The sequence below is a fragment of the Phasianus colchicus genome, chromosome 1, assembly GCF_987193195.1.
Source record: "Phasianus colchicus chromosome 1, bPhaCol1.hap1.1, whole genome shotgun sequence".
In the NCBI taxonomy this organism is placed as follows: domain Eukaryota; kingdom Metazoa; phylum Chordata; class Aves; order Galliformes; family Phasianidae; genus Phasianus; species Phasianus colchicus.
In genome coordinates this window covers 115,558,621-115,702,799 of record NC_143436.1, presented here as the reverse complement: position 1 = coordinate 115,702,799, position 144,179 = coordinate 115,558,621, and the positions used below count along the sequence as shown (strand labels likewise).

Genomic DNA, 144,179 nt, shown 5'->3' with positions numbered 1-144,179 from the left:
CAACCTACTGCCTTTGAAGAAGCATTAAAAAAAATGAACGCTATCCTCAGATTAGTCAAAGCCTACACTAAGGGCAGAGGTTCATCTTTCAATTTGGACAGATTCCAGAGTTTGTTTCAAACCAGTCTCTCTGTCTCATCACATAGAAAAATTTACTGGAAACAAACAAGTCTCCCTCTAGCAGAGTATAAAGGAAGAAGTAAAAGTACCTGTCTCCAATCTAAGGGAGATAATGAAAAACTTTGATCAGACTTTTGTCTCAGTATATCCATAACAGCATTACAGGGAGCCAACCATGAATACATCTATAGGAGAAATGATCCCCAATTCTCGATGAGTAATGCCTGTAAGTATTAGCCACAAAATATACATGACCAAGTAATTAATTCAAACTGACTAAAATAAATAGATACCATAAATTAGAGAAACTGAAAGAAATTACTTTCCACATGCATGGAATTTTCCTCAGAAAACATTTGTCTTCATCTCTACAAAATTAACTACATCATCTGAGATATACTTAGTTTCACTGGGCATGAGAGGGAATAATAAGACTACATATGCTAAGCCGTGTGGGATCTAAGCAAAGAGATTTTTCTCTCTTCAGAAGATCTGATGAGGTAAAACCACACTGGATAAACATGAACACGTAGGTTTGCTATTATAGTTCTAGTTTATAGGAAAAAAAAAATGAGAGAAGAAAAAAAAAGGAGTGATTGAATGAAAATAAGTTGGGGGAGAGAAACAACTATTTCCACAAAGTCAGTCTATCACTTCAGGAATCTTAATTCTTGGAGGGTGAGTAGCAACTAACTGAAGAAAGAAAGTCAACGTTGTAGTAAGATAAGGAGGGCAAGCACTGAGTAAACAGGGCCAGTGGCAAGAGTGATAAGCTTCGCTGATAGCCAGGGCTGCAGGATACTCCAAACTCTTTTTCTTTTTATATCAATCTTCTGCTTCCAGTAATTAAGGTCACCACACAGGGGCATTAACTGTTTGCCCTTAAGAAAACCATTCTGAGTTTGACAAATAGCATTTGTGTTTACCTTAATGTTTCATCAAACAAGACCTCAGCTACAGGAGCAATTCTGCTCGCCTGTCTGAAAACTCAGTAGAGTAGATATTATCACAAAATTTCAACATTTCTATGCCTAGGAATATCAGCAGAAACTTTTTCCAAAGACATTATTTCAGTACCATAGATTTGCCTTTGGAGAGAAGAAAATCTAAATATGTCATAGTGGAAATGGACATTCACCTTGTAGGCTTAAGAATTTAAACACGTGATTTGGAGCTGGCTGTTTACTCCCCAAAGTAAAATATGAGTAAAGAAAACTGTGTACATGACCTTGTTTCTAATACAGCTGTCTTTATTTTTGCTACATTACTGTTCACACTTCAAACAGACATGAGAGAAAGATGGTACCAGATGATAAATGAAATTTCATTTGTGAAAAGTAGCATACACCAGTTCCAATTTCTCTTAGAATAAGAGAGATCCTTAAGAAACCAAAGAGAAATTGCTTTATAGGATAGAAGGTTCTAAAACTCAGCAAGAAGAGCACCTTCAACACACGTACAAGATGCTGGCATTTTGTGAGGGAGATCCCCCTTTTTTTTTTTTTTTTTTTTTTCCAAATTGTCTTTTGTCCTGACACCTCGATCAGCAGAGAACTTGTTCACAGCTCAGCAGCTTCATGTGAAGTACTATTGGTTTCTCAAAACTCTATGGGGAGCAGAGGTCGCCCCAAACAGTTCAGGCAGAAATATCTTTTGAAAAGAAAATTGCATCAAATGGTAAGTTAATGGCAGTATTAAAGTCAAAAGCAGTGGAACACGGATAGCCTTAGAATAAGACTTGCACCAACCTACAAGTTTGATGAGATCCATGGTCACAGGTTTAAGTTCAGTTGGAGAATTTGCTAAGCACAGGAGAAACTTTAAAAGACATCTTTCAACTTGTCACAAAGGCAACATTTTTTTAGTTGTTTTCACAAAGGAAAACTCAGCTGCTAAGGAGGTTTACCGACCACAGAAGTATTTTCTGAATCATTAATGAAAAATAAATGAAGAATGCAGAGCAGCTGCCTTTATATTAAATACAGCTTTAATTTTTATTTATTTATTTTTTTTTTTTACACAAGTAGCAGAAGCAATGAAGCATGGTAGATGCACCCTGTCTCCCTGCCAATCCCTCCAGCTGAAAGGAACTGCAGTCAGTTGTGTTTTCTTGGGCACTTTGTTGTCGCACACGATGGGCCTGAGATTCCTGCCAGCGTGATGGGAAACAACTCATCTTCTCTCACTGAAAGCACTAATTCACACCACTGCTTTCTACTAGTTTTCTAGATATTTGCAACCATTTAGTTATCCTTGAGATTTCTTTCCTTCCATTCAATTTTATTTTAATGGGATTAAAATTTCAGCAAGTTAAAAGGATCTTGAAGGTGATGGTCAGAGAGCGGCTGTAGTGAAATTATCTCAGCCTGATTTCTTCAGGGAAGTGAAAATTGTACCCAACAGAAATAACTGCTCCAGCAAGGATATTGGCCTAATGTTATGTTTTTATCTCAGATATTCTTCTTGAATAAATGTTATGTTTATTACTCAAGCTCACTATATCAAATTGTATTACTCGGTTATGCTATTGTTCTTGAGAGATTTATAGACTCCTATAAACAAACTAAAAAACAAATTTATAAGAATAAGCGCCAGGTTAAAGAATAGTCAACCATTTTTAAATAACTGATTTAATGTTATTTTTTTCTGAAAACATTTGTCAAGAAAGACAGCAAATTATCCAAAATAATAAAATACTAATATCAAAGGGAAAAAAAAAATATAAGTATCCTGATATAACAGAAATAAAGATTTTCTTTGTGAAATTCTTGTTCATTCATAGAGGTTACGAAATAGTAATAAATGGCTGGCTTGTTAGGACAAAAAAGTTAGCCAAGTTTCACATGTTAAGATTTGAGAAGAAACTAATTCATCTCCCTGGAGAGTGGGAACTTCAGCATAAGCAAAAGTTGAATGCCAAAGGCAGATCTCTTCAAGGCCAAGCTCTGATTTTATAATCTTTAATATGAACCTGTGTTTTCAGGAACATACAGGTGCACACACTTAATTTGGCACCTTGCTTCTAGGCACTGAAATTTAGGTCTAATATGATAAGACTTATAGCATTACTGTATCCTCACTTGCATTCACTGTCCATATCTACTATATGTTGAATGTATTAGGTTTCTTCTTTCTCAGTGTCTGGATGACATAGAGTCTAATGGAATTTTTTAGATCCATAACCTGGATCTTTGGTTACTGGGCACTGATGACAGATATTATCAGCTAGGCTGGTATCTGTATACATCCAGAATGAACAAGGTGTTCTGGCTTAAGACAGCTCAAATTTAATGGACTGAAACCTTTCATGAAAATAGCTGTTGTGAGGATAATGAGGTGAAAAGTTGTCTATTAGCATTTGATACCGAAAATGAATATTCTTTCGAAGAGCTTAAACATTAGACTTAAATTCTGCCATGAGCGTACTGAAAGATGGAGGGATAAAAGGATTTCGGTTATAATTCTCAGAACAACCTGCAGATGATATCTTTGAACAAGAAGGAGCCCACAGACTTGTGGGCTGATAAGTCAGTGCCCTCATCTCATGGTTGTTTTTCTTAGTACTCATTTTCCCTTTTAAAAATAATTCTGCCTCGGTTCCCTCAGATCTGATTTCTAAGTTTGCAGACTGGGGCTCTTTGCTCTGGGCAGAGCTCTGCTGGCTGAGGTTCTGACACTGTTCACTGTCCTGTTCTGTAGATGCTGTTTGTTGTCTCATCCAGCTAGAGATTCTCTGCTTCTCCCAAGATTGCTAGAAAGTAATGTATATAGAGACTTACTAAGCCCTACTTCTTGTCTGCGATTTCTACAAACTTCCTACCGTCCATTCTTTCTTTCCTCCCTCCCTTCTTCCTTTCACTTATTTTCACTGGGGATTCTTTCATCACAAAGAGAAATTTGGATATACCACAAAGTACTGGCTGTGCTTGCAGAGTACAAAAGGTTGGAGAATCAATATAATAAAAATTTGCCCAGTAACAATCATTTCTGCAATTTTGCTCCACCTGCACATCCCTTAATACCCCATTAGAGTCTGTGGGAGGTATGTGACAAGCAGTGATGTTCAGACAGCTATTCCCTCCTCTCCTTCCTGTTCCTCTGAAGGTGGCTTAAATAGATTTTTCAGCACAGCACTGGTCTCAGGCACCCACTCACCATTTATCTTCCCAAGCCATTAATCACAATCATGAACAATTTAGAGCAGTTCCTGGTCTTTTTCCCTGAAATGAAAGAGTTGCTCTTGTCACGAATATTATTGCTCATGAATCACAGTGATTTCCAGCCATGTCATCAATTACAAACATAGCTAATTGGTGTGCCAACAGGGCTGCCTCTTTTCGCACAGAGGCTCCTGCCATGGATTTTACTGACCATAAATCACTGTATTTTCCAACAAGAGACTCCTCTTCACTCATCTCCACTGACCTGAATCCAAAGCACCAGTATTGACTTCTTGAAGTTATCAGGCAATGCAGTGTCACAAATCCACATCTAATCAGTTCACTAAGGAAGATACTGTATTTCCTTGTGCCCACATTGCTTGCAGTTCTCTCTCACATGTGCCATATCTTTACTTTTGCCTGGCATCATCAGGGAAATCGGCGTGTGGTCTGACAGGTCTCAAGCCAAGTCAATATTCCTTACACTTTTTCCAAGAGAGACACAGAGATGTGAATATCTAAAAAATGATTCTTCTTTCTCTCCTCAGACGGACAACAATTGCTGTCTCCAAACACTTTGTCAGGACTTCTGGGAGACAAAATCTATTAGTTTTGTGTCTCAGTGATAGCATTCATGGGAAATGGATCTTGTGCAAACCTGCAAGCAAGGAGGAGGCTTGAATTGTGCTTAGCAAAGGAACAAGAAAATCGATTGCTTTCTGACTTTAACTTCAGGCACAAAGCAGCATGAAAGTACAGAATTCAGTATATCTTCTGGATATCATGCAAGAGAAAAAACCCTCCAAAAAAATGTTTGAATCAAAACCGAATCTGCTTCCTCCTCAGCTGAAAAAATATCAGTCTACAACAGATGGAGGAAATGGACACTAGTGTGAATAATTTTGTCAACTCCCACAACACTCAGTTCTCACCTACTACAACACATTACATACAACACAACAAATCGTACTTTCACAAATTGCATTGACACTATGCTCACTATTAACTACCAAAGCACAACCTTCTCTCATTACCTCTTATTTTCATTGATCAAGAACTTTCCCTCATAGCTTCCTGACTTTACCACTGATTCCTTCAGCTGCTCCAAGTATCTTAATAATTTTTTCAACAGCTTGGGGGTCTATATGTGCACCTCAGACATCTATGTTATCTAGTCCTCACAAGTTTGAACAGAATTGCAAGAAACTTGTGCTAACTCCTTCTCCTGCAGCAGACCCTCCAGAGCAGCTATGCTTCCTAGTATCTCACTCAGAGGATCAGGAAAAGAAGAGTTGACAAATATCTTTTGAGTCATTTGATTAGCTGAGTGGAAGTAACTTATTTTTGTGAAATTAAAAAATGTTTAGGCAAGAACTGCAAGTTAACTGCACAGGCACATGAGAAATGCTTTATCCAACCAGGAACAAAAAATGCCCATATTTCCAGCAAACCAAACATTAATGAGCTTAGCAGAGAAAAGACTGACTATTCTACCACAAAAACTTCTATCTGGTCAGCTAAAACCTTTTGACAACTCTGTATATCTTAGAAGATCACGCGAGCTACTGCAACTAATATGTGGTATTAGCAATACATATGACCACATATGATCTTTTCTTCTTTTTGCCTATAGAATAAATAACTATCTGAACCATCAGTTTAACAATAATGCAGATGATCACAGGCTGTTGTCTGTTTCCAAATGCCCCAAATGCAATGAGCTTACCGGGGGGAAAAAAAAAAAAAAAAAAAAAAGTTCTGAACATTTTCTTATAAGGAAAAATAAATAAGTAAATAAATAAATCATTATTACTGTAGAGATAATCTAAGTCCCATGTCAGAAATAGTTCGCATTTTGAAAAAGAATGAGTTTTTGACTCAGAGTCAAAGGGTGAATGACCTTATACTTTATTTCAGATGGATACAGCCTGTCAAGATTAGAATAAAATCATTGAATGCCTCCTTTCTTTTCCCTTGAATTGGTATAGTACATTTTGTGACACAAAAATCAATGATGTCTTAGAAATGCAAAATGAAGAGTTCAAGAAAATATTAAGTGGGAGAAATTATGGATTCATCACATAAAACTCCCTGTAAACACAACTGAGTTGTAAGAGACAACACGGCTCAGTGAAGAGGCTGTATCTAGGCAGAAACCAGTGGATTACATTCCTCCAGTGGGGAAAGCAGGGAAATATTGAATGGTGACAATTTAATCTGGAACCTGGGAAGGAGAAACACAGTGACTTCTCCTAAAAATGATGCTGCTGTTGCTATTGCACATAGTGCTGTTCCCTTAAGTCTCATACGGAGCAATACTGAAGGGTCAGTCTATCTCTACTCTATCCTCCTACAATTTTTTTATAAATTAGAATTAATTAGAAACAGGAGCTATTCTTACCACTTAAGTAGAGAACACCTTATCCAATCTGCTTATATCAATAAAGATAACTATTAATACCTATTTATAATAAATACGTGATTATGTAAATTATGACAATTCCCAATATTCTCCTCTGCAACACCTGTAATGGAAAGGTTATGCTGCTCTGAGCATGACTTGCTAAAGCCTCACATTCTGCACCTGTCCAGGTTAAAGTTCACCTACTCCTTTGTTCAGCAGATGCACAATTTCTTTTTGCCATCACTACATTTAGGAACCATGGTCAGTGTAACAATATAGGTCATGCTATAATGTGATGAAAAGTACAGCAATAATAGCAGAGTGGCACAAACCGAGGCTGCAGCCCAGCACTCGAACTCAACAGCCAAAGACACAGAAAAAAGAAAGAAAAACAGTTTATCTTCAGAAGGCCTCAGAACGCATGCAGAAATCTCCAGTACTATACCCTCACCTTCACTGCAAACCCTTAAATGAGGTCTGGGAAGAGGCGTATCCTGGCTCCCCCCCTTTCAGTCACTCAGGTGCGTTGCATGCAGCCAAGCTCCCCTGGGTTGGCCCTGCCTTCCTACCAGGTGCTCAATCACTGGTTCAGGCTATGACTTTAGTATTTCTGCTACAGGCAGAAATTGCATCTGTGTTACTCTCCTCTTTCTACTCATTGTAGGTACTTTCTTTACTTTCTTTACTAAAAAAAGCTTATGTACCCAGATGAACAGTATTTTTAAATGCTTTTTTTTTTTTTTTTTTTTTTTATGGCCTGGGTAGAATTCAGTTTGATCAATTCTCAGTTGATGTGCCATAACAAAAAATCTTCCTTCCCCATAACTCCAACTGGTCCCTGGGTTTCTAATGCTCTCAGAGCATAATTAAGACTTGTTAGTATTTATTTTTCACTCGTTATTACTTTATCCTCTTTCCTTTGCCTCACTTCCTTTACACAGCAAATCCTGTCCCATCAAAGACATTTCCTTCCCTAACATTAACCAAGGTGGTCTCATTATATAGTTATATGCTTTTCCAGGATCAGAGCTTCTGACAGCACATTTGAATCGGAAGTCCTTTTGTAGGTAGAGTAGCCAGCAGAACAAGGCCATGGTTCTAGCCTACTGCTCATTGGAAACAACAGGAGGTAATTAATTAACATAGCAGAAGAGAGAGGTTCTAATTTAAAAAACAAACCTAAACAAAGAAAGAATGCACAGAGGACTGCATTTGTCACTGCTGATTTGAATGAATTAACAGCTTGCTTTCCTTACAGTGGGAAATGGTATGTAACAGATAAGCAGCTGTACAAAAATAACAAACTTCACTTACTATATGCACCACTGGAGCTTACTGCAGATGTGTGTTTTTAGAAAATTATATCCTAAACACTCCTATTTTTTCCAGTGTTTGTATAATGAGTATTGTGTTCTAATTTATTTTTAATGTGCACTTTGCCCCCTGCTGCCAGCCATTCTTTAAATGAAATATTGCTTCTTCATGTGTATTTCTGCATAAATATTTTATAACTGAACTAAATAAAAAAATCACTTTTTAACTGCTTCAGGATAAATGGCTGAAGGAGAGTGAGCAATTCCATTTTGCTTTCATATTTATTACTGGTATTTCAAAGAAATCTCACTGAGGCAAACTTACAATTTTATTTAGTTTACACTAAAAGATAAGACATTAAGTTCATTTTCAACATGAATAGGAACCACAAACGTGTTTCTGATGCAGAGCACCTTTGCTATAATGAAAATCATAGAATAATGACTGCAGACCTGTTAGAACCTGGTATAAAAACCACAGCTTACTATACTATACAAACTGTGCAGTTTCCTTATCACTTTGCAATCAGGACATGCTATGAAAACAAACTTAGAATGAAAGAATTTACAACATGAGAGAAATTAACAGCATACAAAAACTAAAATGAATCTATGGTAGATAATTCTCTTCTTCTGAGCATTGTTAGAAATGACCTGAATGAAATTAAGTCACCTTTTGTGGTCAAACTGAATGTTCCATCAACACAGTGTGATAAAGAGTCAGATTCATTTGGGTAGTGTGTATCTGTAATCAGTTTAAAATAAACTTTTAAAATGTGGGTCACTTAACATCCATGGTCTTGATGTAAAGGAAAAAAAGTGATGTAATGCAATGACAGATGCACAGGCATTTGAGGACAAGCATGTCAAGGCTGAATTTCACATTTATTTATCTTTATGTTTGAGAAAGTCTAAATAAAATGATTCACAGAAAATTAAGAAGAGAATAGGTACTCAAAAATTGTCATTATGAGATGAAAATAAGCTTTTATAAGCATAAGCGTGCAAACTGTAATCAATATGAAAGCACAAAAGAAGAAAAGACAACTGCTTCAAATCACAACTAACTCAGTCAGAATAGTTTGTTGCTGCTCCTGAATGGGATTCCTTTTCTTTGTTTATTATCTCAGTCAAAACAATGAATATATTTAATGTTTTGCCACAATTAGTGAATGCCTAAGGGGTATATACAGTGTTCTTTTGCAGGGTAAAGATTCACCAGAAGTTTGATTAAATGGAACTAGAATATATTTGCTTTGCTGCAAGCTACACAGGATGAGACCACCATCCCCTTCCAAAGCCAGGAGAGAAATTAGGCTGGGTCTCAGCAGCTGAGGGCAAGGGAGATTGCATTTTGTATTAAAGAGCTGTCAAAAACTTCAGCAAAAATAAGCAAAAGCATGTATACATTTAATGTAAACAATCTATTTTAAGGAGAAATCAGTAAAGATTGTCCTCGGTTTCCTGCCTTGAAGATGACAAATATCACTAATTGGAGTAGGAAGCCTGAATGGCATGATCTAGGCTTGCAATATGGTTTGGAGTGCAACTGAAGATTATGTGGACACACAAATACTAAAATGAAACAGTTTTGCTTTGCTTTGCTGGCTGCCTCATTAATCAGCCCATCTTAAGTAATAGGCCTCTGCCAGGCCTTGTCTGAAGTTAGTCCAGCTTCAGCATGTCTTATCCAGGAAGATAGAAAATATTGTCCCATCTTTATAAAGTGTGTAACTGTGTAGTCTGGCAATGCATTACACTGCAGCCTGTCTAGCTAATAAGAATCATGGGCTTATCCAGACAGAAGAGTTTTTCTCCTTAGAGAGAAAAATCTCCAACAGGAAAACTCGCATCCCCCTTCCCCAAGTTGAGCAGATAAGAATTAATCCCCCTTTCTTGTTGTAGGGAAATGTACTCACTGTGCATCAGCCCAAACACATTTTGTCCTGAGGCAATGCTGCCTATCTGCTATTACCAGCTTGGGCTTCCGAGCCTCATTGGACCTAAACTAGTCTTGACTATACTTAGTTGAAACTGTCTTCTCAGCTTATACTTTCCAATAGCTTCCTTCCTTCCTAGCTGTCCTCATTCCAGCCACAAGCACTTTCTTTCTCTTGCTAAACCATTTCCACTTGTGATTTCTGCTAACTGCTTCTTTCCTCTGTTCATTCACATTACCAACCTGCTGCTCTTGCACTGTGTGACTGTAACAGCTTCCCAGGGCAAGAAGAGTAATATGCAGATGTCTTTGCCAGGGTAACTTTCCTTCTCTATCTTCACAAACGATGTCAGTAAGCATTAAATTAGGTCCCTGCCTTGCCCAGGCCCTCCAGATATAGTTGGGTTGCTCCAGTAAGAATATTTCATCCAAATTTGTAACTTTCTTTAAAACAGAATAGTACCAAAGGAAATGCAAATGAAACCTGTTTAGGTTAGCCACTGTGTTAATTTTCTTTATACTTCTTTACTCCTAACTAGATATCCCTTGTCATCTGGATCGACACTTTGTGAGACTTTTCTAGAGCTCCTTTTAACCCTGATTTAAAAATAAATGTGTACACCTTCAATTCATTTTAAAATGTGGCCTTATATATAGCAGCACTGGTACAGGAAAACAGAAGGTAACCCAAAGTGCAGGAGCTGCCATGTGTGGCTGTTTGTGACAAATGAGATCTTCATATAGTAACTTTCCCCCCCCTCTCCCAAAAAAAAACATTGCTTGAAACGGCACAATTTTTCCATATTTATATGTTTCCAAAATAATCCCAGGCTGATGAAAGAATACTGCTCTAGAAAATCAGCTCTCTAAAGTAGTTTTTGGGCTGGAATAGCATATGACGCTATTGGCACTTCAAGTAAATAGATTTATTCATATTCAAAGGCACCTGTCCTGTGTATATGTTCCAACTGCACTGTGGGGAGCTCTCAGCTTCAGATCTAGGTCTACTTTCCTGACCAGCCATATCACTTAAATATTGGTGTGTGTACTCTGGCTCCATTTTGGCATGTCAGTTGTCCCTCTGGGTGATGAAAGCTGAATGCAGAAGAATAAGTTAGTACATAAGTATTTGAGTCCAATTCCAGGTACAATTCTGATGCATTTATGTTATGCCAATATTGAGCTTGCTGGCTAGCCAAAGGTATCTGAGCAAATCTCTAGGCTTTCCATAGTATTCATACCTTCCCTCAGAACTAAAATATTCAACTTTGTGCTATCATTGCTATGTCCAGAACGGACTGCAAAGAAACCTTTTCATTTCATACATCACTCACAACACCATATGTTTAGAGAAGAGTTAATAGAATATGGGTTAGAGTCAAGTAAATGTTTGCAAAGAGCATGTCTGGGTTCATAATTTTACTGCTAAATAAATTTCTTGACAATTAGCAAATTAATTTGTGAGGGATGACTGTGTTCACAGCTCTGATTCACAGAGGAACGGGGAAGACAAATAAAAAGTAAATACATTTAAGATGTTGGAAGACATACCTTGCCCAATCCATCTAATCTATTGTTACTACATTAATGATAGAAGATGCTTGACATGGAAGTCACAACTGATCTTCCTGTTGCTGACAGTCAGCTCAGATGCTCTTACAGAGGCTTATTTGAAAATCCATAGTCTGATTTTACTATCCATAAGGACTGAATTAGATTGTCCAGGGTCAGTGTTCCAAACTATCTTTAGCTACTATGCTACTATCTTTCTTAAGACATCTGATGAAGCTGACAATTCTTATATTTGGATTGCTAGAAGACTGAGTACAAATGAAGATGATAGAAGACTGGGAAACTGGGACTAAGGGCCCAACAGTTTTATTGAGGAAACATCTGCTGTCTGACACTCTGCTCTATGTGGGTATTTGTTCAGGCAGATACCACAGCTGTATAGAGAGAAACCTTCCGGAACTGTCTTGCATTACAGCTTAGCACAATCTTTCTCAGGAGAAACCTCAGGCTAATCAGATATGAGCACTATACCTCTTTCAGGAGATAGCAATGGTCTAGCACAGCAGATAAATTTTAATCAAATACTAAAACAGTTCATAGCATGGGCTGCGTACAGCATATACAGCATACTTGCCCAATCCACAAATTCCTCTTTTGTATGGCCATGTTGCCTCTCACCTAGCAGAAAGACCGGCTTCTCCTCACTTTGTGGAACTCACAAATCTTTATTCTCTTCTCTGTTAGTCTATTCTTTGTGCTGGTCACATGGGTGTATTTCAGAGCAGTGCAGTTTCTCTCAGACTCTTAAATAACCAGAAAGGGCTCATACGCCATCTGTTTTCCAAATAATACTTCTGGAACTTGTTCTTCAAAACAAGGTTTCCAATCATTTTCTATTTTAGCCTACCTACACCCCTGCATTGAAATGGAACTAAGGGAAGGATTATTCACGCTGATGTGGAGTCACCACATCTGCCCAAGTAGGAATAGTAAAAAAAAGTGGTGAGAAAGGTCTTGGGACACAAGCTCCCAGTCTCTCTTCTATCCCAATTAATGAGCCTGATTCTGGACTTGTTTCAGTTTTCTTGTTGCAGCAGTCTGGGTGCCCTGCATACGACAAGTCATTTGTGGAACTGCAAACGTGACTGGCATAGGCAGTAGGTGAGGCCCCTGGATGTAGAGGCAAAAGTGATGTGCATAAGCAGGGGGACACAGAGGAGTCAGGATGGTAACGAATATGGCATCTCATTGTGGAGGAAAGAAAAGGTCACCAAAATAGTTATTCCACCTAAGATTGTCCCTCCTGAAGTGTGTGCTGTCTGGCTGACAAACTTCACATTCAAGTTGGTTTTAAGAAGGGCAGTGACCCGCCTGAAGGTCTTTTACAATACCAGTGCTAAAGGGCAATTTAAAAGGTATTCAAATAGAGAGTATCACCAGGTGAAAAGTATTTGGATAATGCTGTTCTGAAGTTCAATGTGGATCTTGAAAACTTTTTTCTACTTACTTTGTATTTTGTCTTTTTAATTTTCAAAATTTCATCAAACAGCTAAGTGTACTTAAATAGTGCTAGGAAATTGCCCCAGAAAATTGGTACAGGTAGTCCTGCAGATCCAAATGAAATATAATGTGATCTTTTTAAAGTAAAAAGATGCTAGATCCTCACCAGAGACATGTTATTTTATACTCTGTGTCTACTCCTCCTCTTCAGTTGTAGTTCTGTCACTGAGTACAGCAAGAATAAAAGCACTCTGCTATTATGATCTCAATGAGCTTCAATACAAGAGGAACAAAAATTCTATTCCTTGGTATTGCCTCACTTTCTCATCTCCAGCTAGCTGGTTGTTTTCACTCTATGTACATTAACAAATATTTATCCAACAGGCAACTCTTGCTAAAATGGAGAGATTTTGAAGGGTGAAAAGGGAGGGTTACCCATAATCCAGAATAGCCTCTCCCAGTACTGCCAGCACCTCAGCCTGCTCTCAAGAGCAGAGATTTGCTTGGTCATAGGCTTTCAACAGCAGTCCAAATTGTTGTTTATAGTTATTGCTTTTAAGGTAAACAACTGTCTTAGTGCCTGGACTGACACTATGTTTAGGTAAGGATGAAAGAACAGATCTTGTCCCATCTTATACTCCCCCTCAAGAGCATTCCGTGCTTCATTACCAGCCACTTTGCAAGGCTCCTTCTGGCAGCAGGAGCTCCCGTCAGGGAGTCCAGAACTTACTGCCTGGTTCCACAGGCACAATTTTCCTGGCACTGCTTCTTCATAAATTGTCCAACTAGGAATGCACTTACGGAGAAACAAGCAGCATGTTTTGCAGAATTAAGCTAGTTTTTTTTTTTCTTGGTTAAATGTCTCCAAATTGAATGATGTCTTAACTTTAGAATGGAGTGTGATTTAGGTGATACAGTTTTACCATTTTAGCTATAAATTGATTCAGGAAAGCTATGTGTATATGTGTGAATATATACATATATATACACACATATAGATGAACATGTACATTAGCTGCTGTTAAACACTGATACAAACTAAGCACATATAAATCAGATAAAAGATACTGAGTTTCCAAATGAATGTTTATGTATAGTTTTAGCAAGTACAAAAACCAAACTATCTAAACAGGTAGAACTCTTATTTACAGAAATCACTTACACATGAGATACATGAAGTCTGTTATCAACATAACAATGATAATATTTAAAATATTGCTCAAAGTTTTACACAGAATCATTTTTGTTCAGATCTTATCATGTCACCAGAACATCGCCTGCTAAGTAACAAGGAAGACAAAGGCTCCCTGAGCTCTGGCACTGGGGGCTGTGCCCACTACCCTGGCAGGCCGTTCCATGCCCACCGCTGTCTGGTGCAGACCCTTTCCCTAACCCCCAGCTGCCCTCCCCTGACACAGCTCCATGCTGTTCCCTCGGGCCCTGTCACTGTCACATCCCTGTGAGGAGCTGCAGCCGCCATCAGGCCTCCCCTCAGCTTCTCTGCTCTGCGCTGAGCACACCGAAGGGTCTCAACTGTTCCTGACACAACCTTCCCCTTCAGAACCTTCCCAATCTTCGTAGCCCTCCTTTGGACACTCTCGAATATCTTTATGTTCTTATATTATGGCACTCAAGCCTGAACATGGTGCTCAAGCTGAGGCTGCTCAGCATAGGGCAGTGGGACAATCCCTTCCCTCACCCAACTGGCAGTGCTGGGCACGATGAGCATAAGTTGTCATCAGTAGAGAATCGATTTCTAAGTAGTGGCTAAATGAAAACGTCAAGCTGGGTCACCAGTTTGGCACGGACAATTTTTTTCTTAAGGCAAAGAAACTAAAGAAGTTTATTTTCCATGTGCATTTTGCTGGCTGAACTTTATAAGAGGGTTATTTACCTTAAAAACTACTACATACTTACGTCTACAAAGATCCAGCCTCGACAAATACTTGCATACATATTTAATATAATGTTGTGAAGACAACTGGGCTGTTTGTATGCCTACTGCTGAGTGTGTATCTTAGCATTTCCAGCATACAAGCATTCATCAGTGGAAAATGATTTCTTATGAATTTTACAGATCTTCTTTCATTATTGTTTGGGAAAGGTGTTATGCTGCTCATTTGAGGATACTCTTTCTCCTAATTGTGATTCCACAATAGCAGCAAATAGAAGCACTAGCAAGACATGAATTTAGCTAACAAGAAAGCTAAATAATCCTGTATAGTTTCAGTAGCTTATTATCCAGTTGCATCTGGAAGAAAAAAAAAAAAGAAAAATCACTGTTTATTCTGTCACATCCTAATACAAGCTTCATAATCCTCATGAGGTTTGAAGACTAATGCTAACCATTTGAATTTTCAGTTTAATGGTACTAGCCACAGTAGTCAGATTTCTCTTCCACTTCCTCCGGTATTCAGGGGAGAAGTCAGAAAAGGAGAGAATATTTTTATTCAGGTTAATCATATGAGAACTTTGAGGCAGACTGACTATAAGCTGACTGCAAGCTATACAAATGAAGAAGAATTTGGCCCTAGAATATTTGCAAGTTTTTCATTTTTAAAATAAACTTTAAAGTTTAACATTAAGTTTAGCATTAGCTAAAGTTTTGCAGTTTTGCCTTGTTTTTGCCTGAAGTTGCAATTGTCAAAGATTCATTACCATTTTGGATTAACTTAAAATGTTGACAGCAGAACAGCATTTGTGTTCTAGAAGAAAATGGAAGTGTTTATAATATTCTGAGTTCTTCATTGCTTTTGAAAACACTACATGATCTTACATAGAACAAAACTGGAGTTAACAAGGTGTCTTCCAAAAACAGATCACTACCTAGCCATTATGGCTGTCTAAGAGCAATGCATTTCTTCACTAGGAAACAAATAGAAGTTAATTGGATCAATTGTACAGCACACATCTTTTGAAATAGTGTAACTTGAGTGTCTGAAGTAAAACACAATGCATAGTATACCTTTATCTTGCATATATAAATCACATGACAGATCTTGAAATATTAGTTTCTATTTAAGCACTTGTTTTTATCTCAGAATAGAATGTAGCACATAAATTTTTAATATGCTAAATAAAAAGTATAGTTTGGCTCTTCCTCCTTGACTGTACTTACAAGTGCTTTTGCAGAAAATCCAAGTACTGAAATTGCTGGATGGAAAATGGCTTCATTAGATTACATTATTTGAAAATACTTTGGTAGAACACAGAAAATTGCAGAAGAAGAACTGTTAATAGGTGTTAATAAATGTTAATAAATCAGCAAAAGCACAGTGTAAGAGGTCCAGAGAAGGGCATGAAGATGATCAGAGAACTAGAACACCTTCTATGTGAGGACTGGCTGAGCTGGGGCTCTTCAGCCTGGAGAAGAGAAGGCTCTGAGGAGACCTTATAATGGTCTACCAGTACTTGAAGGGAGCCTACAGCAAAGCTGGGGAGGGATTTTTTATGAGGGCAGGTAGCGACAGAACGAGGGGAAATTATTTTAAACTGGAAGAGGATAGATTTAGACTGGATATTAGGAATAAATTCTTTACTGTGAGGATGGTGAGACACTGGAACAGGTTGCCCAGCGATGTTGTGAATGCCCCATCCCTGGAAGCATCCAAGGCCAGACTGAATGGGGCTCTGAGCAACCTGGTCTAGAGGGAGGTGTCCCTGCCTATAGCAGGTGGATGGAACTGGATGATCTTAAAGGTTCCTTCCGACCCAAACTATTCTATAATTCTATGATTTTTAATTTTAATTTTCAATGAACTTTTTTAGTAGTGAAATTAATTAATAATTAAAAAAAAAAAACTTCTATGAATTGATCAAATAAATCGCAGTAAGTTTTTTATACTTTTGATATGAAGAAAATGGGAACCTATGAAGACTGGACAATGTTTTGATATATCCAAGAAGGTGAGAAGGTAAGTTACAGCACAGAAATTCTCTTTTAAACGATTAACAGAGACTGTTTAGTTTTTCCTTACAAAAAGAGTCAGCTTTCACTCATGGAATTTGAAATAAAAGTTTGAATTGTTCTTTTTGGAAGCCTAATATGTTACACTGTTCTAAGAAGAAAATTGAATAAAAATGAAGACACATTTAAAATCCAGCACTGTCTAGAAGATATTAAATTACATGGAGTCAGGAGTGCTCCCACACTTTTCAGAATGTTATTATGTAAAAATAATTTAAGGAAAAATTTCCATACAAACTCAGTGCAACAATTCAAAAGTTTGTGTTTCTTAATTTTTAAATCTTGAATAAATTGAGGGGTGCAGACTGTTGTTTTGTTTTTTTTGTTTTTTTTTTTGTTTGTTTGTTTTTGTTGTTTTTTTTCCAGCTTCACAATATCAAGATGATAATTTGAATAACTTTTCAGATGCTACAAAATCCAAGATTTCTGCTGAGATTCACCCCTTTAAGGAGATTTCATCATTGGCCTTGTTGTTACACAAAATAAATAGCTCTTCAATTAGCATTCATTTTAAATTCCTCCTTCTCAGGTTACTATGAAAAATGGTAATACTCACTCTAAAAGGTCATCTCCTTTGCTGCACTCTAACATTTAAAACGAAATATTGGCTCAAGTCAAGTCAATGGAAAACTACTGATTTTAAATCACAGGATTTGGTGGATTTTTTTTGTTTGTTTGTTTTTAAATGAGTAAGGAAATATATATATATATTATTTGTAGTTAATCTACACTTCTGTTATCTTAATCATTAAAATGCACTTGTACACAATATTTCAGAAGTTTACATACTATGTACTGTTACTACCATAATTTTTATTGCCTCATGATTTTTGTTCCTTCCGTTTATTTTTGAACCCATGACCATAAAATACTATCTTTCATCTCTTCTATACACCTAGAAAAAAATTGTAACAGTGGAATGATAAAAGCTATTTTTATAAAGCCTAGCTTCTTTTCTCAATATATAATTTAGAAAATCTTGCATGAAAGCTGTGTTCTCAATTTATGCAAAACTGTTCTTCCTATTGTTTTCTGCAGTGTTTTCTTATTTACTTCATTTTGATGCATGATATGAAGGTGATACAAACCTCATAATTTATCAGAGTTATTTAGTCTTAAATAATGATAAGAAAGAGTGTGAAGAGGAGTAAAATTATGGCACACTGTTTTCTATGTGATCAGCATTTGCCCATAGCTAAAATTAAATCCTTTTACTGTTCTGTAAATTAAATAGGAAAAATCCTTTATTTTTTAAATTTGTGCATTTTTCCTCACTAACTGCGCAAGTTTCACTTTAATTATTATCATTACTATTATTATTACAAAAACTCTTTATCATTCTTAAAAGTCCACATATTAAAACATAAGTGTGAGTATGACTGAGAGAATTGAAAGTGCTATGTAATCTCTATCCATATAAATATTTATATATTCATGCACTTCTAACTAAGAAAGTGGAAGAATTCTTATAGTAAGAATGGGTTTTACATGAAGGCTGGCAGATATGATTCTACGATTCTATGATATTTTCCAGTCATTGCTGATTATCTGCCAGAAGATAGAAAAAGGAGACAGGGAAAAGTGCTAGTGGAGAGGAGAATGAGGAATTATAACAACAATATGTATTTTTTAGATCCAGGTGATGTTCAGCAGAATTGAATGTCTTTTTTTGGGAGGGGGGCAGGCTAGGCAGAATTAATGGGTGCTAGTTATAGAGCAGTAAGAAAAAGCACAGGTCACATAATTTTAATTTCAGTGCTTCAGCTTCTGCTGTGAAAAAAGCTTTTGATGTTGCTATATCAATGTATTTAAATTTGAAAACTGCTCAACTTTCTTATACTTCTTTTGTTGTCAAGGTTAGAATTGGCTATTTTTTCTTCATTGCACTAGTTATTTCTACATTAAAATAATAAAAGAACAAGCTGAATTCATAATTTTCTGTGCAAAAACAGTACTTTGAGGATTGAGAAGGACCCAGTTATGCTGAAGAGGTAACAATGCCATGAATGAAAAACCAAAACATTTTTCTTAAGAGTGAGTGTGTGGGTGGAAATTCTTAGTACTACCTACTGTTCCTAATAGAGAAAGGAATACCTTTCCTTTAGAGAAAGGAAAGCAAGGTTTTTTGTGAACTGCTTATATATCACAACTGATTTAAATAATGACAACTATGTGTTTATGCTATATTATTGTATTTTGCAGATGTTCCAAGCTATGAGTAAGCCTTTGAGTGCTCAAAAATGAGAATGATCATGAGGACCGAAGAACTTTTATATGCCTCTCACCGTAGTGCTATCCATGGATATTCTTTGAACAAGTTTTAGCAAGAGCTTCAGTACTGAATCCCTATGGTTTATTCTTTTTTTCCAGGAGACAAATGGCAGACTTTCACAGTGAAGCCAGAGCAAATAACAAAGGCTTCTCTTACATTTGTAAACATATTTAATTTTTTTTTTAACATTTTAGGAAAGAAAGAAGCAAGAAAAGGACTTTATGAAACTGGCCAATACGGTTAAAGTAGGTAGAGCTCTCCTGACTGTATTGATACAGTACATGCATATATTTTCAACTTGACCATTATGTAACTCTATATGCTGTTCAATATTGCAGTCATACATATTCTGTAATCTTGACTATCAGAATTCTCATATATTGATTCTTCAGCTTCTGTTAATAAAAGATGGGCAGGCAGTTTTAGGGAACTACGTAAGCTCCAGTTGGGCAGGATACCTCTTCTGTCAGACATATGCACAGACATAAAAAGAATTTCCCTCAGCTCTTGATGCAGGCTACAAAGAAGAATCTGCTTTTCTCTTTATGTTCCCAGGTATCCCAAAAGAAAAAGAAATAACACTGCTGAAGAGCCTGTGTTTGATATGCAGCATTATGTGTAAACATACCATACATGACAGTGGAAAAGGGAAGTTTCACTTGAAGTATGCATAAACATTTTACATATTATGAAACTGTATGTAAATAAGAGTGTACATTCCATGCTGGTATACTGTAGGTAAATACTTTTGTTAAGACCTATCTACAAGCTATTGCATCAGTTAAATTGAATCAAGGTATTGGAAGTGAAATTTGGAAAGTGTTCCCATGCAAAGAGGATTTGAGAAATTTCACCACACATTTTCTAGAGTTAAATAATCAGCGCCTTTTAGGGCAAATGAACAAGTTAACATACTCTTTTTACCTCAGCCATTTTAAAGGCACTTTAAAAATGTGGACAAGCCTTTCAGTAATCCAAGACAATGCAGGTTACCATGTGATCAGTCAGAGAGGCATGGTAGTATTGCTAAGATTTGGAAGGAGCTATATGAATAACAAGGAAGGCAAGCTATATGCAGATCAGAGAGACATCTGCATAAGTCCTGAGGGAACTGGATAGACTGAAGCTGCGGGAGTTACTTCATTTTGTGAAGTGCCTATTGCTGCTGGAGCCAGCAGGGATCCCCACAGTGGTGCAAAAATAGTGTGGGATGAACATGCAGGAGAGGATGCCGACAGCAGGAATAACCACAATTAGGTTCAGCCTGCAATTAGACTGGTTTAGCACAAAATGAAACTGCAGAACTATACGACTCTCATTACAGCACTGTCTCAAATCTTCAAGTGCTCGAAGCATAAAAGTTCTTGGAGCTCCCATGAAGTAGGAAGGACTTATTTCTGCTTCATCAGAGAACTGTGACACAGAGCAGTACCTTCTCCTCAGTGTCAGCAAAGCCTATAAGAACCCACTAAAATACAGCGTAGCCAAGTATCTGTAAGCACTACTATTGCTAATGCGGCCTTTACTGATATAGGTCATATTAGCTCCTCAAACAAAATAACACCTGCCAGCTGAATTTACTGTTTCTGGCCTAGATTAGGACTTCTGCTGACATTAAAAACATACTTGAAAAAATATATAAATCCTAACCAATGTTAAGGTGCGGTTTCATAGCTACCTGGTGCTGGTTTAAGGATCTGCCTCACCTGTGTATCACACTCCTACCTTTCCCCTAATGCTCTGCGTACATATTCCCAATGACATCCTTTGTGTCTCACCAAGTAATTCCAGATCAGACCATAAGTGAAACAATTTCATAGAATTCGTCATTTCACTCATCCTTGGGGTCATCTTTCCCCCAGACTGCTTCGTGCCAGAAAGAAGACAGCAACAGGGGAGAGAGCATCCCTCCCAGGGATGCTGGGAGGGTGGATTGTGTTTTTCAGAAGCAGCACAAGTTTAGGTAATCTTAAAACCATCATATAACAGCACTGTTATTTTACCAGTACAAAATGTTTGGATCAGGCAACCCTCATTCTTCTGAATATAGCAATTGACACAAATAATCGATACCCTTTGACTTCTCCTCCAGAGAAATAAAATACCTTGTGCAAGGTCCCACAGGATACCTGTGGAAGAGCTGCAAGCAGAGCAGAAATCTTGTGAGCTTTAATTGTTGTGATATATATCCTGCAGAAGGCTTATACTTCTCCTGTTATAAAATGTTTATCACCCCGTATTTCAGTATCTCAGGACTTTTTTGTCGTCTTTTTAGAATGTTCATCTCTGAGCAAAGATATTTTTAATAAATACTACAGATGGGGAAATCCAGTGGTGCATCAGACAGCTTACTGAAAGTGCTCTGATGATAATGTGGGGATTTATTGGTACTCTCTTCTAATTTTGATGCAGAACAATTTTAATTATTTTTTAAATTTATTGTTAGAAAGTTGAATGGCAAACAAGAAGCTCATTCAGCTACTGTGTGATGTGGGATGCATTCCTCACACATGATAATGAATCACTTGGGGGAAGAACAGCTGCATATGACTCTCATAGCATAATAAACCGAAGGTTCATAAATTCCAGGTGCAACAATTTACAGTGTTAATATGCAATAGAACAGAGAGTTGATTTTGATTTACAGAATTTTCTGACTAGACTAGAAAAAGAGTAAGTGGCAACAGAATTTCAAGTTTATTTTTGAAACCAGCTGACCAAGGAAGTCCAGATTGCTGTGTAAATTACATGACTTCCCAGACAGAAAAGAAATGCTGCGTGTGTAATCACTTACTTTACTAAAAATGCACCATGGCCTTTCTTTTCATCTCATGCTCAATGAGTATGGAGCTAAAATGTTTTCCATCTGCTCTTATTTTCTTCAGATAATGTCACTGAAGTTTCACAGATGGAGGTGCAAACATCAGGAAAAACCTACTTGAGCAAAATGAGAAAACCAACCATTCACAAACAGGTTGGAGGAGAAAACAGTGATACAACGACCATGAATACTGTTTTACAGCTTTTTTTTTTTTTTTTTTTTTCAGGTGTTAGCAGTCACTCCAAGATATTTTTATATTTGTTTTTTATCAATACATTCTACAGAGTGATTTTTTCTCCCTAGATACTGGATTCCTTCTGTAGTAATTTCTAATACTAGGAATCCATAGTAAATATGCTTCACCGGGTAGAAGACAGTTGACTGTCTGTGAGAAGACTAATAGTATCCATGTGCTCATGTGAAGAATTTACTTTCAGTATTCATACAACAGGAAATACTGAAGAAAGTAAAAATCCAACTACTGCTGGCAGTAATTGCCAGAACTTCAGTTCAGACAAGAAGTTTCCAAGTATCTCAAGATGAGCCAACTATAGACTTGAAAATAAAGCAACGTTTAAACAGTGCTGAGAGATTATTAGTTGAATCATCAGACGTTCACCTCCAGGCTTGCTACAGTGGCAATTTTTTTTTTTAATTCTGACATAATTCTTCTAACCCCACATAGACTTTCCCTTCTGCTATGTCTTGACATCTGGAAGAAGACATTGTGCAGACATAAACCAGCACATTTAGCTGATAGGGGTTGAAGTGTGAATTTGAATAGTCTCAGAAATAGCTCCTTCCAAGTGCCCCAGCACCAGGATTTCGGGCAAAGAGAGCAGACTGGCTACACTTCCTTTTCTGATGTGTGCTGTAAAAGGAGAAACTTTTTTAAAATCCCAAAAGTTCAGTGGAACTGGTTCTCGTTTCTGCTGCTATTCTTGGCTCCTATCGATGCAGAAAAGAACCTTGGATATCTTTCAGACTCAGACCTAAGACTTCAGTTTTTCAGAACAAAAATAGATGAGGTATTTTAATTCTCCACAGTGTAATTCTGTGTCATAAATGCTCCTGCTGGAAGCTTATGGCTCTGGAAAAACTGAGAAGCAATCTACTCTGTACGAGGTGGCCACAACTTTACGACTTCCAAATGATAACACCACCTGCTAATTTGAATAGATGGCTGTGAATGTGATGGATCATATGCAGTACCAGATGGCATTTTGTACTAGACGGCACCTAGATAATACAGAAGGTAGGGGAAACAGCTTGATATGCTGGCAGCTGCAGAGGAGAGGGAACAGCACTGGTTGTGAAGCTGCAGGTTGCCGTTCTCACTGGATCATCCTGCAGAGCTGGAAAAGGCTGGTGTAGCCAACATCATCTTTCTGCGAGGAGATTCTCACTCCAAAACCCTTTTTCCTCTTTATTTTTTTTTCCCTCCCTTGTCAGGCAGGATGAAAGCTCTGACTGGTCCTGTCTCTGACTCCACACTGAATCCCAGAATGTGTGTGAGGAGCACAGGCAGCCAGACTCATCACCAGAGCCCCCCACTCATTTACAGTGGACAGCAGGGGCTTTGAGGTCTCTTGCATGGGGCCATCCCCTCTTAGGTCACTCCCCTGACAGGGTCCCCAGATCCCAGGCTCTTGAGGAGGGAGCTGGGCTGCAGTGAGCAGCCAGGTCTGATTTATGAGGGGCCTGCAGGGAGGGCTGAAGACCAAACCAGAGATGAATTGTATACTCAGAGAGTACCTTTTCAAAACTAAAAAAAGAAACAAACCCCAACAACAAACGAAGAAAACAAAAAAAAAACTGTGTAGTAATAGTTTTCTGGCCTGACTATTGTTCCTTTTCCCTGCTTCCATTGTTGATAAAGTTCCCCAAGGTGCCATACAACAAATGCAAACGAACACTGTGCAGCTGTGCTCTTCTGTCCCTCTATGCTTCTTATGCCTGCTTTGGTGTGACTGATTGGTAAAGAAGTTGGATAAACAAGCTACACGCCAGCTGAAATTTCCCTTTCATCACAGATATTCCCAGCTGGACAGATGCTGCCAGAAGCTGACTATTTTATGCTGCCTAGGCAAAGTAATGGAACTGATTCAGTGGAAGGGATATTGGCCTACATATTTGCTATTTAAATAGCTTTCAAATTTAAAGGGATGAATAAATAAAAAGTAAGCAATGTAAAATAATTTCATGTTACTAGAAGACCTCAGTGTGTGGAAGAGATAGTGAGGATATAGTTTATTCAATTGACAAAAAAGACTACATGAATCGCAAAATGTAGTGTCTGCAATTCCCAGACTTCACTCTAAGACATTATTTTGATAAATGACAATACTCTTTAGATAAAATATTGACTATTCTAAGTTCAATATATAGTCACTATAGAAGTTGTTACTGGTAGAGGATTAAATTCTTAGTTATTTTTGATGAAAATGGAGATAGAACAAGACTGGATATAATGGCAGACCATTATTGGAACATCTGATTTTCAGACTATTAGAGTGAAGATATATTTATGGTTATTTTTTTACATATATTTCAAGTTCCATTTCTAAATTCTTTAAGAAAAAACAAACAAACAAACACGTTGGATTGGCTAGACTGATTAAAACTGTCGAATTTCATAGCTACTCCTTTTTTTTCCCCCCTATTTTATTACAAATTCACACAACTAATTGTTCAGCAAGCATGCGATAACTGAGATTCACCTGAAGAAGACAACCTTCTAAAGCATAAAATACCACCATTCTTGGTATCTCATGAATTTATTACTACTTCTTCTGTCAAGGTGCTGGCAATTCACATCCACCTTCACAGTTTTGTTTTTTGTTTTTTGGTTTTTTTTTTTTTGCAAATGCATCAATGCAAAAATGTGAACTAGCATGTCTTTAATTTAGTAAACATCTATTGTAAAGCAACCTGAGCACTGCTACAATTTCCAGCACTTAGAATTCAACCCAAGAGGGACTGCACAAGATTTTACCAGATAAACAAAGGAAAGTCATGCCTGAGTCCAAGAGCGTTTAGGAAAAAAAATAGTTGAAAATGAAAAAATGGAAATAGATTAAGAATTAAATATTTATTCAAACTGACTTATAACATTTTACTCTAAAAGGCTATCTACAAGGGAAGGGGTACTACAAGGAAGAGAGATGTGAGATTCACACGTGGAAGAAAAGGGTTAGTTTATTAAAATTGTGTAATTAAAAGGGAATCTCCAGTACATTTATTTTTGGCAGGGGTTGGCATCTTCAATTAGTACTAGACTCCATTTTTGGCAGTTCTCTGTAATAAAGATTATTGACTGCTAAATAAAAAGTAAGAGAAAATATTAATACGATGATAACATTGTCATAGACAGCTCATGTGCAGAACCCTTAGCATAGTTTTTGAGACCAAATATCCTGGGTTATCTCACCACTTTCTGCTGGAGGTGACCTCCCAGCTGAAGGGCCACGAGGCTGCGCCGCCTGGCTGCCAACTGGCAGAACATTGGGCAAATCGCCTCTGCTCCTCAAAGTCTCTCTAGGAGGACTTTTCTTCCCACCAAGGCCAATCGAAGGGACACTGGCCTGCACATACTGCCCTCTGGCAGTGAGGAAGAAAAGTGCACAAGGCAGATCAGTTGAAATCAGCCCCAGCCCCCCAAGGTAACGGGGCAGTCAGACATGGAAGTAATGTGCCATCACACCTCACATCTCCACCCTGCTTCCAGTTTGAATCACAAGCAACATTGATTGCTTTCACAGATAATTAAATTAAATTTAAAAAAAAAAAAAAAAAAAAAAAAAAGAGTTCTGTACCACCAGATAAAAACAGGAAGTAAAGGAAGAAAAAAAGATTCATACTTTTCATTGTTCACTTCGCTTAGTCATTAATTCATTGCTTAGCTCAGTTTTTATAGAACCATGGAGTTACCAACGTTGGAAAAAAGCTCCAAGATCATCTAGTCCAACTGCCTACCTACCACCAGTATTTCCCCTCTAGACCATGTCTCTTAATGTAGCATCTAAAGATTTCTTGAACACCATCAGGGACAGTGACTCAACCACCTCCCTGGGCAACCTGTTTCAGAGACTGAACACTCTTTCTGAGAAGATATTCTTACTAATATCCAGCCTGAACTTGTCCTGGCACAACTTGAGGCCATCCCCCCTATTCCTATGGTGGAAGAAAAGGCTGATACCCACCTCACCACAATTTCCACGTAGTTGTAGAGAGCAATAACCTCTCCCTTAAGCTTCTTCTTCTCTAGATTAAACAAGCCCAGTTCCCTCAGCTTCTCCCCATTAGACTTGTGCTCCAGACCTCTCACCAGCTTCACTGTCCTCCTCTGGACACACTCCAGGGTCTTGATATCTTTCTTGTAGTGGGGGCCCAAAACCAAACACAGTACTCGAGGTGCAGACTCACGAGTACTGAGTAGAGAGGGACAATCACTTCCCTGCTCCTTTTGGCAACACTATTTCTTATACAAGTCAATATTGGCTGTCTTGGCTACCTAGGCACACTGCTGGTTCATGTTTAACCAAGCATCAACCAGCACTCCCAGGCCCACTCCTTCCATATAGTCTTCCAGCCACTCTCCCCCAAGCCTTTGGTGTTGCTTGGGGTTGTTGTGGCCAAAGTGCAGGTCCTGGCATTTTGTCTTGATCTTCATCCCGTTGGTCTCAGCCTGTCCAGATCCATCTGAAGGGCCTTTCTATCCCCAGGCAGATCAACACTTCCCACCAATGTGGTGTCACATGCAAACTTACTGAGGGTGCACTTAATCCCCTTGTCCAGGTCCTCAATAAAGATATTATACAGGACAGGCCTTGGTACTGCCCCCATGGATTTAACTCCATTCACCACCACTCTCAGGGCTTGGACATCCAGCCACTTCTTTACCAGCAAAGATACACCTGCCCAAGCTATGGGCTGACAGCTTCCCCAGAAGAATACTCTGGCAGACAGTGTCAAAGGCTTTGATGAAGTTTAGGTAGACTACATCAACAACCTTTCCTCCACCAGACAGGACACTCAATCGTAGAAAGAGATCAGGTTGGTCAAGCAAGACCTGCCTATCATGAACCCATGCTGGCTAGGCCTGATCTTATCCTGCAGATGCTATGTGATCTCACTATATGATCTCAGTGCCTATCCTGGCACTGAGGTTAGGCTGACAGGTCTATAGTTCCCTGGATCCTCCTTATAATCCTTCTTGTAGGTCAGTGTGACTGGAGGGAATCATACTGGCAAGCCTCCAATCCGAGTATTTTAGATTCTTCCCTTAGCTCTTTCACATCTCAAGTTCAGTTTAGTTCAGTTTACTTCTTATCTCATTGCCTCTTTAGTAAACATGTCTTTGCAGACCTTTCACTGCACTCTGAGGCATAAGAAGTTGTTCACAGAATCATGGCATATCCTGAGAAAGAAGGGATCTGCAAGGATCATTGAGTCCAACTCCTGGCTTCACACAGGACCACCCTAAAAATCAAGCAGTATTTCTGAGGGCATTGTCCAAACATTTCTTGAACTCTGGCAGCTTTGTTCTATGACCACTGCTCTGGGGAGCCTATTCTAGTGCCTGACTGTGCTTTCAGTGAGAAACCTTTTCCTAAGATCATTGCTATCAAGAATGACTACCTCCAGTAGTAAAGACAACTGTCCTGAAAAGGTGTGCATGCTTATCCTTTAATGTGCTGAATTAAAATAGGAATTTTAACACTGAGAAAATACAGGCTGCTCCAGGTGCCAGTACTAGGCAAAGGGAGTCAAGTTGGGATCCAACTAGCAGGGCAGTATTGGAGCAGATCTTATATTGCCACCATGTAGCAAGATGGAATGGTTGTGCCCTGCTTCAATGAACCCTGCTGGTGTACAGTTCTAGCCCACAAAACTGAACACAGAATAATTCTTCAAACAAACAGTCACATTGTAAATCAATGCCTATATTATCTCAGTCCTTTTCACATTCTGGGGGCTCCAAAGTGAGGGCCTTCAGCTACAGCTATGCTTTATAGATCTGTAGAGCAGATGCTTTTCAGGAAATTTAAGGGTTAAACCATCTTGCCTCTGCATTATTGAAGCATAAAGAGCATCACCCAAAAGCGTGGAGGTCTGAAATATGTACTGTGAATAAAACAATTCAGTCACAACATTACCCATCTTAAAAATTCTCTGCCTCTTCCAAATCATAGCAGGATTTACAAGTTTTAGACTCTGTAAAATACAGTTCATGGTCTGCTTCATGACATATAAAAGTAAAAAAAAAAAAAAGATTTATGCTTCAAATCAACGTCTAGAAAAAATAATGAACCTACAGCAAGATGTGCCGCCCTCAGAAATAGTGCAGTTCTTAGCTGTCCTAAAAACTGGCAGGGTGTCACCTCATTTTTCCATTCTGGTAGAAGCGGACAGACGATTAAAATGAACAGAAGAAAAATCTAAAGTAGAACAGATGTGACTCAGGGCTTAAAGCAGAGACAGATCAGTTATCTTGTGACATGCTGGAAAGGCTGGTAAATAGAGGTATGTTAAACCACCGTGTAGTGCACGAACTTATAAAAAACTGACGTTCTCCAGAACTATCTGCCTCAGTCCAGTATCCTCCTCAGAACATCATTTATGCTGTGCTTATCTTTGTTAGGCTTATGGAATCCAATAAATATCTCAAAAGAAAATTTATATGGCATCAAAGTAATAAATATCCTTCATCACCAGTTGTACATACATACCTTTCATCCCAGCTAAACACTTCTCAGTTAGACAAATGGCTTGTAAGCACTGATGTCCTGTTTACTGTTGAAGTCAGTTCAAGCACAAAGCTGAATTTTAGGATTAAATCTATCCATTACAGAGGTTGCTGTAGCAACGGCTATATTTTAAAACTGAAATGTTAGTTTTACAATGTCCTTCTCTTTCATTTTCTGATCATATCCAGTAAACATTTCATTGGGTTGAATGTTTGGGATATGCCCAGAAGGTGATTTAATTTCAGTAATTTACATAGCAGCTAACCTAGTGACCCTAAGTTCTGTTTTTTATTGAAAACAATTATAACCCTAACCTGTGCATATCAACCTCATTTGTGTGATATATTTTGAATAAATGTTTTATTCAGAATCAAAAAATTTAAACTTAGCTTGTTTTGTAGATCTCAAGCATAAAACCAAATATTAAGAAGAAACAAACAGACAGCTCCAAGTCCATTTTTCTTCTGATTGAAGTCTCCTGGCCAATTCAGATGCCTCTTAGAAAAACAGGTAGATTCACTACTGATCAAATTTCAGACTTTGCCATTTAGCTCTGCATCACATTTCATCGCTTTCGCATAAAAACCTCTTTGTGTTATTAACGCACCATTAACAGTTCTCTCTTCTCTCCCACACCACTGAAACACAAAGGTTCCACATGGTGTATCAACAAGTTTGTCTAGGCTGTCTAACTGAGAAGTGTAACATTCAGGAGAGTTTACTGGCATTTAAAACTAGCAAAACCACAATGATGCAAACTGCAGCAACTCTCTCAGACATTCTCAGTCAAGGCCATCATGGTCAGTCCCCATTGTGCCAGTTGGATTTGGTATGAAGCAGTCTTGAATACATTTAGCTGCTTCCATTCTCTCTCTCCTCTTCCCATTCATTTTTCCTCCCTCTCCTACAGACATGCTCCAAAATCCATGGCTGGCCAGCTATTGGAAAGGCACAGCCAACACAGTCAGGTAGGCCCCTGCCATGCCGGCCGTCTCTGCCGCAGGCAGTGCAGGTATTGGCAGCACTCACAGGGCTGACAAGCTGTTGCAAGGGTCTGTCACCCATCTAACAACAGTGAAGGAGTACTACCAGCATCCCAGATCCCGCTGTAGGATTCTGAGATAACTGTGCTTGTGAGCCTGCTGCCAACATTCGTGTTGCTACCACCTGGGAAGAGGGAAGGGCAGAAGTGTTCCTTGCTGCATCCCTTGGAGCAACATCAACCTCATTATTTTTCAATGAGAGGAACATCAAGAAGAATGATGCCACCCAGCCTAATTATTTTATCAATCTTTGTATTGAATTGTTAATTATATTCTTCTTAAGTGCTTTTCATTTCAGATTGAATGTTATTTTTAAAATACATTTTGCTGATAATATTTTACATTATGCTTCTTCAAGATGACTGGTTACAGCAGATCTATTAATAACTTCTTAATGAAGTGAGAGTTTCTTAATTTGTCTTAGTCTGAGCTATGCTAAAATTTCAGTGTGAGAGTAATTAATTTAGAAACTTCAGATACGGTTTTCATTTAAATAAGATTAAGTGAGTGATCTGAGATTCGTGCATCTGCACAGATTTCTACTTCAAAAGGAATTCTACAATATCAGATATAACAATAGTAGGTTTCTTGCCTATTATTTATTTACCTTGAAGAAACAGAAGCTGTCCATTAAAAGGATATATTCTTATTTTCTTTTTGTCAGGAACATGTTCACAATGTTCTCACTCTTCCGTTTCTTTCCGCTGAACAATGCTCTAGACATTGCTGATACGCAGCTATGGCATTCACAGGCATATTAAAGTTATTTACAAAATTGTTGGAGGCAGTTACAGTCTGGAGTACATGTCCCAGAATATATTGCCTTTAGAAACACAAGTTACAAAGTCATTTCCTCTAGTTTAATCAGAGCCCTGAGATGTTTCGAATGGCATTGTATAAACAAAGCAAAATATTAAACAACATCCTCCTTGTTTCCCTCAGCAAATGAATAACTCTGTGTTTCCCAAGGGAGAGAAGCTCCATAAGACCTGAAAGAAAATGAAGTTAAAGGATTATAGTATGACCTTGGAAGAAAAACTGCAATCAGGGTATTGCCACATTCCATTTCATCTTCAATTAAAAACACCTTGAAAACTGGTGCTTTCTGGCTCACAGAGGAGTGCTTGATATTTAAAAATAAAGCTGCATCCCATTTTGATCTGTTCAATGGAAATATTATCACCACAGTCTATTAATTTAGATATCTGATCTGTATTGTGAGAGAAAAACCGGTTTCCTTCTTCCTTGTGAGATGGTTTTATCAGATGATAGAAAAAAAATATCAAGGGAAGAAAAGAAAGCTCTACAGATAAATTGAAAGAGCCTTCCAAGAAAGCTCATGTGTAAAAATAGTTTCTGGAAACAGAAAACCCCACAGGTTTCAGCTCGTTTCACTAGATTCAGCCTAATGCACACTCTCACATCAACGCAAGCAAAAGAGGAAAAAAAAAAAGAAATAAAACTCTTTAGCTCAGGTGTGTGATCCATTAGTTCATTCTTTATGCAATCAGCATGTTTCCAAAGGCATTTTTCTCATTAAGAAAATCCTGAGTGAGTTGCTTCATATTCTTAAGAATATTCTTCATGTCATAAATTGAAGGGAAAGGACCACATGATGCAGCATAGTTTTTGTTTTTTGAGTAAGAGAAAATCTGCCAGAACACTACAAGAAAAATTGTAAGTAGAATTTTCCTTTGCTAAAATTTATTACTTATAGTGGCTCTAAATGAACTTACAATGGACTGGAGGGGGAGAGGAGGAAATGGCAGAATAGAAACATAAAATTCCTGCTGCTGTTGGGATTCCCTGCATTTCTTCTTCAAGGTAGAAATAAATTTATTCGTTGTATATTAAAAGAAGATAAAATATACTGTTATAGAAAGATAAACAAGTCAGTGTTAATAATTAAAAGCATTGGCTTCAAGACCACTGATCTGTCAGCTTCTGTTCTCGTCAAAAGTCGCAGGTGAAGTTGCAGTACACACAAAAGATAAACAAGCTAAATTGCAAGATCACAGCTTTCTGATCACACAAATTTTCACCCACAGTTGATTTTGAATTAATGACAATTATCATTCTTGTTTATGTCCTTGAAGTTGAGCTGTGCATTTATTGATATATCCCACCTAAGGATGTCTAAGTGCAGTGCAACTATATACAAATATATACACACTATCTTATCAAAAGATGTTTTCTATGTAGGGGAATAGTGGATTATCAAGTTTTGCAGTTCTCCTTGAAAACACTATTTAAGATAGGACCAGTAAACTTTTCCCTTTAGGAAAAGCTGCCAACTCCCTAATCCCAGGTGATCTATGAAGAATGATAATCCTAGAATCACAGAATAACAGAATGACTTGGGTTGGAAGGAACCTCAAGGATCAAGTTCCAGCCACCCTGTCATAGGCAGGGCCAACAATCTCCAGATCAGGTACTAGACAAGATTGCCCAGGGCCCTATCCAACCTGATCTTGAACGATCTGTACCATGTCACATGCACAACTTGGTAGGATAACTACTTACTGCCTTCCCTACAGCCAGCTGGAAGTCCCTAGCAGACATCTTCCCTATTGATTCCTGTGTGGCTTTATGACCACCTGAAAGAGAAAAAGCAGGCATGTGAACTAAATCTTCTACCACTTTTTCACACTGAACAGTCCCCGGCAACTTCCTCTGTACATGAGTATGCACTCAAGAAACAGTGTAATCTGTTTTGCAGATTCCTGATTCAAGAGCTCAAACGTGATTAAAAAGTTAAGTAAATGTTCACTCATCTATGTTAAAAAAAAAAAGCTATTCTACAGAGAAAAGCTCATCTCCTCCACGCATGTGTCTATTCACATCTGTATAGGCCCCAGTGAGTCATACAGCAATTCTCTAAATTATGCAGAGTACCTCACAAAATTGTTTAGTCCAATTGCAGGTGAAATGTTTTTCTTTCTGCCCCAGATAGCAAATAACTTACTGTAACACATTTGTACACACACAAGGCCTTTTCTGTACACTGTACGCAAATCTTTCCGAAGCCACTTGCCCACTGACTGTTACACATTAATGTTGTAGAGTGACTTCCTTTGCATTCAAAACAGATAACAGACAGCATCACTGAGCAGCACTTAAAAAGATAAACTTTTTTTTTTTTAGATTTCAAGGAAAAAAATTTATTGTGCACATGAAAGATTTCTGTGCACTTACAGCTGTTTTCTGGGCTTGGAGCAGAAACTTGTTGGACAGATGTAAGCAGGGCTATTCCTCTTGTCATTAAAGAGCTGCCTTAGCAGTTATAGAGTGATGGGTGACTCACAGTACATAGATGTCATAGGTAGATTATAGCAGATTAAATGTAGTTCTCTACAGCTGGCCTTTTAGGACATCAAGTAAATGCCTGAAATAATTGAAAGCAATTGGCCCCCAGTAGTGACATTTCTTTCCCCTGACTAGAAAGAGAACTTCGTAAACATCTCAAGTAAATAGGGTGAATCCTGACTGATTGCATAAAGGTGTTTTTATTTTTTGAAGATCCTTTTATAACCTTTTATCACCTTGCACTTGTCTTTATACTTAATGCCGACTTGAGTGTGCTGCCTAGTTACCTCTGGATACCTTTGAGTACTGGAGACTGAGTACCTTCACTGGCCTTATTCTCCTCCAGCGGTAATTATCCCAGGTGGTTCAAAAGCAAAAAGTACAAATGTAGCCTCTAGCAATTTCAGTGTCTCTTTCAGAAACTCTTGGACAAACAAGAATTTCAGAAATGTTGTCCTGGAGCCATTTTAAATCTTCCCAGTTACTGTCAAAATAGTGTATTCTATATTAATATAGTTACTTGAAATGAGTGGACAGAAGAAATAATTGCTTTTAGTCAAATGTCAAAGTATGGATGAATTTTTATTAACGCCTAGTGTGAAAATTATGATAGTGGTAAAAGGCTCTTCTGTATGTCTCTGAGGATTAAAAAAAAAACACTACAGTAATTGCAGAGTACATGAGGTATTCTCTTTGTGACTTCTTCATAGACATTTGTGAATCACCAGTTATTTTGCAGTTTCAGCACCTGTCCTCAACAATATTATGGAAGGAATACTATTTCTAACCCCTTTGGTGTCATGGTGACTCAACATTTAGAAGGAATCAGGGTGAGTTTTGGGTAGTTCTTCAAATAGTAATATAAGGGTTAACTTGAAGCATAAAACAGTTTGAGAAACTATTGGTATACAATAATTCAGCACATAAGAAGAAGTCATCTTTCTCCTCGGAAGTGGGTGAGTATCACTGAATGATGGAATTGTAGGGGCTTGAAGGGACCTATAGAAATAATCTAGTCCAACTTCCCTGCCAAAGCATGCTCCCTACAGCTGGCTGCATAGGTAGGTGTCCAGGTAGGTCTTGAATATCTCCAGAGAAGGAGACTCACAGTCTTCCTGTTCCAGTGCTCCATCAACTTCATTGTGAAGAAGTTCTTATGCACATTTGTGTGGAACTCTCTATGCTTCAGTTTGTGGCCATTTCCCCTTGTCCTATCACCATGCACTACTGGCTGTTCATCAGACTAATTCAGAAATACCACAATAAAAGGACTTCTTTTTAAGTTAAACCAGTAGTGACAAGGTTACTACAACAGTCTTTTGGTTAAAATCTCGTCTGAAATTAGTGGACAAGATCAACTGCAATCTACTCCCCATGGGTTTTGCCATCAGCAATGGACCTGGCCCTCAGCATTTCTAGCATAGTGGCATATTGTGTATTCAAACTTGTGTGAGGAAATTCCAAGCTCTGTTTTCACAGTATAACACTGCCACAAGGAGGAAAGTTTTCCCATGGTATCTCATGCAGAACATCAGCATACCTGCAGTAAGATCAGGACGGAGTTCCTAACAGGATAAGCTACATAAAAACAAAGAGTATACTGCTAGGATAATTCTGTCCAGGGTTCACTTTTCCTGACTGTCCTATTATAAAACAAAAAAAAAATCCTCACTCTTGTGTTTGCAGGATTTTTTTTTTATTTTTTTTTTAATTATGGCCCAGAAGTGAATGGTCAAGTACCTTTACACCAATCTATGGGCTTCTGGTAGCTCTGGAATCAGAGACTATCTGAGGTGAGGGGAATGATCTATTCACCAGTACTGTTCAATGAAGACTTACACACTAGCTCACATGACTGAGTTTGTGGAATTGCCTTTCTATTAGTTTGGATATCAGTAAAACAAAATACTGTTCTGATACAGGGGCCGCCTAATGCCTTCTCCTAATGGTTCCTCAATGGATCCAACATTTGAGAGAATGCAATCAATACCATGGCATATGAAGGTGGAATTTTCAAAATACTTTTCTTAGTTAGGAGGAAGCTTTTCACTCAGAGGGTGGTGACAGACTGGAAGAGGTTACCCAAGGAGGTTGTGGATGCCCCATCCCTGGAGGCATTCAAGACCAAGCAGGATGTGGCTCTGGGCAGCCTGGTCTGGTGATTGGCGACCCTGCACACAGCAGGGGGGTTCATTGTGGTCCTTTGCAACCCAGGCCATTCTATGATTCTATGATTCTATAATTCTGTTATTTCCTTTGAAATAGTTTTATTGTCTTTTTCCTTTGGTCTCAGTGCATAGTTCCTATCACCAATAGAACTTTGGTTAATTCTTTTTGACCAAGTCTTTTCTTAATCAGTTTTTTGTTAAATTAAACATAGGTGCTTTAAGGTAACCATTTCCTTTGAAGGTAAGCAAAATATGTGAGAACAGCTCTGAAAGTAATGCCTCCACTCTATTATATCGACCCATGTTAGAGGTGGATGTTGTGGTAGAGCAGGCAGTAGAGGTAGAAACTTCCCACCAATATCCCTTACATTTTGTTCCTGTGTGACAAATGGTAGTAAAGAGGCACTGACATGGAAATGTGTATGAACCAAAAGTGTGTCACTGAACTTCTTCATGCAAAAAAAATGGTACCCACTATTAACAGCAACATTGGTGCAGATTTTTAGGAGTGAAGAATGCTGTTGAAAATGCATAGCTCATGGAGGTGACTGTGTTGAAAAAAAGTGCTTTGTATCTGAAAATTTGCACTTTGAAACGGTTATTGTGCTCTTTGTATGTATTGTAGTTTCCATGGAAATAAATAGGAGGCCTTACTTTCAGAGCAACCTCTGTATTTCTAATTTTGTGTTCTCTAAGGAGCTCACAGTATTTTTATTGAAGTTCATATTTGAAAAGAAATAGTCATGTGAATTTGATAGCTTAGTTTATACAGTTAACCAGGTGAATACATGTCAAGCACATACCACCTCAGATAACCTTTGATTTCTGAGTTACAAAGGATTTTATGTAGATTGGTGAAAAATATATAATTATTGACGCTCTGGCCACAAAGATTAAAATGAAATGCTTTTAGAATCTGATTGTAGCCAAATGTGGTACTATATAATTTTGTGCGAGATGTGGGGATATGGAAAAAAATAAAAATATTCACACAAAACAATAAAACTTTCAGTAATGTACTGATGAGCTAAAAGGATCTAGTTATATAGAGCCAAAGTTATTATTTCTCAGTTACATTGTTTTGAAGAAATTTTTACACCAGAATAGAGATTTCTAAATCATTTGAAGAACGAGAAGTTAAAAAATTGCAAAACCTAAGAGAAAGACAGCCTAAAGCAAACACTAAAATTGATGGAGCAATTAAAGCTTTCTGCCTTTGCCAAATTATAGGCCAAGTTGTGAGGATAAGATTTTGTTTGTATTTTGGGAAAATGGGCATCCTAGAGCAAAGACAATAGATTTCAGTCGGTTAATTGAAGCAAATAGTCCCGTATAGCATTTTTTTTTGTTTACTGAAATATCATTATGAAAAGATTCTGGAGCTAAAAATCTTCACACAATATATCAAATTCACATTTAGTAGGTATTGCCTGAGAATGGACCACCTGAGAAACATTCACCCCACATTTGCATGAAGCCCAGGAGAACCTTTCTTCATTAAAAGCTGAATTAATTTGGTAAAATATGACTTCTGCTCAGCTACTTCCATTGGAATGAATAAATTTCTTATTAATTCCCGACATCTTTCTCATTGCAGTGGTGGATTTTTCAAGCAAAGGGTTTTTTCAATAAATGTGGAAAAAAATCCTTGTAAGCACTATCAGGAGAACATATTTCAGGAGAAAATTAGTTAATCAGTAGTTGTCAAAGTTAATTTTCTTTCCTTAACATGAACTCTATATGTATTCCTTTTGACAAAAAAAAAAAAAAAAAAAAGACTGATTTCTACCAGAGCCTTAAGACTTTGAAACAAACATCTTTTGAAGGTGCAGCTGCCTTCTCTACCTAAGGCCTGATGATTTCCTAATGGAAAAGACTGGACCACGCTGATTCCCCTCAAAACTTTGATAGCATTGGGCTGTAATAAATATTAAACAAATTTCATATAGAAGCAAAGGATCAGAGGCACTCACACCCCTCCTCCTCCACAATTACATAACTTTCTGGGCTTCTCAAATAAGGAAGAACAAAATATAGGATCCAAAGAAGCAGGTAAGTAACAGATGAGGGAAAACAGTAACAGTGAGGGAAAAGCAAAGAAGTGGAGTTTGTTTTTCCTTCTCCTTTTTTTTTTTTCTTTCCTTTTTTTTTTTTTTTCCCCTATATGCATATGGGAATCACCTTTTCAGTATTTTCTTGAAGGAAAACATCAAACTATGAATGCTAGGTCAAATTCTGTACCGTATTTAGAGCGTGCATTTTACAGAACCAAAGATGCCAGAGTGGTGAGTAGCTGATATTTGGTTCAACAGAAAGATAGATAAAAGAGTATCTGCTGTCTAGGAACTGACAGACATGCAAGGATATGCAAGTGATGGATAAAGCAAAGAGGGAAAGATTGCAGTGGGAACTGCTTCATTGATATTGCATGTTTTAGGATGGGAAGCACCAACAAAAACAGATGATTTTTCCCCATCTGGATAAAGTCACCCCAAAATATCCATACTCCCACAGGAAACAGGTCATCTGTCAGAAGGGAGGGATGCAACATGTTTAAGTTTTTGCCTGTGGATAACCTCAAGTAGAATAATCTGTGGATAACCAACAGCAAATTAGAGAGGGAAATCCTGGGAGAAATGAACAGCAGGTCCAGGTTTCAGCACTTTACAACAATGGTTGTTGATTGTCTTGGAGATGTTGGCTGTCTCAGGCCAACCATGCAATGTCATCATCTGGTTCTTTCATTTCTCTTTGCAGTATCTGATCATACTATATCCAGTCAACATTACTGCTGTTGTTACACGGGCATGGCTGGAACGAGCATGTGTATTTAGCAGAGGAGATGAGAACAAGTTTTGTGCTGAGTGCAACTCAGATACAAAACCCATTAAACTGAAGGCTCCTTGCTTCAGAGTAATCTCTGAGAAATTTGTGGCTACTACATATTCATATCAATATCTAAATTGTGATAGCTGGAATTCCAAAATTAACTAGTGATTTTTGGTTACATTCCCAACATCTTTACCAACAATAGAAAAGAGCAATTGTTTATGAAACAGATGTAGTTTTTCGGGTAGTGTAAAACTGAAATGTCTCTTTATGTTAGATAACTTAATGTAGTATTGTAGGAGCAAGTCAGTGCTATGACAGAACTAGAACATAAAAAAGAAGTTGTTTCTTTTATTTACCTTCACACCCAATAATTTGTATTGCCAGTTTTCATCGTGTTTTGTGCCCTGTATGACCTAAGAAGGGCAGATGAACAAAAGAGTGAAACATATGTAGCAGTTAAGTTGGCTTGTAGCATGGTTTCAGGCCTAACTGAATTATTTCCCAGTGATGCAGCACGCCTCTTCTATGAGAAGGAATATTAGAGAAATTAAAATAGCTACTGGCCTATTTTTGTATCCAGAAAAAAAATTATCTGATTGAAATAAATAAGCAAAAAAGAAACTCACTGCTTACCTCTAAAGTCATAAATAATGGCTGCAAATGAAAGTCTACTGGCAGTGCACCTTGAAGATATTTTTAAATACCTTATCCTATAACATTTACTCTGAAATATATTATACTGCAGCCAACAATATTAAAGGGTTAAAAGTATTAGCTTTTGTTAAGTTTCCTGGTATCTTATTTGTATTTCCTGGTAAGAGTGGGACAGGATAGGAATACCCATACAATGCTCTGTATGCTGCAGAAATGACATGAGTAACAGCAAAACACAAATTCAAATTTTGCTTTCCTTTCCCCTGAAGTTGTCTGAACAACAGACAGCATAGAGAGCTATAGATATTTCAACTTAAGTCATTCCTTTCCTATGCTAAAATTGAAAGTCTTATTGTTAAGAATTATGGAGGCCTTTAACCACGGATCATATATGCTTTTATCTTCTATGACCACATCAAATTATTCCCCAGGTACTTGGTCTTCCAGACATAAAATTAATGGGAGGTTTCCTTTAAAGTTAGCAAAACATCTCATGTTGCTACAGCATTTTGTTTAAGAGCAGAGAAAGAAATCTTAAGGTATTGCTTCTTCATTTTTGAATCACGTGACACAAGTACAGTACAGAATGCTTAAATGAATGCTCCAATAGACTTTTGACAGACTTTTTTGTTACAGGATGGTAGGTAAGGAATTTGCCTAGATTCGCACCAGCTTGAACTACGGTAGTCTTGTCCTATGGTAGTCAAGCAACAGTTATGTGTAGTTAAGTATATAAGCCCATGCTTTCTTATATCAGAAAGTTTCATTTATGATGAATTTATATCATGATTTAAAACAAAACAAGCTGCAAAAAAAAGTCTGGGCCACATTTAGGAATGTCTGCTGAAGAGATCCCAGAGTGGTTTGAAATTCTAGAAAGAATTTACTTAGAGGCTGAAGGGTCATCTTCTCTCCCATCATTCAGGCAGTGCCATCATTCAGTGCCATCATAGCTATAACTTCGGCTAGAGAAAGCTGGTCTCCAGTTAGCACCAATAGTGTGGAAATTAGAACCAGCTGCTAAATCTGCTTGAAGAAGATGTTAAGTCAGGCAGCAATGAACTTCATGCTGTCAGTGTTACATACCTATCCGTATACCATATCCATTCAACTCATTTAAACTTACAGTGGGCTTATCAATTGTTGGGACTGTAGTGCACACACGACTTTACATTTTTACCGCTCTCAACAATCCAAGATCAGAAATTAAGCAATGAGGAGCAAGAAACTTCCACCACTGCTTCACACAACACACTATGATCCCAGCACACCATGGCAACTTGACCAGGACAGACAAATGGAAAATTCACCCAGAGAAGTCTGATGATGCAACCATGCTCTGAGTAACACTCAGGTATTCCATATTTCTGCTCAGTTTCGCAAACCAGCTGCAAACATGTAAAACAAGCAGAAAATGACAAAGAGAAAAATGTAGAGCAGGGAGGGCTCACATCTTCTGTCACCATTTGAGAAGAGCACTTCCTTGTGATATACAAGCATTTGAGAAAATAATACATCTTTTTTCTGAAAAGCTTTTTGCCTAGAAAGCTAAGATAGGAAAAGACAGAGAGAATAAAAAATGCAGAGAGAAGTGAAGTGATTTACACAAGGAAGTAGCAACAGTTTTGTTCCCTATACATTTTAAACTTGCTATTTCTGTTTTAAACTGGAGAGTTGGATGCACATAACTTCAAGTAAGGTTATGCAGAAATCAAAAAATTTGTTGAGCTTACAAACGCCATATCCACAGCTTCCCACATGAATTCAAGTGCCTATTAAGACCCTGGAGAGATATTATCAGGGGATGAAGTTATTCTGTGGCTTGGAACTTTTTTTGGAAAACAAACCTAACCTTTCAAGATATTCTGAGTGCAGGGGTAGGGGTTATTTACAGGTCTTAATATCCAAACTGCAGTGAATAATAAAACTAAAACTGTCCAAAGTAGATGGTAGTACACTATGGACAGAAGAGAAAGCAGAGTTAAGCTCACTTGTGAAAAACAAACACATTGATAGCACATGCTGAAAGTAATAATTACCTCTATTTCCAGGCTGGGCTTTGCTTTACTGCTATAGGATATGGCAGTCCTGCAGCTACTGTAGTGACAGAGATTGTGCAGGCACACCTTAAATGAGACAGTTTGGGCACTCATAGGTATTGTAACCAGTAGTAGAGAACTCAGCATGAGTCGATCACCTTAGTATTTACCCAGATTCTCATGTGGGTTTTAGAGTAAAATATGCTCCTTGATCTACCAGCATAGAGCTATCAGCAACTGGAAACCTAGTTTAAAGCTAACTTAGCTATATCCACTTGTACTGCTGTCACTGCTTCAGAGAGGTAACTTGAGACAAGCTTGACTACAAAAGGTGTTCAGTAGAGTGCTGTGAAAACTGAAGGCCTTTCAGAGACTCTAAACCAGCTCTTAAAAATCTGGAGTGTTGAAAAAGACAAGGAAGGGTCCTGATAAACAGGAGTAGCATACAGGAAACTTGATAGTGGGATTTTGCAGGCTGTTTCAAGCAAAACTGTATCAAACCCCCAAATTATTGTGTAACAGTAACAGAACCATTGAACCATCCAGACAGAAAGTATGATGTACAACAGTAGATCACAGAATCACAGAACCAAGGAATCATAGAATCACAGAATGGCTTGAGTTGGAAGGAACATTAAGACCTTCCCACCAGCTCAGGCTGCCCAGGGCCCCATCCAACCCGGCCTTGAGGGCCTCCAGGAATGGGGCATCTCAGCTTCTCTGGGTAGCTATGCCAGCGCCTCTCTACTTTCTTGGTATGGAAATTCTGCCTAACATCCAACCTAAATCTCAATTCTTTCAGCTTAAAATTGATTCCTTATGTCCAATTTGTATCAGGCCATGAAAAATGTTGGTCTCCTTATTGTTTATAGGCTCCTTTTAAGAAGGAAAGCCACAGTGAGGTATCCACACAGCCTTCCCTTCTCCAGGCTGAACAAGTGCAACTTCCTCAACTTGTCTTCATAGGAGAAGTGCTCCAGGTCTTTGAGCATCTTTGGGGCCTCCTTTGGACCCTCTCTAACAGTTCCATATCTTGTTTGTGCTGGGGGTCCTAGGCCTGGACAAAGTATCGCAGATGGGACATCTCAAGGGCAGAGCAAAGGGGCACAATCAGCAATGCATGAATAAAACTAATGAATCAATAAGTTTGTAAGATATTTTACACATCTTGAAGAAAAATGAGAACTGTAGAAAGAAATCACACTTTTAGGTAGTACTTGGGGTAGAGTTGGCAAGGCAGATATCTATAATTGAGCAGTTCACTAATTAAGAACCAATTGAACTTTACTAGGTGAAATACAAGGTTGCTAATTTAACACGGTGAATTTTGCATGAATTACTGGATAAAGTCAAATTAAGGCAATCAAATGGTGACAAAGAGATCTCCAGAGAAAATAGTAGTTTGTTTTTTTTCTTGATATGCATGTCAGTAAAAAGAAAATCTTGCCTATTAAGTGGTCATGACAAGTATCACAAACTTGAAGGACAGTATTATGTCTATATTCTGTATATTACCTTTTGTTTTATGAGCCATTTTAAAAAACGCTTCGAACTAAGTGCTTTAGGAGCTTCACTGAGCTAGGATTGATCTGTTTAATGACTACGGCAGAACAGGAAAAAAGAATGAGTCAACAAATGGAGGACCGTACAACCAGAATTACAATTTACAATACATTTTGTACCTATAGATTACTCAAACTTGGAGACAATGCCAGTTTTAGGTTTCAGTTGATTTTTATATACTGAAATGCCATTTAGCTACTAGAGGCACCAGACTGCACTGTACCAGACATATTCCCCTATGTGAGATTTTTAAGACTCCCATTTAAATGGAATTTATTTTGTAACAAACTTCTGAGAAGATATCACTTTGCTCATAAACCAGAAAACTTGAATAGTAAAAACATAGTCTTTGACTCTCAAACTGTCATTTTGAGATCATTCAATATGAGACAGTAATTTATAATAAATCATAATCAGCATAATTAAAGAACAAACATTCAATAGGAGCAAGTAACTTTATCTGGCAAGCTACAAAAAGTCTAACCCATCATTTTGGACTATATTTTCACATTCTCTCTTAAAACCCATCAAGTAAGTAGGTATTGCAGGGTATCTGTGAGGTAAAAAAAAAAAAAAAAAAAAAAGCCTGTAGTGAACAAGAAAGTGCAAAAATAAAATAAAATAAATAAACTTGAAAAAAAAAAAAAAAAAGATAGATGGGAGATACTCTTTTAAAAGAGCACTTAAACAGAAAGGATGGATTTCTAAAAATCCAAATACATGTCTTAAGAATGACATTTTATTCCTACAACTCTGTTTCTAAGGGAAAACAGCCAACCACTGCAAGAAGAAAGTGTACACTTAAGAAAAGTTCTGCCCATGGATCTTGTTTGAGATGATGGAAATTTTATCACTTTCTCTAGGGAAACCAGAAGCTAGACTGCCCTGTGGCATAAAAAACAGATACACTCTGGGAACACTCTGAGTGCCTTAGAAGATCACAGTCATGTTTTCTGTGACTGAGTTGCCACAGAGCTTACTTGAGGGATTGTAAGTATTACAGTAGAGGGAAGTACAGGCAGGGCATGTGAGAGAGGGCATGTATTATCACAGTGAAAATTTACACTAGCTAGCAAACTTCTCTCTACACTTACGCGACTATATTAATTTTAAAACAAAAACAAAATTAAAAGAGCTGTATTATTTAAACAAATTTACATGAAGTACTTCATCAAATTGCCTTATGAGCAGTTACGCTTGCAGTTTTAATCTGATTGTTCAAACAGCCCACATCCATCTAGCAATACATTTGTTACACATATCATAGAATGGTCTGGGTTGGAAGGGTACTTTTAAGGTAGCCTAGTTATATATATATGAGTGCATGGTTCTGATCCTTCAGGAATGTGTCAGACATCAGTGCTGGCTCATGGCCAACCAGTTGTCCATCAGAACACCCAGGTCCTTCTCTGCAGAGCTTATCTCCAGCAGGTCATTCCCTAACCTGTACTGACGCGTATGGTTATTCCTCCCCAGGCACAAGACTCTAAACTTGCTCTTGTTAATCTCATCAGGTTTCTCTCTGCCCAGCTCTCCAGTCTATTCAGGTCTTGTTGAATGGTAGCAAAGCCTTCCAGTGTGTCAGCCACATCTCCCAGCTCTGTAGCTCTGTATCCTCAGCAAACACACTGAGAGTGGACTCTATCTGTGTCATTGATGGAGATGCTGAACATGATCCAGTACTAACCCCCGAGGAACACCAGTGGTCACAGGCTTCCAACCAGACTCTGGACCACTGATGACAACCTTTTGAGCTCTGCCAGTCAACCAGTTGTTAATCCACCTCATCATCCACTCATTTATCCCCACTCCTTCTAAGTTTCATAACAAGAATGGTGTGAAATATGATGTCAAATGACTTGCTGGAGTCAAGGCGCACAACATCCACTGCTCTCCCCCCATCTACCCAGCCAGTGAAGACATCACAGAAGGCAGTGAGGTTGGTCAAGCACATCTTCCCCTTGGTGGATCCATGTTGACTATGTCCAACAACCTTCTTCTCTTCCAATTGCTTGGAGAGGATATCCAGAAAAAGTTGTTCCAACACCTTTCTGGGGATGGAATTGAAGCTGACTAGCCCGTAGTTTCCCAGATCTGCCTTCTTGCCCTTTTTAAAGACTGAAATGGCACTGGCTATCCTCCAGAATTCAGGCATCTCTCCTGTTTGCCAAGACCTTCTAAAGATGACAGAGAAAAGTTTAGCAATCACCTCTGCCAGTTTTCCCAGCACATGTGGGTGCATCCCATCAGAGCCTGTGGATTTTGGCTAGATGCTATCTGGCCTGATCCTCCTCCACCAAGGGGAAGCCTTCTCTTCCCCAGACTCTCTCTTACCTACAGGATCTGGGGTTCCTGAGGGCTAGTCTTAGCATTAAACACTGAAGTAAAAAAGGCATTCAGAATCTCTGCCTTCTCAGCATTCCCTGTTACCAAGGCACCCAGATCATTTAGTAGGGGTCCCACGTTTTCCCTCATCTTCCTTTTCCTGTTGACGTACTTTAAAAAAACCTTTTCTTGTTATCCTTTACCTCCTTTGCAATGTTTAATTCAGAGAGGGCCTTAGCCTTCCTTGTTGCATCCCTACAGGCACTGACAAGATTCTTATATTCTTCCCAGATGGACAGGCTCTTCTTCCACTGTTCATGGACATTCTTCTTTCCTTTTAGTTTATCCGTGAGTTCCTTGCTCATCCCCACAGGCCTCTTGCCACCTTTATCCAAATACTTACTCTTAGGGATCTTAAGCTCCAATTTATAGGAGGGAGAGGAAGTTCTTTTAGTACATGTATACCCAACAGTGAGATTAAGACACAGCAGATCAAATGTTAGCCTGACCAGTTTATTACAAGTCCTAGTTGGTTAGGGATATGGGGAAGGAAAGACAGGCGATAGAAAAGAAATAAAAGCAAGGAATCTTTGTAGAAAGCAAGAGAGATAGTCACCACCATGGATCCAGTGTGGTTTGTAGTACGTCCACTGATCTCAGGATCTCGTCTAATCACTGCAGAGGATGGGAGAAAGCAATGAAGCTTTGCAGCAAGCAGGACCCACGGGTTCTTTTGAAGAGGTTTCTTCCCCTCAGGGAATTCCTCCATCAAAGGTGTCTTTTCTTTGGGAGTTCGTCTCCCAAGTCCTTAGTTTAGTGAGGGACTTTTTTATCCTCAGTTTCTCAGTTTTCTTCTTCTTCTTCTTTTCTCTCTGTTAGTGTGGCACACCAGGCCCTACCTGATGTTCTGCCATTTCCTTGTGACAGCCTCCCATGACCCTACTTGAATGACAAGCGGATGGTGGTCTTCTTGTTTGATAAGATGCAGTGGAGTTCTCCTTACTGTCTCTGACACGTGGCCGTGGAAAACAGCAAAGCTTTCTGGAAAGGATGTCTGGACAGTAAATGGGGGCCTCAGTGCCTCCTGGCATGGAGTCCCCAGTCACTAAGGCACCATTGCCTGGCAGCTGGTCCCAGGCAGGGTCTTTCCCTCACCCACTAAGGTGATTCCCTGCTTCAGCGCAGAACATGTCCACCCCAGAGCCAAGTGTCTCACAAAAACATGCTGTGTTTTGGGGTGAGCAGGGTTGCCCTGCATGCTGTCTGGTCCCCAGCCCCGGGCACATCATTCTCTGTGAGGTGGCACTCCTTGCTGTGATGTCACAGTTGTTGCTTTCACCCCTGTGGCAGCGGTGGGAGCGGTGGCTCAGTCCGCTTGTGGGACGCGCAGGAAGTGAACCCAGAGAGAGCTTTGTGTCTATCTGGAAACATCCTGCTGTGATGGAGCGGCTGAGAGCCCTTCGAGGTGAGGTCCCTCCACCTCTCTGGACACTGTGACGCTGCCCGAGCACGTGTGTGCCACCAGTGTCTCTTTAGGATGTGCCAGCAGCACTGTTCTTGCTCTGCTGAGTGCAGCCGCCCATCCTGATTTCCCCAGTACCCCAGCAAGGAGAAGGCTCTCTCCCCTCTCCCCGCCAACCACACATGTGCCAGCACAGCCCACCCCACACCATGGGGCTGGAGGAGCGTTCCTCCCAGAGCTGGCCGGATGCTCGGCCCTGGCTCCAAGCAACACCAGTGACAGCTGCTCTGCTCTTTCCTTCCAGGTCTCTTTGCCTGTGTGGGCTGCATGCCCAGACCTACACGTCGCAGGGAGAGAGGCAGGGTGGAAAGCCCTGTCCCCACCTGTGCCGTGACTTTACTGCTGCAGCGCCTGCAAGACCAGGAGGTGAGCTGGGGACGTCCAACCATCAATCCTTGCCCTGGTTCTTGTCCCGTGAGTGCCAGGCCTGGCAGCTCATCGGCATAGCGATGGGTGGCAGCGGGCAGCTCCCCGGGAACAAGGGCAAAGCAAAACGTGACCTATCCCTGTCCCCAGGGTGACCGAGCGCAGGCGTACTGCGAGCTGGAGCACGTCCTGTGGGAAGGTGACAGCCGCCCGCCGTGCGGAGTGGTGAACCGGCTGCTGGCAGAGGTGTCCCAGGACCTGACAGCAGCCCAGGTGAGGGGTCACTCCCGAAGGCAAAGGGAGCCGCCTGCCCGCGCTGGTGTTCTGCTGGCAGACGGCAGTGCTGAGCCTTTCCAAGGGAAGGCGTCGGGCAGTCTCCTGTGCCGTGTGTCACCAGTGACTCTTTTTCAGGGCGTGATGGACAGCTTGAGGACGGCTGCCAGCAATGTCCTGGTGGCTCTGGCCCGGACACACTTCAGCTTGGTGATGGCTGAGCTCCAGGGCCACCTGAAGGCCACACGGGAGATGTCTAAGGACTTTGTGCTCGTGACCCTGGGCAAACTCTTCAGCACCTATGGTAGAGTGCCCTCAGCCTCCTGATGCCTATGACAACCAGGCAAAGGGGTCTCTCCCCTTGGCATGATCTCCACAGAGCTGGGGGGTGTAGGGCTGCAGCCTCTCCTCCCTCCCTGCTGAGGCTCTGACCGTGCCCCTCTCCTTCCTCTCTGCAGCTCCACAGTGCATCTCCTTTGTGTGGCTGACGCTGGCTGGCCTGTGCAGTGTGGTGGGCCAGGTGAGGAGTGGTCGGACCCTTCGCATTGCTTGTGCTGGTGAGTGCTGGCCCCAGAGCAGGGGGGCTTGGGACAGCCCTTGCACCTCACCCTGCTGCAGACTCTCGCAGGCTCCCTTTTCTTTCTTTCTTTCTTTCTTTCTTTCTTTCTTTCTTTCTTTCTTTCTTTCTTTCTTTCTTTCTTTCTTTCTTTCTTTCTTCCTTCCTTCCTTCCTTCCTTCCTTCCTTCCTTCCTTCCTTCCTTCCTTCCTTCCTTCCTTCCTTCCTTCCTTCCTTCCTTCCTTCCTTTCTTTCTTTCTTTCTTTTTTTTTTTTTTTGTAATTAATTATTCATTTATTTTTTTTGTTTTCTTTTGTTATTTTCAGTTGTGAAACAATGGTTAGAAGGAGTCAAGGTTCACTTGTACTCTGGAAAGCAATGCTCCTGGCCTGCCATGGAAAAAGAGCAGATCCATGAGAATCTTTACCGGCTCTTCTGTTCTGTTCTGAACAACTGGCAGGACTGCAAGGAGGAAAAGGTGAGCACTACTTCATTCCCAGCCTGGGATGGCAATGGGGACATCCATGTCAGCAGTTCTGTCTGTGCCCAGCAGGCTGAGAGCAGAGGGGTGACGAGAGGGCAATGGCTGGTTCTGCAAAGGGTCCTGAATTGGATTTGTTCTCAGGGCTGGATCTCCCTGCCAGGAAGCAGCCACATGTCACAGCATTGTGGCAGGGAGAGCTGGGGATGTGGGTGTGGGGAAAACCTGTCTGCCCTCCAGAGAGAGGCCATCTCCTGCTGGGCACAGGGGAATGGGGAAGGGGAAGGGAAAGAGAAAGCCCTCTCTGTAGGAAGGGCAGACCTTCAGTCTTTGATACCTGGCCTCTGCCATCCCTCTCCAGGACAAACAGGCCGTCCTTGGGGCTGTGGCTGACATGATGACTGTCCTCCTGCAAGAGGAGCTGCCCCGAGAGCACATCTGGGAGCACCTCCTCTGGCTTGTGCACCAGTATCAGGAGGTCCAAGACCCCTGCAGGGTGACCAAGGTGAGATGTTGTGCAGGGCTCAGTGTGGACGTGGGGCCCATGCAAGTGCCACGAGGGGTCAGTGGGATGCAGGGAGGAGGCTGGGAGTCCTTGGGGAAAAAAGGAATAGGTGTTCAAGGGAAGTCTGAGGCTTCCTGAGTTCTTCAGTCAAGGAAGGAACAACCCAGACAGGAGCCAGAACGGAGCCAGGAGTCACTGGGGTGCATCCTGGGAATGGGAGGCTTCACCACCATGGGGCTCTGAGTGCCTGAGGAGCTGTGTGCTAACAGCCAGGGGGACCATGTCCAGTTTCATCTGATGGGGGTGAAGAGGGCTGCTGGGTGGGAAATGCCTGCAAACGATGCCCGAACAGGGCTTGGTGGAGAGCAGAGACTCTCATGGTGCTTCTAGGAGGGGGGGACAAACAAGAACGCCTGTGCGCCTGTGCGGGAGCTTTTCCCAGCAGACAAACCACTGGGAATCAGTTTCTCCACTCCCAAGTGGCTAGGTGTGTCTTCAGCCCTTTCTTCATCTCCCGGTCTCTTGCAGAGCCTTCGTATGTTCCTGGAGGCCTTAGAGGAAGTTCAATCTGTCATCCCCAAGGACAAGTTTCTGGCCATCACCAGAGCCGTGTTCTACCAGGTAAGGGGAGCCTATTCTTGTGCAGTTTGCCTCTTGGCTAAGTCTCAGAAGGACTGCAAAGCTCTGAGCTTCTGACAGCTGCTCAGCCTTAGCTCCTGCATGCCTGTGGCTGCTCCAGGGCTGTGCGTGTGCCCCAGGGATACTGTGGGGCGGGCTGTGTTTTGTCTGCATGTCCTCCTCCCAAGAGTACCAAGAGAGACGAGAGCTGGCAGCACAGTTTCTTTTCCATCCTCAGTACTGATATGATTTTCTCAAATGCACCTTGTTCCCACAGCTCTCTGATGACACCAAACAGCAAAGAGAGGCTGACAGAGCAGAGCTGACCCACTGCATCCTGCTGCAGGGTAAGGAGAGGAGCTTTGGCGATGCTTGGCGGTGCCCTGGCCAAATCCTCTCTCTCAAACCTCACAAATGGGCACAAGTTGCTCGCTAACGCAGCGCGGGATTTCCTTCCTACAGCCCAAATCTGCCCAGAGGAAACAGTCCTGTTTCTGCAGTCGCAGCTGGGCAGTGAGAGGGAGGCTGGATGCGTGGCAGCCCTGGGTTTGCTCAGTGCTCTGGCTCGCTCTGATGGTCAGTATCACGGGTTGGGACTTCCAGGGGTCCCTTTTGCCATCTGGATTGTGCCTCCATGCATGCTTCTGTGCATCTCTTGCAGAGCCCGCAATGACAGAGAAGCTGGCCCAGGTTGCAGAGGCTCTGCAGTGTGTGTGCAGTGACCCCAGGAGCCAGGTGAGCTGATCTGGGAAAGGAAAGCACTCTGGGGTGGCAATGATGATGCCAACATGGGCAGGGCTTGGGTGCCCAGGGAGGTGCTGGGGCACTGACAACAGGGTTGCAATGGCTTCTGTGGGGAGAGCAGGCAGAGTGGAGCGGTCAGGTCCCTGTATTGTCCATGGAAAGTGCACAGCCTGGTGCTAGGGCCTGGCCCTCACCTCGGGAGCCAAGGCTTCTTCTCTGCTTTTGTTGTCTATGCTCATGCCCAAAGGGCTGCCCCAGTGAGCAGGTGGCTTCCCTTTGCCTTCTGAGCAGGAAAATCAAATCCACAATTGATCCCTGGCAGGTGAGGAGGGCCATTCTGCACTTCATCAAGGATCTGCTCAGCGCTGACACCTGGAGCTGCTCAGCCTGGGATGTGGTGGGGCACATCTTCAGTGAGTTCAGCCGCACCACAAGAAGAAGGGTAAGGACAGTGGGCAGCATCTTCCTGTGGAAGACCCGTGCTGCTCAGAGGCTGGCACAGAAGCAGCAGTGGGGCCACACGTGAGCCTCCTGAGAGGCTCCTGAGAACTGAGAGTAACCGGTGCTTCAACACCACTGTTGTGCAGGCAGCCGGAGTCCTTTCTGCCCAGGAAGCCCAGGAAGAAGGCGCTCTCCAAGAGCTGTGTATGGACATCCTGGAGTCACTGGATGTCTCTGCAAGAGGGATCTCCAAAGTAAGTCACACTCTGCCCTGCTGCCACTCCTTGCCTTTGCACCACGTGTTCCTTGTCCCCTTGCAACACCCCAGGCCTGTCCTCCAACGTGCTCTGAAGCACACAAGACTTGGGGAAATTCAAAGAGTCCTCTTCATCTCTGAGTGGAGGCAGGAATGCTGACACGCTCAACTGCCTCGTTCTTACAGCTCCTGTGGCCGCGGCTGCTGCTGTACGTGGTGCCAGCCGAGTACACCGGCATGCTTATCCCAGTCTCCCACTGCGTCCAAGCCCTGGCTGAGAGAGGGGACCTGACAGTGCGGGACATGGAAGAACTGGATCCTCATTTCCTCAGCTCCATGTTTCAAGGTAGCAGCAGAAACTCCTCCAGTGAGCTCTGCTGACCTGTTAGCACCCAGAAGGGACAGCAGAGGTGCACATGGCAGGGCACGGCATGTCTGCATCTCACTCAGCACTTCTTTCTCCCTGCAGGCCCACTGCTGACTCCCCAGATACTGCTGGCACGTCTGCTGGTGAGTAGATGCCCTAGAGGCCGGTGCCATTACCCCTGAGGAGGAAGCAGCATGGCCGAGCATGCCAGTGCCCGCCTCACCTCTGGTGATGCTGTTCTCTACCCAGGCTTGCAGCACCATGGGCAAAGCTGCTGGCTGCTCCTTGCCCTCCAGGGCAGAGCCAAGCTGCTTCTCTCCTGGAGGAAGCTGCTGCCCTTGCTGCAGAAATGACCCTGCTTCTCCTTGCTCTCGCTCAGGTGGTGGCAGGGAGCCCTTTTGCAGGCAGCGAACTCCAAGCCGCTGCCTTGTTGCTGATGCAAAACCTCCACAGCAGAATCCACAGAGCTGTGGGGGCCATGTGGGCTGCTGAAATCCCCCTGCTGCTGCAGTGCCTCAAAGGTAAAGTGCTGGTGGAAGGCAGGGATAGAGGTATGGAAGGGGGGAAGTGAAAACGCAGCTCTGCAGCGTGGCAGAGGGGAAGTGTTGCCTGTGGCCCAGTGCTTGCTCTGCTGCTGTTCCCATTCCAGGGAGACAGCAGTGAGGCTGGGGGACCTTTCCCTCCAGATATCTGCCCATTCCAGGACATGGATGGGCCCTTCACTTCCCCTCGGACAGCAGTCTTGGAGCAGTTCTGTGCCCCTGTTGGGACAGTGTTTGTGGGGAGGGACAGGTCATTGTGGAGGGGGTGCAGGTCCCAGCTTGGCAGTGCCGAGTGCCCCGGCCAAGCCAGGTTTGCTGCAGCTCTTCTTTTGTAGCTTGATTCCAAGTAAGGCTCTTTTGCTTCTTGTTGCTGTGCAGGGAAAGATGAGAGCTTCGCAGACTCAGCAGAATGGGAGCACCGTCTGCTAAAGGTACAGCATTGCAGGGAGACACGGTGCAGGGAAGTGCTTGCCTGCCACAAGGAGCCCCGCTCCCATTTGAGCCACCACACAGGCACAGGAACAGCCTCTCAAAAGCTGCTGTGGAGCGGCTGCATGCCTTTGTGGCACTGCCTCTTACTCTTTGTCCCAGGCCCAAGGGGGGTCTTAGGAGAGGAGTGGCAGGTGGCTTTAAGGGAGGGAATGCTGGAGGAAGCTGGTCCCCAGAAGGCTGCGGCAACTTGGGAATGTGGGAAGAGGCAAAGGGCATGGGAACATTGGCTTTTCCTGTTCTCCAACAGTTCCTGAGGGCATCGCTGGACATCGTGGAGGATGAGGCCTGGACCAAGGCCCTGAGCTGCGAGCTGAGCCGGCGGCTGAGCAGCTCCCCCAGCAGCTCTGGAGAAAAGGTGAGTTCCCTGTGGCTCTACCCAGTGGTGCCCAACTGGGGCTGGGGCTGCAGCTGGTGCTCTGCTCTCAGCAACTCCCAGGGAGCATGGGTCCTTCCCACCTGGCCCTCTCCCAGCAGGTCAGGCTGCGGCCACATCTCACCTTCTTCCTTCCCATTCCTTCCCTTCCCATGCAGTCTTTCCTGTACAAGGCCCTGGGGACAGTTCTGGGAGCTTGTAAGGAAGTCCTCCACATCCAAGAGAAGCTGCTGCAGCACATGGAGGAAGCAAACGCAGAGGAGACATCCGAGGCCCAGGTGAGCTCTCCTCCCAGCCAGCTCCTGCGAGCATCCCCGCTCTGTCCCTGGGGCAGAGGGCTTCCCCTGGCCCTGCTCCGGCCCATTTGATCTCCTCAGTTTCCTGTCGTTTCCTCCAGGCGAGGACCAGCCCAGCCACTGTGGCTGGCCGTGACAGTAGGTTCAGGCCTGTGCCAACAGTCCCCCCCCCCCCCTTTTTTTTTTTTTTGCAGGGAATGATCTCTCTTCTCAGCCATGCTGCTGAGAGCAACTTCCACACAGTCCTGGACACACTCACCATGTTTGCGTCCAGGCTGTGCAAAGGCCGGAATGGGAGGATTTCCAGGCAGAAGAAGGTGAAGCATTACGGGTTTCCATGTTGGCTTTCTTACGCCAATTTTCACAGCAGCTCCTGCCTTGGGAGCCCAGCTGCATTGTGGGTGACTGGAGGCTGCTGAGCAAGCGTCTCAAAGCATTTCTCCCCACACAGACGGAGCTGGACAGCAAGAGAGCTCATGCTACACGCAGCGCTCTCATCCTCGCCCATGGCAGCTTGGCACTGCAAGCCTCCAAGGAACAGCTGCTTGCCCGCCTGGAGGGGGACATCATGGGCAACATCCTGCTGCTGTACAGCTGCAGCTGTCAGGTGAGAGCTCGAAGCGTGCCAGGGTGTCTGAGTGCCCAGCTGCAGCCCCTCCATCTGTGGGGCAATGCTGAGATGGGCCTTCTCTTTCCAAAGATCCCTCGGGGAACGGTTTGTGCCCAGATGAAGATCCAAGCCCTTCCCTTAGGATTGCCCCCACGTGTCCCCCCTTCAGCCCTTGGCCCTTCCCACAGTTCAAATACTGTTCTTCTCTCTTGGGCCTCAGGACTTGCAGAGCAAGCTTGCGCTGGTGCAGAGCATCACTGACTTCAGCTCTGCTTTCCATGCTGTGGGTGGCTCCGCCTGCTTTAACATCTCCTTGAAGAGCAAGCTGATGGAGATTCTGATGGTGAGTGCCTAGAGCCAGGGCTCTCTGCAGAGGAGTTCTGGGCTGTGCCATTAGGCTCGCTTCCCTGGAGCCATGCAGATCTCCCTCAGCCACACTCTCCAGCTGGTGGGGACCTTGGGAGCTGGCAGGGAGTGGCTGGCAGCGGGCTAGGTCTACCAGCTGTGGAGCTGCTGCATCCTGCAGTGCCTTTGTGGGAAATATGAGAATGATGGGGCTGGTGTGTGGCAGTTCTGTCTGTCTATGGGTCCGGCGGAAGAACTCAGGCATGCCCCTTTGCCCGCTTTGACAGTGTCTCTCTGATACTTGCAGGACTTGCTGAAGAAGTATTACTTGGGCACCCCTGTATCCCCAGTGCCCCTGAAGGTGGTTCTGGCCCTGGAGCAGTTGAGGTAAGGGTGGGAGCCTCTGGGGTTGTAAGGCAGGATGGTGGCCCCCCTCTGGGTAGCTCCCAGGCCTGGAGGGGACAGGGGGTGAGGAGCCATATCTACAGGAGAGAGGGTTGTTGTGCCCAGTGAAGCAGAGGTTCTGGGCAGGGAGAAAGGCCCTGGTACTCCTGTCACCTGACAGGGAAGAGAAGGGAGCAGGAGTTGATTCACTGCTGCTGGAGAGGAGAACTGAAGACAGTGCTCAGCAGCACAGGCTGGGGGTGTTGGCTTTGCAGCTGTCGATTAGGAGAAACTCAGATGTTGTCTGAACCATTCTGGAGAGCGCTGGTAAAAGCTTTTTGCTCTCTTCTTTTTTTCCTCCTGTCAGCAAGCTGAAGCCCTCTTTAGGAAGCAAGGATGTACGTGAAATGTTGACTCTTTGCTTCAAGAACATTGTGACACACCCTTCAGCGGAGATGATGCTGAAGATCAGGGAGTCACATCAAGCAGCACGGTACCTGCAGGTAACTTGCCGTAACTTTCCCGGCCACCTCTGAGTCAGAACCCTACCTCAGCACACACGACCGATGCTTTGGCAGCAGCCGTGATGCCACACCTTAATCCCCTCTCCTGCTTTCAGCTTCTGCAAACATCGTTGAAAGCTCTGGGCCGGCTCATGGTGGTCCTGCTCGAGACAGAGACCACCCGTGGCTTCTTCCAGAACATAGTCCATGTGAGTATGTGTGGGGCAAGGGAGAAAGCATGATCCCGTTGATAGCAGGGACAGAGATCTGGGGACTGAGAGGATGATCAAAGGGGGAATAATCTCCTGCTAATGGGCCAGCTCACTGTGAGCTGAGAAATGGGCAGAGAAATGGGTCCTGCAGGAGGAAAGGCAGGAGCCAGCCCCTGGCAGGCCACAGCTGAGGAAGAGCTCCTGGGTTAGGGGGCAGGAGTGTCTGCAGAGAATGGGAGCAGCAGTGTCAGTGCTCAGTGAGGCGGGGGTCCATGTGGAGCCACAGGGCAGCCCTGAGGGAAACTGTTGGGAAAAGAGGAACAGGGAGAGGGATGGCAGGAAGGGAAAGAGGTCCACGGTGAGACAGATGCTCTGCTCCAGGTTCTGCAGAGATCAGTGACCTCAAACAACGTGTGGGAGCGCAAGAGGGCCCTGCAGACCTGCTCCCAGCTGCTGGCTGCTTGTGAAGAGCTTCCGGTGAGTAAAGAGCCCCACTGCATGCTCCCTGCTCCCTCCCCAGTGCCCCTGAGCTGGAAGGCGAGCTCCGCCCAGCTGTGCATGCTGTGTCATGGCATGGGGAAGGCACAGGCAGAAGAGGCTAGGGAGAGCTGGGGCTGCCTACAGCTTTGTTCCTGCCTCTCGCCACTGCAGAGAGGAGATGCCTGCGAGAACTTTGGCTCCTTGGTGGGATTGCTGGCTCCGCTGACGTGTGACCCCATGCCCACATCCCGCCAGTTGGCCGCCACCTGCCTAAGCTCCCTTCTCCGAATCCAAGGTGAGTAGAGCGGGGTGCACCAGCCCTGTGCTCTCCTCTGCAGCACTACCAGAGCCCCATGGGCTGGGCCCTGTTTACAGGAGGGAGATGCACTGTGCACAGCTCTCTTCTTGTCCCCATCCTGTCCTCTGTCTCTCCCCATGGAAAGCAGTTCTGTTTCCAGAAGCATGACTTCCCTTTTCTCCCCATGTCTTTCCAGCCAAGGCGGCCAACAGAGTCACTGAGATGGGAGACATTGGGAGCCTGTGTGAGGGACTGAGTGACTGCAGCACCATCTCTCAGCTCCAGATCTCATCCAAACTGGCAAGGGTAGGTGGACCCAAAAAGGGGCGGTGGGATCTGAGTGCACAGGCTTCTGCATGACCCTATGCTGCCTCCAGCCTCTCACACTGTTTCCAGAATGAGCTCTCACCTTGAGACTGCTTTTCTCAGCAAGTAGCAGGAGGCTCTGAGCTATGGCGCCCCGTGCAAGGAGCTGATTCCATGATGTGTGTGTGTGTGTGACTGCATGCGTTTGTGTGCATGTGTGACTGTGGCTGCTGAGAGGTAGGCTTTGCATGTAAGCAAACACCATGGGTGGAGAAGCTGAGAGAAAACTCAACCGCCTTCTGTATAAATATCTCTCCTGCTTCTCATTTCTCTGCAGATCGTGTGCAGAAACTTCCCTCTGGAACGCACCGTTGACTTCCTGATGGCTATCAAGGAGACGTTGCGGAAAGGCAAAGGAATGAGTGTGCGTGCAGCTGGGAAGTGGATGACCACCTTTCTGCAGATGTACAGGAAGGACATCTGTCGGGATGTAAGAGACTTTCTTTCACGTGTCTTGGACTACCTCTGGCTGTTGCACTATGCCTTGTGCCATTTGCCTCTTGTGCTAAAGAAGCACAGCCTGAGTGCAGAGCCAGGGTAGCTGGCATGCAATTTAGGCTTAGGCCTTGGCAGCATGTTAAGGGAGCAGGCTCATGTGCTGAATGTCCATGGCTAGGCCCTGCAGAATCAAGGATGCAGCAAGTCGTTCTTTCTCCCCTTCTTCTTTCAGGTGCTACCAATCCTCTACATCCTGCGCAGCTGCACATCATCCACGCAGCAGAGCACATTCATGCCCTTCCTGTGCCAGGCAGTGGTCATCCTCATCCGCTGTCATCAAGAGGTCGTAATTGACAACTTCTCCCAGCTGCTTGGGCCCACAGACAGGTACCAGCACTCCTGCCCTTGCTTTTGCTGCGTTCCCAGTTGTAGCTTGTCTCTGTCAGAGGGATCTTGGGAAGAAGCAGATTTTCTTTTTTCCTCTCAAGCTGTGTTTGAGGCAAAAATTACTCTGTCACAACTTGTGACTCTCCTTTTTCTAGCGAGATGTGGAGGAGAATAAGGGAGTTTTGTCTACAACGGTGGAGCCGATAGAAGAAAAAAGAGAAGAGCAGAGAAGAGCAGAGAAGGGAAGGGAAGGGAAGAGTGAATAAAGGAAGAGAAAAAAGGAAAAGAAGAAACAGAAAGGAAGAGAAAAAAGGAAAAGAAGAAACAGAAAGGAAAAGAAAAAAGGAAAAGAAGAAACAGAAAGAGAGAAAGGAGAGGAGAGGAGAGGAGAGGAGAGGAGAGGAGAGGAGAGGAGAGGAGAGGAGAGGAGAGGAGAGGAGAGGAGAGGAGAGGAGAGGAGAGGAGAGGAGAGGAGAGGAGAGGAGAGGAGAGGAGAGGAGAGGAGAGGAGAGGGAAGAGGGGAGAGGGAAAGGAGAAGGGAAGGAGAAAGGGAAGGAAAAGGGAAAAAAGATGAAAGAAGAGAGTAGAGGAGAGAAGAGGAGGAAAAGGGAGGGGAGGGGTGGGGAGAGGGAAACGCGAAGGGGAGGAAAATGGGAAGGACAAGGGAAAGAAAAGGGGAAGGAGAGGAAAGGAGAAGGGACGGGAAGAGAAGGGAAGAGAAGGGAAGAGAAGGGAAGAGAAGAGAAGAGAAGGGAAGAGAAGGGAAGAGAAGGGAAGAGAAGAGAAGAGAAGAGAAGAGAAGAGAAGAGAAGAGAAGAGAAGAGAAGAGAAGAGAAGAGAAGAGAAGAGAAGAGAAGAGAAGAGAAGAGAAGAGAAGAGAAGAGAAGAGAAGAGAAGAGAAGAGAAGAGAAGAGAAGAGAAGAGAAGAGAAGAGAAGAGAAGAGAAGAGAAAGGGAAGAGAAGAGAAGAGAAAGGGAAGAGAAGAGAAGAGAAAGGGAAGAGAAGAGAAGAGAAGAGAAGAGAAGAGAAGAGAAGAGAAGAGAAGAGAAGAGAAGAGAAGAGAAGAGAAGAGAAGAGAAGAGAAGAGAAGAGAAGAGAAGAGAAGAGAAGAGAAGAGAGAAGAGAAGAGCTTAATAATGTATTATTTATTTTAAAAAATTAAATGCCAGAATCCTGGCTAAGAATTGAAGAGTATTTTTTTTCATTTTAATAGCTGCTGTCTCTTCTCCATACTGGTTACAGAATCACAGAATCACCAAACATCAGGGTTTGGGAGGAACCTTGAAAGATCATCTAGTCCAATCCCCCTGCCTTAGCAGGAACGCCTTGCTTAGGTAACACAGGAATGCGCCCAAACAGGTTCTGAATGTCTCCAGAGAAGAAGACCCCACAACCTCTCTGGGCAGCCCATTCCAGTGTTCTGTTACCTCACCACGAAGAAGTTTTTCCTCATATTTTTGTGGAACATCCTGTGTTCCAGCTTGTACCCATTACCCCTTGTCCTATCACTGGATGCCACTGAGAAGAGCCTGGCTCCATCCTCCTGTTGCACACCCTTTGCATATTTATAAATGTTAATGAGGCTACCTCTCAGTCTCCTCCAAGCTAAAGAGACCCAGCTCCTTCAGCCTTTCCTCGTAAGGGAGATGCTCCAGTCCATCATCTTTGTGGCTCTGCGCTGGATTCTCTCAAGCAGTTTCCTGCCCTTGAACGGAGCGGCCCAGAACTGGATACAATACTCCAGATGCGGTCTCACCAGGGCAGAGTGGGAGAGGAGAACCTCTTTCAACCTACTAAACATGCCCCTTCTAGTATGCCCCAGGATGCCATTGGCCTTCTTGCAGTACTGGCTCATGGTCACCCTGCTGTCCAGCAGGACCCCCAGGTCCCTTTCCCCTACATTGCTCTCCAACAGGTCAGTCCCCAACCTATACTGGTACCTGGCATTGTTCTTGCCCAGATACAAGTCTCTGTGCTTGCCCTTGTGGTATTTCATTACATTTCTCCCCACGCAACTCTCCAGCCTGTCTAGGTCTTGCTGGGTGGCAGCACAGCCTACTGGTGTGTCAGCCACTCCTCCCAGTTTTGTGTCATCAGCAAGCTTGCTAGCAGCGCACTCTACTCCCTTATCCAAGTCACTGATGAATATAGTGAATAGCACTGGTCCCAATACCAACCCTTGAGGAATTCCACTAGAATAGTTGGAGGCACTACAGGCCTCCAACTAGACTCACTCTGTCCCACTGACCACACATCTCTGGCTTCTTTCCTTCAGCTGGTTCACAGTCCACCTCACTACTCAATTGTCCTGACCATGCTTCCTCAGCTTAGCTGCAAGGATGCTGTAGGAGACGGTGTCAAATGCTCTATTATAATCAAGATAGATCACATCCACTGCTTTACCATCATCTATCCATCTGGTTACATCTTCATAAAAAGCTATCAGGTTGGCCAAGCATGACTTCCTCTTGGTGAAGCCATGTTGACTGCCCCTAATGACCCTCTTATCCTTGATATGCCTAGACGCAATGCCAAGGATAAGTTTTTCCATCACCTTTCCAGGGATGGAGATGAGGCTGATCAGTCTGTGGTCATCCAGGTCCTCTTTCTTGCCCTTTCTGAAGACTGGAGTGACATTTGTCTTCCTCTAGTCCTCAGGCCCCTCTCTCATTTCCCACAGCTTGCCAAAGACAATGGAGAGCAGCCTAGCAATGACTTCCTCCATCTCCCTCAGCACCCACAGGTGTACCCCATCAGGATTTATGGATTTATGAATGTCCATATTGTTTAATTGCTCCTTAACTCAGTCCTCATCAACTGAGGCAAACTCCTCCTTGATCCTGACTTCCTCTGGGGCCTCAGGGGTACAGGGCTCCTCAGGACAGCCTCCAACAGCATAGGCAGAGACAGGGAAGGCATTTAGTAACGCTGCCTTCTCCGTATCTTCTGTCACCAGGGCAATCGTGTGTGTGTGTGTGTCTGCCCGCATGCACATGTGCACGCGTGTTTGTGTGAGTGCATGTGCCCAGTGGCAGCAAGACTCAGAGTTGTTCCCAGCAGCCCAGCGCCATGCAGCTCCTTAATGCCAGCATCTATGACATCCAGATACAGGCTGCCAGACTTTTGGAAAGAAATCTTGCTTCAGCTCACTTGGAAAATATAGTTCCACACAGTACAGCTGTAATCCCTCTTGAAACCTCTTCATGTTCTCAGCTACAAAACTGTCACCACCATGAGCTATGCCTTTTCACCAGCAATGAACAAGAGTTTGCACGCCGTGCTGCACTTGTAACATCTGCACCAGCGGAGCTGACCTACTGCTGTTGTTGCCACTGCCCACCACCTCACTGTGCTCACATCCACTGCTTGGTCTTTTTCAATGCTCCGTGTGCATCGATGAATGTCAGTGGGTGATGTTTCTCCCACGTGGAGGATTTCAGTGACACACCTCTGCTTCACCTGCACTTCCACATCAGATCCATTGTGTCAGACTGCCCCTCTGCTGCCATCTGTCACACAGCAATAACACACCATGGAATACTGGTGGGAAGGTTCAGCTCCTACTGCCACACCACCAACATCCACATCTGACATCATGGGCCAACACCATGCATTGGAGGGCATTACTTTCAGAGCAGCCCTCAGAAATTGCATCAGGTAATATAATAAGTAACAAAATTTATTTTTAATTTTTTCTTGTTTAATAAAGAGATCACACTTTAGATTGTACGTCTACATGTTCCATTTGAAAACTGGCCAGTAATGTATTTATATCAATGGAAAATGGAGCAGCAAAGAAACAAAAAAGTTGATGAATTTTTGGTAATCTTGAAAGCTATTCTCTAATTCCTATATCAAAACAGAAAGCACAGCTGTGTAATCTTTGTGCTAGGGGCTGACCTGCAGGAGAAGAGCTCTGCAGAGAAGGACCTGGGTGTCCCGGTGGACAGCAGGCTGGCCGTGAGCCAGCAGTGTGCCTTTGCAGCCAAGAAAGCCGATGGTATCCTGGGGCATATTAAAAAGAGTGTGGCCAGCAGCTTTTGGGAGGTGATCCAGGACACTTTCCTTCTCAACCTCCTGTAGGGAACTGCTTTTAGCAGGGGGTTGGTCTCAATGATCTCCAGAGGTCCCTTTCAGCCTCTATGATTCTGAGATTGCATGAGAAAGAAGAACATGTGAATTGCATGGGATGGATTTGGCAGAGGCAATCCCTTTCAAGACAAAAGGAAGGTCTTAGCAGCAGTAGTAGGCAGATAGTGCTGTCATACCAGGAGAGAGGCCAGTGAGCAATGCTCTCTGCCTGTGGGTGCTGTACCAGGAGAACAAGCAGCCCTACAGCTTTTGTCATGATCCAAATAGAACTGCATGGTAAATGCCACATGGGAACGGTGGCAGGGGACAACCCCATCACAATACAGAAGGCTTGCCATAGTGTTCTGTAGCACAGAACTTTCCTGCCCAAGTCTATTTCAGAGCTGTGCCAGGATGCTGCCTGAAGCTGAGCAAGGGCCGTGGCAGTCTGTGGCTGCTGGAGGAGAAGGACTGCCTCTGAGCACAGGCACAGCCCACTCTGTCAGAAGGGGTCCATGGTGCCAGAGAGACACAACTCATAAACCAGAAGGAGGGAGATGATACAATCAGCCACCAGTTACCAGCTTTCATTGCAGTTGGCAGTTGCTGGAACACGCTTGGGGACTATGAGTGACTGCAGGCAAAGTAAAATGGTGAAATCACAGAGACACAGGGGCTGGAAAAGACCTCAAGTCATCACTGAGTCCAACTCTGCTGAAACAGGAACCCTACAACATGTTGCACAGCTAGCCATCCACACAGATTCCACAAATCACCTGGGCAACCTGTTCCAGGGTTCCATCACCCCTCCTGTAAAGAAGTTCTTCTGCATGTTATTATGGAACTTCCTCTGTTCCTATGTTTTAGGCCGTAACTCCTTGTGCTATCGCTACACACCATCAAGAAGAGCCTGGCCTCATCCATTTGCCTCCCACCTCCCTCGAGATCATAGAATCATAGAATGGCCTTGGTTGAAAAGGACCTCAAAGATCATCCAGTTTAGATCCCCCTGCTATGTGCAGGGTCACCAGCCACTGGACCAGGCAGCCCAGAGCCACATCCAGCCTGGCCTTGAATGCCTCCAGGAATGCCTCCCCCCATCCATTCCCTCTTGTCCTATCACTATCAACAATAAGTAACTTCTCTATACATCATTGCTTCTATAAAATACTTTACAAGAAGACAGAGTTTTCACAGAGATTAGTCCTGAGATATGTTTGCTATTTTTGATATTCAATTTGAGACTATTTGGAGAATTACAGAGAAAACCATCTATCACTTTCCAAGAAATGTGTTCTCTTCAGTTGGCCCCCTAACCTTTTATACCTAGAATTATCGGGAAAAAGTTGTTCAAACTTTTCAGGAATGGATACCTGCAAAAAGGATCTACCCATATTACCAGTACTAGGTGAGGGAATCTAGCTCTGTTGTTGGTTCCTTAGACATACATATTCACACAAATAGCTTTCCCATAGGAGAAGAAAATCACATGTGCAACATAGCCTAAAAGACAAAGAAACTAAAAAGAGGACGTGTGGTTCACGCTCCCAACTTGCCATCTTTGCCGAAAGGGCTCACAGTGCAGCTAAAGAAGGGAAGAAAAACCCAAGGATATAGTATTTGTGGCCGCAGCAACTATTTGATATGTTGATCTGTGTTTACTAGAAACCACACAGTGGACACATTCATTTTGCTGAGGTGAGTGTGAAGCCATTTGAGTTTCAAGGGTTTGTTTTTACTATTGCTGACTAGGTTCTGGGATAGATGGGTGACCTAGAATAGAATGGCTCTGCTTTACATTAACAAACCTTTGAAAGACAGACACCATATGCCTGCATTTCCTCTCATTTAGAGGAATTCGTTACTATGAGCATTTGCATTCACTGTAGCACTTCTTTATGATAACAGTGGTTTCACAGAAGATTAAAGATTTTCTATCTGGATATGTTTAGGATGATAGTTGCTGAGTAAAAGTAAAAATACATTAGGAAAAAAAGAAAAAAGCTTTTTTTTTTTTTTTTTTTTTTTTTTTTTTTTTTTTTAAGGTTACTTTCCAATAATGAAAGGAAACAATTTCTCAAAAACTACACAAGCTTTTGTTATGAAGGAGCAGTGAGTCTGCTCACTCCTATTTGCTAGGCAACAATTATATAAACAGAAATAAATCCTACTGAATTCTTGTGAAATAGCCTTAAAATAGATTAAGCACAAGTGAAATCCTTAGAATAAGTGATGAAGGAGTAAAACTGGAGGGTGAAAACTGAAGGAATTAATAAGCTGTTCTTAGAACTTGATAAGGTAAAACTGACAGCAGTCTGTACCACCTTAGCAAGTTAAAAGAAAAAGGTGTTTTTTTTCCTTCAGCTCAGACTCCTTCAAGTATACATGCTGCAGAAAATGGGACTTGTTAACCTTATAACACTGACATTTTAAAAGTAGAGACAATTATAAGCAAGGTGAACAAATCCTACCAAGCAAATTGGTTCAAGTGGAATACTTATACGGTCTTTTTCTTTTCTTTCTTTTCTTTTCTTTCTTTTTTTTTTTTTTCTTTTTTTTTTTTTTTAAGAACTAAATATGTGCTAGACAATTTTAATGAGGCAGTGCAAACAGGAATTATCTCAAAAGACATTCACATAGAGATAACAGTATCCAATTTCTGTTTGGTTCAGAATTTCACTCACAGTAGCAAGCACTTATCCTATTTAATTAAAAGAAACATTCATACAAGGAACAGGAGGTTCCTGAATATGAATTTAAATATAGCATCCTAGGAAAGCAGTTAAGAGTAAGAATGGGTTGAAGTTCTAAATGAAATTATTTGCAACCTCTACATTTCAAAAGGCTCAATAGCTACACGGATATAATAAAATTTGAGCTCTGGGTATCAGATCTCAGCTAAGGAAACAGTTTAGATGAGTTGATAGACTGACAGTACCTGCAAATAACAATTTTGAACTTATTTATACTGGTGTTGTTGGCAAAGCCTTCAACAGCATCTTTTGTATGTGATCCCTTCCACTATAACATAGCATGCAGAGTCTTTTTTAAAACACCAGCTGAGTAAGTATCAATAATGCTGAAGCAAGGTATGGTTCTACTCTGTAATAGCTCCAACCTTGTAGCTGGTAAAAACTGAGCAAGGCCCTGGGCAGCCTGATCTAGTTTTTGAATAAGGACTAGGCCAGTTGGTACAGAGGACCCTCCAAATCAAATGATGACTCTAGCCATGCAGGTTAGGAGGTAAATGAGGTACTTCCCTATGTATCTGGGTGTCTTCACCTAAACCATCTACAGAACTGATTTCTAAAAGTCTTGTCAACTTCAAACTTAGGAGTTTACACTGGAATTATCATCAGTTCCTCTTCAGTTTAGTATCTGATTATGTGGTGTTTACCTTCTCATTACTAATTCCTCACTGCATTAAGTATGAAGGTACCAGACTATCAACATTGTAAGAATGAAGGACTCTAACATGAAAAGATTTAGAGATGCTCTCAGAATACCACAAGAACATTGTAGGAGACCTGAGAATTCCACATATAGTCCCAGAACCTTTTTTCTTGGAACTTTAGGAAGTGGACATAATTTTATAAAGGTAAAGCAAAAGTAAAGATGCCGGGATGCAATTCTAGTACGTACTTCTGAAAAAACCACAACTCTCTCAAATTACCCTAGAAGCAGTAATTTGGTGGCAGATGGTTGTAGGTGACAGTGTGTAACAAGTCCTGTGGTAGAGTGTTAGACAGTGGAGGGTGAGAATAAGAGTAATGCATAAGCAAAGTGCCATATGATACTGCAAATGCGGAATCTCTGCCTATCACATTTTATAGAGTCAATTTCCAGAGTTCAGCCCCAATTTAAACATCATATGTTGATTCAATCAACCAATCAAAGGTGACAGGTACTGAGTGTAACTATTTTAAAACAAAACTTGTGTTTTTTGATTCTACCTTTCAAAAAGATGAGGTGGACCAAACCAGAGGAACATTTAGCACCATGCATAAGGCTAGCTCACCTCCACTGCACAAGATAATGCAAAATACTCTTTAAAATTTAATACAATAACCTTTCAGCTATTAACTAGCAATGATAAATTTTTTGAGTGCATTACCTGGAATATGTTGCACCCACCCTCTGATTCCCACAATAAATTAAACACTGCATCTGTTTAAATTATATGTGTGTGGGGAGAAAGCTCTAAATCAGCAAGGCGTGACTGTATTGCAAAGTTAAATGGGTAGGTACTTCTCATCTAGAAGTTTTATGGGCTTGTGAAAATTAGGTAATATGTCAGAACAGGAGGGGATGGAGAATCCTATTTGCAGTTCTCCTTCAGCAGGCTTAGTTCTCAGGCTGACCTGTTAATAAAGGCAATCTGTAGACCATGGAGTGAATTACTGAAGCAGAGCAAGGTGTAATGACCTGATGTAGCATTAATATCAATGCTGAATTACATTTTATTTAGGCCAAGAAGTAGTATAGAAAAGGATATTTTTGGTGGTGATGAAATGGGGAGTGAAAGACTGTATGGAAGGAGTGGGCTCGGGAGCACTGGTTGATGCTTGGTTAAACACGAGCCAGCAGTGTGCCCAGGTGGCCACGAAGGCCAATGGCATCCTGGCTTGTATCAAAAATAGTGTTGCCAAAAGGAACAGGGAAGTGAGCATCTCTTTGTACTCAGCCCTAGTGAGCCCACACCTTGAGTACAGTGTTCAGTCTTGGGCCCCTCACTACAAGAAAGAATTTGAGGCCCTGGAGCATGTCCAGAAAAGGGCAATGAAGCTGTGAGGGGTCTGGAGCACAAATCTTATGGGGAGCGGCTGAGGGCACTGAGATTGCTTAGTCTGGAGAAAAGGATACTCAGGAGTGACCCTTATCATTCTCTAAAACTACCTGAAGGGTAGTTATAGGGAGGTGGGAGTTGGCTTCTTCTCCCATGTAAACTAACAATAAGTCTAGAGGAAATGGCCTCAAGTTGTGCCAGGAAAGATTCAGGTTGGATGTCAGGAAATACTACTTCTCCAAGAGTGGTGGGATGTTGGAACGGGCTGACCAGGGATGTAGTGAAATCACTGATGCTGGAGGTGTTCAAGAAATGTTTAGATGTACTGAGGGACATGGTTTAGTGGGAAATACTGGTGATAGGTGCATAGCTGTACTGGATGATCTTAGAGGTATACATTTAAGACTAGTCTAAAGACTTTGTTTTCTGTACTGTTCAGCATTAAGCTTATATAAGATTCTGCCCATGTACAAATAGGAACTTGCTCCAGACTTCTGTAAAAATATTTTCAGCTCTAAGCAAGTAAGATAGCAGAAGAGCTATGGGATAAAGATATGAAACAGTGCACAAAGCAGCAAAAGCTATAAAATCCTAGTTAATATACATGAGAAAATAATTAGTATGCATTGAAGCCTTGGGAAGAAAGCAGATGCACAAGCAATTTACTGTAGATAAATGCACTGTGCTGCTGCTGAATGTGAAATGCAGAAGACAACTTTTTTCTTATTCTTCGTCATACTTGATGATCTTGCAGTGGTTTGCGATAGCAGTGAAGTAGCGAATTCCTGGAAATTAATGTTTTACCCAGTCTATTTAATTCCATTTCCAGCATGTGATTGTATGGATTGCAAAAAAACTCCCCACACAAGTTTTGGGGAGAGTGTGATTTTGTTCTAAAGACCAAGCAGCCACCCCAGCGATCATCTTGGTGTTTGATTTTGCAATAGATACTCACAATATCTGGGTACAAATACGATCTTTCCCACTTCTCGAGTGTAACTATTGGATCTATAACCAGAAAGTAGCTAAACCATAGTAGATTACTTCTACTCCGGAATTTAAACTATATCTCAAACAGAAGTAAGATTTGGCTTGTTTCAAGATTTGAAACACAATAATCTGTTGCGTGCTGTACTTTTGGGAAATGTTAAAAGTAGGCACACTTGCAAAGATGAGATTTATGACATGATAAAATGCTCAAAAACTGTTTAACAATGACTTTCCTGATCCTTAGTGTAAAAGGATCTCAACTCTTCGACACTGGTGAGGAACAGTAATGAAAAAGTAAATTTAGGGTCAAACTGTAGTTGTTGCACTTGGCAATTACAGTGATTGTTTATATACTGTTTGTATGTACTTATGTTTGAACCTGAAGGCACTGTCCAGCATTTTATACACCAATAGCTCAGCTTTACATCAGCACAACTGATGGCAGTGTGCTGGAAGAAAGGTACAAGCCAACAAAGCTAGAGGGTTTCTCTGTTTAGAAGGAAATTAATAAAATGTACTCCTTTTTATATATCTGATCACATTTCTAATTTCTTAGAAGTCCTGTCAAGAGAAACAGTAACAATACTGGAATAGAGAATATTGTCCTTTGAAAAGCTTTACCAGAACCACCCACAGTCCCTCTCAGAACTAGTCTTGAAATGTAATTATTTGACCTGCCAAAAGCATCCTTTTCTCCACAGTAGTCCAAACCTTCCTTTTGTCTCTCCATGACATTAAGCAAACATTACAATCCCACTAAGAATTCTGCTTTTCTCAGAAGCACATTTCTGGCTACTACTGAGCTAGACAGGATAAGAAGTACTAGTAGCCACACATTCATCAACCACCTTTTAGATTACACTTCCTCCAAGAAAAGCATGTTTCTTAAAACAAATTATGCACCATTTCAGACAGATGAAAATTGAAACAAAGCTCGGCAGGACTCATCAGTTCTCAGCAAAGACTAAATAGCATAGTGAACTATTTTGAATGCTTGTTTAAGGGTGAGTTTTTTGTTAAAGTATGCATATAGATACCTTTAATTAACATATTCTACTGCTTCATCACGAGTAACTAAAGGCAAATTGCAGCTGTCAAAATCAGAGAACAAAAAGTCTTTGTGAAATATTGGTATTTTGAGATTTGTCACTAGCACTCAACATATCTATCATATCTTTCTGATATTTCAGAACAAATTTTACTATATAGGACCTAGCTCCAATACCATTTTTTGTATTCCTCCAAATACAGTCCCACTACTCTAGCATACAAATCTATGGTATCTTGAAATAAAAAGAAAAAAGGAGAAAGAGGAAAAGAGTTGCCTCATGATCCTTGTGCATGTATTGCAAAGAAGAATTTGCAATTTTGATTTGAGATAGTGCCAGAGGCACTGGAAGGAAAGTTTTGTAGCACTCAAGCATTATCTACATTGTATTTTCTCTAAAAAAAAAAATAATAATCTACTTTAAATTGTCAATGGAACCAAAAGATATACAGCACACATACTATAAATGCTTATCTTCATTGTCAGCATCCATTTGCCATTGTGTATACTTTGAAATGGATGGTGCCTATTCTTTATCGTTTTTTTTTCCAGTTTTAGAATTACAATTATATTCTTCAAACACCTCACAAGACTGAGAAGAGGAAAATATTATTTGGTGGAGATGCTCAACTTGACTTCATTGTAAGGACAAAGGATATTCCTTCTGATGTTTCATATCTCCTTCCTGGCATCTGGTGCTTGGTCTCCTGAGGAGGATGGCTGTTTTTGTTTCTTTGTTTGTTTGTTTGTTTCAACTGAACACTGCTACATCAAAGCAAAATACATTGGGTTCAATTCAGATCAGCATTTTAGCTTACAGTAGCTTGAGGGTTGCTTGCCCTGCAGATGTCAAGGATGGAGGTTGCATGCAAGAATGTAGCCCTTCTTATCTCAGATTGTTTGTTACAGATAGTTTTCTTCCCTGCAACTAAGTTTACAAAAGAAAATGCTAACAAGGAGCTACAGATCATTTGGAGCAGACAAATAATATTCTTTCCTTTGGCCCAGGATTGTAATCAATTTACATTGATCATGCAACCTATGCTTCACAGATGGAAGCTGCTCTGAAACCCCCGAAGTCAAAAGAAATCTTCCCACTGACTTCAGTGGCTTTCAATCCAGTTCATACTCTACAGTACAACCTGTATTTCCCCTTCAGATCAATAAGACACCAAAGAAAATATTCACTATGTAGTGTAATCCGTCCTGCTACAGCTCTGTAGCAGACAAATGGGATGCCCTTTACTGAAGCTTGCAATGAATAAATGAGACTCTCTGCAAGTTTTATATGTACATCAATGTTCATTACTTCTCAATTGATTTTCTAAGGTCTGAAATATTCTTCTACCTGTCTTTACTACATGCCCTTACTTAAGTTTCTTTGACTGCCATTCCTGGCTTTGATTCCAGGTTGAAAATTCCTTGTGCTTTTATGACTACAAGATAAAATAGTGCTATTTGCAGTCTTCACTAAAGAAGGGTGGGAAAGGGCATACGAAGGTGAATGCCTTGAAACTCATCAGCAGTTTATAGGCCAATGAATGAGTTTACTGAATTGAATATCTGTAGCAATGGGAATTTTCAAATGAATATTACATAATATTCACAGAAAACATAGGTTGAATCCAATCATAGTTCATTTCAGAAGTCTCTTTTTATGAATTATGTGCTGTTTCAATCAAAGAATGAAAATGTCAGCACTACACGACCCAAATAAGTTGTTTAAATTATATTTAAATTTCAAAAGTAAACATTCAGGATATCCATCTGACACTTTACAGACCAACATCTAGTCACAAGAAGTATTCATTTTGAAAGATAAACTAGCTCTCACGTATTCATCCTCTCTCCAGTCTGTGGATATCAGTAAAGAAAATTATAGTTTTCCATATGAAGCATTTGAAACTTTCACAAGGTGTGCTGTAGCCTGTAGACTAATTAGTTAAGACAGTTATGAACAAACATGTGGTCCACACATCCATTCCTGCCACAAGCTGAATTTTTTAATAGACATCTTGCAAACTCTCCACTCTCCCTTCCTTGAGGTGATGAGAGTTCTCTTGAAGGAACTACATGCAAAACACCAGACTCCTTACTCAGCTGCTGCTCTGTACCCCACTTCCACTTGAATGTGACTAAGCTCAAATCTTTGCAACATGGAGGATCTGGTTTCATGCTGACTTGATACCCTTATGTGTTTTAAGTAGGAACCCTGCTGAAATCTGATGGCTGTGAGTTTTGTGCTCACTGAGATTACAGTTGCTGTGACATCTCAAATCTACAGTGGTATGGGTGCTAAAATTGTAGAACCATAGAATCATAAATATTGGAAAAGACCTTTAAGATCATCTAGTCCAGCCACCAGCCCATCACACCATGCCCACTGCCCACGTCCCTCAGTGCCACATCCACACGGCTCTTCAACACCTCCAGGAATGGTGACTCCACCACCTCCCTGGGCAGCCTGTGCCACTGCCTCACTGCTCCTTCTGAGAATAAATGTTTCCTAATACCCAACCCAAACCTCCCCTGGCACAACATGAGTCCACTACCTCTCATTCCATTGCTGGTTACACAGGAGGACACACCCACCTCACTACAAACTCTTTTCAGGTAGTTGTAGAGAGCAATAAAGCCTCCCCTGAACATACAACCACTGCTTGAAGGGAATTGATGTTTTGGAAGCAATTGAGGACTTGAGGTGATCATGACATCATGTACTGGAAAAAAAAAAGGACAAACAAGAAAGGTTGAGCCAAAGCTGCTGGAAGCACCTGCAGAGACAAGAGATGCTGCTTAAATAGAATTTAATTGCTGCAGAAAATATTGGGGAAGCCAATATTGGATCTGTTAAGAAGTCAAACTATATCAGAATAACTCATTCTTGCTTCAGGCTCCCTGATTTGTGCCTTTTGACATTTTCCAAGACTGACCTTAAGAACAGATATTCGGGAGTGGCAGCAGCAGCAAAGTGCTCTTTTCAGTAAGTGCTTGCAATACAGAAACAGGTTGTGATGACATCGACTGCAGCACCGTAGCTGGTACAAGTTCTCCTCTGCCTACTTGTTGGCATTTATTCCTGCTGCCTCATTGCTGAAATGACCTAATTTGAGAAAGAACACTCTCCATACTCATATTTTGTCATGGGTCATGTCAGAGGCTCAAATTATCACACAGTCCTTGATACAAAATATTGTATTACAATAATGAAGTTGTGGACATGGCTATGGTAACTAGAAACAAGAAGCCAGATTTTCTGGATTCTAACTAATTAATACCAACTAAGTGTCTATACAGGTTGCTAAAGTACTCTTTGGAGCATCAATCCAGACACAAATCATCCTTTCTTCTTCATCCAACACTGCTCTACTTAGAGAGCATATCTCACTGCAATATTAATTATGAGGCTTTTACTGGAAACTACATTCTACAGAGAGAATGGAAATTTCAAGGGGCTCTGTTCTGCTTCTGGCTCAGTGCTAACATACCAGAGTCCTAATCTGGATTGGAATTCTCAGCTACGATGAACACAAAAGTAACTACAGAAGTATTGACTTCAGGAACTACCCTATCCTTGTTCTGATAGCTCTCAATCCAAGAATACAAGACCCAAAGATGTAAGAAGAAAATTTAAACGCCTCTTTTTAAACAGCGCTGTATTGAGAATAGACTTTACACAGATACAAAAACACATTCAGCACTGGATTGCAGCATAATGGTCAGCAATCTCTAACAGTGTTCTGTGAATCACGTTAGCCATACTGCCGACTGCTAAAAGCTAGAACAAATTAATTTTAATTTCACAGTGTTTGCTTGCTAAGATTTTTCACTATAAGTGCACTTTTCTTGTTTGTTTGTTTGCTTTTTTTGGTTTTGTTTGGGGTTTTTTGTTTGTTTGTTTTTTTTGTGTTATTTTTAAAGCACTTGCTGTTTCAGGTTTTTTCTGGCAAATAGTGCTGAACTCATTCAGTCTATTTGCCAGAGTTAAGGTCACTGCAGCTTTAGTTTTACAAAGAACACTATTTTTCTGTTTCTCTGTTAATCTTGGCCTGAAAAGACCACACATAACCCTCCCCAGCTGAACAGTTTAGGCTTTGTTCCTTTGTTTGGGTTATACTATTAATCTGCTAGGTCGATAGCAAAAATGTGTGAGCTTCTAGTGTGCCAGATGATTGACGGGCAATTAGCAGCTTCTAGAAACCATGCTCTGAATTCTGCAGATCCGTGACTACATAGGGAAGCAGAGGCTGCTGATCTGACTTTTTGGTAAACTTTTGCTGCAATAATAAAAATGAGACCTTTAAAAGAATTAATGCAGCTATTCTCAGGAGCTTCACCTTCTAGAAACAGGCAAAATTGAATCAGAAGTTTGAAGAACTCCACTGTATGCAAATAATTAACCTGTAGCTATTCAAGTCTCTCAGAAAATAAGGCTTGCAATGCAGCACACGTGCTTAATTTTTCATCATGACCAAGGAAAACTTCTTCATGAAAAGAAAAATTTGGGAAAAGATGTGTACTCTATGAACAAATAATTTTTCATGCTTTTTTTTTTTTAAGGTTCTAATTTTTTCCTCTGTGTTCCTCTTTCTAAGATGATCATCTACTTTCTCTGCTGTTAGCTCTAATAGTGTGAACAGCATCTTAGAATGACCTCTGCATACTGCTGACTGATACACATTCACACACACACGCACACCAAAGCGCTGCCCACTCACCAATTTCAACATTTTTGTAAAGACGTCGAGACTTGCTCAGCTGCCACCAAGATGGTTGGTTACACCTTTACCTACTCACATTTCACGCACACAAATCTGGATAGAAGCATCGTAGGGAAAAATCAGAAATTCATTACTTTCTAGCTGTTTTAACAGTGTGAGAACAGTTGAACAAAGTCCTGTGATAGCAGCAGTGGTGGACTAAACACCGCCCTGACATGGAGAGCCCATAAACACACACATATTTGAGTGTAACTGCATGTAGAAAGGGAGAATTCTGCCCAGCCGCTTTTCCTATATCTGCTGAAAAGCCATCTTTTGTACAGCCACAGAGCAGTCAAAATATTGAAGAGGTTAGCTTTTGTCAGTAGAATCAAGAATTGCAAGCTGCAAATAGCATCAAACCCAATTAACAGAGGGCGCTTTTCCAAGATAAAGACTTGAGCTGAGGGCAGTCTTGATTTGCATGGTTCCCAAGAGAATAGGCCGCTTTTCAAACCTGAGGCCTAAGCCACCATGTTGTCACACTCATGGTTTTAAAAGCAGCCGTAAAAAGAAGTGTGTGAGAATTACAAGGTGTTTGGTAAAGGTATAATGGCATAGCACTTCAGTCAGGTAAAAGTTGTTTTCAAACAAATGAAGCTCAATCTGTTCACACTTAAGCGTTTCAGAACAGCTTTGCCTGCTCCTCTGCTAAATTGCTATAAAACAGCCTGCATGATCTTTTGTGTAAAAATGTGTTTAAAAAATCAGAATTATTAAGTAGTTTTTCTTTTAATCCAACAGCTGCAAAGCTTCTCAAATTTTCACAGTGAAAATAATTTTCTCCAGATAGGACTTAATTCATTACATGAATCCCTTTTAGCTTCCCCTCAAGCAAATTTTATTGATGCAATCCTGTTAGTTGTTTCCAATTAGGCCTTGGAAATTAGGGATTCTAAACATTTCCATTAGAAATTCTTGATACTAGTCTAACCAGTTTTATACATCCTTACAGCAGGCATACTTTCTTATTTCAAAAGATGGTAACCAACAGATCCTGAAATAAATGTTTCTTTTCTTGTAGATTAAAGAGAATAAATGGGAAAGGATAATTTTTAAAAGTTTGAGTAGGAAATAAGAAGCATATTTTTCAGTTGCTCTTCATTTCACTTTTTCTCACACATTTTCATTTCTGAGCTATCTGCTGAAAAACATCACCTCCAGTCCTATTATTCCAAGCTAAGTGTAATGTTCATCATTGCCTTCTTATTTTCTTACCTTCTAAGAGGCTCAGAAGAAATTATTCAAAAAAGTTAAAGCTTTACAACCTGAATACATTTAGGTACTTTAAATAATACTAATATTGTAAAAATCCTAGTAAAAAGCCAAACATTACTTGTTCTCAATTAAAGGAATTAAGATAATGGCTGGTTTCATCTCCCAAGATAGCTCTTATAACAGAAACTTGCAGCTGAAGGTGAGCATTCAGAGCCACGGAAGCTCTGAGTCACTCAGAAAATATTCTTCTTATTTAGGAAGGCATTTATGAATCCACTCGTCGCTGTTATATAACAAGGCTTCTCTGCTACCACAGAAATTCTTTTGTACCCTGCTGCATTGTTATATTTTAGTTATAGTTTCATATTCACCAAGAGATGAAGCCACTTTGGCATCTAAGACTGAACTGTGGCATGACTAAGGACCATCCCAAATCCCAGTGTGCCCCACCCAGATTAAATTTCATTTCACTCCCTTCAGGACAGGGTTTTAGTTACCATAGGATTGTAAAGCTTGGAAAAGTCCACCAAGATCACCTATCCAACCACCAACACATCATCACCATGCCCACTGACCACGTCCCTCATTGCCAGAGCACAGCACAGAGGTGCTCAGAAAATACCATGGTGGTCAAAGGCACCTCCAAACATGCTATGCAGGCTGACACCTCCCAGAGAACCTGCAGTAATTGAACAGATCTTTTGGGAGCCTTGTCACATTTGTTTCTTCTGTAGACAGGAAGGGCATTTCCTTCTCCAGGGTTTCTCTCATCCTGAAGTGGGACAGCGGGCTCCCTCTCTCCCTTTCGTGCAAAAATGGACTAGCTATCATTCAGAGTACAGTGTAAACCAGGTGCTGCCCTGTTACACAGCCTGTTCAGTGTGATATAACACATATGGTAGGTACCACTACAGTAAAGATGCTCACACACACAAAACAGTTCTTCTGTCTGTCCTAATATTCATACATCATGTGTTTCAGTCATATCACTCTTCAGCATCTTCAACTGAAATGTGCTGAATGTTTATGCTCTCTCTAGGGCAGGCTGTGGGGCAGTAATGCAGCATCTGCATGAGCAGCGCAGTACGGAATCAAACCCACTCTTGAAATGCAAAATCATCTTCATCTGTCCCAGGATACGCTGCTTCCATCAAAGTAAATGCATCATAGTGAAAGTATTAACTGTACAATAGAAAATCGTGAAACTTAGCTCTCCTGTAGGATGTAATGCTTGTCATATCAGATTCCATACACACACCAGGCTTTTTTCAGATACTTGAATGATTCAAAGGCCTCTTTGAAGCTACTGTGTTTGAAAAGTTACAAGTACTTTTCATCAAGACTGCCAGGAAGTCATTAAGACAGCAGAACGATCTTTTATATCTCCAAAACCCCATCACTCCCACACTTTTAACACAAGCATCTCCTTGGGAAGTACTCCTTAAAGGCACAGAAATAAATAAGGCATACAACCCATAGGCAAACACCAAAACCAACAACTCATAATAAGATTTTTGCAGTGTTCCAAAGAGTTTTACGTTTATTTAAATCCATAAATCAAGAATATGTTATTTGAGTGTAGCAACACCCACTGAGCAACACCCACTGGGCATTTTCATCACTTCCACTGTTTTTGCCTCAGTTTGTACACTACAGTTTTCAGCATCACTTACTCATGTTCAAGTTGCATTTTGGTAGGAATGAACTTGGGCTTGAACACCATTCTTCACAAATTTTCTTTTGCGTGTAGCACGCGACACATCTAGCTGCACCTCATCTGGTTCAGTGGCACAGCACAGGTCTACTTTTATGTCAGATACCAAACATATGGCGAGACAGGTTAAGACTTCCAAGTCAGCTGGGAAAACTTTAGTAAACCACAGGCACACCAGTTCAGTGACCCTATCATTAAGTGCATTCAGAGAGACAGCATTAGCATCAGGCACCGTCACCTTGGACTTCATTTCTTGCCCTGGTAAACCAGTGCGCCTCTCTGATCTTTCATCAACATGTAGGCATGTAGATAACCTTGAGTTTGGGCTCCAAGCACTGATTAAACCATTGAAAAAACGTTCCCTTAAAGTCACACTCACTAAAATGATTATTTGATGCAGATTTTAAGAAATACACCTTCACCTCTGGTCTGCTCTCACTCTCCAGTGGCTGCACACTCGTGTTCCCTGTCAACTTCCTCCCTTATTGTACTTGCATTTCAGAAGGAAACAAACCTTCAAACAACCCCACCCCTCACCCCTTGTCACCCATCCCACTCCCTCCCTGCTCTGAATTCCTTTGCCATTACTTGATTTCCACTTCGTGCTCCCCACCCTCCTGCAGGTACTCAGTCACTACCAAAGCCACAGACTTTTGTCTCCAGTTTTCCTATTGCTTTCTGCCAACCGCTCCTTCTTGCCACTGCTGCCCACTTACATGACCGGAATCCAGTGATGCAAGGATGACAGTATTTTTCTGAACAACAGAAATAACACCATGGCATATCTTTAGTATATAAAACACAGTTCTTCCATCTTTGCAATGGTTCAAAACCAGCATCTATTTTTTCAGCGTGAAAAGTAGCAAAACTTCTGGAATCAAAATAGAAAAAAAGTTATAATAGTTACTGGAAATGCAAAAAGGAGACTCGTACATAATAAATTTCCCCACTGGAACAAGGTGCTGAGTATAGATCCTAACTTCAACACATTGTCTCATTATTTATCACATTACAATTTGTTTTTATCCTGATGTTACAATAATTGCATTTTTAGAGGCATTATCGGGCTCTGGGGCACATTGATGCCTTCCCTGTACTATTCTACAGGCTGTGAAGGTAGAGGGGTGACATAAGCAAGATCTGACATCTCCCTCCCTACAGATTTTCATAAGATGCCTTAGTAGGACTGATTGTGAGTCCAACAGAAAATCCAGATGAGCTTCCAGGTGAGCCTCAGCTGCACAAGTGTTGCACTTAGAACAAAACAGGCACATTTGATTAGTGTAATTTTTTTTTTTATTTCAGTTACTTTTTTCACATATAACTTCATATAAGCTACAAAAAGTGTGAAATGCAGAAATGATATGAAAACTGCAAACTTAAAAGTTTTGATAACAAAAATAAACGTGTCTTTCCTTGTTAACAATAACCATTTAAAATGAACCATATTTTGATGGATTCATTTAATAAACATACCATACACTTCCCAAAAATAAATAAAGAACAACATCAGAAAAAAAAAATAAATCAATACCATCAACAACATGAAGCATTTAGTTGTCCTTTTTTTTTTTCCCTTAAAGACAAATTAAATTTCTAGGCACAGTTTTAGGCATTATAGAGGACACAGAGGCAATAGGTTAGTGTGCACTGCTCTGTACAAAAATACAGTCTGAATAAATTACATTGCTAGCCATAAGATTAGACTTCACTTACCAGTCAGTTCATTGCATGTTTAATAATATACAGGTACATGCTAATCCATATATATCATTTTATATTTCAAACACATAGGTCTCTCTATATTTGTTTTTTTAAAATTTACAAAAACTAACCGAAGTTGTGCAAGAAGTCCAGAAGAGGTGCTAGGTACTTGTCAGCACCGGACGGTGCACTTTAAGCCTAAAAAATACAAATAACTAGCCCTGCTTGCAAGTCCGCTATATATATATATTTATATATCTTCATTCATATATATTTGGATGATAAACAATGGATTTGTGTGGGGAAAAAAACACCATCCTGTCAGCGAAATAAAGCCAAACAACTGAAATAATGATGGCATGACACAAGCATAACATTCAAAAGGAATAATTCGTTGTACAGAGACACAAAGACATGTGCTGTTGTGTTGTTTTGTTTTTTTTTTGTGGCTAGAACAAAAAATAGGGTAACAGTGTAGCCACTTTTCACTCAGCCCTAAAAAGCAGCATTTACTAAAAAAAGAAGAAATTGAAGTAGCAACATAAGCTAACGAGAGGTTTCCAAGCTGATTAAGATAGGTGCCTAAATCTGAACGCTGGATGCCCAAATGCTAAAGGACCTGAGGAGTTTGAGAGGTGCGTCCTCACAGCTAACATTATGCTCTGGAGGAAATACACGTGCTGAGACTGAAAAACTGCTTCTCCAACTCACATATGAATGAAGAACTTTGTTATTAGGCATCCATGTTTGTAGGTTTGTTTGTTTTGTTTTTTTTTTGCCTGAACATCATTCAAATTAAGAGCTGTGTGACTTTAGGAGTGCTAGCATGCGTGCCTTAAGGCTGACATTTGATTTCACTCAAATTCTACATTAAAAAAAATTATCTGATGAATTAGAAGATGTGATACGGGTTCAGCACAGTAACTTCCTGCCAGCATAGGCATAGTGCTGTGCTATGCTGGCACCAAAACACCACTCTCCTAGAAAGGTACAGCCATCTCCTCACAGTGGGCTTCTCTACGTCAGCCTAACTCCCACGCCAATCTACAATATTCTCTGTGCTGCTAAGTAACAGCACAACTACACAGCTGTTACGAAAGATATAGAGTTTACTGTACACTGATTATCCGCCTTAAGTCAGTCTCAGGAAGAGCAGAGTTATGAATGCTCTCTGGTGCCTGCAAAATAAGTGGACATATTTTTCCCTCCCATCTTTTTTTCTCCTTAGGCATTGCCATACAATCCCTCCTAAATGCAGCTATCGTTTTGCTCTGCCTAATCTAATTAATCACCACTGGTTCAGAAAGGAGTGCTGACACAGAATATTCTGCTGGATAGTAAAGACTTAACTCCCAAGAGGCACCGCGTCTTAAAAATCACCTCCGCACGGCAGCAGCACTTTGAGAACAGCTTCTGAGAGGCAGTCCTGGGGTAGCACGGTACCTACAGATCCTCTGCTCTCTGGGCACTGCAGAATAAACATTAACACTGCAAACGCATCCTTAACATTGAGGCAATCAGCAGCCTTTTCCCTGGAACCAGCTATACCGTTTGTGCAGAGGTGGACAAGCAACAGCAGCATATCTGCGTGTGCAGAGGCCCACATAGAATATACTTTAAATTTCTCCATTAAAAAATAGTCATTTCTAAAGATTAGAATTGTATAAAAATATGTTCATAATTAATTGAAAATACGAAAAGAAGGAAATTGTAAACAAAAATAAAAGTGATGCGGATTAAATTCACATAGGATTTCTCTCTATTTTAACTTGGGTTCCATTTGGTGGGTACAGTCTCTGGATGTTTAAGTGGGAAGCATACCAAGCAAGGAGTAATTAGATACACAATCATCAGCCAGTCCATTACAAACCCAGCCTTTAAAAACATGAGATTAGCTCCTGCAGTGCTAATATTTTAATATGGATGTGATTGGGCCTTGGCTATATTCTTGATTATCAAAAACACTTGCAATCTAACTAGATTTATTTTTGAAATGGTAGTTTTTCCTCCCTGTAACACCCTTTTTTTTTTTTTTTTTTTACAATTTTTATTAAGTACAGAATTACATATGGAATAGAAAGTAGTTATTTCATCCACTTCTACCTTAGATTGATGTGAATCTTTATGCATTTCCCATAACAGAGTTTTTACAAGGGCATATACAGAAGACAAATCATTTTAGGTTTATTTTGTAACACCAATCATGACCATGGGTACTGGTCTAAGACCCCCAAGAATGTGTACAACATTAGTATTTTAACCACTGCACCACAGCTCCTATTACAATTTAAAGATAATTCTCCTTCTTCCTCTGCATTTATATATGTATTACATATACTCACTTATACTAATACCTTCCAAAAATATAATCAAACCGCATTTTTTCATAATGCTGTTCAGAAGTTAAATGAGTACTTAGGAAAACTGCAATTCATTCATGCATTTCAGATGCCTTAGGGACATATAAGGTCTTATTGTTCTCCCCCTTATCTCCACCCCCCCCTTCCCCAGCAAAACACTCAAGAATCGAGACAACTTCCAACCACACAGTCAGAAGCACATGTCTCTGGGTTTGGACTTCCTTCAACAATCTGCTACAGCTGGCATGGTGATGTCGATTCATGAAATCCTCTGTCTGTGTAGTTGTTTTACTTCTCCCAGAAGACTGCTGAATGCAGATATTAGACAAGCCATTAACCAGTTACATTCACTGCCCTGGACACAGTCACTCGCAACTAATTCCTTAAGAGCTTTTCTGAGCAAGTAACAAGAGGCCAACACAGCCTATTGTACAAGATGCCATTGCCTGCTTATCAGACATTTGAATCCTCTATGATACAGGGAAACTTCTAAATGGAGCCTACACCACCTGCTCCCCTGAAGGCAATAGCAGATGCTGGCCTTGCTTCACATTCCAACTAAATTTCTCACAATGATCGCTGTCATGTAGATCCTTTGCTTGTTGTCAGGAAAAACAAAGCTTATATATCAGCAGCTTGCAGCATCTGCCTACGTAAGATCAGCAATCCTAGTGTTTGCAGTTCTTCTAAATGGTTGTAAAAGCTGGTTACAGTGTTCACACCCAAAAGGCAAAGGCTATTTTATCAACAGAGCAGACTGGTGCTCCACAAGTGTTCTAAAAAAACAGTGAGTTAGAAAAGATGGGGGTAATCCTTCTGGTATTTTTCTTTTCATTAAATGATTCTAGTAATAGTCTTCATAGTTCTTAGGGTTCAGACAATAAAGAATGGCACCCCCAAATGAAAATATAGTTGCACCCCAAGCCAGGCCATAGCCCCAGTTGAACTCATGATATATTTTCAAGCTGACTGTTTCGATGAACTTGATTGGGTAGAGGACTAAGCTGCACACCTGAAGAACAACTGAAAGAGAAACAAATCAGATGTCAGAAGAGGCCTTAATACATTTCCATAAACCACCACAAAACCAAAATTCACATTTCCAAATGCCCTTGGTGCAGTTTTGTCTAGTAAGTACTGCCTACACATATGTGCATACACACACACACGTATGCTTATATATAATATTCATATACATCACATATGCAAACATTTACTTCATCCGAAGAACAGAGCAGTTCTTGCATATTCTTCTGATGATGAAAAAATGTTATTGTTACGATATAAAAACAATCCTTAATAAATAGTGAAAGCAATCTTTTTCCAATTCTTTTCTGTCTCTCCTCATTGTATTTTGGTCTGGAGACATTATTCCTTCTGTAGCAACAAACCTAAGATCTCTTGTTCCATGCCTATTAAAACCAAGTCAAAACAATGAGAAGCAAGAATAAATGAATATTAAGAAATAAAGCTCAGAATCAAATCATTTACTTAACCTAACAGTAATTAATTGCAGTAGGTGATCCATATTTATGTTCAGTGGAGGCTCACCAAATTACCTATTTCACATGCATTACCATGTAGTGTAATCAGAATTAATGATATTACTGCACAGAATACCAAGGAATCCATAAAGTTTGATCAATCACTAAACTTTCCACTTGCAAAGCATTTCCTTGTATTATAAATTTAGAGGGTGGGTCAGAGATGTTTCATGCTGAAAAAAGTTAACAAAACAGATCAAATCCAAGGCATGAAAAAGTTTAAAAACCATTAGTTTCCACAGCACTGTCTCCAAGTGCCAGATTTCATGCAAGTTGATCCACACATCTGCAGAGAAATTCAGCACACTTGGCTATTGTGTTACATCAAAATAGCACAAAGTAACCTGAAAAGGAAAATGCAGATGAAGAACCCTAATTTTCATACAAAGAATTCAGTTTCATTGGCATCCATTCTCTTTTAAAGTCAGGCATACTGCTGACAGCATAAATGGGACAGCAGTCTCCAGAGTAAGCAGCTGAAAATTATACTTATTTTGAAGTACGAGAACAAGATACATGATTTAGTGATTCTCCAGGCTTCTAGTTCAGCCATCTACAAACGGCTAACCATCACAGGAACATATAAAAACTTTTTTTAACCTTCAAATTCAAGATCTGGCTCCCTTCCAGCATTTAACACAACAAAATTATAAAGACTTCAGCACACGACTTCCCCTACAGACTGCCATCCCTCTGATGCACTCAGGGTGAGCACACCCACAAAGCAGAGCACATGCTTAAGCATTTGCAGGCCTGGAATGCATTCTAATGAAAGTTCAGTAGTGTGTAACATAATGATCTAACGACAATATTAACATTGATTAGGGACTTTTTTTTTTTTTTTAAAGAGTTTACAAGGTATTTTACAAAGAACAATCACTCTTTATAGAATTTTTATAAAGCCAGTGGACAGCAAAGAATAAGACCACTAGGGCCTACAGAAGCCCTTTTGAAATTACACAGAGAAACTGCAGGAAAATGATGTTAATTATATTCTCCTGTTGGTTGAAAACACCTGAAAACCATCATTTTCCTTTTAATTCCCACATGCCCTATTTAGTGCTGTCGAACTGTCACCATCCATTATGCACCTGGAGACTAATGCTCTCCTGTCCTCAGGATGGGGACTGCAAGGGGGATAGGACTTTTAGTACTGATTACATACACTGATAACACTGTCTAAAACACACACTGGAAATTCATCCCTGCCTAGCAGCCAGTTAGCTTACAGACTAGTCTTTGGACTCTTCCTTGGGACTGACAAACTGAACAATGTTTGGATAGAGGTTTTTCTGAAGTGGGTACCAAAATCCACAGGATTTTTTTTTTAATCCCAGAGTTACTGAAGTGTTATTTTGTGTTATTTCTTTTTAATATAATTTTTGCTTGCCAGATCACAAAATATTGTGCAACACTGGAGAACTTTTGACAGCGCATACCAGAGAAAGCTCCTACTCTTATGAAAAGATTAGAATATATAATTCTGTATAACAAGAGCATCATCACACCCCAAAACACCTCAACATATGTTCACTTTTGGACGCATCTTTAAGACCACTCAAAGACAAAGAGGATTTCCTTAGACAAATGGGTATAAGTTCATTAATGGCCTCCTGAACTAGGGCTGCAGCACCCTTGCTGGGTCAATATAGAAACTGCCCTCAGTGTGCATGTATCTATCAAGTTTCAACCAAGGAAACTCTCTATTTTTCCTCAATTTAATATGGGAAGCATATGGAATTTTATTCTATGGACTGGACTCATCAAAACAAAGCAAAAGAGTGGTTCCACTAAAAGAACATGTGACTTAAGGAGCAACAGCTACGACAGGTAGTTCTGACATTTTTGGTGAGGTTTCCTGCTTTTGCTACTGTTAGTTCATCTACACTCATGAAGAAATGTAAAGTGTTGGTAACAACAGGTAGGCAGAAACAACCACACTGTATAACATAGCTTTGCACTAATTTAGTGTCCTATCATTGATACTCCCTATAAAGTGGAAAACAACCACAAGAAGATAGTAAGTTATGAAAAATGGCCTGTATGATCAAAAAAGATGTTAAAGTAAACACTTGCAACTGCTGGTCTGCTTTCAGTGAATTTAAATGGACTCCATGCTACACTGACCTGTTTCCTATGGAAACTATAGGTATTACACTTCTTGAGAAACATTGGTTCTTTCCTGTAGAAAAAAAAGCTGCAAAAGAAATCTTAAAGAAAAAGATTCATTTTAAAACTCTAGCTTAAGATGACTGTTCTTTTTTGAACAGACTATTCATTTCAAGTTTAGACCCATTTTTATGGCTAGAGTAATGATAATTGCAAGGGAATCTCACAGGAACAAGAATAACAGTTTTACTCTATTTACATGAAGCATACACACTCATCATATTAAACATACCTAAAAAACACAACAAATCATTTAAAACTAGGAAAGTATATTGTTTTCCTTTGTTAAAATGTTTAACAGACTTGCTTATAAAGCAGCTTTTCAATTAGTCTCTACTTTGAAAACCTGTGGCATTAGTAAGAAACTTGGGTACTACTCTCGACCATTCTTTCATTCACATATGCTTTATTAAAAAACAATGGGTGCTGCATTTTTGAGGATTAAAAGATGAAAATACTGTACAGGAATTTTTTGTACTTAATACAATTCTGTACAATTAATTGGGAAGGAGCATGAAAAGAAAGGGAGGGGTGATTCATGCTGATTTTTAAAATAGTGCTAGCTTAGAACAGGCCACCCTACTACACAGGAAGATGAGGAATTTCATCAGGAGGTCCAGCTGCCCAAGCAAGGAGTTTTTCAATGAACATATAAGAAAGGAGCATACAAGAGGAGGAAACAAAGATTGACAATGAGTGGGAAATATAAAAGCACAGTTTTGATGCACAGATACAAAACCAGGAAGGCTGAAGCCCAGCTGGAGCTCAACATAAAGCTGGGAAATAGCAAAAAAAATGAAGAATATTTCCACAGGTGCATTAATTGCAAAATGAAGTTCTGAACATATTTATCTAATGATGGGAAGAAAAGCCAGTCTAATGACAGATGGTAAAAACATGAAACATTCCCCAAGATCTCCAAGGCTTGTGAAAGATTTGGGAAGAATTAGGACACTCAGCAGTTACCTGTTTATGTGGATGGATGGGACCGACACAAGTGTGATGAAAGAGATGGTCAATGCAATTGTGAAGATTCTCTCATCTATACAAAACTCAACAGCGATTCAGAGATATTCCCAGTGACTGGAAAAAAAGGTTGAAGTTGTGCCTGTGTTTCAAATTGATTAGCAATAAAAAATTCACAGAATTATAGGCTGGTCAGCCTCACTTCAAACCTTGGAAACATGGAATGTACCTCCTAGCACTGGCAGAACAAGAAGGCAATCTGTAGTCAGCATGAATTCACCAGCCAAGAGCAAGGGTTCAGAAACCTGACAAAATGATTGAAGCCTGCAGCAAATCATCCTTAGGAGGAAGATGAAGGCACTAATTTTATTTTGATACATGAAGAGGAGACAAAGGAACAATTTCACAGCAGCCTACATCTACCCTGAAATGCAGCTGCAAAGATATAGGAACAAAACTTTTTGTAGTGCCAGGAAACCCAAGATATTGGCAACAGACACAAAACTCAGTTTCAGACATTCAGGATGGATATCAGGAAAAAAATCCTCAAAACCATGTGGAGGCGAATGTGACACTAGGACAGCGTACTTGAAGGGGTTACACAATCTTATTCTTTGAGTTCTTCAAGACCGATCAAGATAAAGCAAAGTTAACAGATCAAATGTTAGTGATTGTTCTGCTTCAACAATGAGGTTGGGCCAGATGACCTAGAGTATCCTGCCAACTTATTTCTTTGATGCTGTCATTCTTTCTGCCTTCTTGCAACAACTTAACTACTTCCTTCACCTTAATTGTTCAGAGCACTCTGCCACTTCACAATCAAATTCTGCCCCCCAGTATAACTGCAGTTTTCGTAGCTTCACTGTAAGAGTAAGCTTAGCAAGTATACTTTTATTCTATGTTTCACAGTATTTTAAATATAAATAACAGCACAGAACTCAAGGGTTAATCAATCAGAATTGTGCTCTCATTTCCTGTCAGAATGTAAAAACATGTTCTTTAAGTGTTTTCCAAATATTATCTGCTTATCATTCTTTTACTCCCTCACCCATACTTTCAGTTTACACATAAGAACACCCAGTGAAACGTGTTAAAAGCTTATTGACCCCAAAGGTTCTTCTTCTAAGACCTAATCATACAAGGTAATGAAATTGTTTTGACTTAAGTCACCCGTATGAAATTTCATTACCTCCCAGTCAGTCAAAGTTGGGTCATAATGGGCTGAGAAGGAAGGAAATTATTAAGACAGAGAGAACACAAGCTCTGCAGCTTTTCAAAAAGCACCGTTAAAATATAGCCCTTGAACACAAACACCTTTTAAGTTTCCTTTTTTAGTTGCTTTTAAGGACTCTCAACAATTATATGCTTTCTTTCTATTCCTAAACTTTGACTCCGTTAGCATTCATTTGGTAACCATATCATGAGACTCCCTACACTGACATGTTTAAGAGACTGGACACAGTACGTTGAGAATGCAGCTCTCAGGGACAGTTTAAATCAGGAGCACTTCGATACTCCAGCAAGTACGTAATCTAGTTAGGTCCCCACTAAACAAAAAAAAGGGGCTATACAAGGACTGCCAAGCTCAACTAAGACTGATTTCTGTTCTTCATACAACACACTGACACAAGCCACCATAAGATAATAACAGCTAGCAGTGAGATAATGTCTACAAACCCCACTGGACCCAAGGTAGTGCCATGCAGAACTGTCCTGCAACTCTGCCTCTGTTTGCTCCACATTTTTCCATAACTTGAAGTATTCCTGTTCCTCTCCCAGTTACAGAGAGCTGATAGTGCATGGTTTAAACATACACTTCTGTTGATTATTTGCTGACTTATTCTCAGTATCTTGGCTTTATCATCATCATCTCTTCCAGCTCTGATAACTCACTTGTCTTCCTCACCTACAAAGTCACTAAATAAAATCTGAAACTAAGATAAAAACAAAATTTTAAAAAGATACACTAAAACTAGAAGAAAAATGTCTAGAGTGAACTGCTTGGATTCTAAAATGACTGGAGGCCACTTCTGTTCTTTTCCACAAATGCCATTAATATCTCCAGACAGCGTCCTCCTACCAGGCACCAGTAGAAGCATGCAGAGAGATGAGTTCTTAATCAGCCATACAAAATATTTTGTGTTGTCAGTAAGTTCACAGAACAGTTTTTTCTACCTTCACAGATGTTCTATAAAAAACATGGGTAGAGGCTTGAACCTACAGACAGCTGCATAAGGCACAACTACTGTGCTGCAACCTTGACTTTAACTTCAGCAGTGGACTATCCTCCTGATTCTTTCAAGACACGTCAGTCCATATTCATCTCTAAAAGTATCTCAAAACAAAGATAAAACCCATAGAAAATGAACAGCAGCAATGTCAGCACTAAATCCCCACATAATTCATCTTAGATTTGCCAGATAATGAAGAAGAATGAAACAGGCTGTCTTAATCTCATGATCTTTCTTCCTCTAACAGACTTGAGGACATAACAATTTAATATGCATGCACGTGTAAATATACAAAAAGGCAAAAAAAGAGATGAACACAACTTGTGAGCTACAGCATTACACATTTTCTTTTCTAATGCAAGCACTCACCAGTTTCTCTGGTGACCAGAGGTAGGAGCTGTATCAGGTAGGAGATTTGGAAAAGGTTTTTTAGCAGGTTGTCAGACCCTGCAGCAGGCTACCCAGGGCAGTGGTTGCAGCCCCAAGTGTTGGAGTTCAAGGACCATCTGGACAACACTCTAAGACACAGGGTTTGGATTTTGGGTGGTCCTTTATGGAGCCAGGACTTGGACTTGATGGTCCTCGTGGGTCCCTTCTAACTTGGGATATTCTAGGACTCTAGATCTCTGCCTTCTTCCATAACATTTTTAATAGACTAAAAATAATTGTATGCACTGGACTAAAAATTAAGCTATAAGCCAAATACTAAGACTTTCTTTGCTCTTCTCCCCCCCAGTTCCTCCCAGTACCAACCACTCACTAACTGAGCGATATGGCAAGATTGGTGCATACCTGAGCAATTACTAAATTACTACACATTGTTATGACAAATAAAAAACCAAATAAGAAACACCTACATAAATTCAAGAATCCCATTTCCTTAAGTTACACACCCAACATGCTTTATAATGTCAAAAGTAACGTTAATTTTTGAAAGTAATGGCACTAGTGCCTTTATTTATTCAACCAGCTCAGCAATGCAACAAACAGAACAAAAAATGCAATTTCTGTTCAGAGAATCTGATCCTAGTTTGTGCTCTTTCTCTCAAAGTGAATAAAACATAACCTACTTATATTCCTTGAACAAATAAAAGTGCATCTCAAAATGCTGTGGTTCAGTCAAACTAAGAAAAACAGCAGGGGGCAGCAGGAGCCTTCCCGAGAGCTTCCTTTCATTCCTGAATGCCCTTCACATGCCAAGTTTTTATTTTTTCATATCCTTGTAAGTGGCTTTTTCAAATACGTCCTGAAGACTAGGTTTTGTCAATCCCTTCATTATAGGCTATCAAAAGGGGCTTAAGCTGCTAGCTCCAATGCGGATGTGAGCGACAGGATGAAGGCACACCTTTCCTGGTGAATCTCGGGAGAAATAGAAACATCCGTGCTGCCTAAGCCCTACAACACCAGAAACTATGAAAGGAGATGATTTGATATTGTAATTATACCTCACTGGAACAGTGTCACAGACAATTCGGATGTATAAGTCTCCCTGAAGATTTTGCAACAGTCTAGATAGTTCCATCCTGATGCTCTTAAAAGCCAAACAGGGACCACAGGGTGACAGTTTGTTAAATTAACAACTAAGGAAACAAAATGACAATTAAATAAACTCCTCCAGCGATACAGGGGCATATATAAACACCTTGCAACATATTTATTTTCACATTAAGGTCTTCAAGAATTCACACCCAAGCAGTTGTTTTTCCACTTCAAATTTGTAAAAGAATGCTAAAATACCAGGAAAGGCTTTGGATGAAGAATAAGACTGGGGCCATGCAGCTGCACAAAGTCATAGACTAAAAATGGCACTTAAATGGGTTTGCCCGCCATAGTTTTCCCTGCTGCATGTATTCACCAGACACAAAATAAAATGCCAATAAAATGCCAATAAATGTTTCTGAACTTTGAGATAGTGCAATTGCAAAACTGATTGATACCTTGCAGAAATAGCATCCTCAAAAACTCCACAGGACTTAAAGAAGTAAACGAAGTTTCTCTGAATCCGTATACAGAATCAGGAACATCATCTTCTGCAAAAGTAAACTGCCCTGCCCTCATGGAATTTTCATTATAGTGCTGGTAAACTGCTTACCTGCAGCAAAGAGCATGACTGCAACTGGTCTGTAGAATCGCCTCCGAGATCCCACACAGATAGAGATCAGGCCAACCAGGAAAGCTATGAGAATGATGGCAGCACCACCCAACAGCAGAGCAAGAGTAGCTATCTGCCAGTCTGTGTTGGAAAAAGAGAAAGAAAAATATAAGTCAGTTGCAGCAAAACGAGCCCACGGGCTTGGGATAAACATCAGAATGCAAAGAACACAGAGCCTGCACCAAAGCTTTGTGTAAATACACAACTACACTTTGGATTTCTTTCTTCCTAATTAGCAAAACACCTTTATACAACAGATGTGATTCAAGAGCAAAGTGCTGCAACCTCACACACATTTTCAAGGCTTAGTTGGCCTCACTGGGATTTTAGCTTGAGGAAGACTGAATAATTTGGTAGCTTGGTTTTGCCCAATTTAGAATGAGAAATAGAGGCTGGGCCAGAATCAGTCAGCATGTGTTAGCTGACCCCAGCTAAATGCTGTAACTTTCTCAGAGAATAGAGTGAAAGTCAAACTTCTGCTTGAGCTGATTGGGGTGGCATAGGAAGGGAAATGCAGAGGCTGATCACGGACACATGCCACCGCAGAAGCAGCAAGGCCAAGTAATAACAAAACTAAAGGAAGGAGATGGTAAAAGAAAGGGAAAATAAATCATTTTCAGTACTAATAAAAATGGATGTTAAGCCCTTATAAAGGCAGTAATGTTCATTAGTTGCACCGAGTCAAATCTGAAATCCATTCTGAAGCGTCAGATATCCTTAAGCGTCAATTTTACTTTTCTTCCCCCTAAAGCAACTTCTTGATCTGACCCAGTGTATTTGCTAGTTATTTTCACGCATTATGGATGCAGTTATAAACAACGTCCTTGAAGTCTCAGATAAAATAAAAACAAAATCAATTTGTAAGCAGATGACCACCATGGATCTACAGAATGTCTAGCTTAAAAGCTTCTGTAAGGCCTTAGAGAAGCACACGCTTTGTGCTGCCTCTCTTTGCAGCTCTCTTAAAACTTTGTTTCCCTGCAACTGTGGGCTTCAAGAAAAGGAATCCAATTACTATTTATTATTTATCACTATTTCTTTACTTTAAGGAAGAAGATCCATAATCAGCTTATGAGAAAAGGACCAATGGATTCAATACATCTAATTACTTTGAAAGTACTAGCATGCATACAGTGTTCAGAATGAAATGGCTAAACGCATTACATAGTTCAAAGTAAATAACAAGATTAATTATTCTCAAAATAAATGAAGAGATTTTAAGGTTACTAAGAACTGCAGCAATAGAAATCCACATTCTTTTTTTGAGAAGATCAAAATTCTGTGTTTAAAAATAAAAACAAAACAAAAAAAACAATCAACGAAGAGTATGGCTGGTTTCAACAGGGACTTAATCTGCTGAAGATACCTACAGTGCAGCTGTGGTCTTTGGAAACGGAAGATTTGCAGCTATAGTCACAAAAAGCCACTGCATGCAATATGAAGAAGTATAAAAGAAATGAAGAAACTGAATTAAAGAGATAGAAAAGCATTTCTAAAAGAGACAGTTATTTTACATGTATGCTTAAGTACACACTTATTTTCTTTTTGTCTGTTTTTTTTCTAGACATGTTTATTAATACTAAGTATTCGGCCTCCAAGAACATTTACTCCTTGTTTTGTTATTGGACCGAGGCTGGATACAATCCTTCATTCTCCTACTTTCAGCATGCAATCTACAACAGCAGTTTGTTGCGTGTCATAGCACCACAGAAAGGCTTGGCCTGGGAAGGACCTTAAAGCCCACCTAGTTCCAACACACCAGCCTGTTCAAGGCCCAATCCAACATGACCTTGTGCACCTCCAAGGATGAAGTAGCCACAGCTTCCCTCCAGTGGTGGCATTACTTCCTTGCATCTAACATAAATCTCCCCTCTTTTACTTTAAAAATACGTCCTGCTGCTTTACTCACGGTGGATGAAAATATGACTTCAGTTACGGACTGGAATGCTATGAGAAGTGGTATTTAACATTGACATGATACTTCAAAGACACTAAGCAGTTAGTTCAGTGATGATCTAGACTGTATTCCTCCAGTATCAGATAGAAAATACAGAAATAAATAAACAGAACAGACCATTTTGGAACACCATGAAAGAAATCCCTGCACTTAAGAATTGCACAGATATAAAAACTAGACAAATCCATCTCGTCCCAAAGTTAAAAGCTATAGAAAAGTGATAAGTCAAAGTGCCAGATGAGAAAACTAAAAGCCCAACATTTGTGAAAGCCACAACAAATAATAAAATGTTAAATGTCACCCTCACATTGACCACATGCCAAGTTTAACGCAAATAAAATGCATGCAAGATGACAGTAGTAAATAAATGGGAAAACCTTTGAGTATGCTACTGCTTCCCAAAGCAAGATCACCAATCAAGTAAAAATAACTAAGGTAAAGATGATGGAAGCAAGAGGTTAGAATATAATTTAGTTCCCAGAACAGACCTATCAATGGATTTTAGAGAGGTTAAAAAATAAGCTACCTTACTATAGTACTGATGTGGGTGGTAGAAGCACAAACCAGTGTCAAAAAACACCTACACAGTCAACTAAAAGAGAAATGACTTAGTCAAACAAAATTAGTTTCTAGAATAAGAGAACCTCATCATCAACATTGGCAGGAGGACCAATATGAAGTTATGTTCCACACTACTGAGGATTAGGTATTTAACATTGTGTTCTGGGCCAAAATGTCTGGAATTAGCTTCTTTTTTTTTTCCCCTGTAGTTCCATGCTTCCAGGAGCATACAGTGCTGCCAGCCTTTATGTAGAGCTGCAATAGAGGGATTCTGTTTAAAGAACACCATAGAAGTAATTCCAGTCAGATAACAGTCAGACATTACTGCATAAATAATACTGGACTGAGTTTTGCTATATTGCCTACCATGAAACTGTACACTTAAATCTCCTGGTTGTCTCAGAAACACTTTAACTTTCAATTCTGAAAGCCATCAGAGCTGGTGACAAAACAAAACTTAGGTTGCATTAAGTAACACCTTCTTTCTGCAAGGACTTTCTACTTCACATTTCTTTTTGTTAATGCAAGAGAAAAGAAACATACAAAGACAACTGGATCGCTACCTCTGAAGGAAGAACACCCTCTAAGATAAGATAGCAAAAAGAAATTGAACACAGCAATCGTGCTTTCCTACAGTAAATATCAGTAGTTTCCTCACTGTCCTGCATCAAAATGAGAACAGCATATTTCTCCTTTACATGATGCTACCAGTACACATAACACAACCGTCATCAGCCTACTTTAAAGGTATCCAAAATATGCTTGCACCATTTCTAAGCAAGGGAAAACCCTGCAAACAAGCTACTGTACTCATTTCTGAAGACTCAGAAGTTCAGTTCATGCAGATTAAAAAAAATGTGCATGAAAATGAGCAAAATGGGACTTTAGAGATGATCATTATCAGTCTTCTGGATTCAGCAATGCAATATTTTAACACTTCAAGAACTCACAAATATTTTTCACTGTGCAACAACTATCCAAGAAAAATGCCAGTAACTAGTTCTTATTTCACTACACAAGTGTTTAAAAAACATTTAGATATTAAAAGATGCAGACATGACAAAATTAAGTTGCTTTGCTTTTTTACACCTGCAGGAACAATAGGTCTAAATTGAATTCGTTTGATTCTCAGGATTTAAGTAGTCTGAACAACCAGTCTTTTTTTTTTTTTTTTTTTTTTTTGAATTTTAAAGCATCTTTTAAGATGTAAAAGGATTCAAGACAGATTTCTTAAGAAAAGCCTCACTTAATTTATATTCTCATAGAATGTTTTAGGTTGGATGGGACACCTTTCACAGATCAGGTTGCTCAAACTCTCATCCAGCCTGGCCTTGAATGCTTTCAGGGAGGGGGCATCCACAACCTCTCTAGGCAACCTGTTCCACTGTCTCATCACCCTCACAGTAAAAAACTTCTTCCTAATATCTAGTCTAAATCTACCCTCTTACAGTTTAAAACCTTTTCCCGTTGTCCTGTTGCTACATACAAAAAGTCCTTTCCCAGCTTTCCTGTAGGCCCTCTTCAGGGACTGTTAGGCCATTATAAGGTCTCTTCAGAGCATTCTCTTTTCCAGGCTGGAGAGCCCCCAGCTCTCTCAGCTTGTCCTCATAGAGGAGACGCTTCAGCCCTCTGATCATCTCTGTGGCTCTCCTCTGGACCTGCTCCAAGAGTGCCATATCCTTCTTGAGTTGGAGGTCCCAGAACTGGATGCAATACTGCAAGTGGGGTTACAGGAGAGCAGAGTCGAGGGGCAGAATCACCTTTATAATATATAACAACTGCTCTACACTGCCCATGAAGCATTACAATGTGAATACCACAATACCACAGGAAACACATACCTCAGTTCTGATGGTGATGATAACATCTGCATAATTGTTATTATAACACACTGCCTGTTAGTTTAAAGATGTTGATTTCTGTATTTGCATATGCATGTAAATCTGAACCCAGGTACTTCATACATCAAAAAACATATGGTATAAAATTCATAAAAACTACTATCCTGAGTAAAAAATATTCTTACATATGATTACATTTCAGTTAATTGTTCAAATATAACTAAGTGCCCTTTTATAAATACAGACTGATTGCATCTCTTTGGAAACTCTCTTAATATGGAAACCACGTTAATTTTCACACTAAAAGATAGCACTTTTCCTGTATTTGTCCCTCCAAATGAAATGACCTAAAGCTTTGGCAGTATATTTAGTTTTAATTAGAAGCAGCTCTATATGTGCTCTTTCTTGGGCAAAACAGTACTTTGGTACCATGTTAAAATCAGAAAAAAAGTCATAAAAAGATGGAAAAAACTCTGAGTTCTACATTGTTTATTTAAAATAAAAAATAGATCATTTGTTAACGTGAGAAAGGGCAGGACAAATAGCTAGCATAGTCACAGCATATTTTTGGTGCATTCTCGAAAAGTTAAATATTCCCTGTATGTGGTATTCCATAGTAAGAGGTTGTAGAAGTAAAAACATATTGCTGGAACATGAAAAGTATTTTGTACATATGGTTCTTTCAGGAAGTGCAAGTAAAGGGAACACATCTCTTAAAAAACAATGAAGTACTCAATTCTTTCAACAGAGGTTCTCCACAGTCCTCTCCTCACAGAGACTGAAGAAAGAAAGTACACATTTGTTACAAGCTGGAAGTAATGAAAGACCTTTTTACAACACAAAACAAAATCTTTGTGAGAAAAAAAAAAACAAATGAAAAACCCTAAAACACTCTAAAGTCTGTTTTCTGACTCACTGCAAAGCTTTAACTTAGCCTGCTCTCACTCAATACACATTCCTGTAAATTGTATTATAGCACTTAAGTTAAAAGTGTGTGTCAAGTAAATCAGAAGTTGAGGTACCCATGCATCAGGAATATAATCCAATGATTATCACATCAGCTAAGTCAAATAAGAATGCAAGAGATATCCCCAATTGCTCCACATTCAGAATTAGTTGATTGTTGATAACCTTAAAAATATCAACTCTGCTATCAAATAGCTAACAAAAGTTTTAAAAGTGAGATGGTTATATAAAAAAAAAAATCAAGGGAGAATCTGGTTTCTAAAAGTATGTTTGTTGCACGATGCTCTTTTTTTCATAATTAACAGATATATTCTAGTGCTGAGATGTTGACTTCCGTAGGTCGAAGTCCATCATATTCAGTCAAAATACTGAAATTAAAAAAAAGACATTTCAGTAACAATTAAGATCTTACACAAAATTATTGCTGCTACAAAGAAGCCAACTCTTTGGAAGCTCACCTGGCATGAAAAAAAAAAAATGTTTTTGTTTGTTTTAAAAAAGGAGATGGTCAGATGAATTCTGCTTTTACCTGACGTACAAACAAACAACAAAAAGCACAAGGAAAAAAAAAATCATTTGGCTGCTGAAAGGATGAAGGGCAAAACAGCTAAACCTGAAAGTCCAAAGCCTCTATTCCTCCACGCTTGTATAGCAAACACAAGTCCAGCCCATTGAGTATCTATAGTCTTCACTTCTGCACACTACAAAGAGAAACATCTTCTGGCAGGATCCATACTAAATTCCCATTAAGTTGCTCCGGCCACAACCTTCCACAGCAAAGCCTTGTACAAAATAACAGTAACTCAACATTTTTTACTCTTTGACAGTTTGCATAGTATTTTTATCATTACCAGTTGCTGCCCAGAGGCACTTTATCTTTTGCATTTTCTCAAGTATGAAAACTGTCCATGTAGTTACTACTAGGCAGAGCTGTGGCAACCAGCCAGCTGTGGCTGAGTGCATTCATTTCTTAACACAAAACTCAGACACGTCATCAAGACAGTCCTCTACTTGTGATGTTAGCGTGAATTTGAACATATGATATAACTATATGAGGTCTCATACATAAAAAGAAGCTGTCTAGGAAAGAGGCAAAACAGTTTTCTGCTTCTTTTTCAATAGAAGATTGATGTACTGTGCAAATATCTTAGAACTTGGTCTTTATCTGCACACAAAGCCTTGTATACCATGAGTCTTACACAACACAGGTGGGCTTAACAGTGAGTTCTTCCACATACTTCTAATTCATCGGAATTTTGGCAACATCCAAACAGAAATTTGAGCATTTTAAGCTGATTGCCAAAATCCTTAAATGCCTCCGAGGGATAATTCAGAGGTTCTAGATAAGACATCAGTCACTTTCAATTTACAGTACAAGAAGCTTGCAGGATGGTTTAATGCCTCTGATGCTGAGTGGAAAGCCATTTAGAGCCAAAGAAAAAAAATGACTACACACAAATGCATCCGAAAACAGCTAACTGGAGCAGAATCAGGGATACCTGTATCTCACTGAGACACAGGATACTAATGAAAGAATGGCAAGTGCCTCCTTAATTGCAATATAGAATCACAGAATTCTTAGAGTTGGAAGGGACCACTGAAGATCATCCAAGTTCAGGGACATTACAGATAGATGAGGTCGCCCATAACCTGATCCAGCCTCACCTTGAAAGCCTCCTAGGATGTGGTTGATGCCACGTCCCTGGAGGAATTTTCAGAAACAACACATCTTTTCCTGATCTCTGGACTTAAACTTCTGTTTCCGTTTCGCAGAAGAATTTTTAACTAATACGTTTGACTGAAACCACTCTGCCATCATCTAGAACCAAGCTAGAAAAAATATAAACAAGATCTACAAGATGTGTGAGCAAACAAATGTGAGGAAAGGTGAACTTGTGCCTTGCTTTAAAGTCAGTCCTATATTAACTGTCTGTCCTGACAACGAGGAAGCCCAGATTCTCCCAGCTTTGAGGGAGAAGTCCTCAGCAATCACCCAGCACCTGAGTGAGAGGGTTGCAACGCTCTTTCTCATTCTACTCTTTGCCTCAGCAAGGTAACTGATCAGAGAGAGAGGCTGGCGCTATTCCAGTTTAGGGAGCAGCCTGTTGGAATGACCCTCCCAAGAGGCAGATGCTCCATTATCTAGCTTCCTCAGCCTGGAAAGCACTTGCTAGAGCAGGGTCCAGAACAAACATCCATTGTGCAGATACATGACATGCTACAGGAAGCATTTTAAACAATACCACTGCTTATGAAGATCTGTTGGGGAACAATGGCAGCAGTGCTGGCAACTCTCCATCCACCTTCCAGTGCCCAGCAGAGCACCATGTCTTCTACCTCAGGCTGCTGCTGAGCAGGCAGGGGACATTTGGGTTCCCACAGAAGTCAGCAGCACACAAAGCAGATATAGATCCAGGTTCTCAGGATGGTCTCGACAGTAGATTTGCATGAAATATGTACTGCATTCATTTGGCGCTTCTGTTCAGCTGCTGTGTTACACAGTGTGTGTGTAGCACTGAGACTACTGGACTCAAACTTCGCAAGCTTTGACACCATGGCAAGCTTTGTCCTTAGGCCCTGCAGGAAATCAAACTGAACAACAAAAGCAATAAAAATATGGTAACCATCTCTGCTGCTGTTGTGCAAAGGAGACAGACTTTCAAGACAAGATGGCCTAATGCCTGAGGGGTTACAGATGTATGAGAGACTTTACACATAGCAGGTGCTTTCTCCTCTGCTCACTGACAGACATATCTCCTGAAGATTAAGGATTACATTGCTTATTTATACAAAATACACACTTCAGGAGGTTTTAGGATAGCTCCTCTCTTTCTGAGTCATAGCCTGCCTGTAATTCTAAAAATCACCAAGTAAAACTCTTTAAGTGAAGTATGTCTCCAAATAGTCAAGTGCTGCCATTATAAAGATCTTTATTTTATTATTTAATGGCAACACGCATCGCACATCACTTTTGCCAACGGATGACTTAAGACTAGTGCAGCATCATAGTACAGAAAATCGTAACAACCTATAATTCATTCACAGAATAACACAACATATACTTGGGTATTCCTTCCCTTGGATACATGGCACTCCTCTGAAATCAGCTTGCTACTATGCCATTTGAATTATTGGATATTCATTCACTCAAGGAGAGTAAAAAAAAAAGCACAAAACACACACACACCCCCACAACTCCAAGAACAACACAAAACCCTGGAAGTCTTAGAATGGTGTCATTAGGAGAGATGTGTGGGAGATGTGTTATACAAGCTTTTCAAGTAAAGCTCACCTTTTCTGACCTCATCCATATACACTACTACATTTTAGTAATCTGAAGAAGGAAGAATTACACTCTGTGTTGTAACAGAAGCATAACTATCTCCCACAATTACCAATGTTCTTCAAACCAACTAGCAATCTGTTGCAATTTTCAGAACTCATTCCGCTGTTCCTTATGAAAAAAAAAGAAACAATTAGTGTTTAAAACAGTTCAGAGTACTTTCCATCAAAATGATGGTCTCTGTATTGTAGAACTGGAGCAAGTTAAAACACAATAAAGCATGACAGCTGGATAGACTTTCAAGTTACACCAAGGTAAGTTTAGGCTGGATGTTAGGAAACACTTTTTTACAGAAAGGGTGGTTAAACATTGGAATAGGCTCCCCGGGGAGGTGGTTGAGTCACCATCCCTGGATGTGTTTAAAAACCGTTTGAATGAGGTGCTTGGAGATATGATTTAGCAGAGGGTTGTTAGAGTGAGGGTACTATGGTTAGGCTGCAGTTAGACTTGATGATCCTTGAGGTCCCTTCCAACCTGAGTAATTCTGTGATTCTTTACAGCTTGTCATCTCTGGCCACAAATCAGTAACAGAGGTAAAGTCACTCTACACTTGATTCTAAATATAAAGTCTCCTCACATATTTACATCACTTGTAATCTCCCTCACATAAGAAACTTCTCTTAATGTACCAGTGCAAGAGTTCTTAATAAAGACAACTTACAGCTACAGAATTCATTACTGACTTTGAAACTGCAATGAATAACATCAGTGACAACAACCCACTAAGATGAGAAGTCTTCCTTCATTTTTTTTTCTAAAAAGCCATCAGGTGTGTGGTACTCTGTGCAATCAGATAAACTTGCACAAACTTCATACAGTGAACATGAAGGTGCTATAACCATGTTTCCTCATTGGCTGGAGCAGGGTGGCTGAAGTGGCAGATGTCATACTAGTACAGTAGGAATAGTGTGGTAAGGATGGTCCTTTACAGGTATTATAGTTGGAAAGATTATCGTGGTGGTAAAAAAAACAATGAAGGGAGAATGCTTACCCATACCTGAGAATCTAGGCTTGCAGTGAAAAACTCCAAAAAGGAGGGGTCTCCAGAAAGAGATCCTCTCCCAGTGGTAGTCAGCCCTTAAGTGGGGTCTAGGAGGGGTGCAGCCTGGCTGGAATTCCTTCACCTGTGCTCCCACAGCTGACCCAGTCCTAGCCTTAGGTGATCAATCAGTGGTTCAGGCCATGACTCAACAGTTCCCATATGCATACTGAGATGTCTAGACTATTGTACAGAAGTCTTAGATCCATTACTCTCACAAAGCGTGGCCTTGGGTGGTTTGAAACTACCCAAATCTCGGGCTGTCTAAAATAAGCAGTCCATTTACAAAAGAGGAAGCATACTTTAAAGTACTTTATTTGGGCTAATTGAGAGGTAACTAACAAATTCAAGGTGTTTTGAACACATTTAAGGAGTCTGATAAACATGAGGCATAAACAGAGTTATCAGTCATCACAGAGTCACAGGATGAATTAGGTTTGAAAGGACCTCTATAGATCATCCAATCCATCTCCCTGTGAAAAGCAGAGCCAGTCTCCACAACAGACTCAACTTCAAAGCTGACCAGCTTGCTCAGGGTCTTAGGTGAAGAGTTGGAGGTATTACGGCTCTTGATTTTATACCCACCATCAGATAAAGTGTCGGGGATAATTAATAAAGTAACATGGAAAAATGACTGATCACAGTTTTCAAAACTAAAAAGAATGTAAAGAGGAGTTAATAAAACATTGTATGAGCTACATTCTTCAGACTTAGTAAAATTACATCTGTTCTTCTTATGCTATTTTATAGCAAACTCTCAGACTTGCTAAGATTTTTACAAATGTGTCAAGATCAACTCTGAGCAATGATCCACATCTTCTAACAAGGAAGCTGCTTTTAAGCTAGCAATTTCCCCTTGGAACAACTGTTTAGATTCAAAACAAGCAGATACCATCTAAGACCACTGAGCCATGTTAATTCTGATATCTGCATCTAAGGTATAATTAAGGTTAAATCTCTTCAAGTGCTACCAAAGGAGCAGCCTCTGATTTTTGTTTATGTTTAAGAACAAATTAGAACAGAATTATAAGCACGAAGCTCGACTTGTTTTACAGCTCTAAGCTTTAAGTTAAGCTTACATGTATAGTCCATGTATCACTAAGCTTGAATTTGCACAGGGACCTGGCTACTTATTTCTTTGAGAGTGTTTTAATTTTCAAATAGCCATGGATGGATAGTTTTTAAATAATGCAGTACTCTTAAAGAAAACTAAATGCTACATAAACAAAAACAGATTCTTAAGTAACAAAGTCATATGTCCCCCATAAATCAGGAGGGTTTCATAGTGGCTACTGGCACTCAGTCAAATATATTTTATATATGCTTTTTTCACAATAAACTGAAATGCTTCATAAGGAGATATTCATAAAAAAAGAACGGCTATGTATTTAAGTTAAAATACAACACATACCTGCCAGATCAGACTCTATGGAATCTACATCATGCTGATAAATCTTAGATTTAGAAAATTATAATGGTACAGTGAATCGCATAAATTCAAATCTATTATTAATTCTGCAAATATAAGGCAACTACCTTCACTATGCAGTTAAGCAAAGATGTATTTAATTTTAAACAGATGCTGATATAGACAGAAACTTTCATATATAACTCTTAGCTTCTGATAAATCCGTAAATGAACTATTGCAAATCAGACTTAATACACTTCAAATTAGGTCTAAAGTAAATTTTGTTTAATGACACAAAGCACTGTAAGTTTTCCAGTTTAGCATGTTGGTTTAAAACACAGCAGGATTAAAGACAACTCGTGCATGAGCCAATTTAAGCATTAATTGGAGAAAATAATTTTATGGCCAAAGACAGCTGGTGAAACTGCAGAGCAGCAACACTGGATCTCAAGATTTTACCACGAAGCTCTCCACACCAGGAACTCTGACAAATCTTCAGCTCCTGAAGCTCATATTAGGGAGAATTGTAGAATTTCATAACGGAGAGAGGCATATGCATGAACACCTTTCCCGTTATTGTAATTACAAAAAAGAAAGAAAAAAAGCCAAGAAGGTATTTGGTATTTCACGTAGACTTGAAAAGAAGAAAGCAACTGAGGATGAGCTCTTTTGTAATCTTAAGATTTTAAAAATTAATCTGACTCACCATGAAATGCACTTGAACCAGCAACCCTGTACAGCACCTACACAACTTTGTAAGCAGTATCAGAGCAAAGGATTGCTTGTAGGCTACAGAAAAAAGGCCTGAAAACAGTGAATGAAGAAAATACTCCAAGCACCAGCAGTGCTCAAGGAAAACTGAGAATTATCACTTCCTGCTAGCTATAACAGCCAATGTAATCACATTGTGCCTTCCCTTCTGCTCAGTGCTACCAGGCTGCCCTTTTGATAGCAGTCAGGGGTCCTACATCTAATTACAAAGATTTTTAATTAAACCTTGAATGTGCTTTAACAGCTTCTAGCATGAGCTTGCCCTTGATGGAGCCACTTGAGGTGCTCTCCTTCAAGGGATGATGAAGTAAATCTCTGAGAACCATGGGGGAAGATGCCTTTTGCCTGTGTACGCTACTGCTTTTCACAGCTAGCTAGCTACAAAGCTGCTTGCGTTAGTATCAAGCTAAAAGAGCTTTCCCTGTGGGAGCTCTCCACTCTCTTCAAAATATACCACTCGCTATATTTTTGATGTAGGAGGAAAGTGCACTTAAAATATTAAGCGAGGACACAAAATGGTCTCAAACAAGAGCCCAAACCAAGTCGGTGAACTTACTGGGAGCCTTTCCGTTGACTCTAATGGGAAATATAACACACCAGCAGAAAGCAAAAGCGTACAGCGTGGTTTCTCATATTTCAGGTCTCCTAAGAGTGTAGAACCGTGTGCCAAACATGAAGAAAATGACGAGCTTATTCCAGGCACCTCAAATAAAACAATCCCTCACTTTTCCCCTAGTAGCTTGTGAAACCTAGCTCTACTACACTGGAAAGTATCTAAGCAAAATAAGCACAACTCAGTAAGGCAGGAATTTTAGCGCAGGGCAGAAGAAAGTACCAGGAGAGGGCAAATTTTCACCACATAGCGTCCTACAAAACTACATTTTATTTCCATCTGTCTGCACCGATTCATCCTCCACCTTTCCCTAAGCACACAAGCAACTAACAAAGCAACCAGAGAGATCAGCTGCCGTATATGCTGTGCCATAAGCTGCCCTGCTTTTCTTCATGTCCCACTTTGTGTCTGTGTGTACGCACGAGCAGTGGGGGATGCACTGGGGGGGGGACCCGACAAAGGGTGTGTGTGCAGGGGGGTCAGAGTGGAAGCAGGTTCTCATTCACACCATCTGAAAAGTCCTTCTGCAATCAAGGGGATACTATTTCAGGAGACAGAAAGAAGGGGTAAAGGATTCACGTTGCTAAGGAGACACGCAGAAGCCAACATTCCTACATAAATTTCCATTTATGCTGGAGAAGAAAAGAAAGCTCTCCAAAGTTTGTGAAGAAGCCTGGGTAACTGATTGAAACTGACGTTTCTTTACAATTCATTTTGGCATTACGTGATATAAAACAAAAACCCCAATCAACATTTAAAACCTCTAACATTACTCTCCACAATGACAGAAAAAATAAGAACAGGAGCAAAGAAACACGTACTATTCCTACCATGGTAGCGAACTGCAATTCCACAGAGCCTACAACAGGATTTCAGAGAAGTCAGGGTAAAAGGAGCCTGCTGCCCCTTCCCAAAGCCAGCATCTCATCCCTGGGCGACGTACCAGAAGTTGCAGAGCCCAGTGATGCAAAGGGATGATTTAGAGATGTGTGTGTGTGTGTGGAGGGAGGATGGGGTGAGGAGAGACTGGCTGCCTTTGTGGGTGCTTCTGTTGGGACTCCAGAAGTTGCCATCGGCATAAAGTAAATTAAAAAAAGGCATGAAAATGGAAACAATTATCAAACTCCAAAAGAATTCACTGAAAAATATTCAACAGGCAGCTTGTTTATATCACACACTGTTTTCTTTTTGTATATTTTTTTCCCAAGTAACGGCGAAATGGCATTAATATATACACACACATATATATATATATATAAAATCAGCCACATAAAAAGCTGAACATCAAGAAGTCAAAATAGAGAATGTGGTGAGAGAAAAAAGGAGTACAGATGATGATGGGAACAATATCTAGCAATACACACTAGAAAAAGACTTGAGCACATCAAGACGGCTGGCAGAGAGCTAAAATCCAGATGTCTTCACTCACATAACTCACTCAAATAACAACAATTTTTTTATTTTTTTTTAATTTGGGAAGCCCCAGTTAGCAAAGACCAGTGACTTTGGGGAATGGAGAGAGAATGGTAAGGACCCCTGATCCCCCGGAGCTTCTCAGAACAACGGCCACACAGAAAAATAAACCCAAAGTGGCTTAAAGTCGGGACCTTTTGTGCAAACCGCCGAGCGCAAATACAGAGTCAGTCACCTCCGTCACTCACAGAGCTAACCTTACACCTCCGCTGAACCCCACACCATCGCGGAGGGAGGAGAAACAACAGAACGTGGACTCTCGGAGCCCTCACCAGCTTATGTTACGTCCAAAACCCATTTCCACCGCCTTCACCTTCACTCGCATGACAGAGAAACGGGCTGGAGCCGGGCGGGGAGGGCGGTCGGGACCGAAGAGGAGAACGGAGGACCGAGCACGGACACGGGGGTCGGGAAGGCTGCCCGGAAAGAGGGGACAAAAGGTTGCGGCCGGAGAGGGAGGCAGCCGAGGCGGGCGACCGAGAACGGAGCGCCGGGGGTTGCCGCGGGGCACCCGGGCGCGGGGCGAGGTCCCCACGGCCGGGGTGGGGCCGGAGCACCGGGAGGCGGCCGGGGACACCCGCGTGTCACTCTCACACTCACCGCTGTGCAGCGTGGACTCGCAGAGCCAGCTCTCCAAGTTGCCGGGCTTGCGGCAGGACTCCCACAGGGACAGGTAGTACTGGTGGTCCGCCGTCACCCAAGCGGGGCTCAGCACGGCGCCCAGGTCCAGGCACAACGCCAGGAAGATGCACACCAGTCCCACCAGCTTCAGCGGGGTCAGCACCGAGACGCGCACCTCTTCCATGCCGCTGCCGGACGAAGCCATGGGGCCGGGGGGAAAGAGGGAGGAGGAGCGGGAGGACGCGCTGCCGCCGGCCCCGAGGGGAACAGGAGCCACAGCCCCGGCAGCCGGCAGGAGAAGCGGGAGGAGCGCTGACTAACGGCGGGGAGCGGCTTTGGCAGGCGGCGAGCGGCAGCCGGCGCCACTCCCTCCTTCCTCGCTGAGTTCCCGCCCCGGTGTATCAGGTGCAGCAGCTCCCCCTAGGCGGCCCCAGCTCCACGCCGCCCGGCCCGTCTCGATTCGACCCGGCCGAGCCGTCCCGCCGCGCTCCGCCCCCTGCCCGCCCCCTGCGGGGGGATGGCGCGCTGCCCGGCCCGCTACGGGTGAGGCCTTGGGGGTAAAGTTTGGAGAACGTTCTGCGTGAGGACCGGGAGCCAGGGGACACCCAGCTCCAGCTCAGGTGTGGGGTTAGCGGTGCCAGAGCTTGGTTCCTTGTCTGAAATGACCGTTAAATTGCAAGTTATCAGCGTAAGGAAAAAGAAAAAAAATCATGTTTTCATAGTTTGCGTGTGGACATGCTGGTAATTCCCACTCCCATCGGCTGTGTTTCAGATCCCAAATTAAATCTTGAGAAAGGATGGGATGCCCAGCCTTCATTTCATCTCTGTTTATTTTGTGTAATTAGCATTACAGCACTGAGAATGCCAGAGGTGAGTATTTAGGTTAGTTATTAAACACAGGTACTGCTGTAACTCACTGTCTAAAGCAGCTCTGCCCTCATGAGATACACACAGGAGCACAGACACAGGGTATTCATAATGTCCATTAAAGAGTACTGAAGAAGATTAATCCCCCTCAGATTTGAAGGACAGCACTGTGACTTCAGCCTTCAGAGTTAAGGCACAAATATAAATATGGGAAGGGGGAGATCGAGCCCAGAAAGCCACCATCTGGTGTATAAATCAATCAGTAAATAGACTGCGCCAGAAATACAAATTATTATATCTCTGTTAATATTATTTAGCTCTTTTTTTTTTTCCTTCCCTCCCTCTCCCTCTCTCTCCCCTATTCCGATTTTCTTTCAAAGGTCCTGATCTGTTTTAACTACAGGAATATTCTCAATAACTTCAAAAGGTACAAGTCTAAATCTTACTGGTTCAGACAAATTCTTCACTCTGTTTCTTTTTTTTTCTTTTTTTTTTCTTTTTTTTTTTTTCTTTTTTTGGTAGTCTTTTAAAGCAGAAATAAAAAGAATGAATGTTGTTCATATTGCAGACTCCTGAAGATGACCAGCTTTGCTATTACAGCTGTTTATAGGAAAGTAAAAGGCGTGGTTCAGGTTTCTCAGTTAGACTGCAGTAGGTAACACAGGTTTTGCAATAATTTCTCCTTTTTGTTTAGGTGCCTCCTCTGTTAAAAACAGCCACCAAAGCTCAGTGCCTTGATTCCAGAATAGGTGCATTTGGATGCAGGGACAGTTCTAACAGCAGTTGGGTGAGTGTCTACACCATAAGCATTTGTGAAGTAGCCATTCCATAACTAGTCCTGAAGGAGAAATGCTTTTCCCTGACCTGCTACTGCTAAGATTTGAAAGGAAATGAAATCAGTGTTTTATTTTCTGAAATAGCTTGAGTAAATATGTAACAGACATTAACACGTTAGCCAATTAGTTTGTTTAAGTCATGTTTCTATTACCTCTCAATTATAGAATGTTAAGTATTTGGAGAACATAACAAATATAATTAAAATAAAGGGGAAGGGTTTAAAAATTGATAAAAAAGAGAGTTGTGCCAAGCTAAGCACACCATCTCAAAACCATCTGAAATGTAGAATCATGGTTCTATCCTAATGTTGGAGAAAATACCAACAGCTGAAATATGGAAACAGAAATAGCACTGGTATCTATAGTTAATGTTCCCAGCACTTTCTGTACAAGATTCAATTTGTTTTTACTTAATTAAACTCTCACTGCTAGGGCTGAAGTTGCCTCTGCAAGATATCTGCCTCAGGTTGATTTTAAGTTCTAGATGAAGTTCAGTGATAGGGAGGCTGACAAATATATGTATTTACTGTATATGAAAAGGAAAAAATAATAACAATATTAAAAAAAAAAAAATACTTTCAATGAATTTCTCACTGAGAAGAAAGCTGACATACCACCCCAAAACACAAAAACAACCACAACCAACATGCCATGCACACTGCATTCTGTTAAAAGCTGTTGTGTCTGAATGAGCTGTGTATCAGCAATTGAATGCTGTGGCATGCTCCAGCCTGGGCATTCGAAGTTGTGAAGGGTCTGTAGCATAAGTCTTATGGAGGGTGGGTGAGGAAGCTGGGATTGTTCAGTCTGGAGAAGAGGAGGCTCAGGGGAGACCTCATTGCTCTCTACAACTACCTGAAAGGAAGATGTGGTGAGGTGGGGATCAGCTGCTTATTCCAGGTAACATCAATAAGATGAGAGGAAAGGGCCTCAAAATGTGCCAGAGGAGGTTTTGATTGGATATTAGGAAAAATCTCTTCTCACAAAGTGGTGAAGCAGTGGCACAGGCTGCCCAGGGAGGTCGTGGAATCACTGTCCCTGGAGGTGTTGAAGAGCCGTGTGGATGTGGCATTGAGAGACATGGGCAGTGGGCAAGGTGTGATGAGCTGGTGGTTGGGCTAGATGGTCTTAGAGGTCTTTTCCAACCTTAATGATTCTGTGGTTCTATTCTATTATTTTGGCTGCCTGTTTGTCCTGGAAGAACCTGGGAGAGCTCACTTGGAATATGAGAAAGAGCAGGGAGATTTCCTCACTTCATAGATGTTCGACTTGAGGAACAGCAGTGGGAACAGAAGTGATGGGACTGCTTGGTCCTAAGGTACAGTCAGGTATCAAGGCCAAATTGGTGAGAAGGCAGCCTGGGCTTCACAGAGGGCTGTAAAGAAGGAGGCAGAGACAGCATGAGAGTGTGAGCACAGATTAAGTGAACAGAGGCAAAATAGGAAAAGCCAGAATGGAGAAAGTGAAATAGCACAGTTAGTAACAAAATAACAAGCACCACTGCTTCAGAAATATTTTCTTTGAATTTCTGAGTACTGTGACTATCTTTTTTCCTTTGGTTAATGGGTATTAAATCAACTAGAAAATCTCTGCCCTGCCTCCCTGGGTGGTTGGCCTAAAGAAGAAACAGCTACTGAAACTATTATTTCAAGTGACAAAGGTCTCTTGTGTGTCACTATGATGGCCTAACTTTTGCTGAAGGCTAAGTTGTGGGTCAGTGTAATTTCACACAATGTGCACTGCAGAAATTACCCATTTCTGAAGCATCAGAATGACTTACCTGGATTGAGACTTGGGAGCTCCTACTGATAAATGAAATCAGTTACAAGCATGTTTTAAACATGTAAAATATTACAAACTTGTTGACTATTCCCAAATATGAATTTCAAAGCACCCAAGTTTCTCTTATCACCAGTGAACTGTTCAGATATTTCTCAATAATTCTGTACATGGAATTCCTCTTATAAAACCATCTCCAAATCTTTCAGAGATGTTCATTATATTTATGATAAAAACTCGTGTGCTCTTCTCACAAAGACCATAGTAGCAGAATTAATAGTGCTGCATCAGCAAAAAAGTTAGTATGGTGGTAAAATGCAATAAAAAAAATCACAAAGTTTCTAAGAGGTATTGACTACCTGCTTTACCTCTTTGGAGAGGCAAGGATCTTATGCAAACACAGTGCATGCTCATATACTAATTTAGTATGTCAGCATTAACCTTTATGCAGTACCTTTCTAGGAACAGATGAATTAAAGTCAGCTAAACCTTTTCATTTCTTAAAAGATATACTTTAGGACAAAGTATTTTTGATACAATATGCTGTTATATTTGTATTTTAAAATAGAATAATTCTGATTAATAGCATTTCCAACCTAGTTTTTTTTTAAGATATTTAAAAATGTTTTAAAAGTAAACATTGTAGCAGCTTAGTTTTAGATTATCCCTTGCTTTTCTCTGTGTTTTATTTTTGTTTGTTTGTTTGTTTTTCTCCAGCTTGTCCTTTGACTATTTTCTCTTATTTTCTTTCCTACCTCCTATTTTTCTTTTGGTGCTTTTTGTATCTCTTGCAGACTCAATAACCTAGGCTGGAACGAGACCCTCAGAGGTCATCCAGCCCAGCTTCAATGCAGGTGTGATCAGATCAATCTGTCCAGGGCCATGTCCTCTTGAGGCAGAAGCATCTCCAAGGAAGGAGATGCCACAACCTTCCCAGTACATAGCACAGTGATGTTTCAACACCCTACTAGTGAAAAGCTTTTGCAAATATCTAATTATAATTTCTCATGTTACATCCTTTTCCTGTTGCCTTTTGTCCTATCACCTCTTATTCACAGAGTCTGGAACCATCATTTTGTGTCCACAGGAATGTGTCAGGAAGCAATAAGTTCTCCAAAACCCTCTTTTCTCTGAGCTGAACAAGCCCAGCTCACAGCTTCTTCTTGTATGCCATGTGCTCTGATCTTCCTCATTGACCTGTACAGGACTAGCGCCAGTATGTTAATATCATTCTTGTACTGTGGAGCCAAAATTCTGGACAGATCATTCTGGATATGGCCTCACAAGTCCCAGAGTCATACAGAATGGCTGAAGTAGGAAGGAATCTCTGGAGATCACCTAATTCTCCTCAAGAAAGGAGACCCAGAACAGGTTGCATAGGAAAAAAACAGGCAGGTTTTGAATATCTCCATAGAAGGAGGCTCTAAAACCTCTCTGGGCAACCCATTTCAGTGCTTTGTCACTCTCACAGTAAGGTTTTTCCTTACGTTCAGAGAGAGCTACTTGTGTTTCAGTTTGTGCACATTACATTTTCTGTGCATCACTGAAAAGAGCCTGACCCTGTCCTCTTGACACCCTCCCTTAAGATATTTGCACACACTGATAAGATTCCATTCTCATTCGTCTCCAGCCTGAACAGTCCCAGATCTTAGCCTTTCCTCAAACAGGAGATGTTCCAGACCCCTAATGGTTTTTGTGGCCTTCCTCTGGACTCTCTCCAGCAGTTTCCTGTCTATCTTGAACTGAGGAGCCCAGAACAGGGCATACTCTTCAGATGTGTCGTCATCAGGGCAGAGCAGAGGAGGAGGATCACCTCCCTTTACTATGCTTTTTTTAATGCTCCCCAAGATACCAGTGGTTTTCTTGGCAGCAAGGGCACACTTCTGGCTCATGGTTAGCTTGCTGTCCACCAGAACTTCAAGGTTCCACCACCAAGATGGTTTTCCACAGAGATGGGTCAGCCCCCAGCTTGTTCTCATGCATGGGGTTATCTGTATTTGCATTCTTGAGTTTTGTGACATTCTAGTCAGACCCTAGACTTCTTCTCACCAGGTCCTTCTGAACCCTAGCCCTTTCTCCAGTGCATTGTCTAGTCCATGTCTCATATGAACTAAGCTGCCACTTACTTCTACTGTCAATAATTTGAGAAGAGCTATGTGGTGAAGGGCTCCTGAGAAGGTTCTAGCCTTGCAACCATTAAGAAAATCATCTGTGAAATAAGATGCTGATGTCTGTGGGGCTTCTTCCATTGCGCAGTGTCTCAGGACTATGATAATGGTAGTAGTACTGAGGCAGCATTCAGTTTTCTTCCCCTGAATGGGCTTAGGGTCTGAATTATGCATGGGCTGAGATAACTGCTGCCAGCATTTTTGGTTTTAAGTTAGATTCTAAAGCTAAATTGTGCCAAAAATGGGAAGTACATTGCCACACAGGAGCTACTTCATAATCTGTCACCACAGTGAACCTGGCACTATGCAAAAGAAGAAAGCGTTTAGTTTCTTGGTTCCATATAAGAAAACAAAATGTTGTTTGAAGGTTGTGACATGACATACCAAACACAAAAGACAAGTAGAAGCTACTCTTTGCAACAGATAGTAGATTTAACAAGGGAAAATGTATGAGTAAGGTAGTAACACACAGAAAATTCAGTGCTTCTGATTTACTCAAATGTAAGAAGATGGGCAGAGTCACTTCAAATTTTAATATCCTTTTTGTTTCTGCAGAGGATGGGATTGTAAAAATGTTTATCTCCTGATATATCACCACCTCATATGGTCAAATGAGCTACTGTGAATCTTCCCAGACATCATCTCTGAGAAAGTGTCTTTGCTCTGCCTGTTGATGCCCATTGGAATTTCTTTCACAATGTTTTGAATCTTTCCCCTAATCGTTGTCATTTGTACTCCTGACTGAGTGCGTTTCCTCATTCATATATTTTAACACATCTCATATGCCTTCAAGCGTCAACAGAAATGCATTTTTCATTGGCTGGATTGATGTTGCTGTTTTTTCATTGCATTTCTAATGTGACATGCTTTTGGGATTTTTATTTTTTATTTTTTCATACTCTTCTCAAAATGGCAAGGTATTCAGAGAGAGCAAGCTGGTTCATTTTATTCTGCTGTATTAAGAGAATGTCTCTAACTGCAATGTTAGAGCGAATGTTAGGTCACTCTGGAAGTAACGTTTCATATTTATTCCTATGAAAATTACAACAGATACAAAGAGTACCATAACACTCTGTGATAGAGACAATTCTCAGCTACAAAGCACTATTTTTCAACATAGTCACCACCACTAGCTATGCATGTTTGCCAGGGATGAACAAGAGCCTGTATGCCACTCTCATGAATTCTGCAAACTGCTATCATCACCACTGAAATGCACCGCTCACTGCTTCACTGTGCTTACATCCACTGTTTGGTCTCCGTCAACGTTCAGCAAGCATCAGTGAATGTCAGTGGGTGCCATTTCTTCCACATGGAGGAATTCAATGACAGACAGAAAGAGATGGGGCTGTTCAGCCCAGAGAAGAGAAGGCTGTGGGAAGACGATTATAGACTTTAGTATCTACAAGGGGACTATAAGAAAGAAGGGGACAGACTCTTTAGCAGCATCTGTTGTGATAGTATAAGGGGAAATTGTCTCAAACTAAAGGGGGGGGGATTTAGATTGGACATAAGGAAGAATTTTTTTTTACAATAAGGGTAGTGCAGCACTGGCACATGTTGCCCAGAGAGCTGGTGGATGCTCTGCTCTAGAGATATTCAAGGTCAGGCTGGTCAGGGCTCTGAGCAATCTAATCTAGTTGTAGGTGTCCCTGTTCATTGCAGAGGAGTTGGACTAGATGACTTTTGATGGCCACTTCCAACTCAAACAATTCTATGATTCTGTGATTCATATGCACTTCCGTGTCAGATGCCATTGTGTCAGGCAGCCCCTCTGCTGCCATATGTTGCACGGCAACAAAATGTAATGGAGTATTGGTGTGAAGGTTCAACCCTTACTGCCATACCACCCAACATCCATCTGTGATGTCATGGGCCAACATCATAAAACAGGAGGCATTAATTTCGTAGTAGCTCTCAGAATTAATTGCAGAAGTCTGCATTTAAAAATGGGATGTATGGGAATTTACAGAACACATCAAGAAGTCAAAGTTTGAGCTACATCTGCACACATCGAATATTTTGTTTAGTTCAAAGGCCAACTAGAAGGCCTTAGCCACATCTTCTACACTATGGATGGTCAGTAGTTCCCCTACCAGCAGGCAAGGCAGCTAATACAGGAAGTGTCACTGCAATTCCAGGTGAGTGGCTGCTTCCAGCACTCTCCTACTTCAGGCTTTCTCCTTCCTGTGGCCCATTTAGCACTGCAAACACCAGGACAAGGCAGTCACCAGGAGTAGTCCTGCAGTTCCTATGTCTTAAATACCAGTCCTTTCCTCTCCTCACTTTTTCTGAGCTGACTTTAAGTAGAAATGCAGGTTAGGAAGGGTAGCTATTGCTTGTTGAGAGCAAAATGAGGCAAATTCTAAATATCATTTTTTCCCCATTTAATATTCCAGCAAGGTTATTTTATTATTATAGGAGAACATAGAGTTATACTCTTTTCACAGCTTTCATGCAAATTGTTCAGATCTTCCTCTTAAATAAAGAAAAAAACAGTCTTCTGTGGTGGTTATTTATTTATTTTTAATACCTTGAGAATCAGTAACTGTTTACGCTCATCCTATTTCTTGTAATCTCCACTTCTATCTGATTAACTTCATGCAAGCTTAACATTTGGAAAAAAGTATAAGCTTGAGGCCTAGCAGCTCTCTTTCCTCCCACTCCCTCCTCCACAGTGTACACTCACCACTTGTTTTTAGCCAAGAAGTGGTGCTCTACAGCTCCAGTTGCTATGTTGTTCAGACTAAGACTGCCAGCAAAAGATTTTCATCTGGCTTCTCTGTCATACAAGAAGTTGTAAAAATAAAAGTAAATGGAAACTTGTAGTCAGAAATACAGCCAAGAGAGGCTTGCAGTGAGCAATCTTAAGAACTTAAAATAGATTCTAAAGAGAATCAAATTGGATAAGTTTTTGGAAGACTGAGAAAATCATGTATGCTAATTAGGACTTATGTTTAGGAGTTTTGTTCATCAAGGTCTTTCATTTTCATAAAGTAACAATATAAACAAAATCAAGTTTCAAAACGACTTTAAAACTAGAAGAATAAGCTTAGGTGAGAAAAAAATTCTCACAGGAGGTGACAGTTTCTTTCAACATGTGGATCACTCCACTGGGTGGTTAGGTACATTGCTCAAACTGCTACTCCACTTTATCTGAGCAATGAAAATTCACTGGTCGCATCACTGAAAAAAACAGTGATTCACCATTTTCTTGTCTGTTTACCACAGTCTTGTGTTTTTCCTTCACTGTCTGCCTTCATACTGAGAAATGTGGAGAAGGAAGGTGCCTGTCATGGCTTATTGAGAGATACGATGGTACTTGTTCATTTGAAAGAAAACATTAGTTATGGATCCACATGAAAAAAAGCTGATGAAGAATGCAAAATTAGCAGAAATAATAGTATAATAAAGATTACAAAAATAAATTGTCATTCAAAAGACAAAAGTAGCTCACACTGATGTCTGGTGGGTTAAATCCACCTTCATCGGAGCACAAAGCATGTACCAGTCAATTATCGATTGAGAGAAAAGCCATATGTCAAATACAGTACATGATAGATTGAAGAAAAATCACTTTGACTACCATGAAGATTAAACCCAGCCCCAGATTCTTTACATATCCCAAACTCTTATTGATTTGAGTTGATGAATATGTTAGGAATGCAGACTAGGTACAAAACAAGCTCTGATAATAAATAGCCCATAACTTTCTGCAGTATTTTTTAAATTTCCCATCTGCTTCAGCATTTGTGGTTGATATTGCTTTTTTAAAATAAAAACAAACAAACAAACAAAAATCAAGTTCCTTTTCAATTTTCAGTACATCGAGATCGACCCTTTTCCTTTATCACTTACAGAAACAGTATATATAATCCCTACAGTTTAATATTTTTCTGGTGCAACAGTGGGATGACAGCCAACTGCTGGCACCAGTGCTGCCGCCTGTGCCCTGCTGCTGAATCTTGGCTGTAGGCAGTGCATCCAGAGGCACACTGACGACAGATGTCTGCAGTGTGCTGCTCATTTTGAGATGAACCATTACATATCTCTTGCATTGCGGATCCTTTCATCTTCTAAATGTGGCTTAGGAACTGTCTTCCTGTTCTCAGTAAGATTCAGCTGTTTAAGGAGCCTCGTCAGTGCAAAAAATGAAGGAACTGTTTCATAAATGAATACAACTTAAGTGTGCATGAGGAAGCCAGGGAGGCATATGCTGGGGCCTTTGCATGAAGACAGGTTGATAGAACAAGTCTGGGGTCTGAGGAGAACAGACTCCTTGGCTGTGTTGCATTTTACATCTAGCTCTCCAGAAATGCCATTTAGGATCCAAGAACTGATCAGAAGCAGTGGTACTATTCTGAAAACAAAGGAATTTCCAGAAAGAAGAATGTGAGGTGGGAGCTAACTGGAAGTGTTTGTTCCTCTCTTTAACCTATGTCAAGTCGTATACCGCCATCCTGCTCCACTCCTGAAACTGTGTGCCTAATGGAAATTCTCTGTGTGAATGTCAATGATGTTACAGTATTGTTGGGTCAGCCTCTCATTTATAGCCATTCACTCTAGATTGTAGTAGTGTGGTAGTGTGTAATGATATGAAGGTATCCTAATACAATAGAAGATCATATCTGCCTGTTTTATGCTTAATAGCACCAATTCCCACCCTACAAGGAGGCTCACATACTTTCTCATGTCATGTACTTTGCTCATGTCTTCAATGCCCTGGCAGAGAGCAGGGCTGGAACCAGCCTCGCTGGCTGCCACAAGGAAGATGGGAAAGAACAGAAACTTTTTGAGACTGCAGAATTTAGCTCAAGAAAAAATACATATGAATTTTAGAATCATAGAATCATAGAATTACTCAGGTTGGAAAAGACCTTAAAGGTCATCAAGTCCAACCACAACCTAACCATACTACCCTAACTCTAACAACCCTCAGCTAAATCATGTCCCTGAGCACCACATCCAAATGGTTTTTAAACACATCCAGGGATGGTGACTTCCTTTTAAAGCATTTACCCATAATTCTCCACTCCTCACCATTTTAAGTAAGTTATTAAATAGTGTCATCTGCAACCACCCAAACTTCTAAATGTATGCACTTTATTTTTTTAAGTTTCAGTTTTATGAAAATTATGTGACAACCTTAAGGATTGGGATCAAATCCAAATTGGCTCAGCCATAATTATTTTCAAACCTTGTTGAATTGTGTGACAACTTTAGCTTAGCGCCAGTATTTCTGTTTAACACATAAGCATCAGATGGTGCTGTGTGTGAACAAGCATACGTGGACATAATAAACTAACATCTCCATATTGATTTGGAATGATTCCATGTCCCTGGCTTCACAACTATGCGAATTAAGGTTTGTGATACTGAATTTGTCTCTTTTCCCACTCCGAACAAGAAGTAAGAACGTGAATTTCAAAATGTAGCAGCCAAAAAGTGTTGTTTTCTTTCTCAAATTGATTTCTTAATTAAAATTAATGAACTCTGTGGGAAGAATAGTGTCTCCCATTGTGGGAAATAGACAAAAGAATGTTGTGGGGATTAGAAATAGCCATGCAATTTGGAGACAGCAATTTCTGTCAAATTTTCAGTGTTCTTCCTCTCTCAAAACCGTTTCTGAAAATGGTTTCAAAAATGCTTAAAAATTATGATTCTGACTTCCACTCTATACTTTGGTTTATTTTTTGTATGAATGAGCCATATGCCTTTTTTTTAATTTCTTTTGGTGGCTGTTATATTTGCATTTGGAAATTTAAAATATAATACATAAATATATATTTTAAATATAATACATAGCAGGAATTCAATGAGTTTTTAGACAATTGCTGGACTGGGCTGATCTTTTCTCCTTGAGAGTTTGGGAGCTTTGCCTTTCCTTCCTTCAGAGCTGTGTGCCTTTTCTGCAGATATAATACAGAGAAAAGGAAGGGAAGGGAAGGGAAGGGAAGGGAAGGGAAGGGAAGGGAAGGGAAGGGAAGGGAAGGGAAGGGAAGGGAAGGGAAGGGAAGGGAAGGGAAGGGAAGGGAAGGGAAGGGAAGGGAAGGGAAGGGAAGGGAAGGGAAGGGAAGGGAAGGGAAGGGAAGGGAAGGGAAGGGAAGGGAAGGGAAGGGAAGGGAAGGGAAGGGGAAGGGAAGGGGAGGGAAAAGGGGAGGGGAAAGGGGAGGGGAAAGGGGAGGGGAAAGGGGAGGGGAAGGGAAAAGGAAAGGGGAGGAAAGGGGAGGGGAAGGGAAGAGAAAGGGGAGGGGAGGAAAAGGAGGGGAAAGGAAGGGAAAAGAAAAGGTGCAGCAAGCCCTCAAATCCCTTTACACTGTCAGCTATGAGGAAATCTCATGAAAAGTAGGGGGAGTAATAGGGGGAAATGCAGTGGAAAATGAAGTGTGATGGAGTGGAAGCTGAAGAAGGCTGGGGATTCTATTTTGAGAATCCTGAACAGAAAGTGTAAAAGTAATAGCGAAAATAGAATACTAAGATCTACAAGATTATGAAAAAATGATCATGTACAAGTGGATATTCAGAATGCACAAGAAAAAGCAAAAAGGTTGAATTGCTACTGATACTGCTGAATGTCAATGAAATACAGTGGAAACTGTAGTCTGTATGACAATGTTAAGAGTAATCAGTTATAGAAACTCAGACACATCAGTGCATCTGAGTTTCTGAATTCAAAGATCTGGATATTTGATATCCAGTGCTGTCTATGACTGACATGGAAAAGACAGATTACACCTAAATACACAGAAGTTTGATACTCATTTTATGGGCACATCATATTAAAGAAATGACATTTAAAGGGAAATGGAAAGAGCAAAAAGACACACCTAGAATTTATTTCTGATGCACTTCATAATCTGACCAAATTTTGTGACTTTAGGGCTTTAAGAAGATTGTAGGCTGGGATATAGATGTAAGGCAGCTTAACAAGTGAAAGCGAAGTGATACTTTGAAAATTCTAGTGAAAGCTATAACTTAATCCAAGGCACAAAAATAAAACAAAAGAAAAAACTCCCAAACCATGACAAAGTAGCCCTAGAGTACTGTACTATCCTCAGAGGAGGTAACACCAATACAACAGCATCAATATTCTAAACATGAGTACTTTTGTTCTAAAGGGGCTAAGCTCATACCATGAGAACCATGAAGAGCCATTAATCGAGAGGGCAAAGAATATTAGTAGGAGGAAAGAAATACAAACCCACAAAAGATATGGGAAGACACCAATCTGCAGCTTACATAATATATATGTCAAAAAAAGAGACAGAATGAAGGTGATGAAATGTCATGCAGTAACACATCTAGGTCACCTACAAATCCACTGAATGACCGTCAGTAAAATGCTGAGGAATTATTCCACGTTGGAAACTGAAAGATATGGCATGGGCAATAAAGGTGGATGAAGAAGTTGAATTTGCATTTAGGGAAATGTGATTAAATCCAATTTTAAATAGAAAATTGGAATGAGAACAGTGGCTATCACTATTAAAAATATCAGCACACAAAGAATAAAATATGGAGAAATTCAGCTTGACTCTTCACTAGCTCATTAACATATTCATTTTATAAATAAAACTCTGATGTGGTGACATTGCCTATAGGATAACCAGCCTTACAAATTCTTCATAAATCTACCAAAGAATCTAAAAGACAAAATTAAGCAAGACATCCAGGTAATATATTTGAGAAGCCATGACTATATTTCAAGAATATATTTCAAGGATATGAAATAAGAAGCACAAAACTGAAGCGATGCTACCAACACTGTACTTGCTTTAAACTTCTTTGATGTTTAGAATAAAGGTGCTTAGAATAACATTTTAGTACTAAGGTATTAAATATCTTTAAAAGGATTATGATTCTAAATTGAAAAAATGTGCTCTTAATGCATTTGCATACATAAGGAAATAATAATAATAATAATAATAATAATAATAATAATAATAATAATAATAATAATAATATAATTTGGAGGTAAAACATCTATGTGGGATTAAACTAAAACAATACAATTTGAATGTCTTTGGGTCTTTGGAAGATAATTCAGTGTTGATAGACATTTATAAAGGGAAGCACAGGAAGGAACCCACTCCAAAAATAAGTTTCTTTCTCAGAGGAACAACAGTTACGGTCTATTTCCAGTGACTTCTTATCTTAAGATAAAGAAGGCAAGAGATAAGGACTAACCTCTTACCAGAAGAGTCACCTCACTGAAGCAGCCAAAGAAGACAAAATGGGAACACAGAATTTTAAATTAAGGAATATTAGTATTAGCATTCTATATGCTTCATGAGCCAAATTTCTCTGAGGAACATTTAGGCTTCTTTTCTGTATGCTGTAGAGCACAGTAAATAGTTGATTAAGATCTTTTTGGAGGGACTATAAAGACCAAATACCATTTCTACCCTTCTTATATCTCAGGCTCATTCAGTTTCTGACAACAGCAACTGTCTAGAAGTTGATGAATTGACAGATGCCAGAATACTGTAACTGACCCAATATAAATTTTATAAAGACAGAGAAGATGATAATGCAGCAGAAACTTTTAATTATAATAATAAACTTTTAATTTCTATTATATTAACAATTTAGTTGAGTAATTATGAGTTTTTATATTTCACAAAGTCGTACTGCTATGGTATCCATATTCAGCTATGTTTTCCTCTTTATCACTGTCACAGAAATACAGCCAAGATATCCAGTGCTGATTTGTTGTCCGAAAGCATTTCCAAAACAGATAATGATGCACTGTTCCTTGGAGCTGCATGTCAACTCTGCCCTGAAAAGAGATTTGCAAAAATCCTCAGTAATTAGGTATTTCTTTTACTGACTATGCTCTAAGAAGCTCATGTTTGTTATTTACTGCTACCTGCATACTGAATAATTACACTCCTGCTATGCCTTTCTCAGATACCAGGATAAGATTTGTCACAGTAGAAACTACCTGCATCCTCTTAAAAAGGCAATCTATTCTTCCAGAAACACAGGTTTTCATTTAGATGAGGTCAATGACCGATAATCTATTTTGAGCTGCACTGTTTTTTAATCACTTTTTCATGTACCTGTTGGTTGTAGAAAACAATGTAAATGATGGGAAATTTTTGTGGTTTTACTTTATGCACACATACATTAAAAACTTTGAACATAAATATACTTTGTTTAAATAAAATCTGATTAGTAATGCATATGCATACGCACATACTTTAAATGTATGTCAGAGGCATACATCCCTCTACCATGGTACGTTTGATAAAGTCCCAGATGTATACATAATGTTTGATGTAATATTAGTAATATAATAATATTATATTACTATATCATATATATTATATGATATATTATATGATATATATTATTGTATCATATAATAATATGATAATATAATATCATTGATCCCCATTATTTCCTCCAATTACTCTTCCACTTACCAGAGGAATATTTTGTTCTTTTTTCCCCTAAAATTTATGTTGCCTTCAGACCTTTTCTAAGGCCACAGTTGGACAACGCATTGTCAGTATTGTGCAGGGTTTTTTGTCAGATTAGTTTTTGGTAGATTGGTTGTCATCTTGATTTCAGCTGGGACAGAGTTAATTTTCTTTGTAGTGTCTGTCTTAGCTTTAGGAGGAAACAATTTTGATAACACACTGATCTTTTAGTTGCTGCTGAGCAGTGCTGTACAGAGCCAAGAACGCTTCAGCATCTTGGGATGCCCTGCCAGCAAGGGACTGGTGGGCACAACAAGCTGGGAGGGGACAGAACCAGGACACTGATGTAGACTGGTCAAAGGGACATTCCATATGATATGGTTTCACGTGAAAGTATAAACTTGGAGAGTACATTGGGGTGGGCCACCACTACTTAGACCATCTGGACATTGGTCCACGCACACACAGGATGCTCTGAAAGTAATACTTCTTACTTATTTCTATGGGAACTGTATACAGCAGTTACAAAGAACTCACTAACTCTATTTGATAGAACAAATTCTCAGCTATAAAACACTATTTTTCAGCACACTCACCACCATTAACCAATTTGCATGGATGAGCTGATCAAGATGCATTACATTTCCTGGAGTGACAACTCTGCATGGCCATCCAGAATGTGGATTATCTTTCACATCACTCTTGCCACTGCTGAAACACAACAGTCATCACTTCACCGTGCTCACATCCACTGTTTGGTCACCATAAATGTTCAAGCACTGATAACTGTCAATGGGTGCCATTTTTTTCTGCATGGGGGAATTCAGTGATACACCTTTGTTTCATACACACTTCCAGCTCTGACACCATTGCATCAGACTGCTCCTCTGCTGCTGTCTGTCACACAGCAACAAAATAAAATGGAATATTGGTGAGAACACTCCACCTTTACTGTCATCTCACCAATATTCACCCCTGATGTTGTGGACCAACATAATAAAATAAGAGGTACTAGTTTTGGAGCAACCCTCGCTCATGCAAGTATGTGTGTGTGTATGTATAGATATATGTGTGTGTATAAATACACACATATTTATTTATATATATTTATATACACACACATATTTATATATATTAAATCATTGCTATTATTTCTCTTTTCCTTTTCTGTCTTAGTAAATAGTTTTGATCTCAGCTCAGGAGTTCTACTTTGTTGTTTTTTTTTCCAATTCTCTCTCCCATCCCACTGGGAAGGGGGAGCGAGTGAATGGTTGTATTGTGCTGAGCTGCATGTTAAGTTAAAACATAACAATTGTTTTGGGTTTGTTTGTTTGTTTGTTTTAGGTTCAGTAGACACCTGACACCTGCACCTCATCGAAGTTCTTTTATCTGGGTGGCACCAATCCATTCTGCAATTATACACTTAATGCTCCTGGAAGCAAAGTGAATGCTGGTATTCGATCAGGTTTGAGCTTAGGAGGTGTTCAGATATCTCAACTTAAAATCATTTTGTACTGACTCATGTAGTTGAAAAGGCTTAGACCATTCTGTGGTTCTATGCAATATTAGTTAGCTAAATTATGTCATGTAGATTTGTACAATTTGACTATGGAAATTGGAGGCCTAAGTGCTCAAGCTGATTTTTAATGGCAAAAGCCCAATTAACATCACTTGGAAAAGAATACCAAGTCCTGGCTTTTTTGATGTCTGTGCATACACACAGAAGAATTGCTTCACCCATCACTGGCACTCAGTTGTCACTGTCTAGAACTGGCATCATCTCCAGGAAAATACCATTTTATTGCTCACCTTTCAGAACAACACAGACTTCTTTCTGGATTTCAGGTTGCTGTTTTATTTCTTGTGCTATAATGTCCTTAAGTGTGTATCTTCCAATTTGAGATATACTGCATTCTCTGGAAGAAAATGAAATAAAATCAATCTATTCTGCTAATGAATACTATTTCCTTCCAATGGATAAAAATAAATACGAATCAAGTAACCATGTCTGATTATATGAATCCTAAAGCTTGCAGAATAGCATTCTATTTGGTTCTTTGTAAATGAGGATAAATATGGTCAAAGTGCCCGCCAGCATATGAGTTGCAGAGTGAAATCCCACCAGGCTCCCACAGGGGTAGGTAGGACTTCCTCTCTTTAGAGAGGAAGATCTGTTTTAAAAATTCAACCATGACCAAAATAAGCTCATGTTTCTCTGTATTCACTTTGCCTTGCCTCAATTTTCATGCTGAAACTTTCACTGATTATTATTATTTTTTTAAAATTTGAATCTTACTGTGTAATAATTATCCTTCATCTGGAAATTAGAAAGGAGCTTTTAAGCTCTTGACCTTAGCTCCTCTGCTGGTTTAGGTATTATCACTTACTGGTCTGAATTGTATTTCAAATGTTTTTGTTCTCTTTTAAACTTTATTTATTTGCAACTAAGGAAGACACTCTGGACTTCCTTTTTTTTTCCTCCACCAAGACAAGAGTAATACATTTAGAATTAACTGCACGTGAAGCCAGGCAAAACAGTCAACATTCCTATGATTTTGGACACCAGATGGTCTACAGGAAAATGTTCTGACTTACTGTCACATTTTAGACCCACCTACAACAAGCTTAGAAAAACCAGTGTGGTATAAGTTTAAGATTTAAGAGCTGAGCAGAGTATGAGCAACCACACAGGCTGTTGACATCAGTGCTCATAACTGCTCCCTGAGATGAGAATTTGAAATATTCTTCATTTCATGTCTATCATTTAAAAGTCTGAACTTGCATCACAACGAAAACAAGTCAGAAAAGATACTTGTTATTTCCTGATTTGATGTCTCATACGATTTGCTATTTACAATACAAAATTCAAAGATAAGGCTCAGGATTTGAGTTAAAGGTTAGTTATGTGTTTTCTAGTTCCTGCTTTTGTGAAATGTAATAGTTTTAGGCAACACTCAGATGTATTTGGGGCTTTTCATAGGATTTTCTGCTAGCAAATCTAATTCAGCAGTATGCTCTTTAGTGCATATATATACGTGAGTTTCCAACATTTTCTGTGAAAGACTGTCAAAGTATATTGAAAGTACCCACCCAGACCTAACAAAAACTCAATGTGTACCTCATTTCAGTAGGAAATACATTATTTATAAAAAAAATGTGTTAGGTTTCTGTGTCTAATGTTTTATATTTGTCTACTCAGGAGATCATTAATTACCTACCTTTTTAAAACCAAATACCTAAGTTGCCTTTTTTTTTTTTTAGTCCCATTTAAAATATCACCGTGGCAAAGGTGATTATCATAAATTGTCCAGCACTTAATTGGTATTACTTAACTGTCTTTGAAGCTATTTACCAGTTGCTTATATCTGAAGAGAAAGCTAAAGGAATGACTTGCTTTCTATTTCGAAATCAAATCAGAATTAATGGCATAAAATTAAAAGGAAACATTTCTTAGCAGTCAAGCAATTAGATAATGGAAAAATGCTTTCTACTGATGAACCCGAGTCACCTTCATTAATGATGTTCAAAAATAAGTTAGATACATTTCTTGTTGGCTTACTGTACAAGAACACCATGCTCCACACAGGAGGTCATACAGCATGAGCTGAGAGATCTTCTCCAGCTGAACAACCAAAGCTTTTACAAGAAACAGAAATTATTGCAGATAAGTGGGCTTCCTTTGTTATTGTTCACAAATTCATTATCACCACAAATACTATTTTAAAAAATTTCAACATCTCGTTTAGTTACTTAAAAGCTTTTATAGTTCTGTATGAACTCACAGAGATTCCTGACATACATTAAGAGGTTCCAGACTGTGGTGTGTGTATACTACCAATGGTACAGTCTCAATTCAGAAATGGAAAATGGCCTGTCATTTTTGGTATAGAGCCACAAAGATGATGAGGGGCCTGAAACATCTCCTGTACGAGGAAAAGCAGAAAGCCCAGGGGTTCACCCTGGAGAAAAGAAGGGGGCCTCATCAATGCTTGTAAATACCTGAAGGGTGGGAGTCAAATGTAGGGCCAGGCTCTCTTCAGTGGTGCCAGAGACAAGACAAGAGATAATAGGCACAAACTAGAACACAGCAAGTTCTATACAGACACGAGGAAGAATTTCTTTACTGTGAGGGTGACTGAGCATTGTTACAGGCTGCACAGAGAGGCAATGAAGTCTCCTCCTCTGGAGAGATTCATGACCCACCAGGATTCTTCCCTGCTCAATTTTTCCAGTAGGGAACCTCCTTTTAGGGGTTGGACTCTATGATCTCCAGAGGTCCCTCCTAACCCCTACAATTCTGTGATTCTGTGATATTTTACATCCATAAATGAATCTATGTTTTTAAGAAAAAAATAATTTCGCAGGCTCAAGAAATTTTCCTACTCTTTTTGTTAGCTTAGATTCTATATCAAAGACTTATAATCTGTATGTTAAAATAAATATGAAAATTACACAGAATAACAACATTTCTTTGTGATAATATTGTTACCGCTTTTTTCTGTGTGTATTGTGATGGTGTAACAGAGTTACATTTCTAAAATTTTATATATCTGCTATTTTTAACTCAGGCATTTGTGTCTATACATTTTACAGCCTGGTACCAGGCCTAGAGAAATGAATTGTGTATATTAGCCTCTTTTCAGCTACTCCATAAGCAAGGACTCAAAGCTGGATATCTATGTGAACATACAGTTTGTGTTTTCAGGTCAGGGGAATCTTTTTTAAAAACTTGCCTCTGGGACTATGTGTTTATATAAGAGATAGTATAGCAGTTACATGGCTTTGCATGATAACGTAGTTTTCTCTTGTACATGGCAAATTACAACACCCTTAGCTCTTACAGTAGATGCAGTACGAGCATACAAAAAACAAGACAGATGAACAGAGTTCAGTGAAACTGCTATGTGAACTGATTTCTTCTTCAAACAGTGATTGTCGTGGTGAAGCATTCCTCCTGTTTCACCATGTAAAGAAGTTTCAGGGCTAGCATGCTGTATCCATCAATGGAACTGAGAAGCCCACTTGGCCCTGAGAGGAAAGTCAAAACAAAGTTGGAGAATGGCTTTACTTAGTTGGAAAATTAGCTTCAGAGAAATCAGGAAACCATTTTAACTCAACTACAGAATGGATACTAGGAGCTTTCTCATGCTGTCTGCTAACCCAGATAGAAGATAGGGACCAGACCTACTGCAACCAACAGCCAAACTCTCCCAAAACCCCTGCTCAGGCTTCACACCCACCCTTTCTTTTTGCAGCACAATGATTTCTACTTATTGAGGGGAGAACACTGCCCCAGCCCATGGGTCTGGAATAGAAGCTCCCTTCCTTTTTTCTAAGTATATCTAGGATTGCAGACATTTAAGATTCTCTGCTGAATTTGTTCTTAAACGTGATTGCTTCTGCTTTCTTTTCAATATGAGAAGGACTACAGAAGAGACATTACATGTGATTTCTTCGTCCTGGGTAGCAGATCACTTAAGGTCAGCCCTAGAGAGCAAACAGTGCAGCCTGTAATGCCCAAAGCTTAAAGCAAAATAACTCACAAAACATGCATTTTTGATTAAAAATAAAATAAAAAATCTGAACACAATTCTTCCCTTAAAATCTATTAATCTAGCTGTACTTCTAAGGACAGATGAATTATTTTCTGCTAAGCATATCTAAGGATTTTTTGTAATTTCTTTTGCCCAGATTGTGCTGGAGCAGGATGATGAAAATCAAACAAAAACATTATTCATTCAGTTATATGGAATATTAATCTGAGAATCCAAATCTTAAGCTCCACATTTATAATACTATCAACATTTCTAGATTTTCTTCATATTCACATATACAAACACACACATACACGTGTGCACAGGCGCATAATTAGTAACTATAAATATTTAAGAATTTCTATATTTAGATATGGATTTGCCATATAACAACACTTTGCAAGCCCTGTTTATGGTATTACATCTACAATGTAACCTGCAGTAGGACTGCTAATCAAGTAGGAAAAGAAACCATCTGATATTTGGTGATGAAAATTGCTTTAGAGTGACTGATTGTGCTAATCAATCTTCCCATAAGTAAATCACCACTAAAAGATAGTCGATAATTATAGAATCTTTCCCTGTAAGTGAATAAGAAAAGGAATAAAAATAAACTCTCACTGCAAAGCTGTCCTCTTCAGTAAACAAAACAGTTTGCTCTGTTTCCAATGTGTTGGAAAGAAATTTGGATAATGTGCCAAAGTTGTCTTAGCTTTCAGAAATATAATTCTTGTGCTGATTGAACTACAGCTGGTAAAATTGGACATTAAAACTGATGTATTCAACAGTCTTCACAGGCCATCTACAAACAGGTTGTTGTCTTAATAATTTCTTCACGATTCACAAAACTTCGACAGTTTTTATAAAAATGTGGCCACTGATGGTATTTTACAGTTTCTAAGAAAGGATTTTTCCTCTCTCCACTGTTCATGAAATTCTCTTATAAAAACAGTTGGTGGAGATCAGTTCCAGTAGGAAACACATCTTTTGATAAAAATGTTATTATGAAAATTATTATGAATAAATACATAAATCATTGTAAGCCCAGCAAAGCAAATTCAGAGGCTTCAGCCATAACACTGTCATCCCCCCGAAAGAACTGATCAAATTATCACAAAGGGTATAAGGTAGCATCCCAAAGCAGTGTAAAAAAACCTATACGGACCAGAACAGGCCTTCACATGGGCAAGACAGATGTACCAAGAGCTGCAACAGGCTACTAGTATGAAGGAGCTGCTCCTACACCTAGTAAATGGTGCTTGTGCTTTGAGGTCCTATTAGAATTAGGCTTTCACTTGGCACAGACACAAGACTCTCAGCTGACAGAGTCTTGGAAGGCTTCATGGATCTCCATCCCAATCAATGTTCCTGTTCCACAGAAAGGCCAAGCTATGTTGTGGTACGTAGTGTATTTAGGATAGAAGAGGAAGTTCATACACTGCATGGCTGCTGTGCCTTGACTTCTCTGCTGGCTTCTTGCACACTTTTAATGCAAGTTTTCTTTCAATATCTTCAGCAAGTTAGGGTCCAACTAACCAACTCTTTGTTTATTATTTATCAAGATAGTTGCAATTTTGTTAAGCTAAGGAGCCTACATCAAAGTATGAAGATGCAGGAAATATATCATTTCAAACAAAATATTTTGCTGAAAAATGAACTTCCGTACTAATGATGACATTCAGGGTGCACTGCTGGAGCCTCTGTGAGAGAAGCTTTCTCACTATCATAAAATTAATGGAGGATGGAAAAGAGTGAAAATGCCTATGTTTACCCAAAGGAAAACATCTTCAGTTAGGAAGCAGGCTCCCAGTAAGGAATCTGCCATGCATATCTAATTAGCCAGAGGATACTTAGATACTGCAGTGATGAGTGCCACAAAATCTCTAGAAAACAAAAAGCTCAGAAAAACCTGCAGGCTGTGTTTGTCGAACCCTAAGTAAGTATCACTGCTAGTTATTGCTATATCTGTGGCTCTATTGTAAAGTCATCCATTACAATGAAGTAGTATAATTTCAAAAACTTGTTTCTTAAAATCATCTTCAAAGGCTGTTATCACCCATAACATTAAGATGCAGATAGCTTTTTTTTTTTTTTTCTGGGTTAATAGCTCGCAGAGCACCTTTGTGTTATTCCATTAGCATACTTCACCTGTCTATCATTCCTCAAGATGATAGGAAGGTCATATATCCTGTTCTCATATTCAGAACAACAGCTTCTCTGGCATCTTTGGACCTTTTCAGTCTCCTCTGGTAATTTCTAGCTTCTGAGTTCCACTGTAAGACAACACATAACTATGTGAGAGGAAATTTCAGGTAGTCACGAGAGCTGCTTTCCACAGTGAATTATCCATTTTATAATCCTGAAGATGATTCCCTTCAGTCATTTGAACACTGAGGCATTTTAAACATTAAAACATCTGCTTATCTGCTATATCTACTTCTTTTAAACTGCAATAGTAATAGGTGGGTGCTAAATTTGTGCCAGCCTAGATTCTAAGAGAACTACCTCTCTGCTCTTTTAAGCATTAGTTTGTGAAGATGAGAAAATTAAGCAGTTATCCCTTTATTTGTACTGGAGCATTAAGCCTCTACCCTTCCTTCAAAAGCTAGCAGAATTCTCCTTTGCTGTTCAGCTTGAGATAGAATGTTCCTGTTTCCCTTTTGTCCTTCTGTAACAATTCAGACATCATGTCTAAAAGCAACACAAGTGTTTATGACACTTCTTTCTTTCTTTTTTTTTTTTCTTTTTTTTTCCCCGTACTGCATTCTCAATTGCCAGCAAACGCAAGGACCTGGTTACTGCTTTTGGATGACAGCCCTGACACTTTCTTGGAGGAACCTGTTCTGCTCTTGAGTTTCTGCTACTGCTCACTGTCCTTTGTCAGAGCTGCTCTGAAAACTGGGTCTGGAGAAAAGATATGATGTCAGCAATTTATAGCTGGCTTAAAGCTCAGATTTCGTTTTCTCAATGTGCCCTTATTTTCCTCCTTCAGTTAGTCTTCATCAGTGTCTTAAACATCAAATTACATCCTTCAAAGACAAAACAATTTACATTTTTAGAGATCAAACCTTCAGTCTCTGCAGGAACATCTCTCAGTATATACAATAAAAAGTGGTACATTTCCACCTGCAGTGATCAGCCATACACTCTTGTCAATTACGAAGCTTATCCCGCTTATATTGGCAACTAAGTGAAAAAGACCACTAAGCCAGGCATGGTTGGATGCATTGAGATTAAAACTGTTGTCCAACAGATGGTTGATATTGACTTGTTATTATTTACCCACAAAAAACAACAACAACAACAAAATCACTTGAAAGAGTTACATAAATCTGCTTTATGAAAGAGGAAAGAAACACATAGCTAAGCCAGGGCCTTTAAAATATGTAACTTTACATAATTCACACATTTAAATGAGTGTGGACTGCTCCAGAAGTAATGCCTCCTATTTTATGATGTTGGCCCATGACATCATGACACCAGAGGTGGATGTTGGTGGGATGGCAATAGGGTTTGAACTTTCCCACCAATGTTCCATTACATTTTGTTGCAGTGTGACAGATGGCAACAGAGGCACAGTCTGACACAATGGCGCCTGACATAGAAACGTGTGTATATAAAGCAAGAGTTGAATTGAAATTGAATTCCTTCATGCAGTCTGAGCATGCAGGTAACCTAAAACACATATTCTTCAATATCTTATATCACTGCCTGGTTAGGAGCGCTTCAGGTACACTTCAGATTGTAATTTGACCAGAAATATCCTGGCTTTCCTACTTTGCATACTGTCACACATACTGTCCTGAGTTAATTGTGAATAGACCCACTGTGGAGTTATAAATCCTGATCACACAGATCTCAGGTCAAATTGAAAGAGGACAAATTTTCAGTCTAGCAGTACTGATGATCCTTACTTGGCAATCCAGCCTCACAAATCAGCACGGTGCATGGCTGATGCATGAGGATGTAAAGAGCCATTCCTTAACTACCATTTACTAATGAAAAGACTGATTTACAGAGCACCTCTGCCAATTTTGAACTTCTCTACCTACATCTGCCATGTATAGCTCAGAGCATCAAAAGCCACTGCACTGTCACTAATACTGGCCTTGGGGAAGGTGAAAATGAAATCTGGCCATGCCATGCTTGCACTTAAAGTGGAAGAAGTGAACCCTTTAGTTTCCCATCATTTCTATGATATGGTCAGGACCATTTTTTTGTACCAGTAATCTATGGATATGGAAAAAAAAAGGTTTAGAAATTACTGAAATATTTTCAACAATTAACACTAAGACTTCAAAAGTGCAGAAGGAAGAACTTTGTTTTCATAACAAGTAAACCTGATGCACAGGTATGCAGATATTAAATGTTAAAATCCTTATGGAGAATATAAATATAAACCTCAGCACAAGGATAAATCCACTGAAATCAAGACATGTATGAAGCTCTGCTAAAGTAAATGGATGAAGAATATGCAGTTGCTCATTGCTGTACCAGGGTTGAATCTCAAACAAAAGTTTTACTCAGTCTTTTATTTTAAGTACAATTTATATCAGGCATGTCCAACCCTCAGTCCATGGGCTGCATGAAGCCTGGCACAGCTCACGCTGGGCTGCTTTCTGCCCTGTGTTATCATGGCCCATGGCAGCTCAGCACCAGCCAAACATTGGTGCAATATGAAACTCACTGGGGCTGAAATGCGGGCACAGGGAGGGAGGATACAATGCAATACTAGCTCAAGTTATGGAAAATCAGTTTATGCATTTGGATACACTGCCTAAATGTAGTCCTTTGAACAGTGAAAAATACACAGCCAAGCTTTCTGTTTTGATACATGAATAGGAGAATAGGTTTCAAGATTGCAAATAAATAAATAAATAAACAAACAAACTTTTTTGGTATACTGGCAACTCCATTTTCAGTTGACATAAATACATTACTTGTGAATTTTCAAATGGAATGTATACAACTGCAATCAAAAGACTCATCACGTCTCTTTCAAAGACTTTTATCAGACCTCTCTTACCAAAGAGAAATACCCCTCGCTTCGCAGTCACACATTCCTCATGGCACCTCTTTTTGACACACACATTCATGAAAAATTATTGTCATGAGTGAAGCCCAGAAAAAGTAACATTTCATCAGAAATCCCTGATGAACCTCCAGAGAGCTCACTGAGAGTGGCAGCCACTGCCATGGAATCAGACTGATACGTCTGTTTCACAAACACAGTGTCACCTATCCCACTAGTTTTGTTTCTCTCTTTTTCACATTTTAATAATTAAAAAAAAAATAAAAAGTTTTTTTCTCATTTATATGCATTAACTGTGCTGTATATTTTATGAGAGCTGCACCGAAAGTAATGCCTTTTGTTTTATGATGTTGGCCCACATTAGGTGGATGTTGGTGGTATGGCTGTAGAGGTTGAACCTTCCCACCAGTATTCCATTACATTTTGTTGCCACGTGAAAGATGGCAGCAGAGGGGCAGCCTGACATGGAAATGTATTATGAAGCAAAGGTGTGTCACTGAATTCCTCCTTGCAAAATCTGACATTCATCAATGCTTGCTGAATGTTTTCATGGAGATCGGTCAGCGGATGTGAGCATAGCAAGGCAGTGGGTGGTGTGTTTTAGCAGTGGCCACAGCAACATGAAAGAGAAGCCACATTCCAGATGGCTATGCACAGCACTCACACTACAAAATGAAAAGCGTCTCAATCAGCTCAGGTGCAAGATAGCTAATGGTAGTGATGATGTTAAAAAACAATATTTTGTAGCAGGGAATTTGCTCTATCAAATAATGTTATACTTTATATCTGTTGTAGTTTCCATGGAAATAAATAGGAGGCATTACTTTTGGAGCAATACATGTACATCTCTGTCCATTGTATTTTCTTTTGTTATACAAAAATGATTTTTCCTCCTTTGCTCAAAACTCAGAATTCAGTGTATTTCTCAATCGTTGACATTCACTGTGGTCTTCAGGGACACTGCTAAAAGATTTATAAACTAAGGTCTGCACACAAGGCAGATTATTTTTAAATTCAACTAAATCATGGCATTGGAAGACTTTTGAAAACCCACTCTGAAAAAAATACCTAAAAAAACACCTATCTTGATGTTCAAATAAAACAGTTTTTACGTGGCTTGCAGAGGAGAGTGCATAGATATCTATTCATTTAGGAGTGTGATTTTTATATGAACTATGAGTTCAAGGACTTTTCAGCTACACAGGATATAGAAGTATCCAAAAGCATAATTGGAGTACAACTGTACACCTTATCCACTTGTCTGAGCAAATTACTTCGGGTATCAGAAGTTGGCTTGACCTCTCAGAGCTCTGATATTTTACCATGGATTACTCCTTGCGTCTTCAGTGATGGAATCTCTAGAGCTGTCTGGCAACAATACCCAGTCCAATTGATTAATTGCTGCTCAGCCCTTCATATGGCTTCACGGCTGGTTCTGCCCCAATGACAGCAGCAGCATCTCCATGTCCAGGTGGGTCCACTTGCAGGTAGCAGGGCTGGTAAGAGTGGTGATACCCTCAGTCCATGAAGACTTTTACAAGTGCGGCATGCAGGCTTTTGTTTATCATAATGAAAATGCATAAGTAGTGGTGGTGACTGCATTGAAAAACAGTGTTCAGTAGCTGAGAATTTTTCTCTACTAAATAGGGTTATTGTGCTCTTTGTATCAATTGTAGTTTTCAGGGAAATAAATAAGAGGCATTACTTTCAGAGCAACGCAATGTAATTCTGCTTCACTCAGTGCAGTCCAGGTAAGTCAAAAGGTTGGACAACTGTGATCTATGTGGAAGCTGATAGTTTTTATTTTTATGAAGAAAATTATAGACTTAAAACATATATTCACTATGGAAAATATACTATTGTGGAAACAAAACGTAATGTGATATTGACCTAACTAAAGGTTATTTTTATACACTTAGATATCTCAACATGTATATATATTTCAGTAAATTTCTGGTTTTTCTGGTCCTCAGTGTTATCTGTTCTTTGGAGCTCACTGAAACACTAAATAGTGATGTAAGCTCTTTTTCCTTTAAGCCTTTTAAGTACTTAGGCAGCTTAATATCTTATTTTCATTTTTAATTCCAAAGCTTAAACAAATGGTTTTAATAGTAGTAAATATAGAAAGCAATTAATAACTCCATTAAGTTCATCCAAACACAGCCTTTGAGATGTCATAATAAACTATGTACTCTACAACCAGTACCAAAACTAGAAGACAACAATTTACAAATGTCAAAATACCCAACTCGACAGGCAAAGCCTAATAACTGGCCGTCCCTTTGCTTTCATTGTTCTTTTGGTGGTAGATTCTAAAAAGATCAAGTGTCTAATGCATGGTATGCATTCAGGTAAAAACAAATTCCCGGAGAAATAATACTTGCCCTAAACACCACACCACAATATATTTCAGTTTTGCAAATGCTGAGAATTGCATGGCTGCTGTTCTAGATTTCTGGCTGCAGTTCTCAGAAAGGAGAATGCTCCTCTCTATAAATAAAGTCTTACTTAAACTGATGGATTTTACAGGTAATGACTACAAAAAAAAGTGAGGGTAGAGGTCTGAATTAAGAACCTCAGACTGAAGTACAGAAATCAAACATATGAAAATGACTTATTTTAATTTGTATCTACATATTGGAATATCTCCCAGCCTGGAGGCTTTAACACTCTGTACCTGTAAGTAGTCCTCAAATCGAACATATTTTAAACAAAGTAGGAATTAGAGGTTTTTCTTTTCTTTTCTTTTCTTTTCTTTTCTTTTCTTTTCTTTTCTTTTCTTTTCTTTTCTTTTCTTTTCTTTTCTTTTCTTTTCTTTTCTTTTCTTTTCTTTTCTTTTCTTTTCTTTTCTTTTCTTTTCTTTTCTTTTCTTTTCTTTTCTTTTCTTTTCTTCTCTTTTCTTCTCTTTTCTTCTCTTTTCTTCTCTTCTCTTCTCTTCTCTTCTCTTCTCTTCTCTTCTCTTCTCTTCTCTTCTCTTCTCTTCTCTTTTCTTTTCTTTCCTTTCCTTTCCTTTCTTTTCCTTTCTTTTCTTTTCTTTTCTTTTCTTTTCTTTTCTTTTCTTTTCTTTTCTTTTCTTTTCTTTTCTTTTCTTTTCTTTTCTTTTCTTTTCTTTTCTTTTCTTTTCTTTTCTTTTCTTTTCTTTTCTTTTCTTTTCTTTTCTTTTTTCCTTTTTTTTTTTTTTTTAAATTTAAATATTGATTGATTAAGTTTCCTCTAATCTTTTAACCATAGCACTTAGACAGTAAAATCAAATAACCAACTGGGAGATAAACAAAAAATATTGTTCTGTGGGAATGGATTAGAACACAGTACAAGAAATGACACCACAACATTAATAGTGGTTGTAGCATTATAAAATACTGACTTTCACTCTGTAACAAGGTGAATAATAATGCATTTGTTATAGCCATCAATAACTAACAGAACCATTTCACTTAACTTACATATTAAATGTGTGGAAAAGCAGTATGCTTATTAAAAAGAAGGAGGGAGGGGAAATGGGACCAAGTCAGCAAATAGTGTTGGATGGAGGATATCAGTGCCTAAGAGGATGAGAGAAAGCATCTGCAGTGAAATACATCTAAAATATAATTTTCTTTCGATATTTTTTGTACTATGTCATTTTAACACTCATATTTCCTTCAATAAGGTAGAAATGACTTTTTTCAATCTTCCTAGTAACATCAGAATTTAATACAATCTCACATTCCTCCTCATGTCTACAGCGAATAATCAATTGGCCAGTATTCTATTGCTTTAGGGGAGAATACGAAGATGAAGTTTTTTAAGTTGGGAAACATTCAAATAATCTTGCCATCTCCTACTTAAGAACCAAAGCTCTTTTATATATACCAATTTAGCCAAAGTCTTTGAATGCCTGTTTAATTTTCAGTGCATATAATTCCTGTAGGGAGCAAACATATGCTTATCTAAGTTGATGAATTGCATCCTGTATATGCTTCAGTTGCAGAACTACTGGCCTTTAAGTAAATAAAAAGAAAAGGATGGCTGATTGTTCACATCTTTCCCCTACTCCCAAAGCACATAAAAATGTGTAAGTAAAGTCGACTTTAAGGTCACTCATTACAAATAACAAAAGCAACAAATCAACAGAAATTAATACCACCACCACTGTCATTCTCCTTTCAACATAAGTTAACTACCCTAGGCAAAGGCTTGTATTTCCATAAAGTAGGTGTTATCGCATGTAATGGCTGCCTTCATGCAGGCTATTGCTAATATATACCATATCCAACTGTTTAGAAAATCAATACCATATTAAAAAAAAAAAAAAATCCACCGAAAACAGAGCACTCTAGTATGTCTAGAACAGCTCCCTTGAAAAATTGGCTGTTTGCTGACAATTAATCATTAATTTTCTTGTACTCAGAAGATGGGATTTGCTCTACTTTCTTTACAGTTTTATGTTGACTACTTGTATTTCCAAGTTTTATGTTTTCCCGCTAGAAAAATGTCATTAAATGTACTTTGAAGTCACATTTTTTGGATAGCAAAATCACTTTGGAGTCACTCAGTTTATGATAATTGCAGAAAATTCTAATAGCAGACAGATATTTGATATGTGAAACATTTTTTCCATGACAGAAATCTAACCAAAGCAAACACAAGTGAAGAAAAATGTTGGCAGCAATCTAAAGGTTAATCAGAATTCCATGTACATAGTTAATCCAACATTTTAAAAGAGTGCAGAGCTAGGTAAATTACTAATTATCCAGAGGTTTGCAGGATTTGCATTTTCTTTCCTTATACTGTGTCAGTAATGTGCTATTCCTTTTGCTTCTAAGTTGGTTTAAAGTGTAGTCTAAAAGCTATTGCATCTCCTGCCTTCCTCATTAAAAGATTTATAAGAATTATATTTCACAATCTATCAGTGTGCCCTTTCATCCAGCTAGATGACAGGAAGCTCAGTACATTGGAACTTGTCTATTTCTTTCCTTGGTCTTTTTAACATCTAGGAAAGCACAGAACAGGCGTTAGGGAAGTGTGAAGCATTGCAGTCGGCTTTAATGAACATGGTTAAATCCTGATACTTCTAAAAATGTTAAGCCTTCAGTCAACAGTTAAAGGTATTTTCTTTTACTGGTTCATAAAAAGGTGAATACCACAGTAACAAGGGGCAGTGATAGCTCAATACAATACAAGGTAGCCTTACTGGGACTATTATCTGTGGCTGCTCTTAGCACAGGTTGTCTCAGAGCTGTTGGTTATGGAAAAGCAGACTGGAAATATATATGGTAATGATGGTTTAAATGTGACAAAACTGGCCTTGTTTTGTCAGAACATATTGAGTTTCTCATATTTAAAAGAAAATAACGCTATTCTTTTGCTGTCACTAGATGAGTAACCAGGCCAGTATTCATGATTAGATGAAATTAGAAACATTTTTCTCTTCCAGTTATCTATTAAATTAGTGATGTCATTGCATATATAACTGCATTGAAATGATAAATAGAACTAACTAATTATAAAAAGGAACATATTTCATACCTAAATATTACAATAAGATGATCTATAGATGTATCTCCATTTTGATATATAGTGAATGTCATAAATATATATGAAAAAGAAGCATCCAGCCTTGTATAGTTCACCTGTGTTTCATGCAGTTTTTCATTTCTACATCTGCTAAAAGGTGACAGAAAAATCAGCTTGATTCAGCTCAAATTTCAACCTGTCTTATACACAACAATCTCTCAAGCACGCTCACTTGCTCATTTGAGAAGATTCACACTGGAGGTTGTTGCTGTGGGTGATCAAAGAGACGGGAATCTAAACATGTAACGGCAAAAATATTTTGTGAGTTTCTGAAGTATCTCACTCTGAGTCAGAGATTGGATTATTTTTGTAGGTACACTGTCATAAATAGATGAGGCATTGATACCAAACACAGTAAGAGAGGGGAGAGTCCAATATCTATTGCTCTGTGTGTCAAGAATTCAGTGGCACTGAGCTGAATTCAAAACTAAATGGGGAACTTCATGGCCAGTGAGATCCTAAGAATTATTTGGGGTGCCAGGAGTACTACTTTTCCTCCCATACAATTTCATAGCATTGCATTCACCAGTCTGTTGTCTTGGGGAAAAAAGTGGTCATAATCACATACACAGCTGCAATCAATCCGCTCATTATCCATTCCGTGTAAGTTACTTGCAAGTGATGTGGGAGTCTTTAGGACTATTTCAGATAAAGACTGATGGATGAATTAGCATATTACCACCCAAGCTTGGTCAGATTGCTCAGACAAAGCAGAGCGAATGAAAGCAGGAAGAATCATGGAATCATTAAGGTTGAAAAAGACCACTTAGATCAACTAGTTCAACCACCAACCCATCCCCACTGTTCACACTATTAGTGAAACCATGACCCTCAGTGCCACAACTCCACAGTTCTTGAACACCTCCAGGGACCATGACTCCACCACCTCCCTGTGCAGCCTGTGCCACTGCCTCACTGCTGTTTCTGAGTGGTAGTGAATCTCAGGTTGGAGGTTGCAGCTGGGACAGTGCCGCACCCAGCAGACATCACTTGGGTTCTTTATTTGCATCTGTGTAATGCATGCTGGAACATGGAACACATGGAATTTGCTCCTGCCTCTGAGACAGAGCCATGGAATGAAACCCCTTCAAACAGGATTAGGCGTAGTGATTAAAATGCCAACAACTGCTCCTTTATGTGCCTATCGACCAGGGAAGAAATTTGTGAGGATGGGGGTGAGGGGCTGATGCTAATATTCCTATGCTAGTTTCTGCATGAGTTTTCAGTGCAAAGACTTTTAAATAATTAAAGAACTGTATGTTTAACAGTCAGTAAACTTACCTTAACAGCAAAGAAAATAAATCATTGCAAGCAGGTAAGTTTAAAGAGAAACAGAAAAACTTGTCTTTTTTTTTTTTTTTTTTTTTTTTTTTTTTTTTAGTTTATGTGAATGCATGAGTTGACAGTTTTTATTTCACTCAATTTCCATTTGGTAAAAATGTAAAAGCTGTCAAAGTGTATTGATTTGCCATTTTCTGAACAGGAAGGTATTTGGATTATTTCAAAATTCATTCATTTTGAAGGTTATTTATAGTAAGAATTGAACCAATGCAAATAGAATCTGGCTGAAGGCTCCTTATACTTCAAAAAACATCAACTGATATTGTTACAGGACACTGTTACACCATCTCTGGTACTGTTGATAAAGTATCACATACACTGTTACAGGAAAAATGGAAACAATCTACCGTTATTAATTTTAGTAGGTCACCATTCAGTTCCTCACATTCTCCCTGCTCATCATAGAAGCAGGTCTGCACCTGCTCATCTCTATGTGAGAAGCATAAACCACTTTCTAAGATAAATTAAAAAATCTCAGTTACAAATCTGCTGACACTGGATTTCATTAATCTAGTATGAAAAATGTTGCTCTTCAAAACCCAGATGTCTGCACTGGTTTTGGAGTTCAAGAGTTTGCTCAGGTTCTCTGCACTGTAACTAATTTATATGAGGCGCAAAAATATATCCAAAGGCATGAAATCTGAATTTTAAGACTCCTGGTACAACTTTCGTAAAGTAAGTGAAAAATGATTCAGGACCATGCCATAATGTAATCTACCCAAAAGAGAAGAAAAGCCCTATTCACTGATTCCCTTAGCCTGCCTGCTAAGACTTAGTAGTTTGGTGCACAATGCCTGTGGACACACGGATAACATTCTTTCAACCCTCCAAACATGTTATGTCAGGTCACGTCACGTCCTATGTGAAGTGGCTTAATGTGATGTGATGCAGCATCACCCAGCTCTGTGATGCCTGGCCTTAGTGCTGAGGACCAAATGGAAGGGGCTCTTTGCCACATCCACGGTAAATTGAATTAGTGGCACTAAGGATAATACTGAGCTCAAATGTGACATTGACTTCAAGCAGGTTTCCCTATTCATGTCATAGAGTTCAGATGGAAATCAACCACCTCAAGCTGGTGATGAATATTTGCTTGTTATCAGCTTGGCCACATCATCTTCTCTGTTGTAGAAACCAAAGGATAAAGAGAATAATCACTTTACATCTGCATTGAAACATACTGTACTGAATATTTCACTGCTCACTCAAGCAGCTCTTCTGTAACAACACAGACAACCAAATTTTCGGCCTTGAAAATAGCAGCACCTTATTTGCATTAAAACTGGCATAATCACTGTTTCAGCAAGTAGCATATGCTGTTTATAAGAGTCATGATTTGACTTCAGTGATTTGAAGCAACAGATCATTGTTTCTGCTGCAGTATTAACTACTTTTTCATAGTAAACACCAGAGTACTTCACCAGACTCTGCTGGACAAGTACTGAGTCAGAAGTGCACTGTAAGTGCACCAAACAGCCTTTCTTGTTAGTAGCCCACCAGATATTAATTACTCAAATGCAAATCTGGTGACTCTGGCAGGTTTCTAGAAGCAAGGTTCACCATCCTCCTTGACTCTCCTCACTGCTCTTTCACTTCTTTCTTTTAATTTTTCTTTTACATTTTGCTAGAAAGGTTTATTGATGGCTTTGTGGTTTTGCTTTTTACATTTCCCTTTTCCTTCCTCTATTTTTCCAAAAGGTGGACTTTGACTGGATTTACCAGAATTAGAGGAGCTTCATAAAGGTTCAGGTGCTGACACACTACTACAGATCTAACAGCACTGATGAAAGACTCTCTCACCAGTCAGCACCGAGGGATGTAGAGATTGCAGTGCTTCTTTCACTTGCTGAATTAGGAACTCATGGCTTTCCAAGTGAAGAAAGGTAGGTGCATTTGTGGATGGTACACCTCCTGCTACATAGATAGGGGTGCTTATCCACATGTGATGATTGCATAAATGTAAATGATATCTTTTCCAACATATTTCTTCACATATGGCTTCCCCGAAACCTTCAAATTAAGAGTACTGTCCAGTTCCACAGGTAACATGCAGAAACTGATAGTAATAGAAATAGCTCCAAAAAAGAAAGAAAAAATATTTATCTGCAGATAATATTGTTAGTTTACGACATTCTATCTGACACTGCAGTTTTAAGTAAGAGATTTACTTGTTTTCTCTTTCTGGTGGATAATTGTCTGGGTAAAGTTCCTTAAGACTCCTTTCCCATGTGTCTTACAAACTAGGGAAGATTCTGTTCAGAATTACTTACTGAAACTACTTTCAGTGATTAGGGCAATTTGTCTTATGCTAATCATGCTCCTGCTAAATCCAAACAAGCAGACTTACACAACAGTGGGATATTGTAGGACTGGCATCTAGGAAATCTGATTAATGATCAAGGCTGGCTCTTTAAATAATATAATAAAATAGAGTATATAAAATACACTATATAAAATACAGTAAATCCTGGCATGGGAGATGAATAAAATGAATAAAAGACACAAAAGTTTAGCAGAAATTGAGAGTGTCATTTTGTCACAAATCTCTGTTCCATCGTAACTCTGCTTATATATTCATCTACTGGACTTTGATCTTTTGTGTGACAGTTCAGTGATCTACTCCCAGGTATCCAAGTAGCTCAAACGTAACTGTATCTAAATTCGTATCGATGAAATAACGTGCAGAAAACTTCTCCCTGTATACTAGGCAAAATGAGAACACTTTGTTGCATTTCTTTGCAGTCGTAAAGTGAAAGGCTTAAAGCTGTCATGTAAGTGGAAGTTGTCTGGAACAAGTTGTTTAGAAAGGAGTAAGGTCTCAGCAGCAAGCCAGGAGCAGGAAATAACTGAGTTCTAATGCTGTTGCCACTGGCTTTGCAGTGAGCCTCAAATCACAACCATATATTCAATATACTTGATCTATGTTGCTCCTATATTTCCAACTCAAAGCATCACAGGTATTTGTTCAGCCAAGCACTCAAGCTCAGTGGCCCCCTCTGAATGTTTTGGCTCCAGCCTCCTTACAGCTCAGGTGTTTCTCCACCTGTTAACTTAAGGTGACATTTGTGGGTCTGACCTGAAATTTGCAAGAAGTATTTCAGTAGAACTAGCAAATTGCTCTGAAGTTCAAGCATTTGTACACGTTCACCAGTTTTGATTGCCTTGTCTTATTTAAATTCATTTTCCTGGTGAAGTAAATCTCTTCATCAGGCTTTCTCACAGTTATAAAAAAATGCACACAGACAGAAGGTGGGAAAGGCTCCCAAAGCCCATATGCTGTACAGCATGTTTCTGGAATAAATATGTCATGGGTATTTTAGTAACCTGCTGCCTTCTGGCATGAGTTGTATTCAGCTTCCCATTGTTTGCTCAGATCTCAGAGCAAGGGAGGGGTAGGATGGAAACCCACAGAAGCAAGTCTGATACTCTTCCGCCTGTCAGAATGTATTCATTTTGTGGGGAGAACCAGGCATCCTCTGATTTGCAGATGTGCTTAATAGCATGAACCACAGTGTTATAGTAAGTCCTGTACCGATATATCACTTGCTGCAAACCTCAGGAACAAAGGATGACAAAAGCTAGGACTAGAACCATTCCAACAGGAGAATATACTCATGCTCCTCTCAGTCTTGTTGATTTACTCTATTTGTATGCTAAAGAGGGAACTGAATTTAAATTCACAGCTTTTCTCTTTTTCTTTAAAATGGGCTTTCTGAATCACGAGCATCCGAGCAGATAAACTTTATTTACAGCTTTGATGTATGATGGTTTACCATCATCTAATTTAGGAATTTGAATTTGTTGTCTGTCTGGTTACCTCCAACACTTGTAACTCCTTATTTATCAACAGAAACCGCACACTTTCAATTTAGTGTGTTGATTTATAGACCTTGCTCAAATCTTATTTAACAGACTGATTTATAAACACAGGACAAAAGAATCTAAATGATGAGTGTTAACCTTCCCATCAGATTTATGCATTCCAACTATGAATGTGGCTGTTTTTCTTTGGTTGGTTTACAAATGGTAACAATTAATTAGTTCTCTAGCTGTCTGATAGAAAATATCTTCTATCCTAGAGATTAAGTCCTGATTTATCTTTTTGACAGATAACCATATCTCTCTTTTTTTTTCACAGAGCTCTGATTTATTAATGCAATGTACTAAATTTTAAAACATAAATTTAAAGAGCTCTGAAAAAAAAAGTCTGACTAGAAAAATTATCCTTGGAACATAAAATAGACTTTTTCACAAATGTGCTCTGATGCTTAAGGAAACAATTGAGGTAGTTTGCTGGGGAAGTCATCCTCTGTTATTCTTTCTGCATGAAGAGTGCCTGGATCTTAAAGCATTGCAACTGCTAGAGAAAGACATACAATTCAAGTGCAGCACATGCTGGTGTTCCAGTATTTGATGTAACTGAAATGAGACAACTAGAGGCTACTAAGCTCAACTTAGGGAAACGGGAGACAATTTGGTTTCAGTATAGAGCACCTCCAGTGACCCCTTCCCCAGGAGAATAATAAAGGTGTCTTCTTGACTTAGCAGGCTGCTTAGAAATCTGAAGCTTCTTACTATACAAATTCTTAATTACTTATCTGCTGAAGTTGCATATTTTTTCTCCAACCACCTGCTACAGGATCACATTTATCAACACCATGCTCTCACCTTCAGAATGTTGAGCTGCTGCCTTCTGGCAAAGCTACATGCTGCTCTCGGGTTCCTGGGTTGGGCCAGAAGGCACTGAGCAGAGATTAGTCCAGCAGAATAATGACCTTCTAAAGCCTCTTCTGCTCAGCAAAAGTGATTTTATTGTTCTTATAAATGTTACATAAAATTCAGTTGATTCTTCTGATTATTTTTTCCAAGATCTCTCATCCTCTTTTTACCTTTTTGGGTAATTCACCACTAGTTTGGATCTTTCGGGTAATTTCCAAGGTTTATTATTCTTTCAAAATTGGCACAGCCATCAGCACAAAAAGGCAAGGATTGTTCATGTGTATATTCTGCTAGGGCCAAAAATAAAAAATAAAAATGTTCAAGATCTGTAGAAGTGGCAATATCTGTTAATTTGCTCGAACTCCGGATTTTTAACAAGTAGGAACAGCAACTTTAGGATAAGAGGGTGGAGTTCTTCCTGAAAATCCATATAAGATCAGTGACTAAGAAATTCAAGCAAAGAAAGATTTTGGTTTGTTTTATAAAAAATTTTCAGACATAGCACAGAGAAAACACCGCATCACCTGTCCAGATACTTATACAATCTACAGTGTTTAACTACTAAGTACGTCTTCCCTCTTTGTTATACTACTCCAGTGACATCAGGACACTAAGCTGAAAGGCATTTTCTACAATGTGCGGTATTAGACGACTCCTTAGGATTCAGTAGCTGAACACTCATTCTCAGCTTCTCCTGCTGCCAGAGTATTCCTGTGCCACAAGTAGAATGTGAGTGATCTCTTCCCATCCAAGGCCCACAGGTAGGAAGCTGACATAACTGTTATGATTTGCAGACAGAGCAAAGCTTTGAAGTGAGGATCCTCTCTCTCTCTCTCTCTCTCTCTCTCTCTGATGCTCATAGGCAATGTCATCAGTTACTGATACCTAGATAAGATGTGCAAAAAGAATACCACGTGACAGCAAGAACGGTGAACCAAGGAAGGCAAGGAGAGAGGAAGATCTGCTGTATCCCAGCCTGTGACTAAGCTTCTCCTCCCATGGAAAATTCTGAAATTGGAGCAAGACAACTGCTGCTTGGAGATTATGCAGTAAGAGTAGAGACAGTTAGTAGTTATTTCAATTAAGCAAGTCATATAGGTCCTTCATAATCACTGACAAGAAAAAACACAATTCCTCTCAACCTAAAATAGACATCTAAAACAGGTCAAATATGCATCCTCCTACACATAGTTATGGGAGCCTAGAAGACCAGCTCAGACAGAGACATTTGTGTTTCAGAATATGAAGTCAGGTGAAATGAATCCCACCTGCATGGGCTGCCAAGTGTGAGGTGTTTAAAGACCCAGATCTGGGAAAATTCAACCCTGACAAGCTAGAAGGGGTGGGCTAAAAAAGAATCAAACTTCAGGAGAATATCCCCTAGAACATACCACCTCATAAGTCTGGACCAGAAGCTCAGAGCCCCAAGTCTCTTCTTCCTTTGCTGTTTAATAAATGCTTGTGAAACTCCTTGACAAAACTGTTGTGGCTAATACCAATACGACTGCCGACAGCTGTAACTTTTCCATTAGTGTAAGTGACACATTCAGCTGTTTTAATAAGTCCCAGGCTGCTGCTAACCTATGCAAATATCAGTACAAATCCACAAGATGGAAATATTTCTAAAAACCACAGAAAAACAAAACACCAAGTAAATTACACACATGCATAGAAATACATTAAAGAACATTATTCATCTTTACAAGCTTAATAACATTCTTTTAATGTTGTTTGTGTTGCAGTAATGGTTTAAATTTCTCTGGCTCTTGAGCGTGGCTATATAAGCATCCAAAATAGGACTGGGATTTCAATGAATATCTATCACATCAAAAACTATATAATGGGATTCAAACCCAAAAATTGAGTAGAGCTACAAAATTCATTATTAACTATTTTGTAACAGCACTGTACCATGTTACAGACTGGTTCCTTCATCCTGACACGTCATCTCTACCTTTCTCTCCAGCCTGTTTATCAAGTGCCATGTATGTACTCACATCCTTCAACATTGTCCATGCATTCATTAAGTTTACTTTCTTTGCCTCTGCAACCTACTCAATTTTAATTCTGCTCCACTTCGCTTAGGTGGTCTCAACTCCATCATTCTGATATTGTCCTAAAGTTCAATGTATGTAAGCACAGTGGCTGGCTGTCATCCTTCACCAACGCTAATGGAGCTTTTAATTCCTTTGTTAACCCTTAGAAAATGCCAAGCAAAGATTTACAATCTCTCTGTCCCTGCAGCGCCTCTGAAAAGGAAACCATCCAGATGGCAAACCACAGTTCTGCAGTAACCCTCTCCCACAACTGCCAAGTGTAGGAATGTGCTAAAGACTTTGAATGCTCAGCACAAGAAATTTCACAACTCATTAGCAGTGCCACATCAAAATTATAAAGAACAAAAAACCCCCAACAAACTGAAACTCCGCAGGATGAAATCCCAGGAGTTTGCTGGCAGTGTCTTAGATGAGAATTCAATGTCACAATTTGCACAAATAATGTTTCTTGACCACTATTTTGCACAACAAAAATGTTATAACCCCAAATGTACAGCAAAGTTGCGAGAAAATATTGACTTGCTCACCTTCAGAGGACACAGCTGCTGAAGTGTTTAGTGCTCCCCCGGTATCACTTCAAGAATTACAAGCTAAATTAAGAGATGTATTTTTTATTTTTTTTATTTTTTTTTAAAGAGGGTACAGCTACTTTTGCCATCCTAATTTTTATATTAATCTTGCCTGAAAGAATGGTGGAGGGATGTGAAACTGATTTTAAACTCCTTTTGGCAAAAAAGCATTAATTGAGCTCTGGGAAATCTGAAATTCTTTCCCCTAGCACTCATTAGTGCAAGCTGACCTTTTCTCTGTCCAGAACTGAGGACATCACGCTATCTGCTGGTTACCCATAACAAACTTATTTTTTTCCAGCTCCCTGGATTCTTTTGAAGAGAGAGAAAGAAGTACATTTCAAAGCGAGCCAAAGTCATTTGCTGCCAGATTATTTACATTAACTACTCGTGCTTCATATCCACTAGCAAACTTGAGGTCTGTGATTTCATTTGGTGTGGTGTTGACAGTGATTCAATAAATGCATTCTGAAAATGTATTTCAGCAAGTGGGAAGCTCTTCAGCTACTTGGTACAACCATTGCTGAAAGAATGCATCTGTTTATAATTTGATTTTCCCATGAAAGCATAGTGGCTCTCTTAAGGCACAGTTCCTGACATTTGAGTGATTACAGGGTGGACAACCAGCTGGTTTCCAGCTACCCTTAATTCATCTGAACCATGGCACACATGCAGCCGATTAGCATGGGGGCACATAACTACATACCTTCTGGCACCCTTTTATTTATTATTTGACTTGCAAGGTAGCAATTTTAGATGGAAAACACCCAATTTTTTTTTTTATGAGCACAAAATGAGGAAGGCACTGAAAAAACATTTGTCTGAGAAATTTAAAATGAGTCCTTGCGTATCAGTGTTCATGTTCATACATTGCTTCTCCTCCTTTTCAGATGATTATCTAGAAGAAGCAGAATGCTTCAAATGCTTTAGTGTGAGCCAATAGGAGATTGGTGGCATTATGAGAATTATCACACTTTAATAGCATGAGTGTGGGATACAACCAGTGCTTTCTCTGTTACTGCTTCAGACCTTGCCCCTGGCTCTGTCTCCTTCTCTCCCCACTCACCGCCTTCCTCCATCCTGACTGCCCCTCTTGCACTCCTAACCTCCTCCAGGGGCTGGGCACTGCTTTCCCACTTGGACCTGCACCTGCCAGTGTTGTCACATATAGCTGACATCCTACTAGCTCATGGAAACAATCAATGAGGCATCCTGGGGAATGTCATGTCATGCTTTCTGAATACTGGTTCTCTTATTTGCATTTGAAGAAAACAATTGGCTGTATTCTACCCTACAGCATAGGGATACCATAAGTAGAATTCAGCTCCTCCAGGTCTGGAAAGACAGTTCCTAGGTCCATGGTTATTCGGCTCTATGATTCCAGACACTACAGTTTTTATGGAATAGCATTGTAGAGTCATTAAGGTTGGAATAGACCACTAAGACC

The 144,179-nt window shown here is 40.1% G+C and overlaps 2 protein-coding genes and 2 long non-coding RNA genes across 5 annotated transcripts; 2 read left to right on the top strand and 2 right to left on the bottom strand.

Annotated features, from left to right (window-relative positions):
* Window positions 1–45,529: 45,529 nt before the first annotated feature.
* On the bottom strand, window positions 45,530–46,095 carry LOC149919974 (uncharacterized). The gene is made up of 2 exons (XR_016459743.1): window positions 45,843–46,095; window positions 45,530–45,741 (listed from the first exon to the last, which is right to left on the bottom strand). It is a non-coding gene; the product is annotated as an uncharacterized LOC149919974 (long non-coding RNA).
* On the top strand, window positions 46,011–56,944 carry LOC116243112 (maestro heat-like repeat-containing protein family member 2B). The gene is made up of 31 exons (XM_090123981.1): window positions 46,011–46,152; window positions 46,454–46,575; window positions 46,726–46,848; window positions 46,987–47,152; window positions 47,307–47,405; window positions 47,731–47,882; window positions 48,247–48,390; window positions 48,919–49,011; window positions 49,286–49,355; window positions 49,471–49,584; window positions 49,670–49,743; window positions 50,075–50,194; window positions 50,340–50,447; window positions 50,636–50,795; window positions 50,919–50,959; window positions 51,196–51,337; window positions 51,737–51,789; window positions 52,098–52,205; window positions 52,382–52,501; window positions 52,714–52,836; window positions 52,971–53,126; window positions 53,350–53,472; window positions 53,782–53,861; window positions 54,226–54,361; window positions 54,478–54,570; window positions 54,955–55,050; window positions 55,225–55,348; window positions 55,548–55,657; window positions 55,995–56,147; window positions 56,388–56,542; window positions 56,698–56,944. Exons 1-31 carry the CDS (start codon window positions 46,128–46,130, stop codon window positions 56,747–56,749), a joined length of 3,435 nt encoding a protein of 1,144 aa, XP_089980107.1. The 5' UTR covers window positions 46,011–46,127; the 3' UTR covers window positions 56,750–56,944.
* A 20,319-nt stretch (window positions 56,945–77,263) lies between these two features.
* On the bottom strand, window positions 77,264–103,230 carry TMEM47 (transmembrane protein 47). Its single transcript, XM_031614213.2, has 3 exons — window positions 102,829–103,230; window positions 88,196–88,336; window positions 77,264–80,216 (listed from the first exon to the last, which is right to left on the bottom strand). Exons 1-3 carry the CDS (start codon window positions 103,052–103,054, stop codon window positions 80,038–80,040), a joined length of 546 nt encoding a protein of 181 aa, XP_031470073.1. The 5' UTR covers window positions 103,055–103,230; the 3' UTR covers window positions 77,264–80,037.
* A 142-nt stretch (window positions 103,231–103,372) lies between these two features.
* Window positions 103,373–119,980, top strand: LOC149919973 (uncharacterized). 2 transcript variants are annotated; one of them, XR_016459736.1, is made up of 5 exons: window positions 103,373–103,469; window positions 103,622–103,719; window positions 104,411–104,503; window positions 117,181–117,313; window positions 119,269–119,980. It is a non-coding gene; the product is annotated as an uncharacterized LOC149919973 (long non-coding RNA). The 2 variants fall into 2 exon arrangements; XR_016459729.1 differs by having other exon boundaries at window positions 103,373–103,537.
* The last annotated feature ends 24,199 nt before the right edge of the window (window positions 119,981–144,179 follow it).

Coding starts and splice junctions, on each gene's coding strand:
- LOC116243112 (XM_090123981.1), top strand. CDS start 46,128: ATGGAGCGGCTGAGAGCCCTTCGAG. Junction 50,448..50,635: donor CTGCAAGAGGGATCTCCAAA/GTAAGTCACACT, acceptor TCGTTCTTACAG/CTCCTGTGGCCGCGGCTGCT. Junction 52,837..52,970: donor GGATTTCCAGGCAGAAGAAG/GTGAAGCATTAC, acceptor CTCCCCACACAG/ACGGAGCTGGACAGCAAGAG.
- TMEM47 (XM_031614213.2), bottom strand. CDS start 103,054: ATGGCTTCGTCCGGCAGCGGCATGGAAGAGGTGCGCGTCTCGGTGCTG. Junction 88,337..102,828: donor CGAGTCCACGCTGCACAGCG/GTGAGTGTGAGA, acceptor TTTCCAACACAG/ACTGGCAGATAGCTACTCTT. Junction 80,217..88,195: donor AGTCATGCTCTTTGCTGCAG/GTAAGCAGTTTA, acceptor TTTCTCTTTCAG/TTGTTCTTCAGGTGTGCAGC.